Source organism: Sylvia atricapilla, chromosome 1, assembly GCF_009819655.1.
Source record: "Sylvia atricapilla isolate bSylAtr1 chromosome 1, bSylAtr1.pri, whole genome shotgun sequence".
Classification (NCBI taxonomy): domain Eukaryota; kingdom Metazoa; phylum Chordata; class Aves; order Passeriformes; family Sylviidae; genus Sylvia; species Sylvia atricapilla.
In genome coordinates, this window is record NC_089140.1 from 112,881,782 (window position 1) to 113,025,960 (window position 144,179).

General features: G+C 36.4%; 1 protein-coding gene across 3 annotated transcripts; it reads right to left on the reverse strand.

Annotated features, from left to right (window-relative positions):
• Positions 1-27,415: 27,415 nt before the first annotated feature.
• Positions 27,416-94,583, reverse strand: RB1CC1 (RB1 inducible coiled-coil 1). Of its 3 annotated transcripts, none has more exons than XM_066330995.1 (24): positions 94,466-94,583; positions 81,461-81,579; positions 79,353-79,480; positions 76,712-76,838; positions 76,272-76,442; positions 66,313-66,515; positions 64,689-65,124; positions 59,756-59,926; positions 57,796-57,980; positions 56,710-56,896; positions 56,547-56,628; positions 55,663-55,724; positions 54,556-54,659; positions 52,026-52,152; positions 44,390-46,305; positions 40,501-40,660; positions 38,206-38,314; positions 37,845-38,085; positions 36,167-36,218; positions 35,077-35,124; positions 32,223-32,281; positions 30,355-30,482; positions 28,715-28,785; positions 27,416-28,385 (listed from the first exon to the last, which is right to left on the reverse strand). In XM_066330995.1, the coding sequence occupies exons 3-24, from the start codon at positions 79,421-79,423 to the stop codon at positions 28,308-28,310; spliced, it is 4,788 nt and encodes a 1,595-aa protein (XP_066187092.1). In that variant the 5' UTR covers positions 79,424-79,480; positions 81,461-81,579; positions 94,466-94,583; the 3' UTR covers positions 27,416-28,307. The 3 variants fall into 3 exon arrangements, with proteins under 3 accessions (XP_066187092.1, XP_066187084.1, XP_066187100.1); XM_066330987.1 differs by having other exon boundaries at positions 30,346-30,482; XM_066331003.1 differs by lacking the exons at positions 79,353-79,480; positions 81,461-81,579; positions 94,466-94,583 and having other exon boundaries at positions 30,346-30,482; positions 76,272-76,447; positions 76,712-76,787.
• Between the last annotated feature and the right edge of the window lie 49,596 nt (positions 94,584-144,179).

The following is a 144,179-nucleotide window of genomic DNA, read 5'->3' on the forward strand; positions in this document are numbered from 1 at the left end:
TTTTCTCCTTTTCAGTACAGGGCTCCAGGTCAACAGAGTTTTTTCTAAGGGTAAGAAGAGAAGATAGTACCCTATTCAATTCCAGTTTTTGCAACAATAAAAGCAAAATAAACCATTATCCCTCCTTCTTTCTGATCTGGTACCATGATTGGTCTTACAGAGAGAGAACTACTAATAACTTAATCTGAGTTTTTTTTTTTTTTCCTAATAGGCATTTATTTTTTCTAGAAGATAAGTTTTCTAAAGGATTTATCATTCCCAGAAACTGACTTTGTTTACTTTCACCACAGTATGAGTATGGGGTAAAAAGCCAATAAAAGATAGCTAAATTTTAAAAATAAATCTTTCCTTTACCTTGAAAGAGTAGTCTGTGTCAATGAGCATCCAAACCACAATTCCTCATGAACTTTAATAATCATATCCTTTGAAATAAAAGAACTGGTTTTGTTCTGCAATGCTATTAGTTAAGTTAGTATGGAAAAGACCAGTCCAGCAGCAACTGAATTCAGGAGGGAAGTACTTGCTTGCTTACAAAAATACAAAGCAGGAGCAACTCAGACCTGCCTGGTGAGTTCACAGCTACATTCTGGTCTAAGACAACAGATGGGGGACAAGAAATCAACACAATTGAATTGAGAGGAGAGAAAATAAGTTTAAGACCCTAAACTTTCTCTAGCTTATCCGTCAAATGGAAATGTAAAGCCTTTAAAGTCAGACACATTAATGTGCATTAGTGCCAGCAAACTACTCCAGCCTTCAAAGCACAAAATGCCCTGAAAGTTCACAGTCCTGCTCCCTGCACTGGAGCTACTCATGCTCTATACAATCTCCAAATGCCTTGGCTTAATGAGGGCCTTCAGGAACAAGGCACAAGTATAAATTTTAGAACTTTTTTGAGATGAAGTTTGAACCAAAAGAAAAAATCCCTTTAAAGAGGTGTCATCAGGTAGAGTTTGGAAAAAGACTTTTGGAAATGGCATCATCAGTTTTAAACCAGCATATGAGGACGTATGTGTACTGACAGAGTTGATTAAGTCCATATTTGTAATGGCCAAAACCCATAAAAGTGGGGGAAATTTGGTGATCAGGTAATTTTTCAAGTGATAAGGCAGAATAGTGACATAATTTTTGGCACAGAGTGTGGACTGTCTAAGAGGAAATGGAACCCCTGAATCCCTTGAGGCCAAGCACTGAGTGCATTACAGAGGGTGAGCCACTCTTTAAATATCATCTGAAGGAAGCCTGTAAAACTCTTCCATGTTTTACCTGCTCCCTAAACAGACAGCAGCCTCCAGAATTCAGAAGTTCCTTTTTGTTATTGTTCCAGCATGACTAGTGTATATCTTTACATCAGAAATAGGGAGCAGGACAGGCTGTGGACTCTTTCTGGAAGAAGGGTTGTCTTCAAAATACTGAAGTTCAGAAATTTGGCTACATCCTGGTTTATCCACAATAGCAAAAAAATAGAAATGTCATCAGCCTGTAAACAGTTTCTTGTGGAACACAGAGCTGTCAAGGCAAGTAATAATTACCATTTTACCATCTTTGTAATTAAGGCAGAATGTGGCCTCCAAATGCCTCTGATTTATATATTAAATACTTCAAATGGTAAACTTTGCAGACTCTTATTTCCAAACTCACACTATCCAATATATCCACCTGAAAGGTGACAAAAATTCAAAATAAAAGCAGTGTGAATAAAATCTAATTTCTTGATGAAGAGACCAAACCAGAAGGTTCACCAAAAAAATTTTTGCTTGTCAAAGAAAATTTGAATATTGAATATGGCAGTTTTAGAACAAGTATACACTTAGATATAGTAAATGGATTTCTGTAGTGCCAAATAACAATAAGGACAGCTATGAAGAATCCTCCTGTTAATTTTTATGTGGAAAGTGACTTTTTTTCACTATTCTGAAAAATGCAGTGTTTTATATATTTCTTTTCTTGTTATATTTTAAATTTCTTTAAAAAAACATAGATTTAAGAACATCCTTGTGATAAGTCATTAACTGCCACTCATATGAAAAGACACACTTATTTTCTACATGCCAATTTAGTCAGTTCAGCCATTAATTTAAAGTGTGTAATTGCCTCAGTTAACAGTCAGAGAACTCAGAAGCTTATAGCAACTAAGACCATGGCAGGAATCTACCTAGTTCATTATGATCTATAAGACACAAAAAAGAATTGAAATAGTGAAGAATTGCCTAGGAAAGGATGTCTTTTCAATGAAGTGCCAGAACACAAAGCTCAGCAGGAGTCACTCCTACTAAACTTCCTTCAATCATCCACAATTTACTATTTTTTCTCTAAATTATAAGTCTCTGTTTTAATGTTTATATAATTTGTGCATAAAGCCAACCAATATTTTGAAGAATTTTTCTCCTCCCAATTTAATTGTAGCAATTTCTGTTAAAAATGTCAATAAATACTTGAATTTTCTTGAAAGAGTTAAAGGTGGTTAGAAGAGGGATGATTCTGACAGCACGAAAATATCCATTGCAACCAGAAAAGTGATTTTTATCCTATTCAGAATATGCATCTGAGTTTTAACTTGCTCTGCCTGTTTCTATTACAGTTGAAAAACACTTCAAAGTTTTGAACTGGTGAAGGTTTAATTCTTACTTTTGTACAAATATAAAGTCTTAAAGTCACCACTTAAGGTGAGCAACAAGCCCACAAGATTCTGAAATACCACCTGCAGTGCCCAGAAGTAATAGGTTTCCACTCCTTGTTTCACCAGACCATTCATAAACCTTAAGGCTTAAGCACTGGATCTAAACTGTGTTCATTAGAATTAGATTTAGAACTGTGTGTAGGATTAGATTTGTGTTTTAAAGCCTTAACAGCCCCACAGAAGATGCAGTATCACAGCAAGTAAACAGGCAACCAGCTAAAGAAGGATATTAAACACTTAATCAAACAGGCTGTGTTTCAGATCTCCTACAATTACAGTAGCTTCCATTTGAGTTCTTTTTTTTTCAAAAAGTTGGGCTCACTCAGCAGGAATATTTTTCTCTGTGTTAAAACCTGGTGGTGACTTAGAAAAGACAGCAGAGCTTGTTTTCTTCAAGTTAATGGCAAGTTTTTGTAATACTGGCAACACAGTATAAAAATGTGAGCATTTTTACAGATATTGCTAAGCCCTTGAGATTTTAATAGTCTCTGGCACATATTGATTTCTCAATTTATTTTATTTGCATAAACTCGTCCATAACCTAGATAGAAATGCCAACATAGAGCAAAGGTAAAAAAGCCTATTCAAATGCCTTTTCTTCATGGGCCCCTTGTGGTCCAAAATTAAGTTCAGTAGAACCTGCAGTGTAACGAGAAGGCCACCAACAGAGACTCATCTCTTAACAGCATTGATGATGTTTTAGTCATTGCTTGTGTGACTGTCTTTCCTTAAAGATTTATGGAAAATGGTCACATGCAATGGGAACTTTAAAGAATTTCTCAGGTGATGTCTGAGAACATTTGACTTAGGCTGGTTTCATGGGATAGACATAAACTCAGCCCATCTCATTGCTGCCTGGAGCCTTACAGATTATTCTAGCTGCCCCAGAACTGACACTGAAGTAAAAGCAAGACATTGGATAAGTGTATGGGTGCAGTAATTTTCACACTGAGAATCATCTGAAAAAGGCTGTGAGAGCAATAGATCAGAGAAAAACCACACAACACTTTATTTTAATTCACTTTTTAAGAATTTATCTTTTTTTTTTTTTTTTTTTTTTTTTTTTTTTTTTTTTTTTTTTAAGACACTGAAGAGAGAAAAGTTTTCTCTTTAAAATACTTGGTACTGAATTACTTCCTGATTAGGCATGGCACCTCTCTGGTGCCATGAAAATTACATACTGTAGGTAGGCAGCTTTCAACTCTGTTATTTGCAGGTGCTTTCACAGGTTCATTGAAAGCACTGTTGGATCCTGAACTGTCAGATGGACAGTTGTTTCTGTGCCCATAGCATCACTACAACACAACCGAGAAGATAATAATGTAAAATTGCAACCACAGGTTTGTAGGGTACTTTGGGGAAGAGGGTTGGTTGGTTTGCTTGGTTTCATTTAATTTACTTTATAAAGAATCACAAGCACTTACCAGGTGAAACACTTGTGGGGAAAAAAAAAAAAAGAAGGAAGCCAATAGTATAATACTTAAATGATTGTGTGTGAAATAATTAAACTCCTGCAAAGCTCCACTTTGTCAAGGTAAGAAATTAGAAATGAACATAAGATCCAGACAAAGGTTCTTAACTCAGGTGCTTTGCCCCAGTTTTTTCTCATGATGGCCAGTAATGAAAGAGAAGAGAAGGAATTTAAGTATGAAAACTCTCTGTGCCAAATTTCCAGCCCCCCACAGAGCAGTTGTAGTCACACCTACATACAGACATATCTTACTGCAGTAAGCAACGCAATTTTACTACGCTTCATGTAGAGAAACACTTGCTTTTGCTTTACACTTGCTGCCTCCTAATTGCACTTGGTTGCTCCACTTTTTGTTTCAAGAAACCCAGTGAACAATTGCTGCCTGTATGTAGCTCTGCGGCAGTCTTAGAGACAGGTTTCTGCTGTCCTCAGGTGCATCTCGGTGTCACAAGACTGGCCAGTCAGGCCACCCACTTGCCTGGTAACAGTGGTTTGCAAAGCAAGGAGCATTGCAATTACCCTCATGTGACAGGCCTGACAAGTATTCAGGCACATTCGAGGTTGCTGAGAGTAGAGTTCTCCTGTAGGAATGCATTTCCCACACCCAGCAAGTGTTTTATGTATAGGCAAAAGTTTGAGACTCACCCCTTGCATTTCTTATAAGGTGAAGAACCCAGAAACTTCAATACCCTTCTGAGAGTGATTGGCTCAGTGCCAAGAGAGAAACATCTATTGTACCTTTTTGCTGTTCTTCAAATCCTGTATCTCTCCCTATTGGCAGCAAGCCAAATTGTCCCTCCTAAAACATTTCGTATCTAGGACGAAGCACAAAGGAAGTAACGGGCTTTTTGGAGTATTTCTAGCAGGATGTCGGAAGTTTTCTCACACATCTGCGTGTGGCTTTTCTTTTGTTTTCTGTAATGTATGTTCTTTTGTTTTTTCATTTATTAAACCTTTTGCTTTACAAAACACCTCTGAGGAGCAGTCTTGCTAAAATTATTTTAAACCAATCTGTAAGCGCTGGATCCTCAGAGATTGATAGGTTTACATGTGATTCATAACACTCTGGCCACATGTTAACCTGTATAATTCTCCTACTGTGAAAGAGCAAGGAAATAATTCAAACAGTACATGGTCTAAAAACCAATTTCAGATGTGCCAGGTGCTCATGTGTAATTCTTTGAAAGAGGCTGAAACATTTCCAGAAATATAAATGGCCCCTTAGCTCTAACTATTCTACAAAAAATAGGCAACAGAGTTTGACTGTGGTTGGAAATGGTTTCAATTAACTGCTGGTTGTATTTCCATGCAGACAATACAAACCTTTTTACACAGTTTAGCATAGATAAACTCAACAGACCAAAATGCAAGAGCTGCCTGGAGAACCACTGTTCTTCAGAATGAAGAAGCCATTTAGCATTTCCTGATTGAACACTTTCAAATAAATGAAAGGCAAATGCCTCCTTTCAAGACCATACTTAAAAATTTTGTCAATAAAGTTCATGCAGTAATTTTAGAATATTTTTTTTCTGTAGCTGGTGATTTGCAGCTGTCTAATACTATCTTGATAATACAAAACATTGCACTATTTATAGTCTTTATTGACTCCTGAAAAAACAGAGGGTAAATTTTTTGCTATGAAATTTGAAACAGTTACATGAGGATGAAAGTAAATAATACAAAAATTTACTTGAGCATCATACTTTATAATAGTTTTTTTCTCAGGTATTTCATCCCAGATTGGGTGCCTGTAAAATTTTCTGCTTGCTCTGTCCCTCCCAGCACCAGAGACATCCTTCCTTTGCGTTCTGGTCACTGCTTCTGTTAATGATAAAATTGCCTCTCATTCTCCCACATCTTTATGTTCAAGATATTTTTCACTGCTCTTTCTTAGCTAAAAAGCCCTTATTCTGCCTTTGAAGCTGAAAACCTGCCTTTACACTGCAGAACCTACTATCTGCAGCAGGCCTTGCTGAACAGATTCCTCCCACCTTAGGCAATCCTGAAAATCACTGTCAGACATGAGCAGACATAGGAAGTTGTTGTGGTTTTGAAAACAAACCAAGTGAGAGGCTCTAAGTCAGAAATAAAATTTAATGAGAAGAAAAGGAAAATAAAATAGAATAAAATAAAATAAATACAAAAAGAAAAACCACTGACAGAGTCAGAATACAACCTGATCAGGGTGATGGAAACAGTCCAGACGAGGTGGTCTTCCTGAAACAGAAATCTTGTAGAAAGGTCTGGTAGCTCCGGTCCTCTGGGAATCCAGTGGGTGAGGGCTGCTTCTACTGTCCCAAATCCCAGCTTATATCCAGGTGAGAATGCTTGGCTCTTCCCCATGGGCGGAGCATCTCACAATGGGATGATGAGTCATGGAAGAGGGCCTTGATGGCCCATTAAAGAGAGAGATAACTCCCAGAGGGAGTTATCTCTGAGTCATGCAAAAGGCATTGATGGGCCATTAACTGAAGATGGTGATGGAATACATCCTAAACTACAACCCAGGACAGAAGTCTAAGCAATGCCCCAAAAATGATCAAACAAGAAATGAAAACCCTCCATCATATGAAATACCCTGAAAACAAGAGGAAAATTTGGTGCCACTATCAGAGGAATAACCAGTGCTCTAGAGCATGTAGTCAAGAAATATCTCTGCTCCTTCACTGTTAATACAGGACAAAGCAGACTACTAAAACTGTTTTCACCTCAAGTGTGGTTAGAGTATGGATGCAATGAAAAGCTATTAGTGTCAAGACATCAACAAAATTTGAGGAGAGAGTGGTCATTTCTGCAGATGACAGGAACATCCACAGTATCACTCATTACAACTGAGACATTAAGTCATTGTCTTCAGGATTTAAGCAAATTTCAAATGATTACAACTCAGAATAAGCCTTCAAATGTCTGTGCATTAGCCAAGACCACATAATCCCATTTTTGTCTGACATATATGACACTAATCATTGCTGGAGACGTGGTATGGGATTAGGTAAGGTTTGGACATAATCCAAGATGTATTTCCTATATGCCAGCTCAGTTCTAGTTTTAGCTTTTCTACTAACCCCCTCCAGGGTGCCCAGAAGCAGAGCAACTATTGCCAGTATTTGTTTTAACTTGCAGCCTTGAGACTAAAATGCTCTCAAAGACAAACAAAGAACCAGTGCATCATATAAGGGTCAGGAATCCTTACTCCAAGGAAGAAATGTATCAAAATATCTCCCAGTTTTCATATTTTTAAGCACTGCAAAGGGAAAACAGAGAACAAATCAAAACTTTTAGAAGTTCAAATGTGCTGTCTGAACTATACTTACTGATTTGATAATTTTTCTGAACGCTGAGTTTTTAATGCTGGACTTGGCTAGGAAGGGCAGAGACTTCTAGCCAACCTTTTGCATCACCAAGAAGGCTGTTTAGAAAGACATCAGGATTTGAGAATCCTGGGGAGATCCAAGACTGTCTTTTCCAAGCATTCCAGTACTGTGGGTCAGCATCCTTTCATACGCTTAAAAGCATAATAATCTTTTTCCTTAATAATTAAATTTCAATCTACTAATCTGGAATGAAAACATTTACTCAAGCTAATTTTCCAGGTTTAAAAATATCCATAAAGCATTAAATTCCACAGTTCAAGGGGGGTTTTTTTGTTTAAAGTAATCACAAGATTACAAGGGCCGTGTCAGTTCTAATGACACTACAAACATTTGGCATACCAGTACTTTTTTCTTTTTTTCCTCTTCTCTGATCAAGCTGTGAAAAAAAAATGAAAAACAGAGCAAAGTCCTGATATCAAATAAAAACCTACTATTTGATCTCCTGGAGCCAGACTTTCATCCCATGAATTGTTATAACATGGCCAAGAATTATACCCAGCGATTGTTCAACTTATCCAACATCTTCTTCACAGCAAACCCTTGAGATTCAGCATAAATCAGCACCCAGAACTATGAAAGGATTCCTGGGAAACCTCTAAGTTGTCAACCATGTTAGAAATAAGGAATGTGAGTGAAGATAACAAAATATAAGCAAGGCTCCACAATATTGTGTTTTTCTTCCTAGAACTTTCCCTTATCATTCCAAATTAACAAATTGACACGGTGTATTTTTTTTCTCTTTTGCGTGCCTTGTTCATTTGGCCCAGTTTCTGTGCTGCTTCTGAAGCTGCAGAAGCCTTATCTTCACCTTTTTTGATACTTCCCAACTGCTAATGTACTTCACACATCTGTTTTCCCAGAGTAACAGATGTTGTTGCTCAATGAAGACAACAGTCTGTATGTTTAGGCTATGAAGTGCAGAAAAAGCATTTACAGCTAGTTTCTGCTTTTTCTCAGTAGACGCTTCAAAAATATAGATTCTGCAAATAAAGTGTATTTCCAGTTCATGTGCTCAGGGTTTACAAAGCAAACCAAACTGCACTGGACCTAGATAATTCTTGCTGCTCAAGAGGGCAAAAAGCAGCATCTTTCTTATTTATAAAAAAATTAATGTTTTAGCCCTCAAGTGGCTGATAATTGTATGTAATTAAATCCACTACAATTATTTGATTTTGAGCAAGATAATAATTTATTATCGTATTTGTATATAATTGTATCGATGTGATTCTCTTCTATTCCTTCATGCCCTGGTTTTGGGCCCTGTTGCTCACTTACATCGTGCAACATTTAGCAACAAAATATCTCCAACCTGAGACCAGGAAAATATATTTCAACTGGTGTCTAGCAACCCTCCCGAGGAGCCCAGATATTGTCATCCTGCTCTCGGTTTTTATTTCCCACTGTGACTGTTAGTCTCATGAACTTTTGGGAAACCTGGGCAAACAGGCAGGACAAATAGGCAGGACAAATTTTCAGTGGGCATCAGGAGCATGAGTGCCCATGCCACAGTGCCCTGAATCAGTAGGGGAGCGCAGAGACCCGCTGCTTTTTCTGGATCTATCACTCTCTATCCCACTCCAGATATATCCTGGCTGCTTTGGGGACCACATTGCACATGAAAGAGAATAGGAACAGATTATGTATTAACATGGTCTACAGACATAGGCCAGCTGTCTCTTAAGCAGAGATATTAAAATAATATAAACAATGGAAATGTAGCACAATGCTCTATAAGACTGCCTTAGAACTCTTTCTGATCCCTTAACTTAATTATCTAAATTTTTTTGAACTTTTCTATTTGCTGTTAGACCTTGCATGTATTTGGAAAAAACTAAGTGTTTACCCATTTGGGTTTGCTCAGCAGTTATAATAAGAACTTCCTCAATTTCTGTACTCCTTCTGTGGAAAAGATGTCACAGCACTCAGCTGAAAATAAAGATATTTCTAGATGGTTGTGGATGTTTTCCCTTTATAGAAACTTGCTGATTTTCTCATTATCACATTTTGAAGGCTACCAGCCTTTTCCCGTAATACATTTTGTAAAACTATTCCCCCCACCTGTGTCATCTCTAACTCATTCTGCTAAATATCCACTTTTAAGAATATTGTTCCAACTTTACCCTCATCCTTTTCCTTCATTTAGTGTTAGCACTTATATGCTAGTTTCTGCAGATCTACTGCAGCACTATTTATTACCCATATTTGGGTAAATTCCTTCCAATTCTATTTGTCTATCCCTCCCAGTTTTGAGAGGAAGGGATAAAAAGCCTGAGAAAAGTACACAAGAATTATCAAAATAATACACAGGTATCATTTTGGCAGAAGCTAACAGAGCTCCAAATACTTGATAATGCTATTTCAAACCAGCTTAGTGCATAAACAATTTACACAAGGCTTCAAAGTCAGATTGTAATTAACTAATTAATATTTACTTGTAAGAACTATCATTATTCCAGGAGGAAGTTATTTTAAACTACTAAACCAGGTGAATTATTTTTATGACACAGCCAAAATCAAGATGTATATATGTTGCACCTCCATGTTACTTACTAACATATATTTGAACCTATTATATTTATGAAAAAATCCAAGTATCAGACAGTAAATGCATCAAAGTTCATTATGACTTTCTCTGAAAACATGTCACCTCTCTTGTAGGAGTGTAGAAGCTGCACCTTTCAAGTGAAAAATGATAACAAAATGGAAACAAAATTCTGCCCTCCTACAAACTCTCATTGCTCTCAGTGGAGCTCAGCATAGATTTCCAATATAACAAAATGCTGCATTAGTTAAACATTTTTATAAATATGGGTCAGGCCTGTACTATGAAGCACTTCACACCTGGGATGCCCTTGTCTCTAATGAGGTAAAACTATCAAAGCTGCAAGTTTCTTACAGACAGTTTACCTTTTGTGATGACATTCCCTTGAACCTTAAATGTAGCAGCCTTTCTTTTTTGTGGGCCTAGAGCGCTCCTCTGGGAATGGAAACATTAGCTACTGATGAAAATATTCATGAACTCTTTGTCATGCTATTTTTATGGAAGGAAATTCCATCTATATCATGATCATGAACTGACAAATAAACTAATCTTTGCTCCTATGTATTAGTCATATTTTCCCTTATGTTCTTTGTAGAGGAAGTGGCACATGCGTAGTTAATTTAATTCTGTAAAAATATTCAACAGGGCCTTTATCATTTCACCTTTATAGCTCATTTAGCCTAATAGCAATTAGCCTTAGAGCCAGAAAAACAATCAATTTTTTACACTTAATACAACAGCATGTGACGTTTATCAGCACCCAGCCTGGAAGTGTATTGCTGATTGAAGAGTAACTAAATCCTAACTCTGCACGTCTGAAGGAACTGGCCAATGACAACCAGGATTGGCTTTTTTTGTTCACTTCCAGTTAGAGTATTCAGTGATTTCTTTGCAGATTTTACTCATTATTGTGTACAAGCATTATTCAACTAAACGTTCAAGTGATGATGATGCACTTGAATTCTGCAGTTAGGAAATGAGGTGATTAAATAAATTTAATGTGGTTAAGTGTTTAATTGTGAAGAGCATAGAGTTGGAATATATTCTGTGCATGACAGTGATGATTATTTAATATTCAGAACAATCTTGTGACACAAGACAAATAAACAAAATCTCTCTAACAGGCCCTCAGAACAGTGCCTGCAGCTTTCTGAAGAGATTGTGTTTCCAGTGCACCGAAGACCTTTGAGACTGCAGAGAACTTCTCACTCTCATCTTCACCAACAGGAAATATTTCTGCACCACTGTGAACGTTACATTTGTCATCTGCCATTGCAGGGCAGCACTTTCACTACATGTAGATGCAGTGTTTCCTTAGGAAGTGAGGGAGAGAATCTTCCCACCTATTCTGCCTGTTCTTTGGAGGATACACCATCCAGAGCTCTAGCGCCTCAGAATGCCATAGCTAACAGGGATGGAAGGGGAGAGAGCAATGACCATGCTGCCGCACTGACTGTGCATTGGATGGGGCACAGGGAAGCAGCCTTGGAGCTCTTGAAGCCACTGGCTCTGCTCCTGCTTACCACTGCCAATATTACATCACTGCACTGGGAGAGGGTTTTCAAGTTGCCATTGAACCAGAGGACAACTGAGTTCATCTTTCCCACCTGTGCTATTTATATGCAGGATGTTCAGGAAGTGTATGTTGCACACTGCTCTATTTCTGACCAAAACATATGCTTTCAAGGCAGCCTACAATCACATACAGTGTGATACGGGTGGGGGGGAAGATATTCTTACATAAGCCCTAGCATCCCTTCCTGTAATACCGATTGAATTTGCCCTAAAAGCTAGTGATAGTGAGCTCAGAGGTATCAAAATTGGGTTCAACAATCCGAGGAATGTGTCTGAGCAGCCTATTTCCATGATTACCCATTCTGCTCTGCGATGTCTCTCTTACGTGGGAAGATGTTTAACTTCATCTCACTGGAATATGTTTTGCAAATGTTTTAATAAGTTATGACCCTACTTGTCTATGCAATGCAGTTCCTCAAATACCTCAGCTGCTCCTTTCAGCTGTTTAAGCTGCGAATTCCATAAGGGCCGTGATGTTTAGGAAAAAGGGAAGTTTATATCTTGCTAAATAGGGCTGTTGCTACCCCAGTGACAAATTCTCTGCATGGATTAATATCTGAGAAAACTATTTTTTTAAAGGTGTATTTATTATCTTTCATGGCTTCTAGGAACCTTTCACACTGTACTGGATGTTTTCCACCTCCCACAGCATGAGTGTCACAGGAGACGTAGCCTGTTTGGAGATCTCAGCACATCTGGCATCTACAGCAGATGCAGATGCTCACAGAAGAGGACCACACTACCTCCCATTCAATTGCTCCTTCCCAGCACTGGCGTTGTGTCCCACTAAGGCTCAAATCCTGAGGTCTGGGAAGCTGTGGCATTCACTGGCTGCCAAGAAGCCCGTCATCTGTGTTTAAATGGCTCCTGAATATTACCTATACTATCACAATAATTACATTTTTGGGGTTTTTTCCATTTTACTTAACAAAAACAATCAGAGAAAGATCAAAAGGCTAAATATAGCTTCAAATGTAGTTAAGGGGAAGAAAACCAAAACAACAAACCCAGTCTATCATGTTCATGTTTTAAGAAGGCCAGCGTGAAGAGACTGATAAATAATTTTACCACCACAACTAATGGGACTTGGCGGAAAATAATCTCCTGAGAGGTTTGTCAGTCAGGTGAGTACTGACACTTAGAGCCATTTTTTGTCAGTATTTATATATTGTCAGTATTCTCAGTTCTAGACAGTGCTTTTGAATACAATAGAGACTAATTTTAAAGATATCCTAATTTCTAACATTTAAAAATAAATACTTCAGTATGATGTCTACACATTCAACACAATGAGAGCACCTTCAGCTATTTTCTCCTCTGGCAACAGAGCACTGAGCCAATGCAGATCTGCCCTAGGGATGGTTTGAAATCCACCCTCAGGACTGGCAGTCAGCTCTGGGACTTGTAGCCACAGAGCTGGAGACTGTACAAACACCAAAGGAGCATGGGCAAAGACATACGCAGCAGACATAGGAACTGACCCACATGTCCCTCCTGAGAGAGGGGGAGTCTTCGTCCTTGGAGGTGCATCTGCTTAGAGTAATAGTCTGGCTGGTAGATTTTTGTGAATGTATCTTAGATTTCCACAGACAGAAAAAAACCCCAAACAAACACAAAGGTGTTGGTGAACACCTTACGTACTTCTAGAGATCAATCTATGCAAGCCAGTCAAAAAACTAAAATAAGACACAACGACCTTCAGGAAGGGATTATGTTTCCATGCTCAACACAGGATCACTCAAGCATTTTTTGAGTGCAACAGGCCCTCTCTCAAGCACCCTGGGCCAGCCACCAGCAAAACTAAAACATACATTCGAATATAGGCCACGTGCATTGGATTTAGAAGTCAGGCCCATTTTTTTTTTTTTTTTTTTTTTTTTCTCTTATTTTTAGAAGGCAGGCTTAACCACTGTTACAAATACGTATGAATTAGTGGGAGCCTTGACATCAAGACCGAGTGTCCCTGTGGAAGAAAGACTAATATTTAAAGCTATTTTTATTTAGGCAAGTTGAGTTCTGTTCCATCCTAATAGAGAAAAAGTATAATGGCCTGTAGAGTGCCAAACTAAGGCCAAATTAAGTGACCTAATCAGTTCTTTGACTTTAAACACTATAAAATTAAAAGTACATAAATAAGTATAAAAATACTCATTTAGAACAGCAGCAAGAAAAGTTATCCCTTGCTTTTCTGGCAGATGGAAGAATTCCTCATGCTGGGGAGGAGAGTTATTATAAAGCCTTTCCTGAACACTGTAGAAATAGGTCAGTCTAAATAAAAAACTATTATTATGTTTTTCATTATTTACTTTTTAACACAAGGACTTCTATTGAATTATTAAAATTAAATTCGTATTTGTCACCCAAAGATTACTCCAAGGACATAACTTTTAGCCAACATTCACTGCTCAATGGCTGTTTTTGTTTCTGAAGGTACTTCATCTAATTATCTTGTAGTGGAAGACCTCTCTGAAGGGTCAGATCCCAAAATAGTTATCTAGATGTTTAAGATTGTTATAATGAATGCACACTTGTTTAGTCTCACAACATAATGCCAAGAGATTTTTACATGACTGTTTTATTTTTCCCAAGATTAATTATCATCAGCTTTTTTCCTCTTTTTTTTTTTTTCTTTTTTTTCCCCTTTCAATACCTTTCTTCAAGTATAAGATGTGCAGGATGATTTTTAAGAACACATTTGGTGCAAATTTAAAAATTCTTTTTCAGAGATGAGATTTTTTATTTTTTATGATTTTTGAAAAAAACAAACATTAAATTAGGTAAAGCATGTAGACAGCTTTAATAAAATTCCAAAAGGCACACTTTCTCTCCAAGAGTATTTTTATTTTGGCGCATCTATTTCTTTGCAAGTGGTTGTTGATTCCTTCATTATTTTAAAGATGTTGGAGAAAGGCTGCTGCACCATTTTTCTGACCAAGCTGCATGACCTTGCAACATCTCCCATGGTGTGTTTAATATCCAGGACTGCTTGAATTCTCGCAGAACACTCCATATCAGTTAACAGAAAACCTTGTCCATGGCATTACAGATATTAGAGTAGTCAAAGGTTCATCTCAGCAAGACACTAATAGAAACCATTCTTACTAAAGATAAGGCTTCTCATGAATAATGAAAAAAAAAAAAAAATCAAAGTCAATTTAATCAGTTTTCTTTTGGCTCATATTTCCTGTCCCAGACATCTTTTTCCTAATTTGGAAAACAGTATTTCAAAGCAACAGCAGTTTTAATATTAGTTCCATAACTTCATGGGAATTTCTCACTGTTGTGGTTGTGATATTTAGACCTATAAAGCATAAAAAAAAATTGCATTTCTTACAGACGCCCATCCAGTTGTGACTGCTTTTCCAAAGAATGATCTCTACCCCTTTCTCCCACTAAAAAAGAAACAGTTGTGTAAATTTACTAATTCCTACTACAGGCAAGAGATTTTAAAAAAAGGTAATCTTATGCCTCCCAAAAATTGACAAAAACTACTCCAAACTCTGAATTGTTAGGATCAGTCTTCTAAATTCAGTTTAGAGGTGATGTTTTGTTGTTGCCTGAATTTGTTATTTAAATAGCACTGCTCTGCCATCAGGAGACATTACATTAATTGCATTTGGCACTGGGCCTCAAAGTAAGAGAGATGCTCTCCTTCAGCAGGACAGAAGATCTGGCACTTCTAATTCACTTTCTTGTGTGTCTTGAAGCAATTTAATCCTCTGTGTGCCCTTCTCTGAAGATAATCTCATGAGAAAATGAAGGTATCTTATTTGTAAACACTGTTATCATAAAGCACCACCTTTCTCTCTGCATTCATTGTGCTACTGCCACAGTGTCAGCTGCTGGCATCCTAAAAAACCAAGGATTGATTGATCCTTTTTTTTTTTTTAAACTTTTACCCATTGCATATTTTCACACTTGAGTGTTAGATGAACTGCAGATGGGTAGGTTTCAAACACAGTTATTCTGGGTTTTCCTTTAAACAAATCAGAAAATGGCAAAAACCACTTGAGGGTACAGATCCTAGATCTTTCAAGGGTATGGAAATTTTCTTCCCTCTATTGCTTTGGGATGAGGAATCCCAAAGGAATCACGTATCTAAGCCTGAACTTCTCTGCAAAGCCCTGTACTTCATGCTCAAACTGTGACTCATTATAAACACTAAGACCATCCTTCATCTGAAGTCTTAGTGATGTTTCTCTGTAGTAGGCAACATTGCACCAAAGCCTAAACAAGGGCAATGGTACAAGAAATTAGGGGCCAAAGTGTAAGGCAAGGGCCTGTTTTTGCCCACAGTCAGCATAACACTGATCTTTCCTAAGCCACCAGCCTGGAGCTTTCTTGCTTACCTTGATCTCTATTTTTTAACATGTACAGCAGAACCTTGAGGATTTCTTCAGGATGTCAAGCCAAAGCTGCAGTTGGAAAGACCTCCTCAAACTTCTGAACAGGTCAGAGACTTCCACATATTACTTTAACGTATCTCTATGTAACACGTGAAGGAATATCATTCTGCTTTGGAGATACAGCCCCGTGCAGGATCAGATGTCATTATTAACTCCTCCATATACTTGTACTTTAGGAACAGTGAAGATTATGGGAACCTTCTTCCATGCTAGAAAACCAGAGACACTGGGAAAATGAGGACCCATTGGAATACTCAGTGAAGCACCTGGGAGCCTTCAGGAAACATCTTCAGCACAGGCAAAAAGCAGCACCACCTGCACTGAGCAGTGCTACAGCTGCATACGTGGCTGATATTCCCAGGATGTGATCTTTCCATCCATGTGGAAGCACACACCAGCAGTGTCACCCAGCCCCCAAAGCTCCACTGCCTCACCCTGGGGTCCCACTCACCACTGCCCTCACTTCTCCCAGCAGTCTGTACCCAGCCACCTTCCCCCAGTTCTCCTTTTGGCCATGGCAAAATGAATGAGAATTTCCTTCCTCCTTCAAAGTCGAAATATCTAATCTGTGAACTTCCAGGATCATTCTAGAATCTGTAACACATTGGTAATGTTTACCTCAAACCTGAATAGCATCATTTCCACTCTGGTATTCCTTACAAGTATTGCAGCTCTTCCAAGTAATTAATGCCACAAATAATCAATTTTCACTTTTACCCTGAAGACAACAAACTTTTTTTTTTGCCTCTTCATAGTTTTAATATCTTCCTGAAATGCAAGCAGCCATTTTCTCCTTAAATTTGCCATCAAAGGGTCACTCAGAGTGTGAAGTCTTCAGGTCAGAAGCAAACCATCAGCAGACGACCTCAGCTGCCTGGCAGGGCACTGCTTGTTCGTCTTCTTCCACAGTTTGGCACTTCGGGGTAGCAATTGCTACAATTTCTTCAAGGCAAAAAAATAAATATATATTCCCTCATGGAATAGAATAATAGAGATGAGAAATCAGGAGACTAGGGAAAAAAATGAAGGCTAAGTAGGTGGAAAAATTCTCCAACTGGAGAACAGGAAATATGCCAAGCAGCCGCAGACTTGTAAGGCCTGGTTTATATGAAACAGGGACCTAGAGAAGCAACTCAATTGAGACCCTTATTTCCACCTACCAAAAAGTCATACAGAGAGGTGACTGGAATGATGAGAAACAGCTTTAAGATGTGAAACTACACTATAGTAAAACAGTGTTTTTTATCCTTAAGAAACTATCCTCTAAGTGTACTAAAATATTATTACTTATTCTTAGGAAAGTATTTTCTAGTCTCATAGTCAGCAAGTTACTTTATCCATTATGTGTAGTTCTCCCCTTGGGATTTACTCCAAAACTCTTATTTCTCAAAAAGCTCTGGGTTTTGCTCTTTTCAAAGCACAAAGATTCTTCCCTTAGAATTCTTTTCACATAACATTTTCTATAGAATATATTTTAAATCACAAGTCAAAATTAGAACTTGGTGGAAAGAGAGGAAACAGAGGCTAAACTAATTCCTTGCAGGAAATTACTCTTTTTTTATGTCTGTCCTCAACACATGCAACTTTTAAAAGCAGGCCTAGAGGAAGCCGGTCTGATAAAAGGACTAATCTCAAGTCAGACAGAAACAGACAAGGGGAATTATCAGCTTTACATTAAGCACATTCAAAATAGCACAGAGTAACAGCTATCCATACAGCACTGCTGTTTTCATGCTACATAAACTATATAGAAACATATGTTAGAGGGCTCATATTGCCTTAGTCAAAGGAAGAAGCACAGAAGAAAGAAAGCAGGGAATTCCATTGAAGAGGTTTCCACATTTGTTCTCTACTTTTACTGAGCACCAAACTCAACCAGAAATCATCTGAAACCCACAAAATAACTGTTTAACTACCCTGCATACATAATTTGATGCAGTACAATATAAGAAAATTTTATTTTTTAAAAAGTAGTTTTAAAAGCAGAAAGCATCTTATAAAGAATAAAATAAGAAAGCACCTAATTCTATATATTTAAAAAGAAATGTAAACATCACTTATGTCAAAGATTTGCATAAGAATAACAGCATGCTTGCTTCTCTCTCTTTTTTTTTTTTTTTTTTTTTTTTCTTCTTTTTTTTTTTCTTTTAAATAACCCACAGATTTTGTGTTATAAAAAGACTCCTAGATTCTTGGGACATATTTAAAATAGTAACTTACCACAATTCATTTTATGCATTCTAAGATTTAATAATAGACCTCCCCTGAGTTGGAATTTCCTTTTTTCCCCCCCACATCTAGAAAGGTTTTCAAATGAAAATAACCACTAAATCAACTCCTTCCACTTTCATGTGGAAGCATAATCACATGCTTGTTTAAAAAGGAGTAACTAAGCATGCAGAAATGAAAGTGCTACCACTGCTCTGTCATTTATCTAATAACTGTGCTCATAGACTTAAAAAAATTCTCTCGGAAAGAACTCCACAGAGGTTATGCAACAGTGACAGACATCATCCTGTTGAAACTATTCATCTATTTTAGGAAGCTAAAAACGTGGAGACTTCTGGAGGTGTGTTAAGGATATGGAAATGCCACAACCCCAAGTCACTGGAACTGAATATTTCTGACTGGGAAACGTCAGAGCTTGTAGAGCAGCCAACAGCATTTTTGAGGGGGCTCATAAATCTCTACCCCTTACAGCATCATACTTTGTATAAAAGGGGGTGAGCTTTAAACAGTGTCCTGAATTTACTTTCTTTCAGAACAACATGTGCACAACTGCTTTACCAGTGATCCTCCAGAGGACACAGCTTCAGGGTTAAACTTCACGAACCTTTTCAGAAATTACTTTTAGTTCCCCTGGCCAAGGCTTTAAAACCTGTGCTAAAATGGTTTTTCCATTTGGGTACAAATTTCTGGGATTAATGTTAAGAGGAATCACAGGAAGCTTCTGGCACAGCTATTTTAACCCCTTCCTCTTCCTGATGTCATATTCCTCACCCCTACATCCAGGGTCAGAAGCCTGGATCAATGCAATAAAAGACCTGCAGGAAATCAGTGTCCTGAGGAACCTGCCTGTGACCCCGTGCTGTGAATATGATCACAGGCCACTGTCAGCATCAGAGCTCTGATCCTGCTGAGGTCCACTGCTCCTGAGCACACATCCAGCACTTCTCCTTTGTGCCACATTTACTGACACAACAAGGTGTGGCCATAAAGGAAAACAACATCCAGCCCATTGCAACTCAGTTTCTGCAGAAATCCCCCACGGACAAAAAAACAAAATCCCACCAACTCAGAGAAATAATTAAACCAGTTAAATATAACAAATTTGAAGCAACTGAAAATGTGAAGGGCAGGTAGAGAGTATTTATGGAAGATGATCTAAATTCTGTGGCAAGCAGAAAGCAAAAATCCACCAGTGAAGATGGTTATCATAAACTCTTAGGGATATTCTTCTCTCACTGGTCAACCTGCAAAGTCCAGCAAATGAGAAATGCAGCCCTTGGCACAACACAGCAGATTTGTCATTTTTCTCACCTCTTTTAAATCAACTTCCCAAGAACATCTACTGGGCAATGACTGAACAATCCCTTCTTCAGATTCCCTTCATATTTATAGTAATCTGTGCTTAAGAGTCCAAGACATACTTTACAGATTTATTTTCCTTACAATAAAAATACTTCCTAGTATCATTTTGGTTCTCTGTATCAATATTGAGGATTCTTGAACAAAAATTTCTATAGTTAGGAAAAAATCAAATTATGCACTGAACACCTCAACAGGTTTATGATTTCATCCTCCATAGCTGTCATTGCAAGCAAGGAGGGAACAGACAATGCCATCTCTAAAATGTTGATTTTTGTCTCAAAATTTGATTGCCAGTGAAATTATAGAATTATCTAAGCTAGGCTGAGAGTCTGTGATATCCCAAGATGTTCCTGCAGAATAAACTGTTGTAGCCCGTTTAAAACAAAAGATATGAGATAACAGATGTATCGATTTCAGTTGCCTGCAAAACACAAAACCAATAAATGAATCATTGTCTGATGGGTAAAGGAACACAACATAACAAAATAAGTTGGTAAAAAAAGTTTAAAATAAACTTTTTTTACACTTATAGAAAATAAAACCATTTTAACATCTCCCCTTCTCATAGTTTCTTAATATATTCATTAAAATACCTGGTTACAAGAATGTTTTGTAGACAGGAGACTGATGCCTACTAAAGATCAATGCCTACTAAACAGCTATTCCTCTGCACAGAAAGCGCTGTTGCTTTGATGGTTAATTCTTGCAGTTAAGGAGAAGAAGCCCCAAAACCCTAACCAATCCTCAAACACGAAGACCGCTTGGAGAAAGCTATTAAATAATGGCCCAGCAGTTAGAAGTGAGGCGTCTTCCCTCAAGAGCAGATGGCCCCTTGCAGGCCAGACCACACTGTGGCATCTCTACTCACAGGAGCTTCCATGTACATCTATGGAACTTTTCAAGCTCCTGGGAGTTGAAATTTTCCAGGAAAGAACTTTGTACTACACACTAACCAACCAGCTCCAGGCACAGGGCAGCAAAGCTTCTGCACAACTTTTGTTTTTGTCACCAGTGAATAGGTTAAATTACCTACGTGCAATGGAAAATGTGATTCATCCGCACAATGAGACAAACACATTTGCTTCATTTAACCATAGAGGGATACAGGGAATGGACTTGAGTTCTCAGTGCTAAGTTCTTCTTTCTGAACTCACTGAAGAGCTGGGAAGAGGATACATGACACTAAAAAAGCAGAAGAAAGATTAAAATAGACATTCCAAAGGCATCATGTAAGAATCATGGCTCATCCTGATTTCTATGCAGTATTGGGTCATAACTTACACAAAATTTCTCAAGATGATTTCTAGGTGACTACAGGAACAGAAAGTTCAAGACAACATTTGTAGTTTAGCAAAGAAATAATCTGGCAGATAGAGAAGCACCAATTTTTTTTTTTTAATACATTATGGAAGTCTAATGCAAAGCAGAAGATCTCTAGACAGAAATCAAATAGAAGTCCACCAAAAATAAATTACCATTTTCAGGTACACAATTGTAAAAAGTTGGGTTTTTTGTGTATTAGGCCTCAGTCAAGGAAAAATACTAAGTATGTGATTTAACACACACACCCCACATTAAAACTCTGTGTCTTGTATTAATATTGAAAACTGGTTTACAGAGTAAAAACTCATCCACACAGATACCAACACACAGTTGCCAGAGATGCCCGAGCATCATGTGTGTCAAACAGGGCAGTGAAACAAAGCTGCAAAATTTACTTGAAGTGTCACACAGCTTTGAACACACTGCTTTACCTTCTCATTTACATAATGGAGAGACCAAAATGGTGAAAGCACAGGATTTGAAGATATAAAACTGCTATGGTTTGAAAGAGCAGCCCAAGTATCTCGAATTGGTCACCCTGGTTGTCAGGTACCAAAAGTAAGTAAATTATCTGGAGAAACTGAGGTCTTACATGAGGGATACATAGCAAGCATTCTACTCAGAAACAGCCACCATAAAAAGGACAAGAATGTAATCATATGTTCAAGGCAAGGTTTTAATGCATAACTGAGAATAGATGTGGAAGCACAAGTGCAGGAAAAGAGCACCTAATTAGCTAATTGAAAAGCAGATCCTCTGGCATATAAAATCTAAGTTTGACAAGCAGTCATAAGCTGACATTTCTCAATTTTTCAGTGCTTAAAAACTGCCAAAATTGAAGCATATGCCTTCCCAGTGTACAGACACATACTGTTATCACACATAGAATTGTGGAACATTCTAGATTGGCAGGGTCTTTCTACAGGATGTCTAGTCCAAGTCCCACACAATGTGAGTGGACATCTTCAACTAGATCAGGTTGCTCAGAGCCCCATCCACTCTGACATTGAATGTTTCCAGGGATTAGGCACACACCACCTCTCTGGGTACCTATCCCAGCATTCCACCATCCTCATCATAAAAAAACTGTTTTTATCTGGTTTAAGTCTATCCTCTTTTAGTTTCAAGCCATTACCATTCACCCTATCCTATGCCTATGTCCAAAAGATCTGGTGTTCCAAAGCAGCAACAACACTGTTTATGTATTTACATTCTACTGTTAATTCAGAATTTTTTTTCAAACTCTAAAACATAGTGTTAGAAGGTCAACAGAAGCATATTTAACGGCATGTATCATATCTGGGGCAAGTTATCTCAGCTTCCAAAAATCCACTTATAAGTACGAGTGACAAACATAAGGAATAGAAATATTATTAGTATTGCATGGTCTAAAATTAAAAGAAAATATTTTACTGCTTAGCTGTTTTGTTGATTAAATACTTTTAAAAATACAATCTCTGAAAAATTACTTCAGTCCAATTTAAGAAATCTTAGTATATACCAAAAAAGGCTATTCCTAGCTTACAGCCTTTTAAAAGCAGACAGTTGGTTTTAGTCAGCTGATTTAAACTGAAAATAAATACTTTTTTATGTATAGTTCCATAAAATAAAGGTCTCTTCTGAAGCTTAAAAAGCTATCCATTGTCTACAAAATTATCGCTTGTTATTTACGGTATTTAGTATTATATTCAATATAAGTGTAACCTTCTTCTACCATTTCAATCATTGTTAAATCTAAAAATACATCCCACCATTCACAAGAGACATGGTAGACAATTAATGCTGACCAGCACCCTACAAGCAGCATAGCTTAACAGTCTCCTCATTAGCACTTTGATTATATTAGACATTAAGTGCTGACATTTCAACTGCTTAAATTAACAGGCTCAGAGACAGACTGGTATTTAAAACTGACTGCTACCCCTAAAAGATCTAGGATCTTCATGCCATTTTTTTGTCCCTCCTTGATAACTGATATATAAACATTATGATGACCTTGATCATGACTATGCAATCTATCAACTTGTAAGTGTAAAATCCCAATAGAGCAGAATGCTTTGGTAATACATAATTCATAGCTCTGTACCTAATCTCAATTAAAAAATAAAAAATGAGGCATTATGTATCAATTTTTTTCTGCACCTTTAGTACTCCCAGCACAGGTAAACAGGCCCAAAACTGCTGCTTGTTGCATTATTTGCTAAAGTGGTGTGTACAACATGCACCCATGTGTTCAGAACAGGTAGCTCTCATGCAGAGATCTGAGGCAGAAACACAATTTACTAATCTGAGCATGATGAAAAAAAATTTTTCATTAACATCCCTTTTCAAACAGTACAAATTTTTGACTAGGAGGTAAGAAACTAGCTCTTCCCACTGCAGAAAAATAAAATCTACTACTTACTAAGTAATTTTGCCTAAAAAGTCATAGTCAATTTAAGTCCAAGAAGCAAAAGTCAGGAAAAGGAAAGTAAGGATGTCACCCATGGCATAACTCCAGAAAATTGAGCCAGAAATATGGGAGGATTTAAAAATTACTCAAATTAAAACAGCAGTTTCAATCCAGGCTTCGAAACAAAGGACTAAATTGAATGTTGCAAACAGAAGACCTTTATTAAAAACGTCACAGGAGTCCAGCCCCAGCAGAGAGTTGGCAAGACAACCTCAGGAGGCTCTTTACAACCTCAACTGTTCTCTAAATCTGATGCTGCTTGAGAGCATCAACAGTGAACTCAATTCTTAGCTAGTATTTGGAGTCTGGGGACTAGACTTTCCCATGCTCCTCAGTATTCTATGTGGATGTTGTTAACATGAGTGAGTGTTAATAGAGTGAGTGCTAAAGGAAGTAACTGTTTACCCTTTATCATTATTGCTTCAGGATTGCAGAATGGCCTTTAAAGTGAGTGAAAGACATCAGTGACCTTAAAATGCAGCATTGAGATAGATCACTGAAATACAAAAGGCTTGCAAAGGTAAGGGAGTTCTTGTATGGAGAATGCTCAATTTCTGAATTATTAATCTGGCACTAAGTAGTAATTCCCTGCATTACAATTTATTAATGAAAAAGATTATACGAATGAAACAGCACTCTAAATTCTTGCCATAACAAGGATCACTAATCAATTCTTGCCATAGCTGCTTACAGCCAATCTGGCTTCTAGCTAAACTCCACAAAACAAGGGTGCAAATGTAGGTCACAAGGCAAGCAAACTAGCACTGAAAAAAGGCACACAGTGATTTTGCAGAGGGCAGACTTCCCAGTTCTACTATGCAACATAGGTAACTTAGGGAAAAGGGTATACTTCAGTGTAAAAATGGTCCTGGCTCAGACCATCTTAAGATTCAAATGCAACACAGTTGAATTCTAAACAGCACAAACTCTCTCACAGGAGACCAATTGCAGAGCAGTGCAAAAACTGATATGTCTCTCAGAGCATTCAAATGGATACAGCTTTCCAGGAACACTGGAAAAAATCCCTTTTAAATTATCACATCCCTTCTGTGTTAAGTCTGCAGGACAGCATTTGCTTTCAATCAACTTTCTCTATCATTCATTTTCCTTTTTGCAGTTCAGAAAAATAAGTTTCCTCTCTCTAAAGCCAGATTTTGGAATAAACATGTATTAGCAGTAGCACAAGAGGCTTTTTTTTAAAAGTATTTGTCAAGTTTCCAACATGCTGCTCCACAAAAGAATTAGGGAAATTTGAGATAATCATATTTATCTTCCAACTTCTCCCCCATCTGTCCTGACCATGCTCCTCATCCAAATTATATAGCTATACACAAAGTTTTATTATGGAGCAAGATGAAGCACATAGGTGGTACATAACAAACATACTTTCAAGAACTAGTAAGGCTGTGACATACAAAAAATATGTAAACTACATTTTTCTCAATGACTGTTCAGAATCATTACTGAATACGTTAGGAGTTTGTTTGACAGAATTTCCATTCTGAATATACATAAAGATTATAAAATGAAACACATGACAAATATTCCTAAAACCCAAAGCCACTGCTATTTATTTATATTTTTAAATATGATGTCATGTAACAATAACAGATACATCCTGGCATTCTTTTAAGTGGCAGATATCAGCAGGGAGGGAGTTTTTCTTCCCTCATAGTTTGCATTACAGCACTTCATTTTAATCAGTTTATTTAGGTGCTTCCCAAGTTCACTTTCATATATTGTACATGTGTTTCTGAGTTATATAAACCTCAGTCATGCCTTTTTATCTTAAACTAGAAATCAAGCCAACTTTCATAGTACCATAAATCATCACTGCTACTGTCCATATATAAGCTTAAAAGCATGTATTTTTAATCTAGGCAACAGTAGAACAAGACTAGAAAGTTTAGATGCTTTTATAGACAAGGACAAAGGAATTTCTGAGGTTTTTTTGAGTTTTTGGCAAGGAGGTTAATTCTCCGCATGACTTCTGTATTCACCTCACTTCGGCACTCAGGGTACCATCCCAGAGCCTGCAACATGAACTTCATTGTATGTCATCAACATAAAGCAGAAAGTCACACAAACCTTAGTGCTTAATGACTTACAGTCTAAGAAAAATGCTTATTTTTGTATGCCCTAAAAGGAATTCCACTTGTACTCTGTCATGTAGGGCCATCATCAAATTAGCAGTTTTATCCAGCCTGGAAGAACTTGATGCCTTAAGTTTTAGCTTTCATATTTTCAGATTCTGTGCTGCTTAGGTGTAGTTCTGAGCCTCATATTAATTGGTAGTAAGCTCTCTTCACAGAGTAGGTAGACAAAACAAAAGCTTTTCCTCCTGAGGACCAAAGATAACTTTCAGCCCAACAGCATAAACAACGGTGGACTGAAGAGAGAAAACGGGAAGGATGAGGCCTCACAACCTGAAGCTGTAATTGGACAATTAAACTCCAATATGCAATAGACCAAAACTTATAAAAGTCTAAGATTTCATGACTGGTCACAAAATGGCTGACCATTCTTAGTTCAATTTGTGTGTAGTCCTGGTCAGGCTCCTGTCCTACCCAAGGTGGATCCTGTAGGCCTTTCAATAAATACCTACTTTATTCTCTAGCTCTGTCCAGTCTCTGTTTCAAGTCAGCCTTCCAAGGCATCAGATTGACACCACACCCACCCTTTCCTCCACAGAGAAAATTCTAGGCAACATTTTACTTACCTTTGAAGCAGACTACGCAATAACAAAAGAGCAGGATCTTATGTTACAGCACTGGATTGCCCCTTGCTATACAGATTCATTACTGCTACTCAAGGAATAACTGCCCTTAATGGAAGGGCACTACTGGAAGGATTCAGCGCTTCTTAGCAAAGCCTGATAGCTTCCAAGAGATAACTAATCTCTGGAAGACTTATAATATTCACAGCGGTAGTATCTGAGGCTGGGAATGCTTTGTCAATGGGTAAGAGACATCAAGGCTTCTAAATATTTGGCATTTTAAGAGAAATGAGTTACACCATGTGTGCAATTTCTTACCACTTGTGACTCAGCTGACTTAAGGAACAAGACCTCACCAAATTGCAGACAGAACTGAATTCTCCTTTTGCTGAAGGTAAAAAATTCAATTATAAAAATACCCATTGTTTCTTTGGCTTGCTTCTTTTACAGATCTGTCCTATAGATCTATGCTATTTACACATTTGACACTGGGCAGTACTCAACTATGGTAATATTATTCTTGAAGAATAAGGCACATTTGAAAACTAATTTTAAGAAGTCAGTACATCAACTATTAAATTTAACAACCAGGTAAGAAAACAACTTGATGAAATGACATTCTGTTTTCCACAGGTCAATTGTCTCAGATTTATTTAGTCAAAGATATGATACAGTTACAAGCCCATGCATTTCATAAAAATCTGAACTTAAAATTTTTATGGAACAAAATTTTAAATAAAGCATATACAGATGTTTCTGGGTATTCAACTGGAGTGGTTAGTCTGGAGAAATATTATTTGCAACATATGAGAAGCACTGAGATTTTCATGTGGTCATTGCTTTATCTCTTCCTCTTCCACTCCATACCTGAAGATAAATCACAGCTGAATAACTCTATGGATTGAATCCTAGGCATAAGCTTATAGCTGAACTCATGATTTCACTTCCCACTGGCTACATATTTATAGTACATTTTATACTGTTATTAAAAAAAATAAATAAAACTACATTTTAAAAATGTAGGCAGTATAACTACTAAAAAAAGTCCTTCATCCATTCAATATGCTGACAAAATTAAAGTATCTGTCTACGTAAATTCATTTCTATGATAACAAGGTAGTTCCTGTAATTCCCAAATGTTTTTGAAAATTACTACCTCTGATAGAAAATTTGGGTATTTCTATGTAACCAAACCACTGGAGAAATCACAGAGAAGATACAATAGATTAGCATGAAATAAATATTAGAGATAGTATTTAAAAGGCACACAAATACTTCAAACACATACAGTTTCAAATCTTTATTGTTTTAAAATTCTACATGTCTTTTACAATTACAATAATTTGTTACTTAAATGACTCTTGTATGGTTAATGTACAATGAGTTTTTTCCTGAAACTCAACCATGAAATACAATTTCATCAATATGATTTTTTCTAAATAGATTAATACAAGATTTCTGTTTTGTTGGGAAGAACAAGTGTTTCACCTTGAATAAACAGCACAGGTGTCTTCCCTTCAGAATCTGTGTGATCAATCCATCGAAAGTGCTTTTGAAGATTGCAGATCTAACTGTGACTGATTTTCAAAATCAGTCCATCAAATTACAAGGGCTTTTTAACATTAAAGAGCATTTTCATGTAATGAAACAAGCTGCAGTAGTTATTTTTATTCATCTACTGAGGCAAACTCATGTTGAAGAAAAATTATATGATTATCTGCATGCAATGAACACCCTCTTTAAATAGTTGATGAATTTTACACATATAAAGAATCTGTTAAAGAGTGCAAGTACTTTGATAATGATTTCACAAAAGGACATATGCTGGTAATAATGGTAACTAACATTTAACATCTAAATACAAGCTAATGTATATTTAACAGGCAATTAACATGGCAAACAAACCGTGTTTCATGTGGCTGCCCTTCGAGAAAATGAACTCATTTGGTCCACACTCTTAAAGTTATCTGGGTAAAAAAAAATCAAAGCAGTTAGGGCCAGAGTTTTTGATGCATTTCTAAAATGTCACCTGTTAAAAAGTAAAAGCAGTACATCAATGACGTATCTTGTCACATGACCTCAGTATAAAAAGATGGCATGGTATCTGGAGCGACAAATGAGCACTGAAGGACAAGTCAAAAAAGAATGGAGACAGAATGAACTAAAACTTTGTTGTGTTATACTTTCTTGTTCCATGGTACTGCTTTCACTCTGTAGAATTTTGTACCCAAAGGAACTTTGAATCTGTTTTGTGCCTAAAAAAAAAAAAAATTAAACGTGGAATTATTCTACTGATTACTGTATTTTTAAGCTCAAACTGATTTCCACTACTCAGGAGTCCCTTAGGAGCCTGGCAAGGTTCTGGACAGTGTGGATACCAATACCCAACCCACTACTCACTCAACTCTTCTGCTTCCCCAGCTCCTGCTATTCACTGACTCAAAAGAAAAGCAGGAATAGCAGAACTTAGAACAATTTTCATCTGAATTCTTACGAAGAGAGAATTTGTCACAATTGTTAAAAATACTAAAATTGACTTTTTTCTCTATCCATCACAGGTGATTCCTCATTACTATTTTCTTACCTTTTTTGCCTGGCAATATTCCTTCTCCATCACTTTTCCTAGCACCCAAGGTCTCCTAGATGCACCTGATGCTAAACAGAAAACATATTTAATATTTTGGATAAGCAACTACAAGCACCAGGATATTAAATTATATTTTCATTAAAAGCAGAATTTTTTAAAAAAACTCAATTTAATTAAAGAACAAACATTAAGTAAGGTCAGGTTTAAAGGCAACATTTTGGTGGCCCTTAGAACAATAATTTACAGTACCTAGGCCAACACCAATTTTAACCTACCATAAATACAACTATGGTTCTGAATTTCATTTTCCCCACTTTCCTGATGCAGGAATAGAATCAAGAAATGATTTCCTGAACAGTGAGAGAGAGACAAATGTGTCCCCTCAGCAATTGGTCAGTCTTGATGTTTGTTTTATCTGCAGTTTTCTCGGATTTGAGGTTAACTCTGTTCTGCAATTGGCAAGGACCAGAGCAAGCCGGTCCATTTGAAAACAGACAGGTCAGTGAACTAAGTACTCACACTAATGTACAAACTGACACAGCTTTTACCTTATATATGTAAAAAAACTGTAAGAAGAGTCTATCATATTTCACACAGTTATGTATGCACTACTAATGCCAGAGGTCAGAATATATTAAATCTAGAAGTAAGACAGGTATTTTCCCCTTATGTTTCACAGATGACACATGGCACATATCCTTCAGCAAACTCAGAATCCAGTTAGGGCTTAGTGGTCTTCTGGAGACCACACAATTATTCAAGATCTATCATCTTTCATCATAATTGCAATGTACAGTGAGTCTCTTCCAGGAAACTATTTGACAGCTTGTGACATGCAATAACATAGAAACTTCCACTGAAAAGTTAGAATTAATACAAATTTTCATTTGATGCATATTCTCAGACGGTTTTACAAAGCTGGGAACACAGGTGGGTTTGCAAAAACACATGATAGTTTAAAGACATTTCCATGAATCCACTTCATGTAGTTCATGGTTTAGTGCAAAGCATTGATATATTTCCTCATTTAAAAAGATTTCAATTTAGCTAAGTTTAGACAGATGCCAAAAAACCCCCAAAAAAACCAAAAAACGAAAAGCCAAGAAAAAGCCTTGAAAATTAAGGGAGAAAAAAAAAAAGTAAATGTGCCATCAATTTTAACATAAAGAAATACAGAAAATCTTCTCTGAAATTTTATAATAAATACCATTTTAATTTGGTGGAAAAACTATGAGCAAAAATATTGCTTGCATATACTGTTATCTACACTTTTTTATTTATTATTTATTCTGAGTAATTAAAGCAGTGTGATGGGAATGTTAACATACTCTGTGTGTGTATCAAATTGGCATATTCTCCTTTTTCTTCTTTTTTTTCACAGCTTACTTTGAAGATGCAGATATTTTCCCCAAGCTTTCCAAGATACTAACATCTACATAAATTTTTAATTAAAAATGTTTTGCTTTGAAAAATATTTTGCATCAGAACAAGCAGCAAAAGCTACAAAGACAGCTGACAACTTTCACATGCTCCTGGTATTTATCACATATATACTTACAAAAATCACTTAGTGTTAGAAAGTTAAGTGTTAGTTGTAAGAGATAATTAGAAAAAAATATGACACTTACCACACTCACCTGGTTTGAGATCCAATGCTGCGAGGGACTCCGAGTGCAAGAAATACAAGGTTGGACTAACAGTAAACAACACGTAGTTGTCATGCCTTTCGTCCAAGATAATGAGAACCAAATCGCCAACCTGAAAACTGGTGGGGGAAAAAAAAAATCATAGAATTTAACTAAAAAAAAAGTACAGAAGCTTAAAACTATATTAATGACACTACATTTTCCCGCCATATATTGCATGAGAGACTAAGCTGAATAGCAGCAAGACATTTCCACTTGCTATGCCAACTCATTTACATTTCCTATTTTCTGAAGTCAACAAAAGCAGGCTATCTTTAAAAAGTGTTTTTGAAATGTTCTACACCCATTAGCTCAAATTATATAAAATTATCAGTTTTGCTTCAAAATATAATCAGAACTACATAACTAAATAGTAGTGTTTGAATTTTGTATTATTTTATTCACCAGTACTTCAAGTAATCATCACTGTAGTAGTGTTTACAAACATTCCTTTGTTGTTTTAAACTGAAACAAATTTGAACACAGAAAAATACAGCAAGAATATTAATGCAGCTTTCAATTTTGAAATTTTAAGTGCATAAGACAAAGAAAGGATGAACTGTTCATCTTTGATCAAATGATGAAAAGCCAAAGAAATACTGTGGTGACTATATGTAAAAAGCTTTAAACTGCATCTTCCTGACACTAGGGTAACACAAGAAACCACCAAGTTCCCATGCCAAGTTTCAGTAACAGAATTCCAAGAACAACTTCTGTCTTAAATCTTCTTGTTCCAAGGTGTAAAGTGTTGCAAGGAAATTATTTACCCATTAATGAAACGAAGTCTAAAATAGCTACAAATTAAGAATTAGATCACAAGGGAGCTCTAAGAATAAATATTACTACTTCTCTGATGATGAGGCAGGAAGTGCAAAGTGAAAAACTTCTCCATAGAAGGAGACTACAGATACACAGTCAGTCGTCAGTCAACTGATTAAATCTAGAGAAATTTAGGTCATCATCTTTAAAGTTAATTTTTTGGATTAAGTAAACAATACTCCAAACTTTTCTGCCCAGACTTATTATGAAGACAGCCTACACTGACTTAAAAACATCTCTACTGGACAGATGAATTCTTCTTTCATACCATTTTCCTCCTCAAAATCTACCAAGACACTTGTGACAATTTTCAGATGTTAGAGGGAAAGAAACCAATTCTTCACCTGCTGATCTTGTTACAGCAAAAATGGGAACTAGTGTAATTCAGAAAACATTAACAGAAAAATCTGTGCAGGTTTTAATTTGCAAAAGCTTTTTTTATAATACTCAAGTAATTTATAACCTTAATATTAATGAAGAAGTTGTCTGTAGCTTTCATATGTTACAAGAATACTTCTTTTTTCCTGTAACAATTCTACATGCAACCCCTAATAGATTGAAAATACCTAACAAAATATTTGAGTTTACTTTATTTCGTTGTGTTAGAGTAAGACAAGAACTTTGAAGACTTCAGGAAGGTAAGACTTCTCTTCAAATATAATACAGCACTATGCATTTTAGGATGAATAGATTTCCTTTTTTTTTTTGTAGCATGACTTCAAGGTTAAAGAAAAACAAAAAAGTAATCTAAGAAAAGCCTCAGAGAATTCTAGAAATCCCATGATGAAGTACAGAATTCAAGAAAGTCACTGACAGAATTCAAAAAGACCATTATATTGTTTATCAAATTCGATTTATGCTCAACTAGGATCGTTCAATAGCTGATGGCTAAATTATAGTGACTTATGCATCTTTTCAACACAGAGCAAGAATAGAAAAATTGTGTTAAAAAAAAAAAAAAGCATATCCATTCCTTTAGATGAAAATTAACATGTACTTACTCTCTAATTGCTATTTTTTCAGAATGTCTTGAGGATACTGATGACATGCTTTGGGACATCTATAAAAAAGAGAAAAGCTATAAAGTACTGGCAAGCTATGATGAAATGTACATTGCACGTAAGAATATAGCAAGATGATTTTTCATTGATTTCAAACAGTGCCTAGTCTTGCAGATTTTATATTCACTCAGAAAACCCACCATAATTTTGTCATCCTGTTCTATAGTGGGTTGTTTGTGATTTGGTTTTGGTTTTTATTATTGTACTGGGTTTTTTAATTGCTACCTTTGATTATAAAACTTCCTGCATAACTAACTTCTCCCTCACGATTTAAAACTGGGAAGGGCTTTTCACATCTGTGCCAGTGAAGATTTACTCGGGGCATACACAAGACCTATAATAAAAGTGTCCATTCTAACAGAGAAGTCACTGGCACTAGAAAAGGCTGATGGTAAAACACCAGGGATTAAACGTGTTTATTACAATTAAACTCTAGATGTTGAGCTCAACATAGTCCCTCTGTTTTTCTACAAACTGCCACAAAATCTAAAGTTTATTGTAATCAATAGGGCAGCACTCCCTAGAATAAAACTGGAGTCAGATTTACTAAGACCAAACAAAGGTTCAGTTGTGTAAGATTTTGGACACAAGAATTATCTGCTATATGTGTATTCCCCTTTAATTGTTTATATTAATAAAATACTGGCACATGGACTAACTTCAGGACAACAAACCAGACTTAACAATAAATGTGAGCGCACATGAAGTTTCCAAAATAACTGTGACAACAAGAAATGACAACGGGTAATTAATGCTACTTCTATCTCCAAACGAATACCTATCCCACATGAAGGCAAGTAGCTGGGGAAGGTGTTCAGATGTAAATGTATCAGTTCCATTACCCTCTGATAACTTCCTTACAAAAGACAATTCATAATTGCTCCACAGAAACTCTGACTAGAGGTCCTGCAGATTTTCCATCCATTCCTACTTCCCGGACCATTTGCACATGCTATTCAAACCTAGATTGCTCACACTTGAAGTTTAGCACGTGATTTTTCAGCTGTAACTGAAATATTGTTCCCTACAGCGAATTTCCTTTCTATTGTCAATCTTGCCCCCTGCCTTCCCCAAGGGCAGTACCAGCCTGTCTTCACAGGAGCTTGTAGCCTATTCACAGCTCATTTTCTTCATTCCTTCAAAGAATGGGTCCAAATTAATGCAGTACATCACAGAAAGCTCTCAAATTCTGATGACATTTTCAGCAGTTTTCTTTACAGGATCCAACTTCAGATTTTGTTTTTTTAGAGGCTATCTTTCTTTCTTGAAAAAGTTGCAGCTAGCATGAAATCTGTCAAATTTGCTTAGACTGTTCACAAGTGTTTGAGAGTTCTCTTCAGATATACAGACCAGATATTTTCCTGCCGTTTTTTAAAACTGGAATAAGTGTTAAGTGAAAATACAAAATAGTGTGATTTCTGATTTTCCCTTAATTTCTAACTTCAAGAGAAACAGAACAAATTCAAATGCTGAGAATAATCAAATTAAAATCGACTAAGGAATGTTTTATAAGTACAAGTGTAATAGGCTTTATACAGAAAAAATGGTTTCCTTTCTCAGTAATTCATTTACTGTAACCAAAATACTGTAATAATATTCCAAGTATTAAAAGGAGTCCCTTTCTTTTCCTTGCAGAAGTAATTCACAATTCTGCAGAAGCCAGTGACCTTTTTCACACAGAATGCCTTCTGAGCTCCTTATCTGAAGCATCTCAACAGAGATGAACATTGGTATTTAAGTGTTGTGATGTATATTTCAATTTTAGAAATGCATTTGAAATGAGGGGGAGAGGAAAAGAAGGCTAAAGGGACAAATAACAAACTTACCTATGTAAAAACTCATTTTATAAGTAAGGAATTGAAAAGGTATGAAGTTCCTATACCCATTCAGAAATCAAATTTGAATCACTTTAGAGCCCAATGAACAGCCTGCCAATTTCTCTTACATGGCTTTGCATTAATGGTAACAAGAATAATCTTCTCTTTGTCTTGCACATAGCGTTTCTTCCATTTTATTTTACTCTAACATGAGAGATCAAGAGTTTGATTCAGGAAATCTGCAGAGAGGTTTAGAAAACTGTCCAGGTGTATTCTGAGCTGCATCGTAAAAACTACACTTAAATAAATTCTGTGTACTTCACTGACATTCTGAATTAAAAATAATCCTTTAAAATTTATATTTTTTGATATCCTGCAATCCTTTCTTGGTCCTGGTATGAAGTGTAGCTTCCCACTACACAGATAGCAGCTCCTAACAAACCTCTCGGTATCACCTGTCACTTAAAAAAAGTGTGATCTCCATGGCCAGCTCAACCAAAGGATGTGCCTGTTTCCTATACACACAGGAAACTGTTTATGAGTTAAAATATCAAGATCTGCTAGCAAGGATAAAGTGAGAATAAATAAAGGGATCTCTGTCACTAAATTATTTTTCCTTCCATAGGCATTTACTGTATTTGAGCATTTCATATGGTGGCAGCATTTCCATTCATATGGTGGCAGCTGCTAGGCAGAATTACAGTTTCACACCTTGTAAAGCTGGGAGGTGCAATTTTCCCAAAACAATCCGTAAGTTATTGTTAACTAACAATTATGCTTGAAGTACAAGAATATAATCATGTTCGCGAACTGGTCTTCAATCTGCTGCTGTTGAAAATTGAGTCATGGTGCCCTGGAAATTAACACCCCCTTATACCCCAACTTTGGATGGTCTGTGTTCTTTGGGAAGAAGTCAACAGTTTTAAGCTTTTCTTATTTTTTCATGAGGCTTAAAAATGGACTGCACAAATACTTACCAATCTTTGATTTAATCTCTTATTTTCCTCTTCTTTCAACTGCAAAGTCTAAAAGAAAATCTTAATCTGATTAACTGGATATTATACCTTATACAGTACAAAGATTTTTTTTTTAGGAAGTTCTGATATGACTAGAGCCCAACTACTTGTACAATACTATGTCTTTCAGTTCTAAACAAATTATTAAAACACCTTTTGAACAAAGATATGCAAATAACTCCTTGAAGTCTAGTAATTATCCTAGCGCTAAAAACCCAATTGCTAGGATTTTACCTCTGTACTCGTATTTCTCTTTTAGTTAGAAAAGCCTGTCAGTGATAGAACAGCAAAAGAAATATAATATATTACTGTGTTATAGCTTCTATCCATGACAAATCCTCTGTTATCAGATGGTAGAAAAAAGGATGTATGTGCTCATAGTCAGAAACATCCAGGCAGTTGCATCACACAGTGTCACAATCCATTAACAGAAAGCATTCCTGTTCTTTATTTGGTCCCAGATTTTCTAGTGATCCTAGAAAGCTGGAAGCTAATGACACTTTTTTGTTTATAAAAAAGTCAACTTTAAAAAGATAACTGAGATGAAGTTAGAGATGACTGGACAGTTAAAAATTACTAGAATCTGATATACTCCAGTGTAACTACTATGGGTTAATCTCACATTTTACTAAGAATCCAGCCTCCCAGGAGAAATTACTCATTTTCATGAGAAACTGGTAAATCAATCTTGGATCCTGCCCAGCTGTTTTTTATGTCTTAAACAGAAAAAGAAATTGTAACTATTTTCTACAGAAATTCTCTGAATCAATGATTTGTCAGTCCTAGGATGGGTTATTACATCTGAGTCATTCATACAAAAGCCTAAACAGGACAGGCCAAGAGTGTTTTAACAGTTATCTTGAATTACTTTAGTGAATTATACTGATCCAAGAGTACAATGAAAAAACATTACCTGAAGTAATATTTATAATCCTTGCGGACAATGCATTGCATCAGAGCATGTAACTGACCACAGCACAACTTCATATGTGCACATTTTTTCATGCAGTTAGTCATGACATTCAACCTCACAAACAAACAATCTACTCACTCTTTCTAACAACATTATCCTCTGCTTTTCTTCAGACATATGAACATTTTCACTAAAAGAGAAAGAAAATGGTCAGGTTAAAAACTAACATTTTCTTCATAATCAAAAATTGTTTCTTCCACATCCACCTGCCATCTTCACTGTGTTATATATGTTATACATAGTTATAACATCTTCACTGTTATATATTTGCTAACAGAGAGGGAAGAGTATAGAAAGACAGATTAGGAATCAGCATCAATATTTCTGGCTGGTATTTCTGATTATTTTTTCTTTTCTTTAAACCAAAGAGGTTCCTTGTTGCAACAAGCCAGTGAATTTTCAGCCATTGATTAGTTTATCAAGCTACATGGGGGCATACCTTGCATCGGGGTCTTTTCATTGTTTTCAAGACACCAGGATGAAAGATACACCCCAAATGCTTTGACAGTTAACTCCTGATATTGCAATTAAGCTCTATTATGTCCCATTTTGCTAGTCTGTAGCTCAAAGGCTACTGGGGAGTGGTCTGAAGTTCCCTGGTGCTCTCTGGTAGAGACACTAATGTGAATTTGCTACTTGTTGCCATTCATCCGTGGGATAAACTGAGCACTAGGACATGATAAAACAACGCTAACATCCAAGTAACTTCTTAAGAACATAATCAGGAAATCCTAAAACAGTTATAATGTACTTTAAAAGCAGTTCAAATAAGGAAGAAACCATGTAATTTCTGGTCCAAACTGATTTGGTTGAGAAAATGGACAAGTGTTGGGATGAAACATGCTATAAACCCAATCAAAATACTCAGCATAGCTAACAGATTATAATTAAACCACACTAATCATTACTTCATTTCAGTTAAAAGGCTGTTTAGCTCTCATGTAATAGGAAGCAGTCAACAGAAACCTGTAAAAGCTTCTGTCTCATCATACACTGAGTCATAATTTTTTTGTTCACAAGCTCACCTTAATTTTTTTTGTACATCTGTTTTAAGAGTGCAGGACTAAAATGATTACTATAAGAAACAGTTCCTTTTTCTAATGACAGGAACTTCCCTGTTTTATTATCAGTGCCACTAGTTTAGATTGGCAAGGACAAACTGTTTTCATCTTCACTTCCACCAAGCTGTGAAGTCATCTGGATATATGATTCTGGGTTAGGCAGCATTGGTTGTGATGGATGCTGACTAAAATCAATGTAAGTACATCTAACAATTTTGCTCTCGTTCCTCTGATAAAAACCTTGCTCCTCTTGTGTGGTTCCCAGGCAGGCTTTACCTCTGTGAAAGGTATGGGGGAGAAGCCTGGGGTGATTTAAAATACTAGCAGCATGAAAGTGAGACACTGGTTCAAAAGATGTGCCAGGAACATGCAGCCTCCCAACTCATTCACCATTACGGTTTTCCTTCTGTTTGACTTACATTTTGTATACTCAGCTATATTCTTTTACGTCATGATTGTGGGGCCAAGTTTCACCTTGAAGCTGCATACTTCAAAGTCATCAAACCCATACATTCCTAATGACTGTCAAACCACAATTGTATGTACATGTATGTTTAAAAGAATATTTTCAGGAAGAGCATCAAAGGCAGGAGGAGAGTTAAACATGCTCATCTCTATTTCACACCACCCAAGAGCACACATTTCCAGAATGAGAGCCTGCTTCGTGCATTTCTACTCTAATGGCCCATACTTACTGCACAGCCATCATACTGGTTTCCATCGTGGAGTCCATTCTCCCTTCAACCCCAAAGTCACCAACCAATCTCTCTGTGTCAGCGGGCACATCAGCTGCACAGGCTCCACAAGCTTCTGGCGCTGCTGCCAAGTAGGCTGATGGAGAAAAATTACTACTTCTCAGTTTATTAACTTCTTCTTCAAGCTTCTTCTTCTCTTCAAGTAAGCGAGCTCGATCTTCAGAAAGTGTTTCAATCAAATCTATGACACAAATGAACAGAATTTCTTTTAATTAGAGCAATACTAAGGATCAAAACTCATCTGCAAAGAATGGAATAGTCCTATTAGAAAAGGTGAATACTTCTTCAGAACTTTGCTTACCCTTATCTTTTTCTTGCTGTTGTGTAAGCACTTTTAATTTGTCACTAAGATCATTAATTATGTTTTCTTTTTTCATCTTCTCTCTTGCCAGTACAGTGTTAAAGTTGGTCTGAAAACAGAAAGGAATTATTACTGAAATAATGAATGTACTGTAAAAAAGTAATGCAAAATAGTAGAAAAGACAGCATGCATTTCAGTTTTCTACATTATAATTAAAAAAGAAATAAAAACTTTTTTACTTATTGCTTTGATGAAGAGATAAAAGGCCTGTAAATTTTACTTTTGTGTCCGTAAATTTTTTTAAAATTAATTTTACTATTAACTCTCTCATTCCCTCAAGCCTGATACATACAAGTAGTGCAATAATAAAGAAATAATTTTTTAAAATTCTAAGTTGTTTTTTCTTTAAATATAATGCTTTATATTCCAATTAGTGTAAAATAATTGAACAGTCTATATTTAAAACAGTTACTTGGAGGGTTCAAGTTATTAAGATTAAGCTGAACTGCATCCAGAAATGTTACATACAATGGAAAAGAAAAAAACCATTATTAATACACTATAAACTCAATTAAAAATACATTTCAAGTCATGCATTAATTCTTCAGTGAACAATTATTTATTGTAAAATATACACAGGAATCCTGGTTAATAGCTTGAAATTGGTGAACATAAAAAGAGGCCTGCATAGCCTTCAGTACCAGTCTGACAAATCTCTCCACTTCTTCAATCCTTCTACTGACCATCGTGCCTTTTTACTCTTGAAATGCTGCTGATGAGATAGACAAAACCTACCAACAACCATTTATTAAGAGGATATGTCTAATTAATTTTAGTTTTTCTGTGAATTTGAAGACTGTCTTGATATACGCCTATCAACTCTCAGTCTTAAAATGCAAACTATTTGGTGGGCTACACACCTTACATAAGGCAAAGCAGCCTTTGTTATATGTCTGCATAACCAAACTCTCCTGCCACAAGCATAAGTGACGTCTCTAAGGAAACTTCAGAGAGGAAAGAAAACAAAACCTAAAAAACACAAAGGCAGGCTAAATATCCAAAATACTCAGTAATCACTAGAGTCAGTGAAGTAAACTGTCAGCAGTCACTAATACACTGTTTTTCTGGGTTTGGGGTATTTGTTTGCCTTGGTTGGGGTCTTTTTTGAGGCGGAGGCAGGTAATTTGTTGTTTTTAAAAAAAGTTCCAGCTTTCCCTGGAATTTGCTGTCAATGCCTCAGAACCTTCCCTTTCATGCTCTGCTGCAAAAATTAATACTATTAGATAACGAGGAAAAGGGAATACAAAGGAATAATATGATGGAAAAATAAGCCTAATGATTAGCAATGTAGGAAAAATTTCCTATTCAATTTACTATGTAAGGCTAACTTCAGTATCAATGCTTGAAGCCCAATTGCAATAATACTCCTTTCTTTATAGCCATCTGCAATTTTGTGTTCCCTGCACCAAGTGATTCATAGCATTCATTCACCAAGCTGGCTGATCACCACCCTTGTCTCTTTGTCCTTATTTGATCCTACCACAACTACAGTAAGAAGTGCTTAAAACAGAAAATCCTTTCTCTGTATTTAAATGCAACAAGGCTGCAGATAATAGCTGTTGTTAACAGAGATTTAATTTAAGAACTCAAGACTCATCTACAGAAACTAAGAGGCTGAAGGTGCTTTGAAAGGAAAAAAAATGTACGAATACAGATGTAAAATATTAATCCAGTGCAACATGATTTTTTTATCAAGATAAGGAGTACATAGATTTAGGTTTATTATGTAAAATGAAACATACTTTGAACTTCAAAATACAATATATTTATGCTTTGAACCTCAAAACACCACCTATCCATGGTAATAAACTTTAAAAGCCAGTAAGCAGCATCCCAAAACAGTTAGTATTTCAAATAATTAATTTAGTGCTGTCCACAGATTTTGTTATAACTGCAGAAAGATACCAGGTAAAGAAATGAATGAATATAAATTTCAAGCCCTTAAGCAAAAGAAGTCAGAAAAACTGTATCCGGATTGACAATTGTTTGGTAATTGGTTTGGCCTTTTTTTTTTTTTTCCCAGTGGTTTTTGTTTGTTTCTTTGTTTTTGGTTTTTTTAAATGCTTAAATGTTTGATTTCATTAACATATCCTATCCTGGCTTCAGATAATCACACAAGCATAGACTGTGGAACTGTTACAGAGCAAAAGAGAAAACTGTACTCTAACTTCAAAGCAGCAAAAGAACATAATTGTCATGGGAGCAAAAATAGTTAGAAAAAAAATCAGCTTTTACCTGCTGCTCTGCAGTAAGTGAAGTTCTGATGTTCTGCATTTCTTCATTCTTTCTTTTCTCTTGCTCTTCAAGTTGCTCTAAGAACTTCATTTTTTCTTCCTGAAGCTTCTCCTGAAGTTCAGCGACTAAGTTTGATTCAGCAGATGATTCCGCAGGAGGACTTAAAAAAAAATGTTCAGACTTTAAATGTGCAGCATATACCAAGCCCGACAATACATGAAATAAGCACACACAAAAAACAGTCAGACGTTCATTTTGAGACATTATTTCTGAAATATTCAATAAATACTATATAACAATTAAGGCATTTCTAAGTTCAATTCTACGTTTTAATCATGAGCATCTCACCAGTTCTTGCTCTTGGGCATTATGTGCTTTGAGTATGGCATGCTGGCTCCAAATTTTAAGCTTTGTTGTGAGGGAGGACTTTTGTTTATACTTTTACTAATGTAACAGAAGGTGTGGAAAGTAGTAAAAAGAACAAACAACTGTCAACTTCACAAAGATACTTAGTATGTCAAAATGCAAAGCGTTCAAAAATACCAAATATGAAAACAATTCAGCAGTAAATCTGATGATAAGGAATCGAGACGTGAAATTCAAAACTCTGGATCACAGAATCTGGAGGACAGCAGTAATGATCGTGAAGGAAACCAAGAGTCACAAAAGCAGGAAGAATAATGACCTCAAATGGCTTTTGAAACAACATTACATAGGCCAAGTATTTTACACCACTGAAGCAAAAATTAATTATACTCTTTTGTGTTTTGGCTTGAATTATCAAGAACCCCCCTGAAGAACTTTAGACTAGAGAAACCCCTTCACTGGGCAACACTTGTGAAAATTTGCATTATTTAAAACTTCGATTATTCATCTGCACCAGAATCATACTTAAACCATACTGATATTAAAATTAATCATATTTTAATCCAAAGCTCTTAGCTGAACTAAACCAACACAGGTTTCATCTGCCTCTCAGATGGATTGCCTGGACTACTGTTTGCAAATGACAGGTAAAGGATATGCAAGTAAAGGATATTGTTGTTCTGCAAAGGATGCTAGCACATTACCAGGTTTTATACCTCATCACTGTACCAGGCAGTAAGCTTACATACTAATCTGAAACGGTGTTATCAACTAAGCAATGGTGACAATGCCTAACTGTATTGTTTTCAAGATATCTAAAGCACATACCTTTAGACTGGGGTTTCTTTGCAAGCAAACACTTGCACTGCTCTAAAATGACAAAGGATGTACTTAACAATACTGCTACTCATCTACCACGTGGGCATATACTGAATATACAAACTATTATGCACTAAGCTAAGCACTCAAAAAGCCCGTAAGAAGCTTTAAATAAAAGAACTCTGAAAGCCAACTGAAGTTCTCAGAGTGGCTAAACAGCCTCTGACATTCCTGAAGTCAGAAGTAAAATAAGTAGAAAAAAGAAGGTCATGAAACGTCAGGCAAATATTTTTTGTGCCACTGAGAAAACATTTTTGTGCTTGATTGAAGTTCAATTTATTTCTAAACAAAGTCTAGATAAGAGAGAGAGAGGACATGTGCTCTGCAGAGAAGCTTCACAACTTACAGTGGTCTGACAGAAGTGGCTGGACAATACCAAGACTGGAAGATACCAAAGCACTAATGCCATCTTCAAAGCAGTTGGGATTCCTGTTCTACTTTTAATGTTCTTTACAGATATTTTACTTAACCATAAAATTGTTTCAAAATGCTCAACAACAAATCATTAAAGATATCCTGGTTTTCTCTACTGTTTCACACTAGTACATAGTGCAGAAAGAATAAATCGAACTACAAATGTCTTGCAGTTTTATTATCTTTCCTAATCAAAATTTCTTGATTTTCAGACACACCAAACCATGTTAATTTTTATACTGTATGCACGGATAGCAAAAAATTTTTGTTGACTCTAAATATTTCTGTTAGTTTTCATGAAAGTTCAAAAACTAAACTCCTGACACCAGTGCAATATTCAGGTCAAATTTAACAATCCCTCTATCTGTCTGTACCTTCTAAATTGCTAACATTACTCTTGCAGAAACCACCAAACATACAGTCACATGCCAAATAAAAGTTGTTTCCTACCATTACAAGTTAACTGCTAAACAGTGAGTGAGGATAACAAATCAACTTGAGTTACTGACACAGCCTGGGGTTTTAGGAATTCAAAAATCAAACAATTAAATAGTGAGTTTGAAATATTAGGACAGATTTACTTAACATATATGCCCTTGGGAGATAAAACAAAATGTATCTTGATTCCTAGAGCAAAAAACCAGAAGAATAAAGGCATAAAAAGAAGCCTTAGGAGGCAAAATATATTTCAATGTCACACTAAAGATTAAATTACTTGACAGAACTTGTAACAAACTAACAGCACTTCTTTAGACTGAAGCAGATAATATTTCTTTGAAATACGTTATCTGTTTTATCTAGTTTGGATAAGAATATACACAGCTGTGCTCACAAGTTCAAATTTGAAGTGTAGGTGGATTTTTAAAAAGTCGGATGACATAGCTACATCTTTTTCCTGTTGAGTCAAGTTCTTCAGATTACTACAATGCATTAATACACAAACAGAAAAGGATGCAGAATTTATCATTTTTCTTCTCATTTCACCATATTTCATTAAGTGAATATTTTCTTCAATTAAGAAGTGCTGTTCTAAAGTTTCATTATATCCCAGTTTTAATTCAAAGACACAATATTTTCTTGATGCATTCCTTTATACACTGAGAAGCAAACAGAGGCACTAACACAACATCACATAATGACAGATTTGCTTGCATGTGAAAATCCTGAGGTAGCAGACAATTGCAGTGAAGCAGATAGTCCCATTTCCCCTGGACTATGCTGTTGGACTCTGCACCTTCTCCTACTGTTTTTTTAACAGTACATTCATACTCAAAATTTAAAAGCTAACTTAAGTCTGTACTCATGCAGTATTCTTGCTTTAATGTCCATTCTGTCCATTTTATTGATCTTTTCCCATTTCATGTACTTGGTATAGCCTAATATCTGGGAAAAAAATTTCTCTACTAAGATATTTTACAAACAAGATTTATCTGCTGCATTGATTCACACTACAAGAACATAAATGATAAATACTAGCATTTAAAAAAGCATACTGTTGCTAAGCCTAAGCCACATTGAAAATTTTGACTATTTCCATTCTATAACAACATAATCTAGGCTGCTGGCAGGCATTACAAACTTGTAAGTACATAAGATACGAGAAGTCAGAAAGAATAATTTTATGCATTCTTGGCAAGGAAAAAAAATATTTTTAAAATGGAAAATCTCTGCAGAAATTAGATAACCTTTGCAGAAAAATGGTGATGTTAGGATGTTCTTTAAGATTACGTTGCACCTTTGTGTTTCATTACGAAGTGCAAACTGAAGACCTGAAATATGTAAGTGGGGCAGCAAAAGTCAGTGGAAGTCCATGTGGGCATGGGACGGCTCTCAGTCAATCCTGTATAAATTCTCGCACACGTTTTCATGCCACCATTATCACCAACCTTGTGTAGAGTTAGCCAACAAAGAAAGTTATCAGGCTAACCTAAAAGCCAGTCACTGCACGCTCTCACATGTGGAAACATTCCTTCAACATGACTGAAATATAAAACTTCCACTGCTGTCTTGAAATTGTCCTGTATAACATATTTTACAATCTTTGAGATTAACTACAGACATGGGAACATCACTACCTATAAAATGGAAGTAACTTGAAATATGATTATAGAAACCAATACAGATAAACAATATTACAAATACAACGATTTTAGTTACTGCACAGCCTGTCATGAATAGACCATATTCATTAAAATACTACGAAAATACAGTCACTTAATTCTTACAGTACCTCCGATTCACTTGCATCTCAAGTTGTTGTATTTTTTCCAAAAGCCCTTTTTCAACAGCTTCCCTCTGTAATTCAAACTCTTTACAAGCAGTTTGTACTGCTTCCTCTTTTTCACAATTGAGCTTCTGAATGAGCAACTGCCTGTCTTGTTCTTGGTTAGATACTAACAGTTCTTTCTCTTCCTTTAGCTTATGGATAATAGCTTCATATTTTTCCTGCTGCTCACAGAGAGACAATTTTTCTGTTTTTTCCTTCTCTAGGGCATTCATTTCCAACTCTAACTTACTTTGCAGTTCTGTTATTCGCTCTGAAAGTCTTTTTTCTGCCTCAGCAGTTTTTTGATGAAGAAGAGTTATTTTATTTAATTCAGTTCTAAGCAAATTTGATTCTTCTTCATATCTATTTATTAGCTCAGAAATACATTGATCTTTCTCAATTGTCATCAGAGTCCTCAGTTCTGATAAGCCCACTTGATATTCTTCACTGCTGATTTGTATTTTATTGTTTAATTTATCTATCTCCTTTCTTAAGCTTTCAGTTTCCTTGTCAATCTGAGACTTTAAGGTCTCTTGTTGCTGGTTTCTGCTTTCTTCCAAAAGAAGCTTCATTTCATCAGTTTCTGCCTCTTTCAGGGCAAGTTCAACTTCTAGTTTGCACCTCAAATCAGACAGATCTGAAACCTTGAGTTGTAACTCTTCTACTTGTTGTTGTTTCTCTTGCATAACTACTTCATGAGATTCCTGCATTTGTTCAAGTCTATGCTGGTTCTCTTTTTTTAATTTATCCAAACAGTCCTTGTGCTCGGCTAGGACCTTCTCAAATTCCTGTAAATGCCTGGCTTGCAGGTTGCTTTCCAGTTCTTTTAAATGGCTTTGCTCTAAACTCTCAAGTTCTGCCCTCAGGAGTTGTAGCTTCTCTTTGTTTTCAACATGAAGTTTTTTCAAGTCTTCAAGTACTATCTCACGTGACTGCCTCAGTTCCTTGATTTCAGAATTTTGTGTCTCCATTTGGCATTCCAACTCAAGTAATTTCTGGTCTTTTTCATTCTGAAGGCAAACTACAGCTTCTTTCTCATTCTTTACTATTGCAAATTCATCATTCTTATTCTGAAGAACTTCCTCAAGGCCTAACAGGTCACCTTTTAACTTTTTGATTTTCTTTTTATTTTCTTCACCATCCTCCACTAGTTTTTTAATTTTAGTTTCATATTCACTTTTCAAAGACTGCAATTCATTTTGATGTTTATCATTTAGTGCTTTTTCAAGTGAAAGTTTTACCTTTTCAATTGTATTTACTATTTCTAAGGAAGTACATTTTAAAGAATTAGAAAAGTCACACTGTTCTCTTTGTACAAGTGTTCTGAAATGGCAAAGATCTTCTTTAATACCTCTTAAATGTATCTTTGAGTCTTGAGCAATAACCCTACACTTCTCCACACAAACACTGAGAGAAGCATTTTCTACTGAAACGTCCTTTACACAAGAACTTGTATCTTGCATACGTCTACTGTCTATTGCATTGATAACTGAAGAATAAAGAGATTCCACCATCATTTCCGGGCTTTGTGGGTCACTAATGACATTAGGAGACACTGGATTTTCTTCTATTACAAATTCATTTACTGCTGACATAAAGTCAGATTCTGGACTCTCTGCTAATGAATCCAAGTCTAATGATCCTTGCTTAAGAGCTTGCTCCAAGTTTGGATGGGCAATTGTTTCGAAATCAAACGTGTGAGCATCAATGCTGTCTGGAGACAACTCTTCTAATGGAGCTGGGGGACACACAGGAGGACACAGGGGACCCTGAAGACTGAGTGATGGAGGAGTTCTTGAAGAGGTAGCAATTGCGGTTCCTGTAGTACTTTCCGTCCTTGGGGTGGTAGCAGATTGTGGCGATGCTTGACTATTGGAGGCCTGCAAGTTATAAACACAAACTGATAAGCAGAACTGATAATATTAAAAATTACTTCAAAACCACCAGGAGAAATGAGAACTTTAAAAAATCAGCCTTATTATTTGTAACAATCCAAATTACATGCTACTAAAACTTAAGTAAAAATTGCAGAAAGTCAAGGAGATCTTCCATTAAGTTTCAGAAAAGCATCATTTGTAAACACATAAATACTAAATGCTCACCCAGCCAAAAGTCCTATGCAGAGCATATCCAACCAGTTGAAACAGGCTTTGGTTCCTTACAGCCTACTTATTTCAGTTTTCCTAATAATTTTGCTACTAAAATATTTTCATTCTATTATTGACAATACTGTTATTAAAAACTCCTTTAGTACCTTATGCTATTACCTACCATATACAACATGGAATATGGAAGCCCTAATGCCAGTGATACATCTGTAGATTCTTAAGACAAAATATAAACCTTAAACTTCAGCAAGTACAGAACACATTCCAGTGCAAGGCAAAAAGTAATGTACAGCCTCAGTATCCACCAAGGACACATTCCTGAGAAAGTTTGTAATAGGATGGATAGCAAAGCAATTTTTTCTAGGAAAACCACAGCGAAACACACACAGTTAAAACACATAAGGCAAGTAGCTGTGACACACAGAATGAAGGGGTTTGCACAGAATCAACAGGATCACAAACTGGAAGAGATACAGTTTCTGAATGTATCTGAAAGATCCCAGATGTATTCTCTGTAACATCATAACTCAGCCTTTAACTTGCTCTCCCATCCTTTATCACTAAGAACTTGTTTGATTTTATTCATCTAAGAAATGTGACCGCCTTGAAAAGAAATAGTACCTGAAGAAAAACCCATGGGAATTTTTCCAGTAGAAAATTCCCCTAAGATGTTCAGTCTCAAAGTGCTGGAAATCTGGGGCTGCTCTTCTTCAAAAAGCCAATGCTGCCTCCAGCTGATAATTCTGCAATCCTGCTCATGCCTCTTTCCCAAACCATCCACACTGCCTCAATGCACCTAAAATGCATGTCTGGTGTTCTTTACTATGTTAGCTATTATTGAAGAAACTTCTGCCACCCATTGAATTCAGCTACTTGACTGGCGACAGTTAGTGGAGCTTGGCAATAAATGTTCAGCAACAGAACTCCAAAAATCCCAGAACTGATAGAAATTGTTGATCTGCTGCCATATAAATATCTGGTTTTTGCTTTCTTGATCTTGTAAAAATGATTGTTACTCAAAAAGGGATGCTATCCTCCTCTGTACCAAGCAAATGTTCTTTTAATGGAGATGTAGCATGTTTAACAAATCTCACTTATGATTTAAGAAGAATCTATTACCAGTTTCAAGGCTCATCTTTTTAGAAGAGTTGCATTTGCCCCTCAGCTCCCTTAGCTTTTGCAACTTTATGAAACTAAACCATACAAAGATTTTTAAATACATTGTAAAAAAACCTTGTGGCCATTGCATACAGAATATTCACCTAAGAGAAGTAAACATGACATGAGACAAAAAAATGAAAAGGAAGTGCTCCTTTTTAAATTATTCTATTAACCCAGGTTTAAGCATTTCCTTCAGATTTAATTTCTGCTTGTTTTTTGTCTAAGAAAGCTTACAAAAATACATGTTGAAGGGTACTGTGTGTGCTGATGCATGCCTGGGTTCAAAGCATGCTTTAAGCGACAAACATCTAGCATTAATATACCAGAGCTTTAACAAAAACTAGCATCACAGATATGAAGCACACGCACTACAAAAAGCACTTAAAAGACTTTGAATATGGGAAAGTCCTACAGAAATCCACATGCAAAGGAATGATAGTATTTACTTTTGGCAACCCTGCAGAATCATCCCAGAAGGAAAAGAGTAAGGATATAGCATAAAGAAGAAAAAAAAAAAATTGTCACTCTGTGGAACAATAATGAACTCTGTTTCCTCATGACCTGGGGCTGTAACACACTCCATGTCTCAGCAGTGGCTGCTGTGTGCAGGGTGTCTAATGAGAGCACCAGATTACCGCTTAGAGACGAGTTAAACCTCACATTTTGAGCGGCTGCAACTAAGTAAACTTTGTTTACTGAGAAGCCTGTGCCTGCCGTCTACCTTGTTTACAATCTACAGGCAGCAATGTATGCACATGTCATACACTAATTTTTGTAATGACTAAGGAAGATGAATGTCCTGAGGTGACTTTTTGATGCTGGTATCCCCAACTGTCTGTTCTGTTTATGCTGTATGTTAAGTTCTGTACCTTTAAAACTAGTTCTGAGAGCAAAAGGAGAGAAAAAAAAAAGCAGAGTTTGTTTAAAAAGCAGCATTCCCTCCTCTACATTCCTTCTCCAGACTGTGCTCATCTGAAGCACAGACAGGCAATGGGATAGAAATCTCCTTTGCTTTTAATTAGCCTTAGTTAGCTGAAGCAGAGCAGCTCCCTAGACTGTTTTTTTTTCCTTTTTCTTGAGACTGTTTAAACCTGGTCTGAACTGAAAAACCCAGAAGAGCACCAGGAGCTGGCACCTGCAGCCTACTGGGGCCCAGGACAGCATTTTTCCAGCACCAGAAGAACTAACAACAGACTGAGTGAGCTGAGATACCCATAAGACTTATTAAATTTGCCATCTCACTTTACAACAATGAAAGGTTTTATTGTTTCATATTATTCATTTTTTGTGCTTGTAGGCACTTTGTTTGTTAAATAAATAGTTTTTTCCACTTTTTTGCAATGAAGTTTTTTTCCCAGACCAGTTGAGAAGGCGTTTAAATTTGCTTCCCAGAAGAACCTTATTCAGGCGTTTTCTCCCAAATTTGCTCTAAACTAAGACAAGGAGTCAAAAGCAAACAATAAAAAAATAGAGACAGAAAAGCAGAATTAATTTCCAAGTTCTCAGGTATTACAGGATTACATGCTTTGCTCTAATTATGTTTCTATGAAAAACAATAGTCAGGGAATGGCAAAATTCTCAGGAAGATTACAAGCAGTGTTTCAATTTCAAACTCAACTAGAAGAAATGGTAGATTTATGGTCTGATTTGAAAAGCCAGCTTCTGTTATAAAAGAAACTTTTAATATCAAAAGATTGCATATGTTAATTACTCACTAACTATCAGGAAGTTACCTTAATCATCTTGCCCACCAGCACTGTAGCTTTTCCTGGACATCTTTAAGCAATTGTTGATCTGCTTAAGCTTTGTGTTATGGAAATAAGAGGACACAGCAACACCTTTGATGTGAGGGTATTGAATTACAAAGAATGAGCAGAAGGTATAAAAATGCAAACAGATTTCAAAGTATTAACAAATTAAACAAATAATCATAAAAATGTCCTTTAACTGCTCCGATGTAATATACTAAAGTAAAAAGTTATCATTAATGTTCTATGAACTTGAAAGCTGAAATAGTTAAGAGTTATGGAGACACTTGAAAAGAAATACTCTCAACATTCCCAGTAAGGCATTCCATCTCCTCTGACTTGCTCTTTGCTCACTTGTTTGCAGTCACAACTTTTCTCTCCTGCCTAAAGCAACTACTAAAAGACAATTGCTCTGAGTGATGCAGTAGGGATGAACTTCCACTTGACCTAGACAGAATTCAACTGCTGCACTACCAGCAATCCAGGGAAATGATTCCAGTCAAATTTGAAGAACCAGACTTCTGCTGCCAGAAGTATGGAAAGGGAAACACTGAGGTTCAATGTGTCTCCTTAGAAGAGTATGAGAGTAATAATATGGGCAACACTCGAAACCTGCACAGTTATTGCCAAGTCTGCGCCAAGATGGAACAGTTCACCACCAGAACAAGTGCATGCAGGAAGATGCAGGCATCCTAAGGACAATTATTGAATGTTTATTCATCCTTCTGATTATTTACTGTGAATTCCCAGCAATACTGAAGATAAAAAAAGGAACATTTTAAAAATTACTTCAGTAATTCCACACAGGCAAAAAGAGCATAATTCAAAAACACTCCTATATTATCTGCACAGCAAAGCAACACAGAGAAAGATCTTGTGTCTTTCATCAAGTAGTAACAAGACCATAGCCTTTGAAAAGAAAAAATCTCTGACAAATCTGTTTGCTTCAATTCCAAAAACAGTTCAAATGAATCACTGAAATGACATACAGAGATGGGCATTTTCAAGATGACATCATGAATGGCCCAGCTCTGACTGTGCAATGCAATTTACTCTGAGGAAAGAGACAATTATCCAAAACTGTCTAAGCACCTGACATTTCTGTGTGAGTGAAGAATCCTAATTAGTCAAACCAAAGTAAAAGAAAAGAGTGTATTTTCCTGATCTGGAAAACATCTTTTCCCGTACAGCCAGATACTGATAAAAATTTTTCAGATAAGCATGTTTGAACAAAGAAGGATAAACTACTAAGACTTCAAAAATTCAGGCATATTTTCTTTTATCTTTCTACTGTTATTATGCATATTTTGAATTAAAACCCAAATTTCACCTTCTTCTGACACTGCAACCTTAGTGAAAAAATTAATTTATCAGAACAACTGTCACTATCTTGGTTTCTTACGAGATCAATTTCAGGATGCTCTATCTTAGGACTGAACTTCTATGCTTGAAAGCAAGGTCTGTTGTAAGGGTACATTCAGAAAACGCCAAGATTTCACAGAATTTCACTTCCAGCAATGTCAATGGCTGTTACAGTGTGCAGGTCCTAATATTCTCATCCTTAATGGCTGTTCATTTGAAAAACAATCTTCATAAAGAGAGCAAACAGCTGGGAAATTGACACATCTTTTCTATATTACAGAACAAAGAGCAGCCCAGATTTCATATTTTACACAAATAAAAGATTTCCAATAAATCTACTGTCCAAATCCCAGAGAAATAAAAAGAGAACTTCATGTCACTTGGTTTAAGCAGGAAATTGCTATTCAAAATTAAATTAAACATGTCCATAGCCTTATCTGTTATATAGGATGTTTCCAGACAGGCAAGTGCATACTACAGTTTATACTGCAGACAGTAACACAGCCCCTGGAAAAACTTACTGATTTTCTACAGCAAAAGAAACGCAGTTTGAAGCAGTCAACTTCACAAAAAATCTTAAGCTTTGCTAAATTCACCCAGTGCTTCCCTGAGAGAGGACACAGTGAGAAGCTAAAAGAAACCTACTGGGTGTATTATGAAAGTTAGAGGCTGCATACACAGAAGCAGAAATGATTGGCAGAAACACAGTTTCTAGGAGAAGGAATCTTTTTGACAGACTGAGCAAAACTAAGAAGAAATCTTTTTACCATCTGTTCCTTTCACACTCAAAAAAAAAAAAAAAAAAAAAAAAAAAGAGACTACAAAGCCAACCAAAGCCCTAAAATCTCCTTAACTGCTTGTGCCAAAAGGACCTAAGAAACAATGCTGAAATCTAGAGAAGTAAGAAATCCACTGAATGCAAACTAAAGCAATGAAAGCAGAATGCACACATTCTGCAGACCGAAGATTTGAAAATGACAGAAAACAAGAATATAAATAGTGCAATTCTACTTCTACAACTTCTGTGGAATATAAACATCTGTTACATATTCTCAGAATATTTACTAGTTCATGATTAGACAGAAAACTTATGCAGTTAAACTTTATATCAGGAAAAACAAAGATGCATTCTAAAGTGTTGGATAAAACAATATTATGAAAATATTCTACTGTTTTAAATATAGTATTCTCTTTTTGATTGATAAAGAAAAACAAAAATACCTTTTGTTCATTCAGCAGGTCTGTAATGGTTTGTGACATTTCATCCAAACTCTGTGCTGCCTTGACCAGGTTATGTAGAGCACGTACATGCTGGTGAAGAGGTTCAAAGTCACAAAGTATGGGAACCCTTAAAAACAGTACAGGATTACTTTTTTTCCACACTGTTAGTTTAATACTCCAATCTATTAAATTATTGTATGTGTATTTCAACAACACTAAGCTCCCCTCTGTATTTCATCTATTTTATACAGAAAAAAGTCTATGAGGACACCTTGGTATTTTTGTTTAAAATTAAAAACTTGAGCACTTTTAAGGAGTCCATAACAATAAACACAGTGATGAGCAAGTAATTCCAGTCTTTTCTCCCAAGGAAAGCATTTGCCAGTAGTATCTAGAGTTCCAACGACAGTAACAGGAGTGATTGGATCTCTAATTGAAACACTTGTGTTTACAAATTACTATATTTTGTCTCCAGTTGGATTCTCTCCAATCCAGCTCTTCCTTTGAAGAGGCAATTAATTCTCTACTATTTTATTTTCATGATAGGTAACCTAAATTAAACAACTGATTAATGTGTAGTGATCACATTTCAAGTGTTCCAAGATAAGCTGAAAACATGAAGCAAGAATTCATTTAGACTAACAATACAGTAAAAGCAGATTACACTTCATGTATTCTGCATTCTCTATTCCATATATAGGGCAAGTGGCATCAAGTGTATTTTTGCAGAATTAAGATTTCAATAATTGCTCAAACCCATAATTTCAGAAGACTGAAGCACTGTAAGTAAATCAAAACATCATTTTAATTATGCAGCTGAGAGGTTCAGTGCTGATAGAAAAGGACTTTTTGCTGGGTCTCAGTTTTGCTTATTGCTTGCTCTTTATATGTTAAATAAAAACACCAAAGATATTACTGCTATCAAGTTTCTTCTAAAGATCAGCATCTACCCAAGGTGTGCAACAGCTTTTGCCCACTCCAGTTGCAAGTTCACCACCATCCTCAATATTTTTCACCAAATGCAACCCTGAACCCAGAAACCAAGAGAAATTACATAATCCCACCTCTATTGCCATCAAGTGGAAAGCTACATCATTGCAATTCAAACTAAAACATCTTAAGTCAGTGCCTGATTTTCTGACAACAGCAGGGCAAAATTCTTCCTGAACCCAGTAAAAACTTCCAAGAAAGTCATAAAATTCTCACTAATTAAAAAGTCAGGCAAACATTAGAAATAAGATCCTATAGTTACATTTTTTACCCACAAAATTGATAAGGAGCAAGCCAAGGAGCAGAACATGAGAAATTAAAAGGGTACATCAGCTAAAAAATGACCCTATGGCAAATCCACTGTCAAGCTGACTAAGCTCACTACACTTGTTAACTCCATCAACACCACCATAAAGATAGTCAGGAATTCTGAATCAAAAAGAATGCTAGTCCAAAATACAAGTGAAAAAAAGCAGTGGATTCAGCTCCTGACTTATGCACCTGTAACAGGTATTAGGCCAACACTGTTGGTAAACCTGACAGATAGCAGTGAAGCATCCTCCTCTTGCATCTACTTTTGTAAATGCAAACCCAACTTTGTGGAACTCCAGCCCCAGGGCTTAAAAAAACCCCAAACAACCACGACCCCCTAAAAAAAGGAACCACAGCAAATCTCTAACTGCAGATCTCTTTTAGGAGGAGGATAATGATACAGACAACACCTGACTGTGGTCATACTGATAGATCTTCTCCTAGACTGAACCTTACACAGAACTTGCTACTGCCCATTTCTGGCCCATTATCTTGGTTGGCACTTCTCCACCTTGACTGCTCTGAGTTTGGAAGCTCACACTTACAGTCATCTTTTTTCACAAAGATGTCTCCAAGTTCTAGATAAGAAATTAATCCTGTAAATTGCTTGTGAGACAAACCAGTAGCTTTCCTGTCTACATATGCATGTCTGCCCCATTGTTGGAAAGTAAGAAACACAGAATTAGAGCTTCTACTCAAAATTATGGATCTCCACAGACAGCAGAGGCACTTAAGAGAATACACTTTTTAGCAAAATCAGTTTAATAAAATTGCAGAAAAAGTAGTAATTGAATATAGAAGATCTCTAAGATTTCATGCTGAGCTAAAGACATTTATTTTATTTCCTCCAGAACACCACAGAAAAAAGAGCAAAAGCAAAAAGAATCAAATCTCATTCTGATCGGATAAAACATAGTTATAAGTTTATTTCAGTTTAAAACTGATGGCAATTTTTTTTTGCTTTTTAGCTCTGAGGAAGATCAAAGGAACACCCCAAATCCTTTACATCTCAATACAGAATAGCTATGTTCAAATCACCAGAGCTTGAGCACATATGTATGTACCTGCATAAAGTCAGTGAAGATCATTACTTAAGAATGGCAGCAGATGAGAAAATATCCTTGTTTGTTCTTTATGGAAAATGACCTAAGGGGGTGGAAAATTGATGGAGGTGGGATCCCCAAGAAAGCTATTTCCTTAATACACAAAGTGTAAAAAGGTGCTTTACCTGAGTAATGGCTGTACTTCTGAAGGACAGAAAGACTGCAAAAACTGCAAGTCACTCAACGAGATATCTGGAAGCTCACTGTCAAATCTGCGAGGTTTTCGTGTCTGTAAAGAAGATATTAACATATACAATACAGTAAAGTATCCGATTACTAAAGAAGGATTAAAAAGAGCTTTAAAAGTAACACAGAAAAGTTAACAGTAAACTGATTTCTTACTCAAAGGATTTTTAATTTCTAGGAAACCACGTCTGGTCCTGTGCCCCTAAAAAACCCCTTACAGTTGTAATGATTAACTATCCACAGTGCTTGGGCAACAGTAGAACAGAGTATTTCAGGGACAGGACATAAAATGAGCATCTAGTCCAACTTCCTTCTCTACTGCCAATCTTCATAAAGATTATGGATGTATTTAGAAGTTAAGGGATAAGAGATGGCATTGAAGCTTTATTAATTGTGCTGCTAAAGATACAAATATTAATTCAGTTCAGTATTTGAAACACTGACAAGTAGCACTCATTTTCAAGTATCCAATTAAAAAAAAGAAAAAAAGTTGAAAAGGAGAAGCTGAAGAGGTTAAAAAGGCAAAGTAAGATGGCAACATTAGAATGAGGGAGTTAGCTTACTTCAGTTAACCAAACTCTATGAAATTAAAGCTAACAAGCAATGCTTAATTACAGTGTCCTCATGTTATCAGCCAATTAAGAGGCAAAAATGCTTTTCCACTCATCCAGTGATTACATGGAAACCTTTTACTTGCTTTCACCATCCAATTAATTTTATTGCTCTATTATTCACAAGACAATTAGATGATCAAATTATTCCTCCTGGCTTCTTTTTTCTGACCATTAAGAGTAATTTTTTTTCAATACCACAGACTAAAAAAGGACTGCTAAAAAGGAGAGTTGACATTTCCTCTCCCACTGCACCGTAAATTACAAATCAGTGTTAATACAGGTCATTTGAAATGGCAGAAAACACTAGCTCCCAGCATTTTTCATCTGTGTCACAGCAATGCAAAAGACGTATAGCTTCAATGAATTAACCCCAGGTTTTTAATTTATCAAACTATACAGAAATTAAATAAACTCTAAGATATGAGTACATACACAAAAGGATGGAGGCCAGGAGTCAAGCCCTCTAAACAAACGATTCCTTAGAAAAGACTTCCCTGAAGGAAAAAATCCAAACAAACAACTCATTTAAAGGAAGAAATGCAATATCTCAAGTTGCAACTGAAGTTACTGCAGTTTAACAGCTGAACCACATGTGGAAGCATCACTACTTATATTGATTGCTACATAAAATTGCAAATGACCACAGAACATCAGGCAAAACCCACACTCAAGCAGAACTCCCTTCACAGAAGCCTCTTTTTGCTTAATGTTTACACAGGCAAAAGCCTCAACTTATTTTCGAAATTTTCACTGCAATCTTCCTCATCTCCTTACCAAATGAATTTGATAAACTTTCACTCAGTTTTTTTATTTTAGCTGTTCATTCAGAACATAAGTTGCAGACTTAGCAGAAAAAGTAATCAAAATATTTTCAGCAGAATCTTTTAAAAAATTATATTTTTAAAACTTTTGGTGAAATTCTAAAAGACATGGGTTTAGTTCTTAGATTTTTCCGTAGTACGGAGAAGTCACAGCAGTACCTAAATATTCAGTAACAGTTTCAGAAGTGTTATTTAAAAGAACACTACAGCTCACAAGGCATGTTTAAGCACAAACCACATTTAAATGTGATGAGAAACCGTATCTTTTACAACCATTAATCATAATTTTCATGCTATTCGGAATAATCTATATGAAATACTTAATTGATTTAATTAATAGAAAATATTTTGTTTGTAATAGGACCAGCATGCACTCCCTATTTAAGCAAAAGAAAATTTTCAGGTATTGAAATTAGAATATGGTGAAAATTATTTTAACTACAAAGACAGATATACTTTAACACAATTTGACTTCACAGAAGAGAAAGTACTTACTAAAGAGTTTACCAAAAGATTCCCTTTTTGCCTTTTCAGCTTCATATAGATGTTTCCCATCTTTTATTAAAGCACCAGCCCACTATGAAAGGGGAAAATATGTAGTTAGTTGTTAATTTATATGCTGATACAAAGGTTCAGTCTTAAAGTTTTATTTACTTACCTCCCTGTAGTGTTTTATGAACATTTTTCTCCTGACAACCTCAACAACAGCTAAACAGTACATCTGAGGAACAGTGCTGAGAGCCTCTACAACTTTGACCCTTTCTAGGAGCTCTGTTACAAGACGAAGCAGTGCTTGCAGTTTCTCTCCATCTTGGTCAGCATGAAGCATCACAAAACAACACCACCTACAAAAGCAGATTACACTTTAGAGAATCACATCTTAGCAATGGTTTTTTTCCCATTTAAATTAGGTTAGCAACATGTCTGGATTAAATGAACAATGACATCATTTCACATGGGACAACAACAGGCTAACCGAAAGCACCAAGCTATTCAGAATCCAGCAGTTTACTATTTATTTCTCACAATAGAGAATATCAACATCAGTGATCAAAAATTTACACCTACCACCATTTCAATTAAGACGTTGCTTTTGACAAGTTCTTAACATAAATAACCCTAGGAGTAGTAATAATGCAACCTTCTCCGGTAGAATTAAAAAAAGCTGATATATCCTGAGCAAAAAAGGGACTAGTTTTGTTTATAAAATACTTACTGAAAAGCTTTAGCAAGAGGTATTAAAGCTTGGAATGCTGTCAAAGAAATAGGAACACAACACTGTTTGGGAAGTTCACACAATGCACTCATGCACTACAAGTAAACAGCCCCTGTAACAAATTCTCTCATCTTGAAACCACATCTTCAATTTCCTTAATCGTACAATCAGTAGATAAATTTCAAGCACAAACATCAATATAATTAAACCACAGGATAACTACTGAGAAGGTGATGAACTGGTGTGCTTGAGGAGAAACATGACAGCAACTTCACTGCCAGAGAAGACTTAAAGTGAAAGAATATCTCACAAGTAATAAAAAAACATAAAATTGCTTTTATTGACAGAAGTGAATCAAAAGTGAAACAACAAATACAAACAAGTTATCATTAAGCAATCAGGAATATATACTAACAGAGACACTACAAGAACTCTTTATGTTTCCATAGTAATGATTTCCTTAAAAGACATATTCCTTAGACAACCTTGCTTCAAGTAAAGTAATATAAAGTTGAAAAGCTAACTTACTTTAGTCTGACTTGCAGATTATTTGCAAGCTCCTGTTTGGCAGTGGTACATTTCTGTTTAATATCTAACAGTTTTCTGTGATTAGTTAACATAATCATCAGCTGATTTGCATGACTCAAACACAAATCAGGCAGCACAGAAGGATCTTTCAAGTTCTCAGCTCTCTTCTGATTAGCCAAAAATCCCTAGAGGAAGAAAGACATTTGTTACACAAGCTTCCTGACAATCAAAAGGCATGAAAGTGATACATCTTTAGGCATGCAAGAATTTTAACAAACTTACTGTAACCATTTCAAAGTATAACAGAATGATACATGAAGAAAGCATGTGCCAAAGTTGCTTTCTTTCGATTCTGAATCCAGTCCAAATCCATCTCCTTCTGTATTTCACTCCCAAATAGTTACCAACAAAATCCTAATAGAACGTTACACAACTAACCAACACCAGTCAGACCACAAAACTTAATGAAGCAGAAACAGAATTACTAGGATGGAGAGGGATCAACCATCATTCTAACTTCTGCTAACAACCATCTTCTTAACTTCCGGCATTTGCAAGACTTAACATCAACCTATATCATGTTCAATAGTACTGTGGGCTAAAGAATTTATATTTCTTGCATAATGAAATTCACATGTGAAACTAATTCTTCTCAAGAGCCACATATTTTATTTGCAGGCAGAATGCACCCTTACATCATAAGTAAAGGCAGAGACAATTTATAAAAATAAATGAATGGCAAGGACAAAGATTTGAAAGTTTAAGTCTCTGCCAAGTTTTGAAAAGGTACAAATTCTAAATTTACAGTAGCATTTAAATAAGGTGACAAATTCTCTTTCCAGCTGACTGCTAGGCTTCTCACTCCAAAGTGGGATTTGCAAACTTGAGGTAAGCTCTAAGTGAAGAAAGAAAAAATAGCTAAAAGCACTACTCACAATATAGGGCAACCAAGCATAGGGATGGGAAGACTAGCTTAGCCATCATGCTAACGTCACTTGAGTTTAGCACTGGGCTACAATATAAACACTGCAAGACTGTCATTTAGCACAAATTTGCTTCTAAATTGACTCACTGGATTTATCTAGAGACAAGTTGCACTTTTAAACAATACTGCCAGAAGTATTGCTTGTAACCACCTTCAGAAACCAGACCATAGATGTAACAGGGAGCATGGTCCCACACAACTCTCAGCTCAGTACTGCCCTCCTCAAAAGAGGCCTCTAACCCCCCTCAAAATAGGGAGGCAAGATTGTTCATTTATTCCTACTAATAATATATCAGTGTACAAGCAGGAGTAAGAAACTCATGCCTTTTTTCAGAGTCCCAACTCCAAGGTCATGGTGAAAATCTGAACACCATCATGCATTGCCAATTAGACTTTCGTTTACTTTCAGCAGCAAACAAGACATTAAAGGAAAACTCTAATTATCAATTTAACTGATGCTCTTTACAGAAAGTGTATTTAATGAAATAACTTCCACATGATACTGGAGTGTTTGCTAAAAACAGGAGCTACATATAAAATATATATTTTAAATACAAAATAGGTTTTCATTAGATTTCTTATCACTTAAAATTACATGGTCTTAAAATGAAGGCATACTACTTTTTCTCCTTACTACAATACTAATGATCAACCATTAAACTGTTCTCTGATCCTGCACTGCTGAGTGATAAGTTACCAAGGATTCAGTATTTCCCCTCAAATTTAAAATTGATCTACTTAACTCTCATAACATATCTCTAACTAAAATTCTCATTTTCTTACTGTAGCTTTAAACTATGTCAAAACATGACAAGATGTAAAAACTGCCAATATTTAAATGCCAAATTATAATGAAATAGCAGCTTATTGATCAATCCCAGCATGACATGTTGAAAACTGGTTCATTGTAACTTTAACAGCAAACACAACAAAAACCTACCATCATCCAGTGTTGCACACACAACTGTGTATTACCTGAGCAAGTTCTTTTTGTTCGTTCACCAGTCTGCTGCAGCTTGCTATCATCTGGTCTAATGCATAGAGTCTATCCTCAAGACCTTTAATTGCCTTCATATTCTGATTATCTAGTTTGATGATAGTTTGGTGACATTCGGCCAGAAAGGGTTGGATGATCCTTGGATCAAGCTAAAAAAAAGAAATTTATTAGTAGTTGACACACTGAAAGGTGACTTAAATTAGCTAAATGACGTTTTTTTAGCCGCGGTATTTTCTTTTTCTTTTTTTTAATCTAATGTATGACTACATCTATCCTCTGTTTCAGAATTCTGAGTAAATGAGTTTGTGGATTATATATCAAAGCATGAATTTTTCTAAAGTGTTCCAACCAGACCATCACAGCAACCTGGATCCTTACAAAGGGAAGGGACACTGGTTGAGGAGAGGACAAGGCGAGGTGCAGGAGGAAGAGGCACTTTACAGCTAATGGACAGTCTGACCTGTGAGAGAGTCCATACAGCTACAATCAAAACCAATCATGAACATGGCTCAATGGAAAGTGCAGAAGGGAGGAAAGTGAGAAAAAAAAGCTGCAAGAATCATCATTCTTTTCCCACTAAATGAGCGCTTTAATTGACTACTTAAAAAAGCAGATAATTTCTAAGGAACTGGAAAAGACCCCCTGGAAAAACAGTATATTTGTCACACTTTTTGCCAGAGTTTTTTTTTTTTTTCCTAACGGAAACACACTTTAAAATCTAATTCAGAATATTCCACTGCACACTGTTATTCACAAAAAAGAAGAATTTGAAACATTAGGAGTCTACCAATGTCTACAGATATTAAGGGTGCCTCTTCAGGCTTCACTGTAAGAGTAGTAAATTAAAATAGGAATTCTAGAAACAACATAGGTAATTGCTACTTCTTACAAAGGGCAGAGTTCAGTCTGAATCTGAAACATATTACTTGAAAACATAGTAAAAAACCACTAGGTGACAGCAGAAGATAAATAAATTTGCCCAAATTTATCCAAAATAGTTATGGTATGCCATCTCCGACAAGAGAATCCAGTGAAAAGGATGCTATTTTGAGGTCACACTGGTTGTCACAGGACTGCCTTCTTTTATCAACATGCAGGGTTTATGCCACTTACAGAGCACACAAATCAACCCCCACCCTCAAAAAAAGCATTTATTTGACTCAATAGTAACATAAGTAAAAGTGTATTTTCCCCTTAATTTAACTAAGTTTTCACACACAGCATTCTGGAAACAACCTTCGGGCAGGGGGTAGAGAGAAGAATCTGGAGAGGAGAAACATTAAGGCGCGACTATAAAGAATAGGTCTTCCATTTACTTCAAACAAAAAACCAAACCAACAAAAAATCCCCCACAAAAACAAACAAAAAACCCCAAAACAACCATCCACCAACCAGCCAACCAAAAACTTCATGGGAAAGTACTGAAGCCTAGTAATTAGCCCAGAACACCTTCGAATAACCAATTAGTGCTGTTATTAATGTGACAAAATACATATAAATTCTCCGAAAACAAAGGTTAATTTTTCATATCTGATGTCTTATGAATCTTGGTCTTTTCTCATTTGTCCATCTTCAAGAAACAGTAACAGAAGTATCTAACCAGATTGATTTTTCAGCCATCCTATTCAGGATTACTCCCTAAGACATCCTGAATTAGGCCACTACAACATCCAGAAGATTTTCTTAACAAACTGCCTTGAGTAGCAGTATGTAAACAAAAATGTTTATTCTATTTTCCATCTGTTGAAACTGGTTGGGGAGGTGTTTTCTTTATCTCTTGTACAACCCATTCCTCAAAACTCCTGGGGGGAGGGGGCAAGTGCCTTCTGTTCAACGGCCAGCTGTAAAAACCAGGTGGAACAACGTTCCTGATCTCTCCCAGGACCCATCCTCCCTCCAGAGGAGTATCTTCTGTTAATAGGTCATTAAGGCTCATCACATGACTGATAATATTACATCATCCCATTGTGAGATGCTCCACCCCATGGGAGGAGCCAACCATTCCTACCTAGATAAAAACTGAGACTCAGAAACACCAGGTATCTGGTTTTCTACTGGATTCCAGAGGAAGACCAGCCCCATGTTGCCACCACTGGAATCTTTCTACAGGGTCATCTCTACTCCAACAGATCCCCATCTGTTACTCCAGGAGGATTTATTTGGACTGCTTCCAGCACCCTGACCACCAGGGCATCAGGTTGTATTTCTGACTCTGTCAGGGTTTCTAGGACTTTTGCTTGTTTGTTTGCTTGGTTTTTTTTTGTACTACCACATTTGTATTTTTAATATTCCTAGTAAAGAACTGTTATTCCAATTCCCATATCTTTGCCTTAAAGCCCCTAATTGCAAAATTGTAAAAATTTGGAGGGAGGGGGATTACACTCTCCATTCCAAGGGGAGCTCCAGCTTTCCCTAGCAGATACCTGTCTATCCCAACCTAGACACAAACAAAATACTAAAGAACAAGACAGTGGGTTTTTTCCTCTTTTTATCTTCTTAAACTAATGGTGTTTTACCTCTTTTTACAAATAGCAGCTATTCCTCTCATTCGTTTCTCTACTTATTTCCTCCATTCACTGGTTTTATCCCATCTTTAACCTAACTGCATCTGTAAGATCCAGCTCTACTTTCACTGGTAGATAATATTGCTCTTTTCATCTTTTAAAAGTATTTTCCATTCCTAGTCTCTTATTTAGGTGACTACAACAGCACTTAACAAAAAATCTGGTTAGCTCCTCCTTACCCAGTGCTTTTACTGCAGTCAAGGTTTCTGTAATTAGAAGTGCTGTTTTGTAGAAGCATCTAGAGGCTAGAATCATCAGAAACTTAGCAGGACTCAGTGCAACACACCAGTTATGTGAAGACCACCAGTACCAAATGTATAAAGCTCCTACTCTGGTGCTTTAAGCTTTCAGGAAAATCTTACCTGAATTCAGCTTTTGAAATAAGAATTGTAATCACAAACCATTTGTATGGTTCATATTTCCAAGGAGGAAAGCACGTGGGGGAGAATGCAGGCAAAACAAATTAAAAAGTGACATTTTATTCTATTATTCTTCTTATATTAAAGTGTCATCTCAAATGAATATTAAAAGAAAAATAATGTTGCAAGATAGTTATTTAGGATTTTATTTTCCTTTTCAGCTGCAGACCACTTCTGCTTTCAACTAATTCTAAATCAACAGTTAAGCAAAGATTCAATTATTTGCTATGTGCTCCTATTAAAACAGAGTAAATTAATGTTTTCTTAAGGAGAATCAGGAAAACATTACTCCAAAGCTTTGGGTTTTTTTCGTGAACTGAAATGGATCAGGATCTACCAATCACAACTGCTCTGGTGGTGGCCAGAATACTTTAACTGAAGCACTTTCCCTACCTGCCAATTCTGTTTATGCCAAGAATACAAAAAGAAACTGCTTTTTTTGTACGTTCAATCGCAAATTTTTCCCCATAAAAACTGACTGCAGATACAAAACAATTACAATAGTCAAAATAAAGGATTTATGCCTAATGTTAGATAAGAGAAGGACAGAAAAGACAAATACAAGACAAAGCCTCTAAAATACGTGGTATATGTCAGACAAGACCACAAGCAGATCAAAAAAGGTAGGGTATGTACTTAACCAAAGTATTCTTTGCATTTTTGTGTCTTTTGGACCTCTATAATTTATTTGGAAGCAATTGTTTAATGTCCATCTCTTCAAACAGTGATTTTTAAAACATACTACATTTGTGTTCTGTTAATACTACATAGAAATTGAATTTATTACCTCACAACCCATCTAGTCGGTTTTGTTACTCTTGTTTTAAAATAGTAGAAAGTACCTTACAGTGTAACTGAACAAACAAGACAGAGGACTGTCTCAGAGTTCAGCCAATACAAAGTCTTTTACACAAAAAAATCAATTCTTGTGTTTTACTAAAGAAAAAAAACCCCTGTAATGTCCAGTCTGCTCCTCAGCTTTTTCTGTACTAATAAAATCTTAGATAACCATTAAAATTAAGCCAAATTCTCCAATTAATTTTAAGACAGAACCAAAATACCAATATATAAAATTGATCACATCATGATATTCCCTACAACAGATGAGTTTTAGAAATCACTGATTCAGTCTTCCAGTTGTACCTTACGGACAAAATAAAGTGTCAAAGACAATAGAAATTGTTTTCTTTGATCAAGCTATGTTGTGTTTTAACAATATATTATACCTATGCAAACATGGCTAGAAAATGTAAGAAGTATCAGCTAAAGTGAAAGCAAAGAGGGAAGGAAAATTATAGGCAAAAGAATTTTAAGAGGTTATAATGCTCACTGATTAAAAGATTAACTTTGAAAGTAAAGTTAGCACTGTTGTATCCTTCCCGCAGCAGAAATGCAAACTTGACTGACTGGGTCCTTCTGAGGACCTCTGTGTCAGCTAATAAAGAATGCAGATATACAGAATATAAATTTATCCCAATTAAACATTAGGTTTTTTCCCTATATTTTAATAAAGGCTTAACTATACTGAACTCAACGTTAGTTTAGGTCCACGAAAATCTTTATTTGTATTATAAATGTAGCTTTTATAAAAAAGGCAAAGAAATAATAGTAGTGTTGCTTTGTTTATATGCTACAAGAAGCTTTTGGCTTTCCAAAAGAAATGGCTATTTGAAAAATAAGCAAGATAAAAAGCATTCATAAAATTATACATCTTCCTAAAGATCAAATTATTAACACTCGAACTAATAAAACACTTTCCTATTACTTATCCCACCCCAATCTCTGCTTTTGCTTTCATTCAGAAAGTTATCCAAGAAACAAGTTACAGAAGAGTTGAGTCAGTCACTTCAAAAACACCTGCATCTGGAAAACAAAGCAGCAGCATTCAATGCAATGCAATTTGATTTTAAAACAAATTAATAACTTACCCTGCTCATGGAATCAAAACATTTTCTGACCAGGGATTCAACATCATTAGGTCTATCTTGAACATTTATCCAGTCTAATAAAGACACATTGAAGGAAGGCTGATCATCATCTTTCAATTCTACTGACATTTCATTGTCCTGGACAGTAGCATTTTGACCAGATTCCTTATCATCTTTTACATTTTCAGGATCTGTGCCTTCCAGAGCTGAATGTTCAACTGACTTGCAAAATGATGTTAACATTGATTTATTGTTCATTTTAGATACATCAGGATAAAGCACCAATTCAGCAGATTTCCCGTCCTCAGTTTCTTCACTTTCTGCTCCTCCATATTCAGGTGAAGACTCCAGTCTTCCTAAACACTCTCTGTAACTATGTCTTGTTAGGCACTCCAGCAGTGGTATCTTGGCCATGATAGAAACAGCAGAACCCAAGCTTTTTTTAAGAAGTGAAAAGAAAAAAAATCCATCAGTATCTACAAGCCAACATGACACAAAATCTTACATAAAAATCACCCACAGTATGAACTACTGTTCATTTTAAAATGGAAGCAGACTTCAAAATTATTTTGCAGCTACCCTCTAAAACTTCTGTGTTGACTATCATGGAAGGATGCCTAAAGAAGTCAGAGATTTTGCTCTCTTCCACTACTGAATATGACATCTTCTACACTTCCAAGCTTACGAAATAAAGGACAGTTTGATAAACTGAGAGACACCCACTTACTTCTTTGTTTAAACACACAACTGGGACTTCTGTTTCCCATCTGCATGGATATCAATGCTTATTAGCAGAGCTTTGAGCATCCTCTGTCTGACTACTTTTGCAGAGTTTGAATAGTTTCTATTTGGTAAAAGCTATGAAGCTCAACTTTTTTTGTTTTTATTTATACATAACATATACATATACATTTAACATATTTATGTTTTTATTTTTTAAGGGCACATTCCCCATTTATATTCTGTTAAGCAAAGCACTCATAGAAATACCATAATACTACAGTGACTACAAAGATGCAAAAGATTTACTTCGAAGTAACGCCCAGAGTTTGCAGGATACAAGCATAAACACACACCCCCCACACATATATATATATATATATATATATATATATATATGTACCTATCCCTAACTCTCTCTCTATATATAGATGTATACATACATGCCCCCTTATCCCTTTCAAAGGTATACAAATTGATTCAAAGTTTGTGTTATGACTTCATACTTTCAACACAGATTGTAATTCCAAATATCAGTTCAAGTTATTAAAAAACAATTAATTCAAATGTGTAAATAGGTATTTAACAATGTTAATGTCTAAATTTCTTATCCAGCTTTTTCTAGTGCACATTTGGAAGGACTCCAGCTCTTAAGCAGCTGTTCATTAACTAGCTTATCTTCCACATAACTCAATACAGGTTTCTTCGTGCTGACAACTACAAGGAAAAATGTCAGTTAAAAAAAGTAACTAGCATAGAACAGAAACAATGTTCTCTATGACACAGAATCAAACAAATACATGCTTGGTAAAGCAGAATAAGCACCAGACACAAAACACTGAAAAAACTAAGTTTAAAATAGAGTAAATTTGGAGATTAAGAATGAATTTAACTGCAAACTTACTGTGTAAGTTTCAATTTGATATCATCTATGGACTGCAAATAGCTCGAATACACATTTTCAAACTTGTAAAGCAGCTTTTGGTAAGACTGTGTACAATCTTCTAAGTTGGCCATTATGGCAGCCCAGCCTTGATGTTGAAGATGCTCATCATGTACAAGACCTTCACAAAAGGAGCAAAGCTTTTTGGCAACTTCATACATTTCCTGAAAAAACAACCAACAAAATACAAATCAGGCTATTGTTGCAATTTTATTGAAGATATTAACATAAAAGTATGAAATTTCAACAGCTAAAAAGTTGTACATCTGAAGACTTCATAGAAAATAACGTGGTTTTTAAAATTCAAGAATAAAGGAAGTTAATTAGATGACAAAAAAAAGTATGCACTATTACTGGAAAGTATCTTCATAACAGAGAGATGAAAATTGTAGCTCCAAAACCTATAAAATTAATTAAACACTGATAATATAAAATATTCAGGACATACACACATAAATAGCAACCCTTGTACTAATAATACGATAGGAAAAACTGGAGATCAAGGTCCAATAAGGAGAACACTTTTGATAAGCCAAGGAGAAGCTCAGAAGATGACAATAAAATGCACAATCAATCAGCAAAAAGCACAGGTGGATCAGGTGCAAGAACAGAGACATGATGAAACATCACGGCAAATAATTTCAGTCTTTCATTGTAATAAACCAGATGCAACATGACAAGCAGCAGTACAGTGTCCCCAAAACTCTAAAACATACCCTCAAACTTGGCATGTGCAAACCAATGTGGAAGTTTTTCTGTTCCAGTACTGGATGACACAGAGGCATTTTACTGCCATAAGAGTTTACTGCCCCATTTAGCAAAGTTAAAACAGAGATCTACATATGGCAACTACCAGATCTTAATAAAAGTGTACTAACAGCAATGCTCATTATAATCAATTCCAAAGTTTCAACTAGTAGATGAGAAACTCTTTTTAAGTTTAGGAATTTAAGAAAAGGGCTATTCCCCTCAAAGGGCCTACTAAAACATCAGAAAGTAATAAAAAAGTCATACAATAAATCCTTCAGCTCAAAACATTACCAGTCACAGTCTCCTTGGAAAATACTTTCCTGCACACAGCTGTACTTTAGGTTTTAGTATCTACCTAACCTACAAGTAAAAGGTCTTTTCACTGTTTGCAGGTTGAGCATGCTGTTAAACCAGGACTGAACACAACTCTCTTGTGCTACAGGAGAGAAACACATGTGAGAAAATAAGTTATACAAAATACAGTGAGAAAGCAGTGTTAAAAACCTAACGTGCACATTCCAGAATGCATTTGTTGCTGAACACTTGGTTAGCAGCACATATGCACGCTCAAAAAACTTAGGGATCAACAATACTTACATTCTGAAATGAACCAGAAAACTGTACAGCATTTTAAAGAAACATTTCATAATTCATATTGACAAAACCTGAAAGTTATGATCATCCTCCCTATTTCAGAAGTTCAAGCCTTGTTTCAAGCAGCATGACAAAATTCTACTGTCCTTTAAATCACTGAGAGCTATAAACTACCAGCAGATAACCAATGAATATTCAAAATAGTTATACATGCAACTCCAACGAAATTCGAAGTTGTTATTACAAGTTCCTATCACTTTGCAGCAAAGATAGTATTTCTCTTCTTGTTTTCTGAACTTTGGCAGCTTCCCGTGCAGGCAAGAATGATAATTTCTGGCTTGAAAATAATGGTTATTTTAACTGCTGCAGGAACTCTTGATTCCTAAGTCAAAAATCAACAATAACACAACTGGAATGATATCCAGACAATGCTGAAATCTGCAAGTAATTTTCTCCAGACTATCCCCAGTTTGGCTATACAATTTAAATGTACATAAGTTGACTAATGCAATATTAACTTGAACATTTATACATTTTTTTACTGTCTTAAATTAACTTTGTATACAAGTTATGCAAAGGCAAATTGCACTACATATAAAAAAGCAGGATTACTGCTTCCTCAGTTATCATATTAAGAACCAAAAGAACAGGCTGTTTTACCCTAAGATACACTAAAAAAGTATACCGAGAATATGAAAAGGTAACTGAATGTCTCTGCTGCATTCTAATGTACATCCTGGAAATGGACACAAACATTTTACTTTCAACTCACAAAAAATATTCTCTCTCAAAGTTCAACCTTCCTCCACATGAGGAGCCATACCACTCCAAACCACTATGAGCCACAGTTCCAGAAGTGAGAGCATATACAAAAACACACAATACTTTCAAGCAGTTTAAAACAATGTAAGCCACCTACAAAATCAAAACTAATCATGAAGTCTTTTTATGCATTTCCTCCAAATGGGTATTAACCAGGCAAAGTAAAGACTGGAGTCAGCTGTTTCTTTAAATGTCCTGAGTAGAGGTTTTTGCCAGTTCTATTTTCCTTTGGACACATTCACTTAGCACAGCACAGCTCAAATGTTTAACACGTTGAAATATGTTCTAGGCTTCATATGACCAAACTTTCCACCCTGAGACATATTCCTAACTAGTGGGCAATGTTTGCTTTTCATCTAGATCTATTTATTGTGTTCACAATAGAAGTCAACAGTTACAAGTTAGAGCTGCCCCATGAAGCCTTATTATATGTCAGTTTTGATATTCCTTTCAGAACCTCAGTGCTGCCAATTTAAGATTTTAATTTTAACAAGCTTGTTTCCTCAGCAAAACACTTTCAAACACAAAACAGAAGTTACAAGAAGAAAAAAAGTAATCCTCAAAATTGAGATTGCTTGTTACACAACTGAAAACCATCACTGACGCACTGTATCTAAGAGTATAACCTGAGGCAATTTACTCAAATTAAAACAAACCAGGAGCTCCTATCCCAGCAGTCTGGCTCATAGAAAAGCAAGAGTGAACAGTATGTCCCAGGTAGCAAATTAATATTTGTTAATTTTTCAGAAACCTAGAAGGGCATTCTAATAAATGTCAGAATCTCTCATATAAACAGATACATACCCATAAACCATTACATAAAAATACCCAAACACTTTTTAAGTATTCAACAAGGAATTCATTGTCAGATGAGCTGCAGCTTCTTAATGTACACAATGTAGACGTGGACATTAAAATAAAAATCCCCTTACAAAAGCCATCATAAATATTGCTCATAAATAATCTCAACCATAAGCATTGAGACATACCATGTCTCCCAGAGATGGAAGATTTTTTTTCTGAGCTAACTCTGAGGCCAAAATTTATTAGCTAAGTTTCTTTTAAATAATGTGTTTTCAAAGTCACCCATATGCTGACAGACTACAAATCAGATTGTACAAATGAACAGACACGTTTCAGGGCACATATGTAAGGTATTAATTACAACAGCATCCCATATTATCATCCTATGAAAGTTATTTTTTACATGTGCCAAAGAAGTTCTGTCTAGGTAGTGGGAGGCAAACAGGAGAATTCTGTCAGCATGGATGAACCTGAATGCAATTAAAGTCCACAGAAATACAGTACTGCTTTTGATGGTCGTTTCTTAAGCCATATCATGCAGTAAGCTCATTACATTGAAAGAGTAAAGAATATTACTCTGAATTCAGGAGGTTCTAAACAGATGGATGTTTGGACCTTCTAATGAAGGTCAAACCACACATAGTAACTATTTGTCCACATGTCAGAACTCTTTCAGTCTTAGATTATACTAAGTAGATACTAGTGCATTTTAGAACACTATGTTAAACCAATATTTCGTTTTAGTCAATCCTGCTTTCAAAATGTGAAAACACACAGCAAGAAAACAAAGCAGAGAAGTTGTTTTGCTTCCTCTGTAATATCTATGTTTATATAAATTATAACTTCAACTATTTTCTTTAAAGTTATGAAATTAAAAGCTATACAAATGTACCTTTCTTATCTTGCCATCACTTCTGAAGTAAACCTTCAGGTGATGTGACTTGTTTTTCCTACCTGCTGTCTACCTCCATAGACAACATTTTCATGAGAGACTCGGGCTACTTTAGAAGGATCTAGACCAATTTATTTAATATAACTCTATGGCTCTATGCAAAGAAAGAATTAAGCAGCTCTCTGGTAAACTAATAAAGTCTAAAAACTGAATTATATCAGGCACAGAAGGAAAGGCCTGCAATCCAACATATGTTTTAATGCTTCTCAGTAAGGTTGCCAGCTCCAGCACAGAAAATGAAGCCTGACTAACAACAGGCTTGCTTTTGTCATTGACTATTCACAGATGCACTCAAGTCTTACTGGCAGACACCCAACGGTTCACAGAGCACAAAAGTTAACTTCAGTTGCCTTGTAGGGCTACATTCATCCCACTGGGCTACAGCAGCATACCTAGAACACCAATGGCCTCACTGCACCGCTGGAATGAGGACCTATAAGAGCACCACTACCAGAACATGAGTACTGAGCGCCAGACTAATCCCCACGTGCTGTTTTGTTGAAGAGTAAATAATGACAACTTCACTACCCAATTTTTCAAGAAATGAATGCATTTAATCTTTGGCTGGGTGTTGTAATAGAGTGCTTAGTTGACTTATTTCGTTTGAGAATTGTAGCTTAAATTTAGGTGATTCTTCTGATTATAATGAATTTTGTTTTCTAGGTTTCAACCACAAAAATCAGTAGAAGCAACACATTATGTTTTATCTAAAGCAGAAATTATCTGGTGAAGTGTTTAGGATCAGTTTCAAGACTGTCTCTGCATCCTACTGTCAGAATTCTGCTCTTCTGAATGAGCAAAATCTGACAAAGGTCATTTTGTCTTAAGTGGTCTTTGGACTTATCTCTAAAGAAAAAAGTTCTCAGGAAATGAAGGGTTCTTTCCATTCTCTAAAACCCTGTGGTAGAAGGAGATAAGTCAAAGTCCTCTACTGCCATGTGTCTGAAACCCTGTAAAAGGGACTCCCTACAGGTTTCAATCACCATAAAAATCAACCTCAGGCCAATAAAAATGATCCTTGAAAGTAAAATTCCACAAACTCATATACTGTAACAGCAGACAAAGCTCTCACAAGAAGAAACTGTTACCTTTTTTACCGAAGTTAGTAACCACTCTCTCTAATACCTACACAGCTATAACATCAGTGAACTTACTAGATTAACACACACTTCAAGATTTCAGTTTTTTAAACCTGTAACTGGAGCAGTTAGCTTCACTGTGAGGGAGACTGATATTTCAAGGTAACTCCTTTCAGCAGACAGTTGATTATTCAATTCTCCTTTAGTATTGGTTATTTTTGGTGACTGCATCCTTTGGACATTTGTCCACACAGTCCACTCATTTCCTATTCAGAAAGTACTTATTTCACCAGCGTGGCACAGCAAAAGTTATTTTGTAAATCACTGATTAATGACTTTCTTCAGTACTGCTTTCACTAGTTCTCTCTGATAACATAAACAGGTTTGGAAAAGTCAAGGGACAGAATTTACCATCAAAAAACACACTGAAAAGTGACATAAACCACCAGTCAGGTAGTCAAACCACAGTACAAGGCAAGTGTTAACTTCCACTAGCTTGATTCCAAGTCACCTAACTCTTTTCCTTCTGATAATTTTTTAAAAGCTCGATCTAAAGCAACTTTTCTAGAGAAAAGAGCATTTCTCTAAACAGTAGATCCACAGCTTTCAGGAAGCATGACTGTACTTCTTGGCTTAAACACTAGAAGTGTTTGAAACTAAACCGAGAATGATCTGTGACTATGTACTATGACTACAGCTGCGGTTTTACGCATCCAAATGAAATGACCACACAAGTTTCTCATCCTCATTTCCAGTTCTCAAAGAAGAACTGACAGGAATTGACAGTTTGATCATGACAGCAGCAGCATCCCATGAAATGTGAAACATACCCAACCACAAAAAGTTCAATAGCCTTCTCAGAAAAATGACATGGGAACTTCAGTTAGACCACTAAAAAAAAAAAAAAATCCTAAAGGCTAAGCTAACAAATTATTTTAAGCAGTGGTGTTAAAAGATTACAAGATTGACATAACACAGCCTATTGCACAACATACTGTTTAGAGAACAGCTTGTCTTCTCAGCTGGTGTGCACCTCATTGTCCACATACTGCAGCTCAAGGCAGGAACTGCTCAACTGCAGGGAAGGTGGGAGACCAGGCTAGCTGTAAAAAAGGCAACCTGGAACCTTTCAGGCAGAGACTTCTCAAACATAAGTTTTTAGTCCAGGAGAAACCAGAATTCCAAGACATAAAATGGAAAAAGGCTTAGAAAGTTGATTTAACTTTCTGAAGTTGAGCTTTTTAAAGACATATAAACAAAGACATCATATTGCTAATGACAAAACCTGTGGCAAGAATTTCAGTTTAAATGGCAAAGGAATAAGTTAAGGGAACAGATGTAGCTTCTTTAAAGCTACTTAATTTTTATGCTGTGAATTCTACATAATGAGATCACGGGTAGTGAACAGAAACTTAAGAAAATCTGTAATAGATGTTAAAATCATGAAAACAGGAAGAAACAGATGTGTCTTGATATAACAAACACAGTGGCATGGAAAACCAAACGCAAGGTAAGTTCCACACAAGAATAATTTTTGGTTAGGAGTTATGAAATCTAAAAAAAAGGCTACATGTAACTCAAAGAAATTACTGTTAATTGGGGGAGGGGGGAATGGCTACTTTTACATATATTTATATCCTACAAATACATATGCAACAGGCCATGAGAATGCCAGGACCTCCACCATGAACTAAAACATGACTTCTTGTTATACCTGAGGAGTAATAACAGATTATGGGAAAAAAAAAAAAAAAAAAAAAAGGCAAACACATAATTTAAGTCAATAATGGCCAATTATAGGCATAGAAAAAATGATGAAGAGGCCATAACAGCATAGATCCATAAAAAATACTTGTTAAAGGAGACTCTAGAACTACTTTCATTGAGAGGAAAAAAAATTAGAGGCCATATATCACTGTACGTTTGCAACTTCATATCAAGTCTGATTTTAAAGATCATATCCTATAGTCTTTGGGCACACCAGATTAAATAGAAACAACTAGCTATCAAATATTCTCCCCTTCTTTTAATATTTGCACATCATTGCTTCTTGTTGTTGACAAGAACAGGTAAGACGTTTTCACAAACAATAATTTAGAATGCAACCTTTATTTTCCTACTACATACTACATTAGCATCATGTATTAGCACCTCCATTAGTAGTAAATATTAATTAATCAAATTTAATTAATTAAAACGCTCTAAATTATGACAGGAAAATCTGCTTTTCTGGTAAAGCAGGTTACCATTTCTCTAGAAACAATAAAACAACAAAGCTTGGATTTTTCATGTCTGTTTTCCAGGAACTCTCCCACACAGTACTCTCAGTGTGGCTTTGGGTACATCAATCACACAACCATAGAGGTTCAGAGCCTTTCTACCTCTCCCCAGATCTTAATCAATTTTGAGAAGGATTAATATCCCATGTTCCTTCTTCCTCCCAGGCAAGAGGCTTATCATGAACCTTAGAGAAGATTAATGCTCTAACCACAGTCCCAGTCCTCCCCCAGTTTCTTCTGAATTACTGTTCCATATTTTTCAAGCAAGCATCATGATAAACTACTTCAGTACAATACTTCTTTATACAGTTTTTGCACCTTAGTACATATAAAAATCACAACAACTATTCACTAATTTTCTATCACGTGTGACACATTTGTCAGTCCCCAAACATACCAGAGAAGTACTCAATTAATTTTCACAGTCTAACACAGAATCTATGGCTTTAGAACATTTCAAATCTTGGATAAAATTAACTGTGGATCTAAAGGTAAATCAGAATTAGGAATATTACTACCTATTTAATCTTTAAATAAATTTTCAAGCTTTCAATGAGAAAACAAATACCATCACTATATAAAAATGGTATTTTATAAGCAGAGAAGAACTGTCAAAAATGGGGAACAAATAATAATCTTCCTGAAAATAAATCTGTAGGCTAAAAGTAACACCTCCATTCTACTTGGATCCATGTTTAAAGACAATTCCTCCCCCCCATCCCTGCTTCCCCCAATCCTGCAATACTAATAGGCAAAACAAGTATGGAAAGATTTATTTTTTTCCTTGCAAATTACCTCACAATCACTCTCTCTATATAAACTATCCAGAGTCTGTAGCTAAGTATTAATAGTATTATAGACCTGCCACCATAATGAGCCAGTAAAGATCTAGGTAACATATTTAAAGGCATAAACACTGCAATAAATTTGCATGCACTGCATATTAATACAATCTTCAGAATCAAAGGGGGAAGATTAAGCAGCATCAACAATTATTTTCATGTCTAAATAGGAGTATTTTTTATAAAATCTTGGAATAAAAAAAGCTTACTTCAGAGGCACTAAACATGTTCCATCATTGTATAGTAACTTTACCAAACTGAAAGCCAAATTAAGAACCTAAGAGCAGAAAACAGGGCACAGAATAGAGAAACCAGATAAAACATCGGTGAGAAACACGAGACTGAGTATCATCACCTTCCACTTCCATTACCCTCAACAAAACACAAGCACTGTAACAATTACTACAGTCCCCCTTCATGTCAAATCATGTTCAGTATCTAGAAGCTATCTTTATAACCTCTGCTTACTTTATAACCTCCTCTTAATACTTCATAAAAAAATTATTTTAAAGCACTTTCAGCTTCAGCTGGTAAAACCAGAACCATCACATTCTTCACAGAGCACAACTGAAAACCTCCTACTCCTTAGCTGAATTCACACTGATATCCACTCTCCTCTATGACAGTCATATGACTCACAGATACTTAAAAACTCAAGGTCCTATTTACAAAGCCAGCTCTATCAACAGCTGGGGGAGAGAAAAAGTTTACTGGACTTAATCCTTGCCTTAAATCAGACCGTATCTCAAGGTCGTATTATTTCACATTATTCAGGAGAACTTCCCCCCTCCTGACAGGCCAGGATGCCAAGGCGGAAACCAAAATCCCTGTTCTACATGCAACAGTTAACACTTCTCTAAATTCTGCTCTACAGTATTAAACCCCAGTCACTTCAAGTGCTAAATGTTCTTAACTGCATTAAAGCTGTCACTAAAACTAAGAAATTTTGCTACCAAGATAAAAACCATATCACTACTCATTTTGAGTGAAATTCTCCTGCTGGCAGCCACTGGAAGCTTAAATATTCTTTAGAGATATGAAAAATATTTAATCCATTTAAAGGTAAAATCTGTAAAGAAAATGAGATCAATTTTTAATACATAAACATAATCAGCCCAGCTACTGAAGGCATTGTGTCAGTGTCTCGAGCATGCAGCTCATTTTTACTGCATGCACACTTGCTATCTTACTGACCATGCTGCAAGGAGCAACTTTTCCCTATCAAAACAACACAGAAATAATCAAATTGCACTTCCGACCAGTTTGCAAGTAAATATATGCAGTATGCAAGTAAGAGGCAGTACTCAATAATAAGAAACCTGAATTTTGGGAAAAAAAGCTTAGTTTTATTAAATCCTTACCAGTTGGCTCAGACATAAAATTTGGAAGCTTGGAAAGATACTTTTAAAAATTATACTGTTATTTTTCTATTTGAGTTAACAGTGCTTCCAAAATTACTTTTCTCGTTTCAGGCTGAGGCAGACTGAGGACACTGAAAACAAGGCAGTGCATTAAGGCATGGTCCAAAGCGACCTGATCACTTGTTTTGCCAATACTACAAACATACACATCCAAAAGGTGTCTTACACTACAGTTTTGAAAGAAGCTCTGAACATGCTGAAGAAGCAAGCACATTTCAACACTCACCTTGAAACTCTGAGACAAAGGCTCTGAAGAGTACATCATAACTAACACAACATTCTTAATGCCTTTTGAAGAAACTACTTCATATTTTACATCAAGCTTTCCCTCTGACATATTTGCCTTTGGTGTGCAAATCCAGTAACAACCTACTTACCACAGCAAGCTGTGTTCGTGATGCTACTGTATGAAACACTGCAGGCATCATAAGAGATTCTTCTACTTTCAATTCCATCTCATTCTCTGCTGAAAACGTGGTTTTGGGGATAGCTGGTGGACGTTCACACAAGATCATTTCTTTGTTGAATAAAAAAATTGGGTTGGTGTCCTACACTCAAAAGGAAAACAAAACCAAACATTGAGTAAAGGCAACTTACTGTTGAATCATGAATTATTTCCCCATGTGGGTAACAAGTCTTGAGAACAATTTAAAATCTACAGTTAGAAACTGAATACATAAACATCTGTTTTTAAAATCAAAGAAATCCAGCAAACAACACACCATGGAAAAATACTTAAAAATCCCTTAGTTATGAATCTTTTTCTTCACCTGTATGAAAGTTTAGACTAAGAATGAAGCATAAGCAGCATACTTACTGTTCCAGCACTGTAACTACACACTCTTCTGTCTGGTGCCATACACTCTCCTCCATTGACAACCAATACTTGGTGCTGAATGGCAATCTTATACTTTGTTTGAATTGCATGTTTCAGATCAGCCACACTGAAAAAAAAAATGAGAAGAGAAATGATGCTACCAGATTACTCATGTCTTTAATTTTGTGTATTTCTGTAAGAGACACAGGTGACCTGTCTGTATCAAAGCAGACATTTTTAAAAGAAACACTTTTATTCTGCACAATGACGTATTTCTAAGTTTTGTAAGTGGTGTGATGTGTTGCATTCTGGATATCCAGATAATAAGCTATCCGGTAAATAAAAACAGCTTCTGCATTGCTGATGAGTCACCAGCAATTACTTTTTCCAAGATCTTAAGCATGCTAAAATTCTGGATTAGGTCACACCAAGCATTTAGGGTAACAACTGTAAGTCATATATTTTTTCTTGAATTTATACTTTATGACCAAACAGCTGACTTGCTAAAGCCCTAGTAGTCAAGACTATCAACACTTCATTATTCGTAACATAACCACAATTCCACCTAATAAACTCTGACTGATTCACTGTACATGAAGTACCACAAAGCACTTAACAATAACAGGATATTTGACAATTGATATATATACAAAAATTTTTTATAAACATCACAGACTTTAACATAGAAACAGTATATCAGTCTCTATGTTTCTTTAACATAGAAACAGTATATCATTTTCAGGTTTTAATTCACCAGACTTACACACTTAATTCTAGCTGATGACATCTTAACATTACTGCATATTTTAGACAGTTTTAGACTTTGTTATTAAGACACTTGTAAACAGCAAAGTAAACAAGAATTTACTAATCTGATACAGTTACTGACCCCAGCCAACATAACATACTGTGGCAGCACCTGCACAAAGGTATAAAAAAAGCTTCAGAGTATGAAGTGAATAATATAACCATCAATACTTTGGTATAACTGGTAGGAAACATAACAGTGTTACTGTTACTTGAAAAAGATCATAAAGATCTGTTATTTAAAACAACCATGATTCAGCATCACATCATAAATGTATTACAAACCTCCCACGAGGACAAGCTTGTACTTGCTAGCTGTGCTAGAGTAACCATTCACCTATCACCTCCACGGTCTTTAGGAAAATAACTTGGCCTGTCCATGTACAAGGAGACAGGCGAAGAACCCAAGAAAGTTAACCTTACTAGAAAGAGCAAGTCTATACATACAGATACACAGAGTAAGCAGTTACACTGTTCAGCTGAAGAGTCTTTGATTTTGCATGGTTCAGCTGTTGGAAAACTTTCTAAAAGAACAATTCAATTGAGCAAAAAGTGGCCTCGTAACAAATTATTAAGAGCCTGGCATGCAGCTTAGATACTGCACCTCACTCACCATGATTTAGAAATGTAATGTCTAAATGCATTAGCCAGCTTACAGGGGTGTGGGCACATCTGTAAATGACCCAGTAGAAACAGAATGGCTGCAACACTATTACATGCTCAGTAATAGTCTGACTGTCAGCTGGCATCAGAGAAGAGCACACAAAAACAGTCTAGACAGTCTTTTTTCAGTCATGAAAATTACAAATAAGAATTCAGGAGAAAGGAAACAATGAATTAGAAAAAAAAAATCCATGGTAGAAATCTTTCTCACCCAATTACTTGCAGCACATTAATCACTGACAGAGTATGAAGAGAGTAGGTGAGCTTGGCTCTTGCTACCCCCAAGGTGTCTTGCACATGAGAACAGTGAAAAAGCATACAATACAAATTCTCTAAAAAGCATCTATACAATAGCAAGACGCTTTTAGTATGCAGTGGGAAAAAACCACAAACAGTAAATGTGTTGGGACTTAATCATGATCCTCTAATAGTGACTCAATTCTTAATCGGGCCTTCAGAAGTTCATGGTTTACATAGAAAATCACACAAAATAGTTTGGAGTCTTTCTTACAACATAGCACACAACCAACTTTTACCTATCTAGCCATGAAACAAAAACCTTCATGCCAATTCCTTAGCATCCAATCTAAAATCATTCCAGGGCACACATTTTCTTCAGAATGAGTGTACTAACAAGAGAAAGAACGACCTGCAGAACTCCCTCTATGATGACAGACAGTAAAAAATGAGCCTTTTATAGAGAAAACCCAAATAAAAATACCATTCAAAAAAAGATCAGAAGTAATTCTGACAGTTTTTTCACCACCACACCCAGTGAGGAGCAGGGCATTTTCTGCCACTGTCCAAGAAAGTAAGTAACTTCTCATAGAAAGAGTAACTCCTCCATGGAATCACACACACAGGCAAGGTATTGAAAACCTAACAACAAAAAAAAAAAAAAAAAAAAAAAAAAAAAAAAAAAAAAAAAAACAAACTCAAAACCAAACACCAAAACAAAAAACAACAACAAAACAACAAAGAAAAAAAAACAAAACCAAAACACCAACACCACACCACCACCAAAATTCACTCAAATACCAGAAAATCTAGAGGGAAAGCTACAACATAATAAAAAAAAAATCTAATCTTCATCTGTCAAATACTTAGTATACAAAAGTTTACACACTTTTTAATTTAAAACAAACAACACACAATTAATTTACTCTCTTACTTTTGTACAGCAAGTTCAGTATCAAATGTAAGGGTAGTTCCAGTGTTGACCAAAAATACATATAGCTTCATGATGATTTCTTTAGGTCTCTGAAGTTTATAACTTCCACTGCTAAAATCATTTAGAAACTGAAACAAAAATTTCAAGTAGTATTAGTTTCACAGGAGTTATGAAAAAGACAGACATACACTTTCAAAAACACTCTTTAGATATATAGTTTGTGAATACATCAGTGCCCACATTCTGCAGTTTTTTATTCATTACCAAAGACAGAGATGTCATTCCTCTAGCCAGAAACACAGGCACGGTAAGTCTCTGCATATACAGACAGTTAGGAGAACACATGAGAAAATGCACTGATAAGAATAAAAGAAACTAAATTAGAAAAAAAAAAAAAAAAAAAAAAAGAAGAAAATATGACTTTCAGTTGCAGAAGCCATCACCTGGCTTTTCTCAATTATGAAATACCTTTTCAAAGCCCCAGATAGTAACTACCAGACGTCTTTTCTAGATTTTACAAACAACATAGTAATTCCTCAACTTACAGCCACTAAATCTAGCTGCTCACTGCTATCCCTACCTGTATTTTTCCCTCAGAAACTGAATAATCAGCACAAAGGAAAAAAAAAAAAAAAAAAGGCAAAATTCCTTTTTGTATTTGTCTACAATAAGTAATAGCTTAAAAAACCATTTTCTTCTGTTATCAGCATTAGTGAGATTTGTAACTTCTTTCTTTGTTACTAATAGCAAACATGAAGTATTCAAGCAAGAACGTGCAGGTCAACACACAATTTCAGTCCTGTAACCTAACAAGAAACTGGATGAGTAACTCCATGTACCTGTTTTTCTAGTGTATGTGAAAGATGAAAAACTTCAACCTGCCTCATAAAAGACTGAGATTTAATTTGAGATTCTATACCTGAAGTACTTCATACTTCTGAGCCTTTTTCTCTTCTCCTTAGGAGCTAGGAAGTTTATGAGTAATTTCCACCACACTACCAAAGCTGCTGTAGAAATACAAGCACTGCAGTCACTAATGACCTGAGATTTTTATGTGGAAGGAATTACAAAAAGTTAAGCTGTAAGTTTTAGCCACTAAGCATTATTTTTATATCATTATAATAATGACTTTTTTGATTAAATTGCTACACAGGTAAAATAAGTCATCCCTTTTTCCTTTAAATATTAGTAAGACACACATACAGGGTCCACACAACCAATCATATTACTCAAAAATTAGTCTGAATTTGCATCTATCTCCTTGCCCACACATAGAAAAATTGACAAATCACAGAGAAAAATAACAAACATGCCATTAATATGGGGAGGGGGGAGAGGTTTTATCAGAATATTTATTCCAGAAAGTTAAGAGCTTGCTTACAAGAGAAAAGTTATCCTCACACTTTTCAAGCATTAATTATAGTCCTAGTTAAAACAGGCATTTTCACAAAAAGGCTTCAGAAACAGAAGCACATGAAATAAAGAAGGACCAGTTAAATAATTTGATCTGAAGAGAGTGTTGTTGTCCTTACACCTGAACTCTACTGTACTCATGGCATCAGCTTCATTTTAAACTAGAAAAAGAACAACATACTCTATAAACTAAGTTATTAGACAGGTAAAAACTGCTGAACACCAAGATCATGCTAGAAGTTCCTTATTTTATTAGTAAATTCTTTAGACCATGCACCCATCCTTCTTGTCCCAAAGAGCATTAGTGACTGTGATCCAGGTAGAATTAGAAACAAGCATTAAATAATTCAATGTTTCAAGCAAGCACCACAGACCACATCACAGAAAAAAAATCCCAAAAAATCAAACAACAAAAAACCAAACTCTTTTCCATCTAAGCACAGTAAAAGGCTTGTATAGTACTTAGTTTTCATATGAACATTACTACCCAAGTTAAAGCAACATTTAAGAAAGAATGTGTCCAAGACAGATACAAAGCAAAATTTTAATCAAGCATTTAGTCATCCATACCACAACACTAAACCTAACTAAAACACAGAAAAAAGAAACATTATTAAGATCAACAATATTTATGACAGCATCTGCCTGACATTAGGAGTCTCTAACTCTTGAACTTCAGACAAAGAAAGAATTACCTTCAGGCATTATACAGAGCTTCCATCTTCTTCAAATTCAAGAGGAGAGTAACTGCACACATTCGCTTTAGTTGATTTTTGGCAACAGAGTAGCATGGCTGTTCAAAGCCAGAGAAGATCTGCAAAGAAAAGATTCAGAATGCAATTACTACTAAAATGTCAGGATTTTATGATCATAATTGCATCTAATACAGAAATCAGCTTATGTTAGTGCCAGAAGAATAATTATGTGGTAGTTGTTTGGGGTTTTGTTAATTAACAATGCTATCCAGTCACAAGTCTGCCCAGATCTGCTATACATCTGAATACTTCAGCCTATCATTTTCGTTTAAAATAACTGTTAATCATACTTTTGAGTATTTACAAGGAGAGAAATTTAGTTCACTATAAAGAACTGCTTGCTTTTCCATTAACTGAAATTATTTTTCAGAACTGATGCAGAATGCTGATACGGTGATGCTGAGAGCAATAGAGAAAGTCTTAACAATGCAATTTATCTAAGTAAATCCAGCATTAAAAGGTATACATGCTACTGCTGTTGAATAAACAGTCTTATCTACCAGCTGTCTCCCACAGATTCCTTCAGGAACCAGTATCACCTTCCTCACCTGAAAGGTAACCTATTTTGCTAAGCCATTCACCTACTGTCAAGATGTGTTATATTTATTATTCTATTTTTTTTAATAAACTGAAGATGTTACCATTCCCAGCTGCTTGTCACTGCATCTTTGCCAGGCGCTTCCTCTCCCAGAACTGCTTTTTAAACTACAATGGAAACTGCAACAACCAAAATGAGCCAGATCAGCAAAGTTGATCTTTTTAGGCTACCCTAGTCCATTTTAACTCTGTTCAGTTAATGAGCAGTGCTAAAGGAGAAGGAGCCTTGGAAAAAAACATGTGGATGAGCTGTGAGGCTCAGGGCAGTGAAGCAAGAGCACCAACTCCAAACTGCAAGCAAACATTCTTTCTATCATGTTAATGCCCTAGCAAGCTTTCTGAGAAGATGATCAGGCACTATAAAGGGTGATAATCCATTACTAAAAATAGGCTTGCTGAAGCCTGAAAACCATTAGAACATGTAAACCATTTTATACAACCTATGCTACTACAGATAAATCAAAAACACTCCATCCACAACAGAAAACTTTAATAAATGAAAAAATTATTTAATGGTCATGGAACAGAAGAATTCTCTTCCTCCCTTTTGTCTACTCGCTCTTCACTTCTATGCAAAATGCACACATGACATTTTATCAGAAGCAAAGGTACAATAAGAGGGAAACCACCAGTGTGCTTAAGTGCTACCATTAAAAAAAAATTAACTGAAGTGTCCTCCTTCCCGTTTAGCTTACCAGCTGTGAGTAGTTGTCCTGGAGCAAAATGAATTTATGAATACTTGCTTTAGGTCAAAGTAATGCACATTAACATGAAACTACTGAAATACTTCTGCCACAAGCTAGGAACACAACAAAATCTCTGGTCTTAGAATTCCTTTGCAACCAAGACAAAAAAAAAAAAAAAAGTGCTGTTTCTTCACCCACCATTTCATCAGACAATGATGGGGGAAAAGAACTACACTAATGCAGGCAGGACAAATTTTTATTAAGTTATTCTTTAAAAAAAAAGGAAAAAAAAAAAAAAGTTGTGAATTCACAAAATTCACCCACTCTCAAGGATGTTACAAGTTTCAGTAAACACTTTCACAAGAGGAGAATGACATAAAGCAAGGCTCCAGAGAATCATGGCTTAAACAGCAACCTCTTGCAGATTCAATGATGTCCAACAAAGACACACTGCAGCCCTTCCTCCTTTCAGCAGGAACTATGTCAAGTGCTGCTCTGCAGCTGCCTGTCTTCACAACACTGGAAGAAAATTAATTTTGAGAGCTCTCTCTAGTCTTGCATCTCTGGACAACATCTGCCTGGACTGTGCTCAAAGTTACAGAGGATATGAGTTAAAACCTACCACAGTTGCATAAGTTTATTTTTCTTTCAAAGGTCAGGTTATTGCAGACTATTACAGGCAAGGTCAGCTACATATCACAAATTGGCCTTTAAGATTGTTCCAAATATTCCAGAATATTGTCATCATGCAGCAGTAACACAAGTTCTTAACATTGTTTTGGAGTGCAAGTCACACCATCAAGCTTCAACAGAATATATCCACATACATTTTGTTCTTCTGTTTGTATTACTGCAACAGCCATTAGGAGAATATCAGGCTTTATTTATTTTTAGCATTCAACCTTTACATAGTGTTACAAGTTTCAAGGCTTTTAGTGTTATGCTGCTGAAATAATTTTCATTTTTTTTAATAGAGGTTTAACAACTACACAATTTGACAGCTACTGAAGACAGAGCTGCTACCTATGTAATCAAACAAAACACAAATTACTAACCCACCAAGATTATCTGTTAAAATTGTGTGACTTGCAGCATTAGACTCATGCTATCACATAAACTAGATCCTTCACACTATGGGATAGAAGTCTGTATGACCAATTGCCACGAATTATCAGTAATACCATTAAAAAACAGCTGAACATTTGAAATTTTCTGTTGCAGGTGCCAGATCAGACAGAATATGGCAGACATAAATAAAAAGAAAATAAATAAGATGACCAAAATGTAAGAATGGAACAAAGTAAAAAAAGCTCCCATAATTAATTGAAAATATGCATATTGTCACATTAGGCAATAAAACACCAAAACCAGCCATGAATACACAGTGCTGGTTGTAACATACCTTTCACTGTTCTAAACACTATTTACATGGCAATGCAATTACTGCAATCTTCTCCTATATTATATAAATTCTTCAACAAGCAACTACTTTCGAAGTCGGTGTTGATCAATACTTTCAACACATGCTGTTTACAAGTACTGAGATGTATCTCAGTTCAGAACTTGCTCATTGTTACATCTCTAAAAGCAAATTCATGTCTGTTTACAGACTCTTACAGCACAGGCATCACAGCTTCCACACCACCCTACAAATAATCCTATGGCTACATTAACCATCCATTTCTGCCCTTAAATGCAGAATCTCTGCATCTAATTACCCAATGCTGACTGTTTCATTGTTTCATAGTACAATTCTTTCAAACTTCACAAACTCGAACACTGAATCATGTCATTCAAAACAGGACAAAATAGAAATCAACATTTATGCTGTTTGGGTTTAATGGGACATTAATCGACTTCATTTTAGCTATTAAGCTCCCCCCGTTATTATCTTATCTTAATTGTTCACCCTCATGCTTCTGACATCTCGTTTCCCATACTTTCTTTATAAACTGGATTACAAACTAAACTTGAGCAAACAGAGGTACTGATAAACTCTTCTTTAACACCATAAAATTTAAACTGAACTATGCCAAAGTAATTGGCTTTCCTTTAAATCCAGTGGTGTAAAATTCCATCCACTACAGCAACACACAAGCAGGATATAGTATCTTGCTTTTTGTTCCCAGGGAAGAGCAGGGAAGTGTTGCTCCACATCCGCATGCTAAGTGTGGTACTTATCAAGGCTTCATCTGCCAGGTCAGATAGAACCAAGAGGCCCAAACTCTTCTCCCCCTATGTATATCTCCAGGTCAAAATGGGCTCAAGAAAGCAGACAGAACTAGCTGAATTACCTGATCAAGGCAAGATTGTTCAAACAGTGCCTGCATTCCCACACTGCTATTAGACAGTCACATACTTCTGTGTGATCACCATCTATCCGTGTGCTGTTGATAAAGAAGTTTCACTTCCCTTACTGCAGAAGCACTGAGGCTACACTACAGGTAACTATCTCCCATATGAGTCATAAATGTTACCCCAAATGACCAGGGTCAGGAGTCTCACAGGACACCACCCCAGAATTTCTGCCTGTCAAAAGGGCAATTCATCTGAGGCAAAGGCTGACAAGTCTGTGACATGCTTAAAAAGACTCAAGTACTATTCCTCATTCAGTAAATATATTATCTGAATAACATCTCCCCTCAAGGCCAATATACCTTTATTACCTCTTGAGATGGAGTCAACTTTGGAGCACATTAGCATGTTATTAAATTGTGCTTCATTTCCATACCGCAAATCTGAAGGTTTGCCTCTAAGATACTACAGTTCCTGAGATCTCACCTTTCAGAGCACGATTTACTGCTTCAGCTTGACTTAAGTAACTCTGTAATAGACAAAGGTGCAAGACCAGCGCAGAATATTCCTTACAATTAATTTTGTTTTCTTTTATAAACCTGCCTTCTACCTCCACTTCCTTTGTTTTTTTCCAAGTGCTCTTCTCAAAAAATGCTCTCTTGCTCCAACTTACAGACCCCAGAAGCAGAGTATTTTATAGCAGATAAATCAAAGGAAAATGAAAATAGAAACTGAAGCTAAATTTAATGCAATTAACACCTTTCTTAATGTCAGTTGTAAGATCCTGTCTAAAAGTAGGCTCCAAGGATCTTTCTTCAATACTGCAACCTAATGCATCTAACCAGAAATACCTTAATTTTGCAGAACATTACTACTACCACCACCAGAAGACTAGAAAGAATGACCTCATTGTGAGGGCACATTCTTCAATAATGCTTTATGCAACGGAAATGGCTATGTTTCTAAAATACAGTGCAAATGCAAACCATTTTCTGGATAGCCAACTGTTGACAGGAAATATGCTTTAGAAGGCACTGAAAAAATTAAAAGAAAAACTAAAACATTAAAAAAAAAACCTAAGCTGTGTGATGAGTAAGTAGTAGGGCTCCTCCTGACCCAGCTGCAGCGACTCATTTTTCTACTCCTCCGAAATAAATTTAACTAGAAGACCACATTTAATCACCAAGATATATACACCGCTGAAGGTGGAGATCCTATCTCCCATTACCACCTCATACCAAAGCCTATAAACCTCATGTTCAAGCCACACTGCAGTCTTAAAGAAAGGCTGTCAATCCCTGACATCTGTAAGGTGCCATCTGGAGCTCTATTTATATGTTGAGATGTGCATCAAACACAGAGGCGGTTACTTAATTACAGCATCTCCAGCAGTCACTGTGCTCTCAACAGCTCCCAAACTCAGCTGCTGGTCAGCAAAGGAAATCTTTTGCACTCAACCCAAGAGCCAAGCTGCAATCCTGCAGAGCAACCAGGACACATCCTAAACCCCTACTTCCCAATTCACTAAAGAGGAATTTCTGAAGTCAGTAATTCAGTATTTCATCCTCTAAGAGGCTTCATCCCCCCTTCTCCTCCTTAAAGATGAATCATTTTATATTTTACTAACCTAATACTTCAGTTACATATGGCCAACATATTCAGAGTTGCTCCTACAATTCTGAATTACATGGAAGATCCTCCTTCAGCTAAGTAAAGTAGGTGCTGCAATGCCTTCAGAGGTCCTCAACAACATCAAGGGTGAAAGAGCAGATCAGAAGCAAATCTGGGCAGGCAAGAAAACACTGTGCATTAAAGAGTGGCTTTGAAATTGGTGTGGCCCAAAACAATGCAGCTTCTCACAAGTTCAGACAAAACTTACACTGTGAACTCTAGAAATGCGATAGTTTCAAACATGTTCATAAGGCAACAAGCCCATTATCAGGCCCTGTGTCAGGATTCCATATGGACATGATCATAAAGCTACAAATCTGATGGTTAGCATCTATTTACACTGCTGTTTTTACTGAGGTGAAGAGCTGCCAAAGCACAGTCCATGTAACAGCTCAGACAAAAGTTCTCCTCTTCCAGAATACAATTTTATCCCATTTTTCAAAACCCCACATCTCTTACATGATACCAAATTAAACTCCTGTGCCTCAGTTAACAGGTACAAGCCAGAAAACAAACCTAGGATTTCTGACAGTCATATTGCTAGGAAACAGCCCACAGCCTGTAGAAGTATCCCTTTTCTTTATTTCCTTTGTTTTTAATTGATGGAAACAAGTCTTTCCACAGCTGTCTGCACCTTAGTTTTTGACAAATTTGACTGAAGGTTTTGTCAAATTTTTCTTTTTTTAATGTATAATTGTGCCATTTGAAAGTATTTGTGGAGTACAAGCCTCCCTGGAATAACAGAGATTAGTATGATCTCTTTGCAAAGATCGGGTGCATGGAGCTTCAGGTGGTTTTATTCAAGTTACTGACTGACTCCATAGTGGTGGGAAGGTTCTTCCTGTAGGTACACACTCTTTAAAATAATTAGCATGTAAAATCTTTCAGTGTTTGCAAACAATTCTGCAAGAAACAGACAACAAGAATTCCATTCTTCCTTACACCCAACTCATACAAGTTGGCACCAACACTTCTCCCACTAACACTCTCTCTGATCAACCAAGACCACAAACTCTGGTAAACAGAAAGAGCCCCAGACTTAGGAATCCCTTTCCTCAGCCAGTTCTTCTCCTGGTCCTTTCCCAGCACCAACTTTCAGTGGTGCAACTACACATATTTCTGTGGAATAAACCAGATGACTTTGCTGTAAAAAGTTAGAAACAGCAGAATTCTCCAGGATACTGATAGCTCAAATTGGTACCATGATCTGGCTCATTACATAACTCCACAAACTACACTTCCACTAAAGCTGGAAAGAGGCCAAGGAATACAAAGGACACTCAACATCAGAATTAATATTCAAGAAGACAAGTGAAAATTTGCAGAAGGTGTCATTCACTTTTCTAACTGCTTGTGCCATCCTCAGTTACTAATAGATTACTTCTTGGAAACCTAGTAAAACACCCCAAATCAGTAGCCTCTTTAAAAGCAGGCTAAGATAACTTAATAATGTGCAATTATTACAGATGCAACCAAGGACAGAGTTTCTCAAAATATAGTCTAGGAGGCCATTTCCCCTGTTCTTCCCTCTTCACATAATACATCCTAATGCTCCAACTTTTTTTTTTTTTTTTTTTTTTTTTTTTTTTTTTTTTTTTTTTAAATATGGAAAAGAGAAAAAACTTGGCCAGAACTATTTAAAAGATGGAACTACAGAACATAAGACTGATTAAATGGCATTTACTTCACAGGAATGACAACACTACAGATGGAAAAGAAAGCCAAAGACTGACAATAATGAAATGTAAGGCAAGTAAAGATCCTTCTGATTTAGTCTGACTGCCTACATAAAAGTCACAGGTTTTCCCTTAATTTCTATTCCTAATCAATCAGATTTTTTTAAAAAAATTCAAGTTTTCTAGTAATAAGGAAATCCACTACCATCTTGGTAAACTGTTTAATTGGTTTGTAACCTTCAAACTAGTTTCAAATTTTTCTTATCCTATATTAATTATAAAATTAGTATTTGAACTTTCATGATCTGAAGATAGAGTTCATTAAATTTCTTTTTTTAAAGTTACTTATAACTCACATGTCACCCACCAACCTCCTCCTTCATCATCAACCCTCTTGTATTTTCAGTGGTATCTGAAAGTAAAGGACCATCAGCAAGATGCAGAGCTGATATAACCCCAAGTATTCCCCAAGAATACATATTCAGAAATTCTAGATTTTTCTCAAATCAGTTTAACTCTTCTTGCATATCACATATTTAAAAATCACCTTCATACCTCTATTGGCAACGGTGTGAAATAAGATAACTGCAATGTGCTGAGAAATGAGAGAAGTTGCAGGATAGTTTGCAAAATATTAAATTGTCTCTAAACTCAAGAAGGTGTTTTCTAATTTTCATCTCCCCTTCTTTACCTTTCTGGAGTATAAATTTTCGGTAGCTTATAACAGCTAACAACATGCACAGATAAATCCCTTCATGTAGTTTTTACCAACTTAGAGGACTATACAACCACTAAAGAAACCCCAACAAAAACACAATTTACAACGACTGAGGTACTACAACTATATTCCTGCCTTATTGAACCCTGGTTGTGCCGTTTAGAGCCACAACATGCGTGTCAAAATGCTGTCGCAATACATTAGCTTTTTGAAATGTATAGCTATTTTACCACCAAGCCTTTTATATAGAAAGGAAAATTTACACACTACCCCTCCCCCCTTCATTCAGACAGAACTGAGAATTTTGAGTCATATTTTCAAACCATTCACTGGGTGAGAAAGTCTCTTTCAATCAGTAGACAACACAAGGACTTGTAGAGAATATTTTTAAATAGAGAAGTCAGCTTGAATTTACTAGTAGAACACTTATAATATAGCATAAGCACAATGTATTAGAAGACAGCTTCTAGTCCTGTTACACAATATATTCTTATGTAAGAATCTTCACTTCATCTGAATTTAATAAAGATACACACTGTGGAGGATGGAAGAAAAACTGTATATATAAAAGCACCATTTTGTCAGTGTGAACTGTTTATTCTAAGCCAACTACAATAAAGAAGGGTCAGATTTTCACAATTTTGATGTACCAGCACAGCTACTTGGGATTAACAAACTCAAAATAAAGTTTGAGATAAACCACTGACATTGAAAGTCCCTGCAGTATCAGGAAAAAAAAACACCATTCCAATGACAAAGAGCAAAATGTACTGCAGCTATAACTACAGCACAAAAGAGTATAACATGAACTAAACTAAACATAAACTAAACATGAACACAGAACTAAATCAAAATAGAATTTGAGAACTCAGAAACAGCTACCTCAAACATTCAAAAACGAGACCTCAGCAAAAGCAATTCTTACAGAATTTATATTTTTGCTTTGCTAAGGGTGGTATGATCTTTTGAATCCACAACGTAAGTAAAACTCTCCCTAAAATTAGTTCTTCAATACTGCATTCTACTTCTAAAATACATATCGGTTTCAATCTGTTTAAAATGAAAACAGCATACTGGCCTGTCAAACATATCTTCAAGAAAAATAATGAAGATTGATGTATCATACAGATACTAATTCCACCTAATCCCTCCAAATAAAAGCAACATGCAATCGAAACACTGAACACACTATTTCACTATTGCCACCACAGCATTCCTACTCTCCTGAAAAAAAACCAAAAATAATGTTTTAAAAGAAAGTGCTAAGAGATAGAGAAAACTTGAGCTATTTTATAAAGAGAAAATAAATCCATGTTCTGAAGTCAGTTAAAAACCCATTAGAACATTACTTAGGCAGAGCTCCTCTCAAATATTCACACACCATTCTTCTCATTGATCCTATAGCATTACACAGCAAGACAGATGCAGGACATTTGGAACCCAACTAGTCAACAAAGCAGTTTTATATTTTACTTTCCATTAACACAGGTCAGGAAAAAAAATCATACAGCACTCAAAGAAGGCTTTTTTGTACTTATTTGTACTAATTCATAGAAAACAGCCTATCACATTCTATCACAGCTTATTTTTTAGATGCACAAACTACTAGAACTTTATAGCACACCTAATCATTTCACTTTGGTGCAATAAAGACAGTAGGCCAAGCTGCGAAATCTCTTTCCAAAAGAAACTGTCAACATCTTGGATGGTCATAAAAAGCTAAACTGAGCTGTTGCTTGAGCTCAGAACCATGCTGAACCATGGACTGCAAACCTGAACAACCAAAGGAAAATACACACCTGGAGACTGACAGAAGACCACCAAGAATTGCCCTGACAGCCCTGGTGTTTCTCCTGACCAGCCCTGTCTCAATCCATGAATGTAAATGCGGTATCAAAAAATCTGGGTTGACATTTCTATTGACAACTTCCAATAACTAGTACTGAACTATTATTCATGCATTATTAACAATATAGTTACACTTGAATCTTGTTAGAAAACACAAAGTATATTCACTCCCAACCCTGCTTACAAATAGACAAGACTGAAAGAGCTGGTACATGGCTGTGATGGCTTCCAACTTGCCTTTCAACTGAGCTACATTAAAAAACCTAAAATTTAAATTAAAACTAACTAAAGAGTGGATCTGCACCATGAATTAACTCATAAATAGACAAGTGACTTTCTCAGTAACCACAGAATGTTAATTACTCCACAAAAATAATTGCTAGCAATTTCTTTATCACTATTAATCGTGCTGTAAGCTTTTACAACACATGATTCCTGTGAAGATCTTTCAACTTGTACACCAAAATCATTAGTCTGGCAAATCAGCTAGAAAGCAGACATTCTGTAATTCTTGTAATTGGATTAGTAATTTACATACTAATGATTTTTTTTTTTTGCCTGTTTGGTATCACTGCATTCAATCACATCCTGCAGTATAATACAATATTATTATGTAAGTTGGCATCTTCTAATCAAGTGTTTGCTACTCAGTAATACTGATTAACAACTTTGCATCAGAATGCTAACTATTAATAGGCTCCTTGAAAGTAGTAATATACTATTTCTTTTTGTCCCCTCCTCATCTTCAGAAAATGTTCACATAATGCCACTGAGCTGTGATCCAAAAATCAGCACAACCTTCTTCAGCAATATTGCAAATGCAGAAGGAGACACATGACTGCTTGGGCCCTATCCAAATAACTGAAGTAAGTGGCTCGTGTAACAACTGGGTACACACGCTATAGTTTCTCATTGTAACTTGTTTTCACTTTACCTCAACATGCTAATGAACCTATCCCGTGCAATTTAAGTCTCAAAGACCCTCACATCACTCTAAGAGAGTCTTTCAAAAGAATGTAACTGCCAGTTCAAAAGTAAATAAAGACTTAAGGACACACTGATAACATACAGAAAAATTCTTTACAGCGATTCGATTCCACTGTAACTGCCACTCTTATCAAAAACAAATCAACACGTACTACTCCCTTATCCCCAACATACACAGTCCCCTATTAAACCAAAACAACTGAAGTAAAGTTTAGAAATTAGGTGTTCCACCATGGCTTCTGCAAGGCTACACAACAGCTGTGTTCAGGCAACATGCAGGGACACACCGTTTTTTAAAGAGACACCACAAAAGACCTCGAAATAACCCTTGCCCTCTTCTCCAGCCAGAGCACAAGTCTGCTGCATACACTTCTAACTATAAATAGAGTAACCTGACATGGGAAGAGAGACAGCCCCTTGAACACGACCTTAGAAACTACTAACCCAAATCTGTACTGAGCACAAGCCCAGAGCAACACAACTGCGGCTATGATAGATTGCTATTTTACAATCTACAAAACACACAGCTACTTGCACAGAGTGCACAACAATAAAGTACTTCCAAAGCACAATTAGGTCTATCTTACAATAATCCATTATCCCCAAAGATCCCGTTGGTATTTCCACCTCTAAAACTGGCACAGTGAAGTCCCTTACCATGTGTTCTTCAGCAAGTAATTTTCTTTACTACTCTCAACATAATAAAATAAAGCCATTTTGAGTTCCAGGCAGCATTTATAGTAAGTACAAATATATCCTCTGCACACTTCAATCTAAACTTAAGGATGTTAGAACACGTAATTTTTTTCTTGTTAATATTTGCTTCTTGGCACGAAGGTTTGTATCAGACTACAAGGCAAGAGTAAGGTTGTTTCTTCATGTGCTTCCTCTTTTAAAAATTTCCCAAGGTACTACATACTAAATATTCTTAAAATTCACAACTTAAATATACCATAACAGTGTGGTTTTTCATTATTATTATTATTATTATGTAGTACTTCTATGATGTACAGAGATTAACTTTTTAAAAAGGTATGTATGGGATAAAAGACAAGGAGCAATAGCTTTAAATTGAAAGAGCATAAGTTTAGATTGGATATAAGGAAGAAACTTTTTACTGGGAAGATGATGAGACACTGAAACAGGTTGCCCAGAGAAGCTGCGGATGTACCATCCCTAGAAATGTTCAGGGACAGGTGATGGGGTTTTGAGCAACCAGGTCTAGCAGAGGATGTCCCTGCCCATGGCACAGAGGTTGGAACTAGATTATCTTTAAGGTGCCTTCCACGCAGGCCATTCTACAATTCTGACTCTATTTATAGTGTCATTCCTTCTTCTGAACTGTGTAAAATTCAACTGTCTGAAACATGTTTGTCCATTCTTGTCATTTCTCCAGCATTGCTGAGGTACCTTTTACCACACAGTTAAGCGCACACCTCCAGAAGTGCCCTTCCATAAACCAAACGGCACTAACTTCTTCTGACACACATATATCTGAATACAAGGGGAAAACAAAACAACAACAACAAAAAAAAAACCCTCCTCATTCTTTCCCATAAAGAAATAAAGGTGAAAGCTTAAAATATGAACCACAAGAAATGGCTCATGGCCAGTACATGCCAGGTAATTATTTCAGACAAAGACCAACGACACAAAAGGAAAAAAAAGCCATGGTTATGTGAGGTCTAAACTAACATTTCTGGGTTTCTCAGGACCAGACATGACTTTTTATTTCATGTCTAGATGATGTTAAGAAACATGAACATTACAAAGGTCAGCTCATTTAACTCTCCCAGCATTTATATTAGTATTTCCATCTCTGGATCACTGTCAGCCAGTACTTTTGGGGGTCAGCGAGAAAGAAAAGCGAGCACCGACCTACAGAACATCCTGAAAGTCTACCAAAGAGCCGTAAGGAAAAACCGAGGGGAAAATTCATTTCAGGCCACATGCTTCCTCGGGAGCAGGACCAAGTAAACAACCAAGGGAGAGGCAGAACAACGTTTGTAAACACACAGCGCTTCTGCACGGCTCTCGCCCGACCGCCGCCGAGGGCGAGCACGGAGGCGCTGCCAGGCTGAGTCATTCCTTGTAGTAACTTCTCCGCGAATCGCTCGCCCCGGCAGCGGAGCCCCGGGCGGGCAGGGAGCACCCCGGCCCGCCGGCGCTGCTCCCCTCTCAGGGCTGGCAGCCGCCGCCTCCCCGCAGCAGCTGCGCCGGGGTCACCCCGCCGCCCAGGGACCGGCTCCAGCCGCGGGATCCCGGTCCTCCTCGACCCCCGTTCCGCCGCCTCCCAGTTCTTTGTCGCCCGCCCCACGGGTACAGCCCCGCGCCCAGCGCCGGGACCGCCGCCCCTCGCCAAGGCCGCCCTCCCGGTACCGGAGTCCCCGCCTTCCCCGCGGCTGGGAGGGGCTGAGCGGGGCGGCGGGGGGAGCCCGCACGTCCCCGGGCAGCGCTCGGCACTCACCCGCGGGTCCCGCGCGGGCGGCGCCGCTCATCCTGCGGCGGAGGCGGCGCGTCTCCCCCGCGCCGCGCGGCCGGGCCCGGCGGCTCCGCGGGGACGCGCAGCGCCTCGGCAGGGCCCGCGGCCGAGCGGGGAAAGGCGGCGGGCCGGGAGGGGCGGCTCAGCGGGGCCGGCGGGGCGGGCCGGGGGCCGCGGGGACCGGGGGAACCCTGCCTGGAGCGGCCGCCGCCGCCGCCGGTGTTTGTTGTTGTCGTCAGCCGCTTCCGGCGCGAGGGCTGCCGGGAGGGGGCGGCCCGCGGGAGGGACCGCGCGGCGGAAGCGGCGGCGGCGGCGCCCGGGAGGGGTCCGGGGCGGGGGGCGGCCTCGGGAGCCCCGGTCCGGCCCCGCTGCCCACGGCAGGGCACCCAACACTAGACGGGGTTACTCAGAGCTCGATCCACCCGGCCCTGAATACTTCCAGAGGTGTGTTCATATCTCCCCACCTTACCTCTGGGCAGCCAGTTCGTTTCTTCACCACCGTCACGCTAAAGAATTATTTCCTAGTATCTAATCTAAACCTACTCTTTTTCAATTTAAACACGTGCGCCCTGTCCCTGCACGCCCTTGTAAGTGGTCCTGACCCTGTAAGTAGTTTCCCCCAAGTTCCCTTCAGAAACTGGAAGGCCACAATCAGGTCACCCTTGAAGCCTTCCCTTTTCCAAGCTGGACAATCGCGATTCATTCAGCCCTTCCCCTCACGGGAGCGGGGCTCCATCCCTCTGCTCAGTTTGACGGCCTGCTCCCAGCAGGTCCGTGGTGGGACCGCAGAGCTGGATGCAGCAGTGCCGGTGTGGTCGCAGCAGAGCAGAGGGGCAGAATTCCCTCCCTCGCCCTGCTGGCCGCGCCGCTTTTCATCCGGACAAGGATTGGCTTTTGAAAGTCAGTCCCTTGGCCTTAGCCGAACAGGAGGTTTATTCCGTTTCTTTTTAATCTGAGATGACAAGAGATCAAAAGTTCAGGAAATCTACAGAGAGGTTTAGTTATCTGTCCAGTATGTTTTGAGTTTTACTGTAAAGAACTATGCTGAAATAACTTATGTGCTTCATTTGCATTCGTAATTATAAAAAGAAATCTTAAAAAAGGATGCTTTTAGATGACTTGCAAAACTGTCTTACATTCTGCAGAAATGGGAAAACATCAGCTGCTACTAGAGAAACTTACCAAACACTAAAACTACAGGGATACCTGTTCTTACTGAACTTCTAGGTATCACCTCTCACTTAAAAAAAGTGAGATCACCATGGCCTGTCCAACTGAAGGATGTGTCTATTTCCCAAACACACAGGAAAGTTTATAAGACTAAAAGTTGAAACCTGCTAGTAAGGACAAACTGGAAAGAAATAAAAAGAGAAGGCTTCATAGCATGGGAATCAAGGGCTTTCTGTCACTATATTCTTTTTCCTGCCATAGGCATAGGCATATTATTTCAGCATTTAAGATGATGACTCTCTGTATTTCCAGTTGCTAAGCAGAACTTAGTAAATGTTCAATTCATCCCTGTGCCAGAAAGCGAGGTTAGCCCAGGGTGCACTCACTGTCCAGGCCAGACTCCCATTCCCCAGGGCTTGGCCCGAAGAACCTTGGGATGAGGACATTTCCACATAAATCAGAGAAGAGTGATTTGAGAAAAATACAAGAGGCTTGTTTGACTCAGAGAAGTGGGAGAGGATCACAATGCAATCACAAGGACATCCTCTAGCCAAGATCCCTTGAGAATACCATACAGCTGGATTGTACTTTCTCCGCTTCACCTCTCCTTCCGTAACATACACCATACACCATGGCAACATACACCATGGCAAACCATGACAAATGTTGTGGCCAGGGTATATTCAGATAAAGAATACACTCTGTACATAAGAGAATGATTGCAAAAAGGAGTGCAAGCATGTCATGGTCCCAAGCACAGGAAGGACAACATACTGGAAAGAGTCCAGAGGAGGCCACCAGGTTGGGTAGAGGGATTGAGGATCTCTCCTAAAGCTGAGAGAGTTTGCTTTGTTCATTCCAAAAAACAAAAGACTTCGGGGTGATCTAATTGCAGCCTTCCAGTACATTAAGGTGCTTCTCACAAGCTGGACCAGGCTTTTGGTTTTTACAGTAAACTTGTAGGAGCCACCTCTGCTATGTTGGAAGGCTTCCTGCCTGTTTGACACATTAAAGGCTGCTCTGAATAATCACAGCCTTTCCAGACAGGAATTTCTTGGCCTTTTAAAGAAAGTCCCCAGTTTCTACCTTGTGTTACTCCATAAACAAGTACTCCCTAGCTCTTCAGCTTGTTGGGAGATGTGTCCAAATTCTGAAAGAGACTTTTGCACTTCAAGCTACAAGAAATGGATCTGGGAAGACATCAGTACTCAAATAGATGTAATGTGATCTGAAGTATAATACAAGTTATTACCAAAGCAATTCAAGGCAGCTTTCTGTAATATAACACTGATTATGTCAAAGCTGCATTATTTTAGTTCTACAGATGTCAACTTCTTCTTTTTGCATCTCCTAAAATGGTCATCTTCTTAATAAAATTTTTGATTGTGATGAAGGACTAACCTTTAGTGTGAAAATAATGATATCCAGATAGAACTTGACAGAACAAGTGGCATGCATGCTATTATCAGAAGTCAAAAAAAAAAAAACAAAACTTTGAGGTTTGGTAAGCCTAAAGCACAAATAAGTCGCATTAAAATTCTCTTGAGAAGAAACTACTACATCGAGTGACCTCCTGAAGTTTGAAAAGCTGAGACATTGGCAAGAGAAACAGCAGCATCTCTTCAAACACTGAAGCAGCAGCGCCGACAGGGCCTACAGTTTTCTGGCAAAACACCTCTGCCAGTCAGGCTTTCAACAATTGCATAAAATGAGGCTTCAGGCACTTAAGCATGGTTCTGGTTTTTACAGCACGTGTGGGACAACTGTTGATTGATTTGAGAAGCAGCTCAGGCAGGACTGAAGCAGGAACTTCAGTTCTGGGGAGTAAGCAAAGTGCTGCTAGCAGAGCAGGTTGTTCTGGCTTGTTCTTGTAACATTTCATTATGTTGCTTCCTCTCAAAGTGTTCCAGAGACGCTTCATGCCAAACAAGTAATTACAGGGTTTTTTCATGAGCCTGTCTGAACAAAACCTAAAATTTAATATTATATCTAGCACTTCTATCCTAAAAAAAGCAGCTTTTCCTGAAGAAGTTTTTGCTCTAGGATATACAAAAAGAAAGCATTGAATAAGGGTTACTGAGAATTCTTCACATTTTCAAAGTGCTGTACAAAATGTGGGCTATTATTCTTTAAAGATACTCTTTAGGATCCACCTATATATTTTTTCACATTCTGTAAAATAACCAAGAAGGCTGAAGGAGCTTTTCACTGTGTGCTTTTAATTTCGGATGCTAAATTTGGCATACCAAAGAATGTGTCTCTTAAACTATATATTTATGCAGCTGTAGTCAGAGAGCATAAAGAGTGGGCTACTCTTTAAGGGAAGGCAAACTGGGAGCCAAGGCTGGCAGCAAGGGGCACTGTCGTGGACAAGGGGCGTGGTCCCACAGTATCAGTCAGGTCTGATGACAGTTTTCTGTACAATTGTTATCTGCGTGCTGGTAGCAGACCAATACTGTCAGTATTTATTTAGTTCAAAATGTACTTCAAAACCCACATCTTCCTATTTTCTTTAGCTTTGCTTGCCAGAAATTCACCCTATGTACTTCTGCTTTCCTTACTGCTGTGTCTTGGTTTAACCCCAGCCAGCCACCAAGAACCACAAAGCTGCTTGCTCACACAGCTCACCTATGCAGTGAGATGTGGAGGAGAAGTAAGAAATAAATGTAAAACCCATGACTTGAGATAGAAACAGTTTAATAATTCAAATAAAGTAATATAATAATAACAGAAACAACAACAAGAGAGAGAAATAAAACCTGAAATAGACAAGTGATGGCTAAATCAGTTGCTGACCACTCACTAGCAGATGCCCAGCCCTGCCTTGAGCAGTGATCAGCCCCTCTTAGCCTCAACTTCCCCCAGTTCATACCCTGAACATGACACTCTATGATATGGAACATCCCTTGGGCCGGTTCAGGTCAGCTGTCCCAGCCATTCTCCCTTCTGGTTTCTTGTGCACCTGCTCACCAACAGACCATGGGAAACTGGAAAGTCCTTGGCTTGGTGGTAAGCCCTGCTTAGCAACAACTAAACCATCAGCATGTTATCAACATTATTCTCACACTAAATAAAAAAAACCCACAGCACTGTACCAAATACTAAAAGGAAAATTAACTGTCCCAGTCAAACCAAACACATTGATAGCTTCATAAATTTCCCTTGATTTTTTTTGCTTTGTTGGATTTTTTTGTTTGTTTGTTTTCTTTTTTCCCTTCATCAAATAATGGAAATAGCTCTATTCATTCCCATGCTAGGTCAGGCTGATGCTTTAAACCCAAGTTCCTTCCTTCCTTCTCTGTTGATGCTTTGTGGCATCTTAAAAAGTAATCTTCAACAGGTATGTCTTTTCAACTTATGTCTTCCTCCAATTAAACAATCACTTCAGAACCCAATATTTTTAAAGTTCTGACCTGGAATACGCAAAGTGAACACCAGTCTCCAACAACACAAGTGGTCCTGCGTGTTTTGAGAGAGACTTCAAGAACTTGAAGTCTTTAACGTAGTCTGGCAGTCCATGGCAAACACCAAGTCCTATCTCATCTTTGCTTCTTTTCGAGAGCACTGACTGGTCTATAAGCAATCACTAATTTGTTTTTGAATGGTCAGTGACTCAAGAACAGCTGATGCCATTTTGAAAGCATGCCACTCCCTCTGACCTCGTTATGGATCATTCCTAACCTGTGATTTTAACATTGTGTGGCTTCCCAGTGTTTCAGTAGTTCTGACTACACAAGTTTTGAATGCATAAGTGATTTTTCTTGCTTGCTGCCAGAGCTCCTTGCAGGAAGGGAATAGTTAGGTTCAATTTAACATCTAGGTTATGAGATCAGTTCTTGGTCCTGTGCAGAAATGTGCAAAGGACATTTTAACCTCAGATTAAAAAGTCAGAATGGACATACCCTTAGAAGTGGTTAAGAACAGAAGCTCTCAAGGGAAAACACACATCCTGAATAATCCTGTAAAAATCCCTTGTTGTGCATTTTCATTTAAGAGGCTCTGTTTGTGTAAGGGACCTTCCAATAGCATCACTTCTCCTCAGCACTCAGATGATGAATACCAGGTCAAACAAGCATTACAGTGCAGACTACGTAGAAGAACAGTAACATCGTTAGTAGTATTTATAGAAAGTTATAGCTGTGTAAGCATTACTGCATATTTAGTGCTACTGAGAATAGAATTCCCATTCTTTACTCTCCATCAGCTTTGATTTTTTATATTAAAGCACTGAAGTCATGTTCATAGAATCATAGAATGGTTTGGATTAGAAGGGTCTTAAAGATCACCTGCTTCCAACCCTCCTGCCATGGGCAAGGATTCCTTCAAGCTGACCAGGTTACTCCTGACCAGAACTCCATCCAACCTGGCCTTGAATATTTCTAGTGATGGGACATTCACCACCCCTCAGGCACGCTATTTCCATCATTTTAAAACCTTCATTGTAAAAAACTTCTTTCTTAGAGCTTTACTAAGGACTGGAGCTGGGGAGACACTAGTGAGCAAATTTGTATTAGTCATAGGTCTGTATTTCATTTTTCCCCTTTTAAAGGGATTTGCTCCCTTTTTTCCAGTCAGTGGGAACTTCACTGGACTGCCATGACTTCTCAAATATAATGGAAAATAGCTCAGCCACTTCCTGTGCTAGTTCCGTCAAGATCCATGGATGCAACTTTTCAGGACTTGTGTACCTTCAGGTTCCTTAGATGGTCTCAAACCTGCTCTTCTGCTACAGCTGGCAGTTCTTCATTATTCCAGTCCCTGCCTTTACCTTCTGCAACTCACCTGGTGTGGCTGGAGCACTTGCCAGTGAAGACTGAGGCAAAAAAAGTCACGGAGTACCTTAACCTTCTCCATATCCTGGGTAACCAGCTTCCCTGTTCCCTTCTGGAGAGGAGCCACATTTTCCCTAGTCTTCCTTTTACTACTTATGTACCTAAAGAAGCTTTTACTGTTGTCCTTGAGATCCCTAGGCAGGTTAAATTCTTTCAGGGCTTTAGTTGTCCTAACCTTATCCCTGGTTGCTGGGACAATTTGCCAGTATTCCCTCCAGGTTACTTCACTTCCACCCTCTGTAGGCTTCCCTTTTCTGTTTTTGTCCAGGAGCTCCTTGTTAATCCATGCAACTCTCCTTGTTCACATATAAAATTGTACTTTTAAAATTTAATTCCTGCTCACAAAAAATTAATTACATATGCACATATTTTAGTTGAAGAAGTTATACCACAAATTTGTTAGGCCCATACTTCTAGAAACTTGATGTAGTTTTCTCTTTACAGTAATGAAAAAAAATACTGTCTCCGTTTAGAAAATAGCATTCTAATGATCTTTCTCTCACTATAACCCATGGAACAGTATGGGAATCCAGATCCAAGTGGCAGTGCTGTGCCAGGAGCAGGGATCTTAGGCATCTCCAACTGAAACCGCAGGCCACAAGCCAGCCAGCATCACAGCAGCTGGCCTGGAAATGTACTGCATCAGGCACTCCAGAGAGTTAAACTCAAATGCTTTTAGACTATGTCCACTCCTTCTATATTTAGCTTTTAACGTGCAGTCTGTTTTTAGAGGCTGGAAAAGTATGGTTACATTTAATCTGAGGCACTAATATAGCTATTTGTGTTTTTTACATTTTGTTAATAAGTATTAATTGCCTTTTTAAAATAAATACCTAAATTCCCCTCTCTTTCCCAACCTTTCTATTAACACAAACTAGAAATTCATGATGCCAAAAATCTTTGTTTAATATATTTTATTAATGTATTTAAACTACAAAGAGCCTTAAATCAAATAAATAAGACCCACTGTGTACCTACATAAAGATGCATTGCTGACTGAAAATATAATTTATTAACATATTGAATACTATTTGTCCTTTGTTCCTCTAACTTATAGTATTCAGTCTTTTTTCTTTCACTTTTATTTCTGAATGGAATAGAAACAAAACCATCTCCCTTTTTTTTGCAGCTCCCAGGCCCTCAATTCAAAGAATTAGTCACTGACCTTAATTAACAGAGTAAACTGAAATGATGAACTAAGTACGCTGAAATGGTGATTCTTTGCATTTACCAGGCACTATACCTTTCAAATATTCCTAAACTTCTAGCTACATTATTTTAAAAGATACTGTAGGAGTGGACTAATTTAAAATAGGTTTTAAATCATTAAAAAAAAAAAAAAGAAAAAAAAAAAAAAGAAGACTGACTATTCTGAGAGCACTTGCATTCATTACTCATTCTTAGGAGCTTTTTTATATTCATTGATGAGATCAGGCGTGGGTGCTGGTAGAGTCCTCTTTCAGAGTTTTGCAGCTTTGGAATCTGCTCTTCACTTGAGCTTTCCAATACAGCAGCTCAGATGGCTGCTGGTTTGATTGCATCATTTATGTTTCCTATGCATTTTAAAAGTATGTGTAGAACATTCCCAATCTGTGTAGACAGGGAAATCTTTAGATAGATGGAGATTATGGTAGGTTATTTTGCAGTTAGAAATACCAAGGTTCTTAAATTAATGTCTTTCCAAAATAAATTTCTAAAATTATCTCATTTAGTACATTTTTATGCCAGTGTGTGAAGAACAACCAAATAGAAACTGATGCATGCAAATCTCTTGTAATTACAAATTATTATCCTCTACTGAAGTAAGCAAGTTAGAGGTAATAGAGATCAATATCTACCTAATTATTTGAGGACAGGAAAGAAAGAAAAATTGTGTCAAAACTGTAATGCCAAGTCTGGCTCACTGGAGGGCCTTCTGGTGTGCATTTACAGTGTGACTGCTGTGATGCTGGCTGGCTTGTGGTTTGAGGTTTCAGCTAGATATGCACAAAATCCTTGCTCCTGGTACAATATTCCTGCTTCCTTGAAGACTGGTTTGATTTTCTTTTTTGGGTTTTTGTTTGTTTTTATTTTTACACTTTAGATACAAAATCAGATTTGTACATAAAGCTTAGCATTGTTTCTTACTTAACAAGGAAGAAATTAGCTTCAGTAAGCAGTATGTGCTTTACTCAAATGCATAATTGCAGTCAACTAAAATTTACTGGTTGGAGTCCATTTTCACAAAACCTTTCTGAGCAACATTTATTGTTCTTAATACTTCTGTCTGAATTAACTGAATTACACCATCGGCATAATATAGAAAAAGTGTGTTGTAGACATCAGATTAGACTGTAGATTAAGCAGTTTTATCTATTTGCCCTTTTTGAACATTGCCCTAACATTAATACTTCCAATCTTCTGAATTTTCCCTGATTTTCACATTTTTATTAATACTGGCTTAAGTGAACCACAGTGTAAAACCCCAAGTTAGCTCAACTTACTTAAATTCCGTCTCTGTGCAGTCACCTTTTTAATTAGCAGCAGATAATTTTTATGCCATTAATAGTTTCAGGACTTTGTTGTAGGGTCAATATTTAGTTCTAGGACTCTGGGGAAAAGAGGAGTTACTGACCCCTGCCTTGACTGGCTATGGACCATGTTTCATAGCTTCAAGATCATATTACTGCCATCAGTTTCCCTTTTCCTCTGTTTGTTACGTAATACTGATTAGTTTTGTTATTTCTGATGTTTAATTTTGAACTGTATTTTTATATAAGTGTTGAATCTAGAAAAGCTCTTTGCAGTAGCTCTCTCTAATTGTGAAATTTGCGGGTTTTATCTGCTTATTAAATCCTTTTTAAGATACTCAATTTTTATCCACATTTTAATGTGTATGTGTGTTTTAAATTAATTTTTCTCAGTACTTTGATCTCTGAAAAGTTAGTCAAAAGTAATTGCCAAGTGTATATATGTCCCTTAATCTTAATAAAATAGATCTGTTTTGAAGATAAAATAAAACCTGTTGTTGGTCATTGAACAGTAACAAAGATTCAGTTAATCTAGATTTATCTAAAGAAGAAACTGTTTGGTTTTTTCCAGCTTAGTTATGAGGGTATTTTTTTAAAGACAGTGGAGGCAAAACTGTTTTAAAAATTTTGTTTATTATTTCTCTACATGCTAACTCAATTTATGAGTTTGCTTAGGATGCAGAAGAGGAGAAACCTTGGTCTGTCCCAAATACCTCTTATAATCTGAGCCTGCCTAAATTTGGGGGTGCATTATGCTCTCCAATGCCATATAGAAATTCAAGGTTTTCATTAAATTATCTGTAATTCAAAAATTCTCCAGACTACCATCTCAAAAGCCTTAGTGGTTTTTGGGGGCTTTTTTTGGGTTGGTTTGTTTGTTTTGTTTTCCCACACAGCCTTAAGATCATTAACTTATTTATGAAGTTAATAATTAAGGAAATAATTAAAGTAAATAATTAACTTATTATATAACTTATTATATAATATATATCAATATATAATTATATAGCTTATTATAAATAATTAACTTATAATTAATAATTAAGTAAATAATTAATTTATTTACCTATTAACTTTTTTGTGAAGTATATTCTAGCATGAAGGGGGCTGTTTTGTGATTTTATTGAAGGTAGCTAATCTAAGGATGTGCACACACTGGTAATGCCCTGTATGGGATCTCAAACCATCAAAGCAGCAGGGAACCTGCTTTACACAAGTGAAGTTTAGTAAGTCTAAGTGCCAAGTCCTACATTTCAGCCACAATAACGCCCTGCAATGTTTTAGGCTAGGGACGGTGTGGCTGGACAGTGCCCAGGCAGAAAGGGACCTGGGGGTTCTGGTGACAGCAGCTGAACATGAGCCAGCAGTGTGCCCTGAGGGCCAAGGCCAATGCCATCCTGGCCTGGATCAGGAATGGTGTGTCCAGCAGGAGCAGGGAGGTCATTCTTCCCCTGTACTGGGCACTGGTGAGGCCACACCTCGAGTGCTGTGTCCAGTTCTGGGCCCTCAGTTTGGGAAGGACCTTGAGACACTTGAATGGGTCCAGAGGAGGCAACGAGGTTGGTGAGGGGCTTGGAGCACAAACCCTGTGTGGAACGACTGAGGGAGCTGGGGGTGTTCAGCCTGGAGAAAAGGAGACTCCGAGGTGACCTTATCACTCTCTACAACTCCCTGAAAGGTGGCTGTAGTCAGGTGGGCATTGGTCTCTTTCTTCAGCAACTGACAGAATGAGAGGACACAGACTCAAGCTGTGGCATGGGAAATATAGGCTGGATATTAGGAAAAAGGTTTTTACAGAAAGGGTAATAAAGTATTGGAATTGTTTGCCCGGGGATGTTGTGGATTCACTGTCTCTGGATGTGTTTAAGAAAAGACTGGATGTGGCACTTGGTGCCATGTTAGAGTTGAGGTTAGGGTTGGGTTGGACTTGATGATCTTGGAAGTCTCGTCCAACCAAGTGATTCTGTGATTCTGTAGGAAACCTTATGTGGCTCAGACAAGGCTGCAGAGCCAGCAAAGGGGTCAATGGGTCAACCCAACCTGAGCTCTGTGTTTTTGAAGCTATGGCAGCACAGTGCTACTACCAATTTACAGCTAGCAGAGACAAACCTGTGGCAGGAGGTTTTATGGTGTCTAGCTACAAGATTAAGTTTCTAAAAGTCTGTGATAAAAATAATCTCAAATCACAGATAAAGATTGGCTAGAGTATTGCCAGGTGTACTTTGAATAAACCAACATATCCACATTGACATAGAATGTAGCAGTAAAATTGAGGTATTTAAACAAAACCAAAGTGATAAAAAGCACATGAAAACTCTTAGTGAAAAGAACAATTCAGCAGTGTTTTTAACATTGATGTTAGAGAGAAAAAAAGAAGGAAATGTTAAGAAGGAAAAAAATGAGGCACATGTGAGAGTAGGCAAGATCCAAAAGTGGAATTAGACACAGAAACATTACTCTCTTTAGTTCTTGGTAATGAGAGGAAGCCCTGGAAAACCTTGGAAGATCACTGGAATTTCAGTTCAGCTGTGTTTGGAAAGTACCCCTCAATTGTCAAGTTACCCACACAAGGATTTCACAGCGAATTTTGTATGATCTTTTTAACCTTTTACATTCTGCCATGGCAAAATTCTGCCCTAAAGACAATTTTCCATATTTCACTGAAGCTGTAGATGTTTTTGTTCAAAATGCAGTACAGAAAAAAAAAAATCCTCCTTCTTAAATAAATGCAGAACAAATCTAAAAGCAAGGTCTGCGCTGTAAGAGTAAGGCTAAGAATTCTGTGGTGTTAACAAAGACAAGTAGTGCATTTCCTCTCAAGCCTCAATGGGTTTAGGTCCCAGTATGGTCATTTTGTCATTTTATAACAACATTTGTGTATCTAAGCTTTTTTAATTTACTCTCATGGTGAATAAAATCAATATAAACGTGGACTTGTGGAGGGGACAGTAATGGCAGAAGGTCATCTTAGAAAGCAATGCTGCTTTATCTCTTCTCTGCAAATGGTCCAATATATGTGTGTACAGCATTAGCATGAAATATAATGCCTTCTTATTTACTCTTCCTCTTGGAATTTCATCACTGTCTCCTGCTCCCCTTGTCGTACTTGTCCTGGGCTTATAAGCCAGCCAGAGTGGCACCTCACCTGATACATAATCCTTGTTCTTGAAACAGGTGCAAAGAAGAGCACAGAAAGTTACCCACTGCATCATCATTTCAATCCAAACAGTAACTACTTTTTTTTAAACTGGAGAAATAGCAAAGTTTCTGCTGCTTTAGGTAACAGACAAAACATTTTCTCTTCTTAAAGGATCTTCTTGTGTTCTGCACTAATAACTGAATAATACAGTCTAAAATTCTGTGGATGCTCCAAGGATACTGTGGTTTATTTCTAGCAGGAGTGTTTTGCAGTACTGAAACCACAACACTAGAGGTCATTGCTAGTCTTCATATTTTTAATCTCTCAGAAAGCAAGTTTTGGGAGCTTTCAGTTTGTGATAGAAGTCGCTTTTTAAAATTCTTTAAACATGCGTGCTGTAGAGTATGTCTGGTTGTATGGTTTACACTCTTGAAACACTCTTGATGTATGGTTTCATAAGTCTTCACACTTTATTTTGGAATTTTAAAGAAATATTTTTAAAATAGTTCCTTTATTTTATTTTTTTAGGAGTAAGACAGCCATCCCAGAAGAGACAAGAAGAGATATTGAAAGTTATTCAGAAAGTTTCAGGAAGTTATTTTAACTTTACTCTATTTCTTTTACAGTCAAATGATTGCAAAGTTGTCTGAAAGTCTGTTACTATTTCTGAAAGTTATATTCTTGAATATTTCTAATGCACTAATAAACAGCAAGCAGAAATTTAAAGGTCCAATGCAGCGTGATATCAAATGTTCAAGTACTAATAAAGAGATACTTTTCTAGATACATATACTTAATTTCACAAAGGATTAAAGTTGCTTGAAGTGCTTAATGGATTCCAAGTTATGTTCCAGTTGAAAATTACCATGTTCATGATTCAAAGATAACCATAGCTAAAAAAAAGCAAGGAAATGACACTTCAAACTTATAGAAGCATTTTTTTTTCCTGCAGAAAATGAGTTAAAATACTTTCAGGAACTTGAGCTAATGACATTTCTGCTTTCTTGCTACTTTATTTAGAAAAGATGAACAATTCATGGGAACATATGAAATATATTTAATGTATCTTTTTGTTTAGGGAATTAAATTTTTAGTTATTGGGGGTGGTGGGGGTTTTATTTAGCAATATATTCTTATGGTTTTCTTTTCTAGATACTTATTTCTTCTGTTCAAATTGACAGACATATTTTGACTGCACTTTCTTGTGGCCCTTAGAGCCCTGATAGAACTGTGACCTGAAATCCCTGCTCTGCTGTGTTCTGTAATGGTACTGGTGTCTAAAGCTCTATATTTTCTCTCCATTTCATGTTTCCTTGCTGGCCATCCATGTTCAGCAGTATAGACTTTTCAAGATTGAGTAACTAGATGGACAGAAATAAACCTTAGGAAATACAATCTGATTAGAAGTTTTTAAATTAAGTTGGGAAAAATTAGTGTTTCGTTCTTCTGTGCATTCTTGCATTCTTCTTCTTGCAGAAAGCTTTTTTGTACACTAGATGACAGTGAAAGATAGTAATTGCAGACAAGATTTTGATAACTGACAATTGGAAACACATTCTGTAAGGTTATCTACTGTGGTCACTGATGTTATTTATGCTGTTAGATATTTTGTATGTAAAAAGGAATATTATCAATGTTGTCAGGTTTGCTTAAATATGTTTTTGTTTTAGTATTTTGAATGCTAATGACCTAATTTTATTTATTTTCTTAGAAAGTTGTAGCATGTTAAATTTAAAGATAAATGGGATTACTGGTTTTGTGACACAGCTGAGAGCTGAACTTGTACAACTGAAGGACAGGACCCATACTGCACTTTCATTTAATATTACATTTGAAAGAAGAGGTTGATAACCAAAAAAAAAAAAAAAAAAGTAATTGTATGGACAATAAAGAAACATTCTTTATATTTCTAATTGTCATATCTTGATAGGACTAAAGATTTCTTTTTTTCTTATACTCCATGACTTTTTCTGAAAATCACAGCTTCTGGGTGAAGTGAGCTTGGGCTTTGGCTCATCATCATTTAAAAACTAGATGTCTGTCTCTGAAAAATAATACAGCATCTGAAATCCTAGATGTTGAATGTCTATGTCAACTCCTATTAAGGCACTATTTCATCATTTCTAATTTCCTTTTTGCTGCATCCAGCTCACAGCCAGAGTTTAGGAAGCCAGATAAATGTAAAGTATACTCTGGTAAAAGGTCTGCTTTTGAATTCTTTATTTGGTAAAAAAAATGTTCAATTCTGTATGTAAGGAAAGAAAACAAAATTTTCATCACTGACAGTCTCATCAGTAAGAACTTGGAAAACTAGATTAAAACAGGTGTTTTATTTATGAATTCAAATACAGCAAACTCTGTAGTCTGAAAAAGCATTCATCTGATTTTTTCTTGCCCTGAGCTATTCCTGCTGTCAATAATAAATCCAGTGTAATAATAGATGAATAAAAGTACACTTTTTAATAAGCATCTTCGGAAGGAGGAAAATAAAAACAATAGGAATAGTTAAACATGTGGCAAAGCCAAAGAACTGGCAACATATTTCTGTTTCAAAGAAGAACAAGAAAAAGTAATAGGGCAAATATAAAAGGAACATGCTGTTCACAATAAAAATGGAAAAGTTATATGAATCTATGAGAATGGCATGCTGCATTTTAGTTGGATGAGTTAGCCTACCATCCAACTACCATTATGATTTTTAATTTAAAAATCATGATGCCTTTTGGTAAATGGACACAGTATGTTTTGAAAGTTAAATTGAAAATACTAGTTAACAATCTTTGTTACAAACATATAGTTGGCACTGAAAAAGAGAGCCTTCTCCAGGGGTTGGATCTCAAAGCCTTTTCCAAAGACTCAGAAGATTTGGAGTGTTTTGATATGAGATCCAGACTGCCTTTGGAGAGGCAGATCTAGACTGTGGAGGGGAAACTAGAAAAGACTATTTCCTGTCTTATTAAAAAGTGATAAATTTACACCCAAGATGTATTTCAAGAATATTGAAGTTTTTATGAAACATGGTCTAGAGCAAATAACAAACAGAATTATCATAGATTTCTTCAGTGAATCTAAATCAACATGTGAATGAAAAAATGTCTTTTTTTTAACATACCACATGATTTAATTGGTTTCAGAATACTGGAGTAGTATATTGAGTACAATAGAACAGTACGGGTTTTCTTGCTAGTGCAGAGTTCTGGCAAGCAGTCCTTATTATAGCACAACAAATAATCAAAAAGTGATGGGTGAATTGCTTCATTACTGTCACATTCAGGTAAGATTAATGGTAAATGCTGATAAAAATGCTTCTTTAAAAGCAACAACAACAAAAAGCAACAACAACCAAACAAACAAACCTGAAGAGAGGTCTGGTTATTTTCAGTAAAGGAAACTTGAAGGCAGAATGAAATATGCTAAACCAGTGTTGCCCCACATTTTTCTCTCTGAAAAGTAAGTGAAACTAAACAAATACAGAGATATCTTTCCAAGCCACATACTATTTTGTAGGTCAGTGAGGAGTCCTTAAAGAAGTCCCCTTAAAGAGTGTCAAAAGTCTTTCTGTGTTCAGAGGTAACCTAAAAATGGTGAAATGACATTGCTCCAGGGCTACAGACAGCCACAGTCACTGTCTGGATAGTGACTAGTGTGTGTCAGGGATTTTTGCCTGGGAATAATTACCTTTTGCTCAAGTTTTATTTCAGAGACTTAAAAAATATAAAACTGTTAAATTGAGTCCTTCTTTGGGCCAGGAAGTATTCCTGGGAAATGAAAATACAGTCCAGCTGGTTTGAGTCATCATTTGGAAAAGATTCAAATTGAAGGCATTTCTGACATAATGCTGTTGTAGGAGTAGAAGCAGCTTAGATACAGTAAAAGAAATGTTTCATAGATAATGCGTAAAATAATGCTAGACTCAAAAAAAAATTTTTGGAACCTTTTTAAAGCATAAAGTATCTTTTGACAGAACAGGAAACAATATTGCATACACATACAACCTTTCATTTCTATACTTTTGTAGTAAATAGTAGAGCTTTCTGACTTCTAATGTGTGGTACAGTAATCCTGTCTCCAGTGGCATTTTTTTGACATATATTCTCAGAGAGACATTCTGAGTCTGATTTATTAAACTGCTGCAGCTACTACTGGTGAATAAATCACTGGTAAAAGCATCATTCATTCCTTATTTCAGGTGTTGGAAGTAATTGTGGGTGTTTCTCTCCAGATTCTTCCCCATACACCGTTTCCATGAAGAGGGACCAGGGAGCATTCTTTACTACAATTAGTGGAGATTAACCACTCCTTTCGATAAGGGCAAGATTACATTTTACATTTTTATGAAGACCTATATTCATAAATATCAGTGTAATGCAATACAGTGCATATGTCATAGTTTTAAAAAGATAGAAGATACACAAACCCTTTCGTCTCTGAGGCAGTCTAATTGTAAGCTTCGTAGGTGGAGTGCTGATGAGATGATGGAGATGTTCAGGGAAGTTTCACTAAACAAAGTTTTGTCTCTGCAATTGATACATTTATCTGATAAATAATCACTGCCAAAATGTGTCACTGGACAATGAGTGCCAAACTGTGGACAGATTGTGATAGCTCTAATGTTGGGTTAGCTGAATGCCGTGTTTAATTTTCAGCAGTTTTAGGGGGGCATTTATTGCTTTCAATGACCTTATCAAAGTGACTAAATGTAGCCATTTATTACTTTCCTGGGAAAGAATAGATATCCTCTCTGCTTAACTTGACCTTAGAATCACAGAATATTTTTGTCCAGAAGGGATTTCTTGCCTTGTCCAGTCATCTTTTAGATATCTGCAAGGATGGAGACTTCACATCTTTGGTTAACATATTCCACTGCTTAACCAATCTCAATTTTATTTTTCATTTTTCCTTGTCAGAATACCTGTCACAATTTCCCCTGCTACTGCTTGAGGGTGCTGCCTGTCATTCTGTGCACTACAGAGAAGCTGGAGTGAGCCTCCTATAGCCTGCATTTATGTAGCTGCAGACTAGTTACACTTTTAGTCTTCTCTTCTCCAGCCTGAAATAAGCCTCTTTCTTTAATGTCTCCTCATTTGTTAAACTACAGCACCCCAGCCATGTTAGAAGCTTTCTGCTGGACTTTTTCCAGTGTCTCAGATTATTTTGTACTGGGGAGGTGGAGGACACAAAAGAGGACAGACTTACCCTTGCAAATACTGACTAGAAAGGAATAGTCACTTCCCTTGAATTCTTGATTCAGTCTTGCTAGTGCAGCCACACCATCACTACAGGGGAACACTGCAACCTCACCTAAATTCTTGTCTACCATTATCCCAGGCTATTTTCCGTAGGGCTGATCTCCAGTCAGCGAGAGCCAAGCCTCTACTCCAGACGTATTTGGGACTGGGCATCCTTTATTACATACAGGTAATAAAGCACACTAGTTAATTAAGAAATAAGATCATAAAAAACCTTTTATTTGTTTAAGTAAGTCAGCTCTAATTGAGATTCTGAAATTCTACCTCATTCTTGTACTGAGACTTTATCAAATAGCTTCCTGGTTAATAAAAGAGCAAAGAATTTTGCAAGAACAAATCAGATTCTTCTCCAGATTATATATATGAAAATTCTCTAATTTCGATTTCAGTGTCTTGACAGATCATGAAGATCAATGACAGTAGGAAGTTTTGTTATATATAACAGAAAAGTTATATCTTGTTAACTAAATTTCATAAATACAGCTTATTTTTCATGAGAATAGAAATTGCACTATTTAAATGAAAACTTAAAGTTTTAGTTCAGCGAATGTGTTAAGGCAGATTTCAGGAGCTGTAGATTGTCTTGTAAACCTATTATTTGAACCAAACCATGTGTTTGCAGCTTAGCTTGTAAAACCTCAATTTGTATCAAGCCAGCTGCTCTACAAGGCCGTGCCATCAGTTGGGTTGGTATAGCAACAAGTATCTGGGAATCTGAACAATCTTCCATTCAAACAACAGCACCTTGGAACTGTGCCAGCGAGAAAAAGCTGCTTTTCTGCAGGAGATGAGACTATGGTATATGGAAAACCAAACAATGTAATGTGCATATATAAAGGAATGACACTTCCACTGATTAGATCCATAGTTTTTACTTGGAAAAATGTGTGAAAGCTGAAAATTTTGCTTGAGTTACTGAAACACCTGAAATTTTGACAAGGAACAGCAACAGTTTTGCTGCTAGAGCAAATTCACAAGAAATTCTTCCTAGTGGTATCAGGCCAATAAATTCACTCAAGCCCATAGCTAATTCTTTCCAAATTGATGCCTGCATGGAAGCACCTAACACTAGCCTGCAGGTTCAAAAGCAGCCACATCACAAGAAATGAAAAAGTTTTACTGCAATTGTGACAATTTGTTATCTTCATTATTCCATCCCTGAGTACAAAATCTATTTAAAGTATGTTTTTCCTCCCCTCTAGAAATTCACCGTGCTGCTAGGAAAGGTGAATGAAGTTCAACTCAGTGAAAAATTACTTCTTAGTATGGAAAGTCATGTTCAAGTTAATTTAGAGAGGTCAAAATAAGGAATATCTGAAAAGCAGTTGTCTAAAAAAATTTTGTCTTCCCACGTACATAATGGGTATCAGACAGGATACAGACAAAAAATATTAAAAGGGGAGAAACTAATTTTAAAAAATCTTTCTTTGATGATTCTAAGTAATAAATAAAATTATTTGCGTAGCTTCTTCCAAATTTCTTAAGGGATTTATTAGAAGATATATTAACACATATTTATTTAAATATCTCTGGATATTAAAAATAAATTACCAAAAACTGTAATTATACTCCTTGAAATTCCAGGCTTAAAGAAATGCTCTGAAACAGTATTTTTAAACCCACTCCTTAAAAACAAAACAAACACTTAAATTGAAGATAATTTTTGAGAAACAAGGGGAATATACTGTAGGAACATAGAATTTGCACAAAGGGGCACAAACAGCAGTGACAAATGTAAAAGAAACAGCATTGCTCTGTGGCTGAAAAAAACCCCTGAGTTTGTGTTACTTTCACAAGTCATCACTAAATACAGATTTATGGTCATACATTTTGTATGAGCAAGGCAGACCTCTTGCCCACAAAACTAATTATTCAGCTAAAACCAATTAAAAATCTGTGGTCCTACTTCTAGGTACATTTGATCTAAAAAGAGTTAAAAACCTAACCATTTACCTAAATTTAAATTTTACAACAAAAAGTCAGTTGAATGAACTTTTTGAGTTACAAAGGACTGAAAGACAACTTTATTTTATCCATTTACATGGAGAACTAATTTTCACAGTGGAAGTATTTAAGGATTCCTCTAGGTTAACAGCATTTACATTATTTAATAAGAAACATGTCTTCATAAGAGAAGTATATACTACATGATTTTAATGAGTTATTCACATGCTTTCTCAGTGGCTGGTGAATATGTTCAGTGAATGTTTCATTACTGGCTTGAGAGGACCTTAGAGTTGCATGTTAATGTGACCAGAAAGAAACCATCTTAGATTGTTTGTCTATCTTTTACTTGGTGCCAGGAGATCACTGCTATTTTGAGATACTCAGTCTTCAAGACAATTCAGTAATCATATCAAACAGCAGGAAAAATGAAACGTGCACAAAAGCTGAGGAGACAAAATCAAAGCTTTAAGCAAGAGAAAAGAATGCTGTTAGGAGTTAGGTCTGAAAAGTAAAGATGACAGAATAGCTACTCAATATTAATCTTCACACAAAAATATGCTCAGGGAAGAAGACAGCAGGAACCAATATTAATATCCATTTCACCATCTAAATGTATTTAGGAAGTCATAGTTCCAATTCTTGAATAACAAATACATCCATAAGGTCTGGAAAGAAATGTAGTGAGGGAACAGGATACTAAGAATTTTCTGGTAATTTTGTTGAGCACTTTATGTACGTTTCGTTTCCAAATATTTGAAATGGAAATGCAGAATCAGGAGAGGATCCCATTAGCTGGCTGCTTCTGCTAGGATGATCCGTGACAAAGCAATGTGCAGTATGAACCTTAACATCTTTAAATTTCAGAGTTGGTATTTCATTAAAACTATTTCACAGTTCACAGCTCTCAAAAGATAATTTTATAAGGGGAAAGAAGACTCACAAGCACTTCTACCCAGCTCATCATGATGAAGGAAAATCATGAGTTTATACTTATTTTTCTTTGAACAGTCATGTCAGCTATTGCTCCAGTTCATTGCTTCATTTGCATCACTATGATTGTTTGTGGAGCTGTTTGATAGGCAAGGAACAGGGACAAGCTAAAAATAGCCTGTTTTCACTATTTGTTTAATTTTCAGCCATGAATTTCCCCTTCAGTTGATCACAATATATTAATAAGACAGTGGGACAGAAGCAGAGGTCTGGGCTGGAAGCAATCTATTCATTTATTGTAAGAAATAACTTAATATGTGGGTAACTCTACTTGAAGGTTTGGCACAATTTGGCATCTGGAATGTACAAGGCATGGAATTTCCTGTTTGAAGCACAGCTTCAATTCTTCTGCTTGGGAACCTTGTTAAAATGTTTTCAGGTTGCTAATTTTCTCCACTGGTATTTTCCATCCCTTGAGATCTGTCTGTGCAGCTTGATCACATTATTTACCCTCTCACAACATGACCAGGGAGAATTTCGGGAGAGACAATGACTGGGTTTATAGGGAACTGAAAAATAGAAATCCCATCCTGTAGAAAATTCCAAAATTAATTACTTTTACTTCAATTCCACATCAAATCCTCCCCTAGCTCACCCAGAAGGAAAAGGTCACAGTACACTGAGGAGCTGTGTAGATACTTGGCAAGCTAAGTTGATCTCTTAGAAGACTGAAAGTGTGAATGAACAATAATTTTCGTAAAATGCAGCAGCAAGTGACCTCAATATATTGATAAAATATAAAATTCAGACTTCATTTTGAGTCAGTACAATGCAACATTTGTGTAATTTCTAAAGAGAAATGACACTTAAATACTTCTTAAACAATATTTTTTCCATTTGAAACCTTATTGTTATTATTAATGAAGAGGAGAGACTATTAAGTAAAGAAATTAGCAGAGATCTTATGGAAGAGAAGTGAAATTTTCTCTTCTTGTTAGGCGATCAGTATAGAGCAATAAATTAGGGATTTTTTTTTATGCCTTTCCAAATGCCTAAATAAAATGTTCACACACAGGCTCTTCCATCTGCTTTAGCTATCTAAAGCATCTCTAAGGTGTTCTTGAGTTTGGACTACTTTTCTTATACATCTTTCAGAATTCTTCAGGAAGAACTGAAACCTGCTAAAGGACAGCCTGAATTTTTACCTATCCTGATTTTATGCCTATAAACCATATGCAAGGCTAAGTGTTACTTCACATGGTGGAGCTGTACAGGATATGCTTTACCAGATCCAAGTAAACGACTGACAATGTCTTCATGGGGAAAAGTTCTTCTGTATATCCAGGCAGCACCTCTCTTGTTTCATGTTGTACCTGTGCTCTCTCAAACTCCCCCTGCTCCACAGCGCAGAGCCAATCTCTGTCTTCTTGGGATGGTATCTTGGGTATTACGTATGAAAGTAAAGAACTTTTTTTTTCTATTTGTGTTTAGTGTGAAAATAGACTCTTCGAACATATTTACATGCAATCATATTTCCTGTGATCCTTGATGACTGTGCAACTTTTGAAGAAGACTACGGATACATATCAAATAGTAATTCTATTATTTCCAGAGGACCAAAATAGAGCTGCCTGCTTTTAGATATATTGTGCTATTTGTTAATAACTTAAGACTTCAGACTAAACTTGCTTAAGTCAATTTTATTTCAATAGGAGCGCTGTTTTATGTTTTCTACTTCATCTTTGACAGGTGGTGATACAGGAAAATACAAGAGGTCTCACAAGAATGCTCCTGCTGAAAAAATAAACATTAAAATTAGATGTTTTATTGAGGCAATGTTCCTAAAAATTACAAAAAAACCCAAAACAAAACAAAACAAAAAAAACAACCTCCCATCAAATGTTTCACAATGTACAATTAAGAATTAAACACACTTCCATGCTGGAGAAAGTACAGAAAGGCAAGAACCCCAGAATCACAGAATCATCAAGATTAAAATAGACCTTCAAAATCATCTAATCCAGCACCTCCATAATCACCCCAAAACCATATCCCCAAGTGCCACACACAAATGCCTGCAGGGATGGTGACTCCACTACAGTCCTGGGCAATTTATTCCAATGCCTGATGACTCTTTCAGTGATTTTTTTTCCTTAATATATAATCTGAACCTCCCCTGGACATCTTGAGGCCATTTCCTCTCGTCTTTTCACTTGAGACATGGCAGAGGAAACTGACCCCCATCTCACTGCAATCTCCTTTCAGGTGATTGCAGAGAGTAATGAGGTCACTCCTGAGCCTTTGCTTCTCCCGGCTAAACAACCCCAGCTCCCTGAACTGTTGCTCGTAAGAGTTGTTTTCTAGGCCCTAAAGAAACTGTCATGATTTCATCTTTAGCTTTACCAGTGCTCCATCCATGTTTCCAAAGGCTAAAAATATGCATTTTTTTCCAAATACTCCAGTTGTAATTTCATTCTGCAGATTGAAAATAGCAAGAAAGGTAATGCTGACATTAGCACAGACTTCTTGGAGCTCTGATCGTATGATACAATTCAGCCAGTTTATCTGTGTTCATTAGATGAGTCAAGCACATATCAGTACATGGATGTGTTTAAACAGACACATCCTCTGTGTGAACCATTTAATGCCTCTGAGACTGGCAAGAGACTATCCACTGCCAGCACTGGAAAAAATATTCCTCCTAATTTAACTTACTTAAAATAGCTCTGTAAAATAATGTAAAACTCATTAACTTCAGTGGTGGGTGTCTCTGTGTTGGAACAAGGAAATTAGATGAGTCTCATACCATACTGTTTAATTGAGTGTGGCTAGAGAGATGAATTATATGCATGAAACCAAGTTAGGATTGTTGTAGGCTTTGCTTTCCTGTAATTTTTGGTCTGTCACTGAAAACTGTGGGGATAAAAATGCTGCAATTAATCAGATCTGATTTTTGTTTTCCGAACAAGCAGCAGATTAGCAATTTTATTAACAGTTGTAAACAGGTTAATCCTTTAGTTTTCCCTCTGATTTATAATTTGTCTTTCTAAAAGATTATTTACATGGTCCTGCATGTTTTCATGACTAAATTAATGACCACTTGCTGTTAGTCCAATACCCAAATGTTGAGATGCTGCTGGGTCTGGAAGCTGAAAACTTGTTTCAAGTATGGTCAGTAAAAAGTGAAAAGATGGTTAATTTTTAATTTCGAAAGACAAGGCACAAATTAAGGCAAATTTTTTTTTTTTTTAATTTACCATGGAAGTATATGTATGCAAGACTGAAGAGGAGGAAAACAAAATTTTATAATTGTGACTAAAGAAAAGGAATTATTTTAAATTATTTTAGCATGTTCCAGAGAAGGAAAGCCCTTTTAATTAATACTCGATACTTGTTGAGTTGAAAAGAAAACTGTGAGAAAACAAAACTCCAATACTTAGTGCACAGGAAATAGAGACAAGAAATTCAAACTGACAACAATGAAATGCAAATAAAGCTGATGGTTACAAAGGGAAATGCATTAAAATTATGCCAAGGAAGGTTAAGAATAAAGCATTTTTAAAATATTTTAAAAACACTAGAGTCCAATTCCAGTACGGGTTCAACAGAGTTGGCATCATCACAACTACATTTGCATAAAGTAGGAGTTTTACATAGGATGGTTGAAATAGCTCTTTGTCCTGGTTCCAGCCAAGACACAGTTAATTTTCAAATAAAGCTGAATTCATTTAAGAATGGTACTCCCCAGTTTAGTGCTTCCACTGAGACTCTCCAAACGATGTGCCACTCACCTGCACCCTGAAATGGGCTGGAGAGGGAATTGGAGGCACAAAGATCAGGGTTTGAAATAAGAACAATTTACTGGAAAGAACAATGAGATAAGGAAATGAACAGTAATGGCAACAAGCCTAATGACAGGGGATACGAGAAAGAGGCAAATGATTCTTATAGAAACCTCCATAATACCTGACAGACCCCTCCACCACACAGCACAACTGGGAAGGGAGCCCTTCCCCCATGCTGGAAAATAACATGAAGTGGTACAGAGTAACCTTTGTGTCTTAGACATTGCTCTCTTGGCTGCTGCAAAAATTACTTCTGTTGTGGCCAGAATCAGGACATTATTAAATGAATTTGAGAAAACAGATGTAGGCAGAGCTGTGTGTTTGTGTACCCTTGAGAATTTTTCTTGCAGTGCTTCTGACTACAAGAGTTTTCCCCATAGCATGGGCTGAGGAATTTTAATATTGGTAGGAATAGATTGACTTGATATGTCAGAGGAATCATGATCTATTTTATCCCTAGAGACCTTTTTGAAAGATAAAACTGAGTATTTCTGAAAACACAGGGCTGTAATAGTGCAATAGCATTGCAATGAATATTCCCAGTGCTGTTAAAATTCCACTTTACCAGAACTTCTATCATCTCATTCATTTCTGAAGTATGCTCATTGTCTTCTGCAGCTTAGCCAGATGCTGTCCTGTCATGAAATGGCTGTGAGGTTTCTATTTCTTCTTTGGCCTTAAAATAAAATTCCTGTATTTACTGTCTCTTTCCTTATGCCTATGCACAATTTTAGGTTATAGCAGGTGTTTTTATGAGAGAATCATTCCTGCAGTTCATGCTGTTTTCCATTTAAAATTGGAAAAATGTAACTTTTTTTCTCTCTTAATTACTATTACTTATAAAATTTTACTGCTATGCATGTTGATGGTACCATATCTTTCTAAGAGATCTGCTATGAAATTTGGGCAGGTTTCACACAGACATATTTTACAAGGCTCAGAGAAAGCTGAATTCCAGATAGTGCTGATGCAACATTCAACACCCATCCCACACTTGGAAAGCTCAAAGAACAGTCACAGACCATGTCTCTTGCCTGTGCCAAAAAACCCCACACTTTTAAATGGAATTCAAATGTATCACTGGCAGGTGGAAGGATGAGCAAAAACCATTATTCCATTTTTGACAGGTAGGTACATATTGCATTAGAGTGTTCATTTATAACTTAGTTTCATTTGTAGTGTCATCCTCCCTAGTCCCATCCTTAAGATGTATTTGATGCCCTGTGAGTTTCTCCAAAACAAAAAAGAGAATAAAATGTTAGCAAAGGATTTGTTGTAGGCTTTTTTATTATTATTTTTATCCTTTTTTATTATTATTAAAGCATAAAAACCTTGTTCAGCAAGGACTGAGCAGGCTCAGTTTCATATCAAGCCTTTCTAAAATGCTTCTCATCAAAACTGACCTTCCAGTCATAGCTTCAGATGATCTGAAACCTCCTTGGAGAGGAGCACTACATACCACAGCAAATGTGCACTCTCTGCTTCCTCTCAGTACCTTCTGACACCCAAAAAGGGACAAGATCCTCAGTCTACAGGTGGAGGCTGTCCAGATATGTCCAGCTGCCTCAATGGAGGACTGTGACAAATACCTGCCAGGTTCAAGTCTTGTTCCCTGTGCTTCTCCCAAAGAGAGCACATTAAAGGTTACAAATGTAGACTTCAAGATTAGGCTGGACAGACTTTGAGCAACCTGATCTAGTTGCCCTCACTCATTGCAGCAGGGTAGGACTGGATTACATCTAAGGGCTCTTTTCAACCTAAACCATTCTATGGTTCTATGACTCTGTAAATCTTCCCAAAAGGCTTTGTGTTTTATTACTTGCTATGGGGTGGGGGATGGAATTTTTGTGTAGCTACAAACCCTTCCTACATACTATTTTGAAAAATTTTGCTGTTGCAAACAAACGGAACAAACCGTTTGAAACAGAAACAAATCAAATCCAAACCCAGCAAATTTGTGTTTACCTTCAGCCTCCTTACAAAAAACTGCTTTTGCATTCGTAGTTGTTTGTTTAGGCAGATCTTATCTGAGGTCACAGCTTTTTCAGGCTCAGCTGTCTCCTTCCACAAGAAGCTGAACTGTATTTTCGCACAGAGACCATGGCAGTGGCAGCCTGTGTCAGTGACTGCTTTCCTTGCCGCTCTACCCACATCCTCCCTGTGCCAGACACATCACATTGGTTGTCTGGGCTGGCTGGAGCAGACAATCAGTCAAATTTCTCTTTAGAAGATGATGCTTCCTGTGAAGCAGATAGTTAAAATGTCTGAAACTGTACATACCTGGTTATCTTTTCACTGGTGCATGAAATGTCTTTGATGAAGGGGTTATTGATTTTATTTCCTCTCTGAAGAATAAAATGAGGACCAAGGAAGATTTTCATAGGCACAAATCTGAATTTAAAGGCAACAAAAGTGCTAGGTTTCACACACTTTTGTACAACCTACCTTTTTAACAGTATTCTTAAGAGGGATTAATAAAATGAAATATTCATTTGAATTTCTGAAATGCATTGGTGATTCTATAAGCCACAAGTTTAAATAAATAAAAGGTTAATAATAAAAGAATTTGCATTTGAATTGTTTCTTACAGTTCAATGGAGAAATTGTATTGACTTATGTATTTTGCATATTTTTATGACCATCCTTCTGAATATTTTAAAATTTTCAGGCATGAATTGCTAATTATGGCTAAATTCATAATTACTTTATGAAAGATCCGATTCTTTTTCCCCCATACAAAAGTAGGGGCAATTTACTAAGTGCAAGAAATTTAGCCTTACTTAGAGACTAAGAGGAAGGAAAAAAAGAAGAAATAAAACCACCCCATCTATTTTCATCCATCTGGTAAAGTACTATTATGTCTCTGAATAAGTGTAGTGCTATCCCCATGAGCATGAGGAGAGAGTCAGCCTCAAAAAAACAAGGGATGGCAAGTCAGCTTTTCCAATCTACAGAAAAGATAATAGAGGAAACTGAATGCAAATGCATTTGTATTTTCATGAATTAAGATTAAATGAAGTAATTTCAAAATGAAATTATGCTTCAATGTAACCAATTATTTTTTATAAAATTACCTTTATGTAGGCATGGAAATGCAGTAGAAGAGTACCTTGACTATTACTTTTGTGTGACTGTTACTTTCTTTAATGATCGTTGTCCATTAGCATTTTCCAAGAAAATGCCACAGACTTTTATTATTTGTGTTAGGCATAGATCTAATGCACCTAAGCACCATGCAATGTTTCAGAACTGAATGTTGTCTCTTTCTTGCGGAGGCTTTGTAAAGTAAACCCTCTAGAGAGAGCAAATTAGGGATGCACATGAAGTTGCTTGTCAAAGGTAGTATAGATACACAAACTTTGCCTGTATGTGAGGTAGATATAAAACCATATACACTGAGTTTTTAAACACATCTGAAGATAGCTAGATAAGCTTGAAATGTCAGTGAGAGTCCCTAGCCAGTGCATGAAACCAGAAGCACCAAATCTTCATTTCATAGCAGAAACAGTAATTGTCACAGAGTAAGCAAATGTCCTGTGAGCTGTCATTAACTGTCACAAATGGTAGTAAAGACAAAAGCTGAATGAAATTCAAAATAACATAAGAGATACTGAAAAAATATCAGAGTTACAATGGTAAGAAATGGAGGGAAAAATACCAAAGATGTCTGAGGAGTCCATGCTTCTGTGCTCTACTGTCTGCCACAAGGAATGGTCCCACTGGGTCTGAATTAATATTATTGAAGTAGCATTACTGTATCCTGCTGTTCTTATGAAAATGTTGAAAAATGCTCAAGCAGTTCTCTTCTCACAGACCAGTTTTAACTTTGAGTCTTACAAGGGATTGTTATTACTCATCTGCTTCACTCAGATGCCACCATTAGGCAAGTTGGCTGGTAATTTACAGAGAGCATTTAGGCACAACGCGATGTGTTGTTCCCTGCCAATGAGAAAGCCATAGCCACCACTTAAATACACGTTTATAGAACTGAGACATTACAGCATTAATTTAATTTTAAATTTAAGAGTCATTAAATGAGAACATAATAAGTGTCTCTTAATTAACCCTTCTTTAGAACCTACTGAAGTCGAAGAAAAGGTCAAAAGTTCTGACTTATCTTCACGTAAGTCTGATGCTTTGGATGTTGTTTAAGCCAATCCTCCTAAGCTGTGCATAGCACTGCCTACCACATTTTTAAAGGTTTGTTACCATATGATGCACTGTGTTGGAAATAAAGGCAAATGCTTTTTTTCAAAAAAGGCAAAAGCTTTATTTTTAAGCTTTATTTAAGCCTACAGATCTCAAATCACCTCTTAAATTTTTACTAACAGTGGCCTGAAAACAAACAAACAAAAAGCCTCTGTTCCTGAGCAACAAAATCTAAGGAAAACAGAAGGAAACAATATTGCAGGAATTGAATTACAAGGTTTAAATATTTTTTTCCCTAGAAAGACCCATAAAAAATGGATATAAAATTTGTCAGGTTTTGTGAGGTTTTTTCCATTTTTTCCAGCGGTGATGTCATTGAAAACCAGTTGGCACAGCATCCTATCTCCAGTTCTCGGTGTTAGTCACTGATAGATCAGCCTTAAAACGATTTTAAAAGCATTCCCACAAACACCAGAGACCTAATAATCTTCAAAAACTTTTAAAAGTATTTTATGTTACACCTCTTTTGGTGATCATAAATTCCAGAAAATAAGTATTTTTCATTTTACTTTTGAAAGTTTTGTTTTTCTCATTCCAGTTTAGTCACTTGGGGGGCGGGGGGGGGGGGGGGGGAGGGGGGACGGAAGAAAAAAAAAAATCAATTTTGTTGAATTCTGTCGATTTAAAGCTTTCTAACTACATTTCGTCAGTGATTTGGCTGTTTCTATAAAAGGCTCTTTTTTTATCCTTTCTTTGAAATATCAGTTCCCCTATGAAAGCTAAGCAATGTGTCTTGGACAGCACTCTCACTCCAAGTTCACTCCTGATGCAAGCCAAAAGGTTTGTTTTACAGAATCTTGTTTTCTGTCTGCATCACTGCCACTCCTCAGAGTCCTTCTCTGTTTCTTCTCCAACTAATTTCTTGTTTTTCCACTTGAACAATTCTTGGTCATATTCTTATTCCATTAAAATATATCGTTTACTGTCATACTAGTGTGTAGTGCAATTCGCACCAAATTACATATCTGAGAAAAAATAACTAAAATAAAATTTATGATTTATGTAAATTCTCACCTGTAAATAAAAAGGAAATTGGATAAGCAAGCAAACAACAGTTACAGATTACTGCAGTAATGCAGTACTTTAATTTTCTAAATGCCCATTTGATTTAAATACCTCATTGTACACTACCTAAGTACTTACACTTTCACATTTTAGTGAATATTACATATCAATATTGGATTAAATGTTTCACAAAAAAAAATTAGACATTTTGATAGATGCTTGAGGCTCTCTTCTATTTGGAAAAGTGTTCAGATGGGGCAATTTTCCTTCTGGTAACTTTTTAACATAGAAGTGAAATTGTAAATACTCATGAGAGTTTCATGGTGTACACAGCTTTCAGGCTCCAGATTAGAACAGGCTGCAAGGTCCTGTGATGAATTTAAAAGATTTTAATAGCTCCATTTTGGCACTGCACAAATGTAATCCCCAAAATCTGTGCCCTTGCACTGAAAAACCCAACTGGGATACATTTCCAAGTCTGCGGATATTTTGGTGGATAACAGCAACCTTGACTAACCTCCGTTTATTTAATGGACATTCTAGAAAACTACAGCAATTACCTTGCTAAAAGTTCATGGATCAATTAAATATATATGCAATCAATACTAAATTACACACACAGACACAAAAAGGAAAATTTTAAACATTTATTTGGATGGAGGAGAACAACTCCTTCTGCCAGATTTTTGCAATCTAGTCTTGGCAGGTTTTTTTTAATCTATCATTTGAAAACAAAAAATTATTTAAAAATTTTCCAAGAATTTCCCAAGAAAAATGAAGTCAATGACAAATATGGACATTGTGTTTAAATATAATCCAGTCCCGTCCAGTTGACCAAAGTCTGAAGAATCTTTCTGTGGTGTGAAACAATTTACCTGAATTTACCAGCAATGGGCTAAAAAGACTAAGCAAACTCATTGATGTGAATTGAAAGTACAGACAGTATTTTAGAGATTGTGGTTATAACCTCCCCATTAGGCTAGAAATTATGGTTCATTTCTTTCTAGTTTTCAGAAATTTAATGCTTCCTGGTGAGGTATTTGATGCTTTGTTTGCAGAGTTTTTCCATTCTCAAGAAATCCTGCTGGTTTTTTTATAGTATTTTCATAAAAAAACCAACAGCACATAATGCATAATACAATTATTTTAATTTTCACTAATGATAGCTTTCCATACTAACCAGTACCCAGCCCTTTAATTTTATGCAGTCCTGCTGTGCTGTGAAATATTCTATGTATGTGTGTAAGAAATAGACCAATAAAACAGGAAATTGAAATTCCATAAATATCTGGCATAATTAGGATTTCAAATAAAACATATGCTATATTACAATGGCATTTATTTGATGGATATATGAGTAATTAAAAAATCAAATTTCTAAAAGGACTTATTGTGGAAGTCTATAATTGAAATAACAGCAGTGAAAAAAGGTATTTTCTCTGATTCAGAATGCAGTATTTGAGAGTAAAACAGGCTTTTGGGATCTTAACGTGTGTCTAAATAACAGGCTCTCAGCTGCTTCTGAATAAAGTTTAGTCTTGATTTTACTCTTCTTCTTGTGAAGAAAACTAAGAGTTTGAACATCACTTTTTTTTTTATTAAACCAGGATTCTACTTTTCTAAAAAGGCTATTTGGAAGTGGGCTATTTTCCATACTGAAAAACTTCAAAATTTAATTTCAAATTGTCAAGTTAATAAGACAGTAGATTCTATCTAAGTACATCTAAACCAAACCAAATTTTATCAAAAATCAACAGTTTTCTTTTCCTTCCTTCCTCCTCCCAAGTTGTGGTGAAACTTCTTTTCAGCCTGAATCAAAATATTTCATAAAATCGTGATAATGAATGGTTTGGGTTGGAAGGGGTTTTAAAGATCATTCAGTTCCAACTCCCCTGCTATGGGCAGCAATGCCACTAGACCAGGTTGCTTCAATCCCCATCCAAACTGGTCTTGAACACTTCCAGGGCTGGGGCATCCACAACTTCTCTGAGCAGCCTGTGCCAGTGTTTCACCACCTTCACAGAAAATCATTTCTTCCAAACATCTAATCCAAACCTCTCCTCTTTGCAGTTTAAACTATTCCATCCTTGTGCTATTGCCATACTTTCTATTTGACTGCTGCCCTACAGTTTCCATTCTTTTCATCCTATAACAGCGGCAAAGTAGAAAAAAAATGTATATTCCATTTAAATGACATACTCTTCTACTTTGAGTAAAGAAGAATACTTGACATGAGGAGTGTTTTATGTGTTTCCTCACTCACACACTGAGATTTCAGGACAATCATATCAATCTGCTCTTTATTTTACCTCACCTCCAGCCCATTGCCTGATAGAATATTGTGTAACAAAAGGCACCACTCACTGTTACTGAGCTACCACAGTCTGCACGCAGGGGTTTGAGCAAATCTCACCCTGAGCCTTCACTTACTTTTGACTTCAGTGTGATTGTCACCTATCACTTTGGTCTGCAGGAATCTGCAGGTTATCACATCCTCTTCCCTAACAAAGGCTCTTAGCACTGTCTAGAAAACAGCAGGAAAGGACTCAGACATTTGAATCTTTCAGTTTCAGACCTGATACACTAACAGGAAAACTCCATTCCTTCCTTCAGTACTAATATCCCTTTACTTTTAAGGGAGACAGATAAAAATTTTATTAGTTGGTTCCTGTTCTTCTTCTGCACACATATATGTGATTCAAGATATCCTGCAGCAACTCAGAAACGACAGCAATCTAATCTCCTCTGTCCCATCCCTGAGGAAATATCCTTGTAGTGAGACAAGAAGTGGGAACATATGCTTCTGCCTTGCTTCCCTAGCTGATGGCTCAGCAGCTTTCTTTCATTCACCTTCACCAGTGGCCAATCTAATTCAGAAGGCATTTAAATGGTGCAGTGAGATTACAAATCATTTAGGCAACCTGTAGTTTACCCAGTGCAGCAGAGTCAGCTTGGTGCTCAGCCACACATTTCTCAGGGCACTTAGAAAATGTCAGGAGATTTTGTCTGAGCAAATCATGTGCAAATCAGCTGGAGTGTCAAGCTACACTGTGGCAATTAACAGGTCATTCTAATTACCCATTAATTCAGTTTATCTGCTATTTTCGATTTCCTTTTAAAGGGCAGAAAACAACTATACAGATTATTATTTTGCCATCTACCTAACTGTATTTCAGCAACCAGCTCAAATTAAAAATGCACTAAAAGTGAGAGGGATTGACTTAACTTTCTCCCTGAAGCCAAACTAACCCCAGGAACCTCCATCCAGATACTATCTCATCTGGGGAGTATCTGATTCCATAAAAATAAGCTGGAATTGGAGAAGTCTCTTATTGAGTCATTTATATTCATGGTGGTGCAGTTTTTTCTTTCTAGGATGTACCACCTTGATGCATTTATTGATTTCCCCTAAATGATTTGATTAGTAAATCACTTATTTCCTCACTTCAGCCTGTCTTAATTTTCTGTCTCCCCCGATAAGTGTTAATTATAGCTGATTTTTCCATTTCCTTGCTATCCATTAAATTGTCATCTTCATTTCCTCTTCTTTATTCCATGTTCATTGCTCCCCTAATTCGAATTTTTGACCCCTCTAAGCTATGATACCTATTTTAGTCCTTGAACTTCCCTCTTTCCCCCTCCAGAAAAAGCTTTATCCTACTGAATACCTGTTGTGCTTTTTTAGGATTCTGCTAACCTTTTTCACTATCGTAGCTATAAATTTGAGGGAAATAAAATTATTCTTCCCCTAATTCTGAATGTGCATTACCTGTTCAGCATAGAAACCTTTTCCTGGAACATAAAAGTTTGTGCCAGGATCTACAAATGTAAACCAAGACTGCTTTCAGTATCTCTTCTATGCATCACAAGTCTAAAAGAGCAGGAAGCTATCTACAAACATACAATAAACCCGTGTGCTGCATCAGCCCTCTTGTTAAAGAGTAGAAATGAGCCAAGACACAGACTTCCTGTTTACCACAGCATGAAAAGGGTCCTGGTTTATTCCTCTTTACAGCTCAGCCATCCTGACTCCAACTATTCACTGACTCTGGCTGCAGCAAGATCCTACTGTAGGTTTCCCTTGCAGCCCCTGACTGCTGGTTATTTCCTGCTAAACTGGGACTGCAGGTATTGGTTTGCAGACTCTGACTGCAGCCTTTTACCCAGCCAGACTGTGACTGCAGGTTCCAACACCAGACTCTAACTGCAGACCCAGCCTGACCTCACAGCAGTGATTCTCTCTCCCCAGGATCGCTCTCCTTCATGACTCTCTCATTCCCTGTTCCTCCACTGTCGTGATTCCCCCTTCAGCAGCTAACCCATTCCCTTTTATCACGCTTTATTGGCTATGACTCATCAGGGGCGAGGCTGTATTGGGTAATTAACACAGCTGTTAAGTATCAGGGGCAAGGTCACCTGTATTCTCTTCTACACTCCTGAATTTCTGGTGGCTTCTCCCATCATCAGGGAGTTACTGTAAAATGTCTTCACATGAATTTATTCCCACCACAAAGAAGCTGGGTACAGGATAAAATACTGGATATTTTAGCTCCTCTAAATAAGAACATGCCCCTGTTCTCTCTTGAGATGCTTAGAAATTTCATAAAATAGTTATCTACATGCTTTAGTGTTTGCCAAGAACATAGGATAAGCGAATATTAGTAATTCATTTCCATGTCTAGAATTAAACAATGAAGTTACAAAGGTTAAATGAATAGGTTCATAGACATAAAACAGGCTGCAAGCTTTCATAAGTGTCAGTGTCAGATCTCTCTCTTCTTGTCATCTAGCAGTTAGCTCCCTTGTAATCTAACCACAAGCTCAACTGCGTGTCTGCTCTTACATAAGTCTTAGGTCTGACACACTAGAAGGGTTCAGCAACCTGAGTATACAGGTAAATTCTAAACCTAAAAACCTAAATCTCTCCTTGCATTTTTTTCAGATTCGTACCTTTTCATAGCATCAAGATTTCTGAGAGCAGAAATCAGTCAAGACTTTGAATTTAGCTTTTTCCTCAGGAAAATTTCCTCATATACCCATAAATTAAGAAAACATTACTGTGTAAGTGAAGCCATCTCTTACCAAATATGAGCAGTTCTTCAGTTTTCTGAGAACAAAATGTTCTTTCCCTCCTGGCAGAGAGAGATGGAGATCTCGGAACAAAAGCAGGAGATTTTTATTTATAATTTTTTTAATATAAATACCCACTTATTTATAATTTGTAAATCTATGTTATGTGTATATATATATGAAATTATGTATGTACTTTATAATTGACCTATGGACAGTAGTAATAAGGTGCATTTTTTGATTACTGAATTCCTGACCCTGGTTTAAAAGCTACTGTGGCAGACACCTCACATTTTCCTACAAACCAGTATCTATACTGTTTCACTTCATTGTCTATGGCCAGAGAAACAACACTTATTATCCTCTCTTTGGACAATGGGTAGCTGCCAAAGGAGGGTTTCTCTAACCACTTTCCTTGCTCGTTAAATCACAGAACATCTGAGATGGAAAGGACCTGCAAGGCTCATCATGTCCTACTCCTAAATGATATGCCCATACAGGGATGAAACTCATGATCCTGGTGTTATTTCTGTGTTCTAACCAACTGAGTTATTCTCATGGTGTATTTACACATACCTGCCTGTTTCTGTCCATTTTCAGGGCCCAAAACCTCTATTGTGTACTTAGAAATCTGCCTTCTTTCTGATACCAAACATGAGACATTCATAAGCAGTGAGAAAGGAAAATATTTCTCAGCCTTCTCTTAAGAGAATCTGGCACTGTAAATATTGGTGGTGCCAAGAGCTCCTGCCAACAAGACGTGAGTGAAATGATTTGTATGTAAAATAACTGGTAGCTATAACCCATGACAACAGGAGAATTTTCAGCTGCTCTAGCTGTCATCCCAAATGGGAATTTCATTTATTACCTATCTATCTTCTTTATTTTGTAACTTTCCAATTGCAATAAGAAAACTGAAAGTAGTTTCAAGCAATTAACATTTACTTTACTTGATTCTAAAAGTCTGGTCACACTTGCCAGTTTAATCTGCATATAAGCTGATGGCACAGCAGAATTGGCCTTTGGAAAAAAGCATATGGTAGAGTTAATCACTGTGAAATCACCAAGGCTTTGCAAATCATTGGAAAGGCATCCAAGCAAGCTGCTCAGCAACATTAAATCTTAGCAGTTACATGTTAGATACCAAAGTCATGTCCCGGTATTTTATATCACCTTAAGCTAAAAATCATCTGTCACTGACATTGAAAAAAAAGTTCTTCTGTGTTATTCTGTATTTAAATTACTGTAAAGTCCTTTTATTTGTTATGAATAATAAATCAGCTTATAGGGAGTTGTTTCTGAATATTTACTCACAAATAAGTATTTTTCTTTATATGTAAAATGCTTACTATGAAATTATTGCTTACTGAATTTCTTAGGGTATTTCTGTAGTGACTAATTTTCTCTTTTGATAATTTTGGTAAAGATACAGCATGCATGTAAGGCCTCCTGTACTGCATATGAACACGAAAATGTCTGTGTAGATACTGGACTGAACTGGTTCTGAATCTTCTGCAAAAACACTCATAAAAACCTAAGACAAACTGTTGCCAAGTCTATACTAATAACAATGTCATGTGAAACCTTCTCCTAAGAAGCATTTTCTTAAAGTAGTAGCAGATTTCTCATCCCAGTCTCCTGTTCTTTTTATCACCATCTAAGAGAGGAATGTTGGATGCTTCCAATTTAGGCATTAATCATAAAAGCAGAAGGTGCACACCTTAACAGTTATTTTTTTAAGGTGGGCTGTATTTTGCAGCTTCTTAGGGACTGAACAACACATGATTGAACGACTCAGATTCCAGGCCTACAAATTGAGCTTTTTCATAGTCCTTCTCAAACTTCACTGCATCACCTCACAGAGATTATCTGAAATCCATGCACAATCTACATTTTCTCACTTCTCAGAAATCAGATGATTACAGTTTGAAAACAGAGCTACAGAGTTAACTTTATTTTTAAGGAATTCTCTGCTGGCCACTGTAATTGGAATTAAATACAGGGAAAAACATAGTGCAGGTAGGTTTTGACCATTTTATAAACATAATCCAAAAGCCAAAAACTTATGTTGTCTAGTAACCAGCTAATTTGCTTTCCCAGTGATGGGGTCTAGAGGTGATGGACACAAACTGAAACTCAGAGGGTTCCTTCTGAACAACAAAAAACCCTATTTGATCGTGAGGATGACCAAGGAGAGTCACAATTCACATCAGAGAATTTTGGGAGATTCCGTCCCTGGAGAGAATCAAAAGCTGACTGGACAGAGCCTTAATTCTAAGTCACCTTGCTGGAGTCAGAGATTGGACCAGATGCTCTCTAGAGGTCCCTTCCAACCTCAACCATTCTATGATTGTGGGAAGCATTAAAGAACTAAATGCAATTTTGACTAGCCTGTGGTCATTCTCCCATTTCCCAATTCTGCATGAAATGTTTCAGTCTAGATTTCTCCTGAAAGTTCTGAACTCTCCTTCTTTTTATTTTCTAAAGGGAACTGGTCACACAACCAGAATTATATTTTGAAAGTTACATGTTTTCCTACACCGGCAACTCAGAATACAAAACCTTCAAGCAGAAAGGAAGCTACTGACCAAACCTACAGCCTGCCTAACATGATTTTTAGAGAAAATAATTATTCACATACTCTGAAAAGTCACTAGTTCACTATGTCAGAAAAAGTTCCTAGAACACATTTCAGTTCCTTGTCCAGTTCAGTGTAATAACTGAAAACTGCTTCCATTAGTCAGAGGGCTTTTATACAGTTTGATAGACCTTACCATTAAGTGTTTTTGTTAGCATTCAGCCTAGATTGCCCTTTGCTCCATTTCTTTCCATCTGTTTTAATTATAAGCATTTATACCCACCAAGAGTTTTTCTTCCTTCCTGGTGTACACAGTCATTTAATAACTATATAATGATTTGGGCACATTTGCATAATGCTTAGTAAGATTTTGGTCCATCAGAAATCCCACTGACTTCAACAGGCTGTAATTATTGAACCAAATCTTCCATCATGGCATTCACTCTTACCACCAAAACGTTCAGGAACTGCATTTAAATAGATGGGATTGATTCAGAGTGGCTCATTTTGGGGTCAAGTTTGCAGGAGCTTTATCTTGTAGTTGAATGAAGGTGTACCAAGCAGGGAAGATGAGGAGAATAAGGTGGGCATCTTGAAGAAGAGAGAGTTGAAGTGCCACATTTATCAGCTTCTAAGTGAACAGCATGATGTTTGGAAGTCCTTGATAAACTGCTGCTGCATACAGCAGTTCTCCATCTTGGAGTCCTGAAGCAGATTTAAGTTTTGTGTCAAGTGCTGCTACTGATACTCTATTAGCCTGGTCTGGAAATAAGGATTGCTATCCAACAGTTAGGTTTTATAACTTTAACACTCACAATAGCTGGGGAAAATATTTTAAGAAATTTAATTTCCATAATTTAAAAATGCTAAAATTTAAACAATTGAAGATTCAACATCAGTTTAATCAAGCCTCAGACCTGTGTTGCACATATCTGTAATTAAATTCTGAATTTAAAAGACAGTCTTTACATCAGGTGCTATTTAAAACTCATGAAATATTTGTACTTTTGACTTGATATGCCTAATTGAAGTTAAAAACCATTGTATGAAGTGTTATAAAAGACAGCAATAACCATTTTATTTGTTGAAATATTCACATTAAGAACAATAAAGGAAATCCCTCAAACATCACAGAATGTTTAATACCTTAAAAAGAAAAAAAAAGACAAAAATCATTTTTTAAAAGGCATTCTTTATACCTACAGATAGAATTATGAAAAACTATAAAAGGATTTGCCATGCACAGAGAGAAAGCAGAAAATTAACAAAAATAAAAAAGCAGCACTAAAAGGCAGCTCAATGAATTATTTTTTGTCTCAATAATTTTTTGTCTCTACCCTGAGAAAAGACTTACAGGGTGATAAATCTCATCTATATAAGAAAGCAGTGAGCCTACAGGCTGAATTTACCTACAAGATGACATGAACTATTTTATGCCATAAAAATGGCACTTCCATCTAATAAGACAGTTTTGAGAAATTTATAACATCAAAACTTTATCACTAGTAACCTTAATGAGTGCTGAGATTTTTTTTCTGAGCTGTAGCCAAAGTCAAATTGAATTTCCAAACAAACCGTTTCCAGCAAGTCAGTATTTAAGGAACAACCATGCTACCAAGGCAGTAGGGCAAAATGGAGGTAATTATCCAAGTAGGGGTCCCAATAATGCTTACTCATTATTCAGAGAAGAGAGCAATTAGATGTGTATGACCTGAAATGTGTACACACAACACAGTTTTCCACTGGAATAACACTCCTCTAATGGAGAAATCCCATCCATCTAGTAGATTGTAGGGAAGGGAGCTTAAGAAATGTTTATTTGCCTTTAAAATCAGGGAAGCTGGAGGCCTTACAATTTGCTAAGAGAATTCTGTTCTAGATGAAGTTTTACAGAAATACTGCAAATAAAAAAAAAAGAGATTTCTCTGACTTTTCTTCACAATCCAGTCCTGAAATTCAGTTCTCACACTGGCAGCAGTTGTAATAGATGTCATCTAAACAAACAAAAAAACCCCCAAGTGATCAATATATGGGACCAACTGTATTCAAAAGTTGATCCACATTTCAAAGATTGTGATCAATATGGAATTACTTTTGTGTGCCACAGCTGCAATAGTCATTTGACAACTTCACAGCAGTCTTAGAAGAAAAAAAACCGAAGTCAACTGAGAGTCCAATAGTCAGAAAAGAGGCGTCTGAAGTAAAAATATAGATCTGATTTTAGCTTGTAAGCCAGGGTTTGGTTGTCACATAGTCAGAGACAGCCTGGCTCAGACATTCCATTCAAAACTTCAAATCATGTGTATTTCTTTTATCCTATTACATTCTTACTTTCACATCTCATTTCACTTTCATCAACCAACCTCCTCTTCTTTAATCAAGCTTCTTAATTCCTCTGGAAATCAATGTCTAGCAAAATGGTTTTGCATTTTTAAACAGACACATGGAAAAATGTTAAATCTTCCTTCTGGCACTTCATTCAACAATCATTAAAGGATATCACAGCTTTCTTCATGCCTTCTCTACTTTTCTCAGTAAAAGCAAGCTGTGCTAGACTGACAAATTATAGATAGTGCCTTTATAAGTGATCTACTGTAGCAAGCATAAAAATACAATTAGAATAAAATATTTGAACACATTCCTTCATCTAAGAATGACAAACTGCAATATCTCTCCATCTGTCCTGTAGACATCAATATCTCCCACACAGTTGTATCTGAAAACTATTTCTGTCAAGATTAATCTGACAACACTACACATTGCTTAAACTCAAACCTTTAAGCTTGATTCTGTGCTTCAAAGCATAAAATAAGTGTTGTCCTTCAGACATTAAACATTGTATTCAGATATTAAGAGGGAAGATAACCTATGAGCAGATGAGTCTTCCCGTTAGAACTTTTTAACGTTTGTTTTCCATCAAGCAGGCCTTTTAACCACCTCTCAGTTTTCTGAAAGGTTAGAGCATTACGCCACTTTTCACAAGCCATTTATTTTATTCTGTCAATATTTACCTGTGACAAGCTTTCCAGTATTTAAATGCAAGCTTTCCAGTATTTAAATAATAGTATTTAAATAATTTAACTCAAAATCTTAACTTTTCTGGGAACAGATACAGAATGTTCACTAGCTCAAAATCTTTGACATATTTACTAATCAAAATAAACATATGCTAAAAAAATGAAAGAGGAATGTTTACCTTTGCTGTCAAAATGAATGCAAGACTTCTCTTATATAACCTTTTTTCAAAGGATTATGTGCATTTTCAGAGTTCCCAAAAGGTGTAGTGACTTAGTAGTAATAATAGGAGCCAACTGAAAAACCATGTCCTACTTTCCAAAGAAAAATGTTTCTTTTATTTGTTTTCTGGAGGAGAGTACATATTTTAAATTAACAGTGGATTTCCTGAAGAAAAAGAAAGATAATAAAATGTGGAAAAAAATGCAAAATTTGTAAGAAAGCAGCAAAATATGGATTGGTAATGGCTGGTGAATTATTTGGTGGGATGACGGAGAACACTGGAAAGAAAAATATTTGCCTGTAGAGATTTCCCTACCAGAATTCCTGAAGGGTGGGAATTTGGATGGATCTGACCATTTTCATCTGGTTTTTTCTGTACAAGGCATGTAACATGTTATTTTGATGTCAGTGATATTTGCTGATAAGCCTGTGCTAGGACCACTCTCAGTACAGATGGAAATATTGTGTTGGAAATATTAAGGGCACGGATACTTAATTACATTTTTGTTACTGCTATAAATGCTCACAAGTTTGAGGTAACTGAGAATGACCTGGACATGGCAGGCAATTTCTGACCACAAATCAGTATTATGATCAACCTGTGAAAAAAGACAGATGTTATTCCGAGTTGCTTCCAAAGAGTCAGAGACTCATGAAGTTCAACATGTCATGTGCATTCAAATTACTATATACAATGAGATCATATGAATCCAAATTATTGAATGAATTGAAATTTTAAAATACAATGAGACCTGTTAAATGCCACAAAAACTCTCATCATTTTTTGTGGCCATATGATGAGAAATGAAAAGGGCCAAATGTAGAGTGAGGAGCTAATATATTGACTGTACTATTTCTAATATATACACCCAGAAAAGTTTACAGTTTAGACCACCACTGAGCAGGATTAAGCTGAAAAAGAGGAAAGAATCACAAGCAAAGCTGGATTTTTTCTGGAGGAATTTTTATTTGTTGGCAAGGGGTTGTTAGAAAGCACAGACTGTAGCAAAAAAATGAAGTGCAATATTTAGTAGGCAGCTAAGAAACCATTTCCTAAGATCAGTTACTATACAGAACATGACATGTTGGGATTTTATTGTTGTCCACAGTATTGCAAAATTGCATTCTCTGGAACATATTAACTTATTTGGAGTTATATGAGAAAACAAAGCTAAGGTATTGCATGTTTTCTGAACAATGGTATGTTATAGAAATTTGTTGCCTTTCAGAAACATTCCGCCAGAAATTCTTCTAATATTCAATAACATCAGGTGGGGAACAAAACCTTTGAGGCAGGAATGGATTTGGGCCCAGAGCTACAATGTGAAAATAAAGAAACTGGATTTCACTGGGTAATGGCTTCACTGAGCCATTGTAATACAAAGTTTCCCAGATATCACTTAATCCAGCACAGGCTCTCTATTCTCACCGATTTAAAATAATGCAAAGGAAACTCATTAAAGCAAAATCAATTTGATTTTAAAGATTTCATTAATCTCCTTCAGAAGAATTCCATGTGGAACAATTTTTGCAATAGATTTGAACCTGGCAATTTTCCCACCTCTGACATAAAGTCTGGACATCTAATATCATCCCAGAATAGGCAGGATATATCTTGCATATAAAAGAAGATATGAGACAACACTTACTCCAGTTGTTACACACTAACTTAGTTTATATTCTTGGTGTCTTTTCCTTCTCTACTCTCATTTCACCATGATCCCTTTAAAATCTGGGCCTCTCTGATAAACATTAAGCACCAGTTCAGTCAAATACTCTGTTTTATATTGTTTCTCTGTAGTGCTTGAATTTCCAAGTCTATCTCAGTTTAAATATAGTCCTGTGGAATTTCTGACTCTGTATTGAAGATAAAGTGCTAATGAAGTTTAGTGGCAGACCTCAGCTTTGAAGAAATTTTTCTGAAACTACAAATAGTTCTAAATATATCTGCTTACAAATTGTTTATTGATTTCTCTAATACTCCCATGTAATTTTTCAGACAATTTGAGTTAATGACTTACTTTCAAGGAAGCTGAATCTGTATTCAACATTTGAGACTGAACAAATTAGCCTTTTTCTTAACTTTCACATTTCTTATATTTTATCTGTCTAGGAACAGCCTTTTCAAAATATTTTCTTTTACCATAGTCTGATCAACAGAAACCAAAAAAGTAAGTAAAGTTTACAAATTTTAGATGGGCTGAATCCACTTCAAACTAGTTTTTCAGCTGTATGAAACTAGGAGAAATATTCAGATCTTACCCTTTAGTATCCCACTGTAACCAAAGAAGCATTCAAATGTAATTTTGTCATCTTCTGGTCATCCAGAAAGAAGAATAAAGGATGCTTAATCACCATTATGGGTATTATGGAGACTACCTCACTGGAGAGGGTAGAGATGAAAGGAGGTTTTTGTCTTGGGTTGGAGAGGACAGTGCAAGACCTTGGGACAGAGGAGTAAGGTCTTAAAACTTGATGAGAAAATGAAAGATTTCAAAGAATCTAGAAAGCTTTATTTGTTTATGCTCAAACAATAGCAAAGCATCAGAGATATATTTACATCCCAGATATAATCTGACTATTTAGTTCAAGCTTGTTCCAGGACCAGATACCTCATCAGAAAGTGCAACAGGGTACAACAGGGCCACAGTATAATCTAGCTGCTTTTAGGTGAGTTAGTAATTTCTTAACATTTCTTTTAAGACTTTTATTTTCTGCAGTAGTAAATTCAGCAGAAAGAAATTCCTTTTAACAGCTAAAAGCACTATATTTCCAGTGTCACTTATGTCCCTTTTCCATCCTGCTACTGCTTTCTGAAAAGAAATATAATTGTGCTTCGGCTTTCAACTTCAAATTGATTTATTGCCACAGTGCCATTTCCCACCACCACCAGGATGCCTTGACTAAGGACATTAGAAAAGAAAACAGCTGACAGCAGGAGACACATGCAATTCTAAACATTTGTAACACGCCCATTGAAATAATTCGGAGAATATTACGTAAGAAGATGTTGTTGTGAAAAACTGTGATCTTTTGAAAGGAATTGTTGTTGTGTGGACACCATCTCACTATCTCTGATGGGAAGGTTAAGGAGATAGATCTCTTTGCCACATGACAAAATCACTTTGTCACATGTCACTATCACTGAAAGGTGATAAATAGAGGCGTTTTCTGAGATCTACTCAATATCTTTTGCTTCCTTCTGCAACTATGTACCTCTACTTAAGAAATAGAATTGTCCTTTCATGTAGCAAGTAACATGTGGTTGAGGGCTAAGGCAGAAGAACACACAAGTATTTACTTTAATATGGAATGGAAAATGAGTAGCAAAGTGAATCAGTGCAGGGTAACATGCAGGCAAACGTGGAAATTTTACTTACAATGTACAGACTGTGATCTATTTCATCCTTTATTGAATACATTGCACTTTCAGACAATACTTATTCCTTCACAGAATCACTACAATTTCTTTTTTACTTCTATAGAAATTGTAAAATTGACGCAGCTGAAATAAATCATATGTATGTTAATAGCAGCTGATAGCAACAATAAGGATATCTTCAAAATATTTCTTCTGATATTGTCCTAGCAAATGCTTTGAATAAACAAACAAAAGAGAAAAATAAGATTACTTAAGTTTGTGATTTTCTGTGTCTGAAGCCATCTCTACTTCTGTAGACGTAGTACAGACAGAATGAGAGCCTCCTTGTTTTACTTACGTGACAGATTATTGAAGTAACAAATGTAAAGAACTGGCTGAAAATGAAGATGTTGTTGGTTGATCGAGCTGTAGCACAGGCACTGGTCCCCCCATTTGTAACAAAGTACATTAAAAGTCAATGAAGGAGACAATAGGTGAAAAGCATTGTCCAAACTGTTGAAACACATCACATCTAAAAAAAAGGTGTTCTTTCTCTATATTCCTATGCATTTCCATTTCTCATGACTACATATGCCCTTATCTGTTTCTTTATCTGTATGTAGTCAAAAAAATTCAATGGCTTTCTTTATGTTGAGTCTCTTTTTTTAACCAGGTCTTTTGCTCACACTCCTAGGAGAAGCTCTCAAAACCTTACTTTATAAAAATTAGACAAAGTCTTTTGTGTATTCCAGATGTTTTATTTTCATTTTTCCCTCATCTGAACTCTCTCCCTCCAAATGTGTTTGATTAGCCTTCAAAAGTACCATTATCCTTACTTCTGGAAATAATCCTTCTTTCTGGATATGGTCCTGCTCTGAGGCTCAGATCCATGACTGATTGCCTGAACAGCTGACTTACACAACAGGAAGATTAGAAGTTCACATTTTCTTCTGCACTGTGTACCTCCACCTATGTGAGGGAAGAAAACAGGGAGCAAAATCAATAACAAATAGTTTTTCAATTTGTTCTGGTGCAGAGAATTCATGTCCCTGGACCAGGAACAGAACTCAGAAGCCATTTCTTAATCAACATAATAAAGCTTGGCCTCATTATTCTGCCTCTGTGAATTCAATGCTATTGGTATATTGGCATTGTTGCTGTGGCACCTGCAGCTTAAGAGGCTGAATTATAAAACCAGCTATTTAAAAACATGAGAGTTCACAGGATCTGTACATTTTTTCCTCAATGCATTCCTCTATTTTCCATTTTTTAAAAAATTTGTGCTAATTATCACTTGGACGTAGATGAGAGCTTGCTTGTTTTTACCATGGAGCACTCTCTCATTTATGGGATTTCAATCTGTAAGGAAACTGCATAAAAGTCAAAGTTATTATATTCTAGCAAACAAACAAAAAAAATTATTCAAAGGCAATTATGCTATTTTTGCTGTTCATGATCTTAATTAAAGGTTTTCATCAATGCTCATTATAGTGTAGATACAAAATTCTTCCTATGGGCTTTCCAGTGGCCTTTTTGAAAGCTAAAGAACTTCATAAAGACTCCAGGGATGTACTTTGCTTCAAAGTTACAATCAAAACTAAAGAAAAGTAATTAGCAGCTTTTTACTATCTGTTAGGTCTTTACATATTCTAACTTGAGCCACAAGAGATGGCCAAGTCTATTTGCCATTATCACTTTGTCTGAGTGTGTCTGCAGTCATCACTGTCTCCAGATTAATGCATTGGATTTATCAAGTATTAGCTGTCCCCAGTGGATTTCAATGTACTTGTCTTAGAATTCAGTTAATGAGCTCAGGGTGGACAGGATGAGGAAACAAAAGAAGCCAAGCCAAAGCAACAAACAAAAAAACAAACAAAAAATAAAAAATACCCAACCAAAAAAATCTTGTGAGAACCCTTTATTTTATAGCATACCTTCTACATATATAGAGTATACTACATATACATAGTGTATATATATATATATAATGTATATATATGCTTTATATGTATATGCTTTATATATTTTTTTCATTTTCTGTTATGTTCCTGATTTTGTCTCCATACTATAAGTTTTCTGTAAACAAAGTACTGCCAGTATAGTGTAGATTCTCAATTCTTACTAAAAGAAGGTTGAGTTACATGCTTGAATAGTGTTGTGGGAGTAAGAACCAGTATTTAAGGTCAAAGAGTTGTCTGGTTTTAATATTCCAGTTTTGGTTTTGTGCTGCCATACATGTAAGTGATTTTCATTGTGATTATATCAACCCAGAGGAAAACAGAAAGCAAACCAGATCACATGAATTTCAGAGCAGGAAGACATAATGGTCTGATATCCCACAGAACTCTGACCCAGTTATTAGGTAGAGGAATTAACTTTGTACTTGTGGCACCCCAGAATTTTCCAGACTCTGCATTTATGAAAAAGTTGGTCCTTATATTATGGTTTTTTGAAAAGGGTAACAGGATGATTACCACCATTTATTCCTCTACTGTGGGAACTATGAAAACTTGGACTCACCAAAAAGTTAAATATTTCTAAACCTACCATATAAATACAAAAGTACCTAAATGGAGCATGCCATTCTCTTCAAAGCTTCTCAATAATTTGTTCTATTCTTCTAAACTTGCTGAAGAACAGTGGGAGTTTTAATGCAGAAGTTGATTATGTCTTTATAGAAAAATGAGGATTTCACTAGAACTCCCTATTCAAAGTAGTGATAACAAAATCAAATTCCCAATTTGTATCAAGTTGCTCAGGGCTATGTGAACCAAATTCGAGCATCCCAATGGATGGAGGTTGTACAATCTCTCTGGTTGCTTGCTCCAGTGATTGACCTCTCTCATTGCCAAAATATTTTTCTTGTACACATCAGAAATTTTAGTTGCTAAAACTGGTGATTTAAGAGACTGAAATTCTGATTCAAAACTCCTCTAGGACACTCTGCTCTACTGCTGCTAAACTTGAGGCCTCAATAACAGTTGAGAAAGGCTTTAACAAAGTCAAGAGAAAAGAGCCAGAGAACTGGTTTGAGGGCACAGATGATAAATGCATGTTTCGTTTTTTACTTCCTGGTGGGATCATACACACACAATTGAGCAGCTACCAACAAGACAGATGGGAGTTGAAATAAGCTTTTCAATTGTTGACTGTTTGACTCCAGAGAGATTATGTTATCTATTTACCATGGCATTTTGTGAACTCCAGCAGATTTTGAAGCCCAGAAGCAGACAAAAGTTCCAGGATGCCCCTCTAACCTCTCTAAGTTTTAATGTGTGTAAGCAATTATTTGACATGTAGTAAAAGAGTGTTTTTGCTGTGGCACTGATTTCACAGACTAGTGTTCAACCAGTGATGCAGCATAGATCAGTGAGAACTAGCCCTTGGCTCCTGATGTCCTGCCATAGAAATCAAGTCCCAAGAAATCTGGGATACATGCCTAGCAAACATGCAAACTAACACACATTCAAAATTCCAGATTTTAAGGGAATTGACAATAAATCTATATTGTATTTACAGCCTAGATCAAAAGACCACCAGTAATGTACAGCCTCAAAGCGTTTATTGTGTTATGTATGACTATATTAGATATGAAGATAGATACAATACTGTAAGAAAATGAAAATTACACTAGCGTGGGTTGTACAGATTTATTGTATTTTAATTTTTACTGAATTGGAAAAAATATTAAATAGAAATAATGAGAAAGTTATTCCAACATTTGTTCCATTAAATACCTTGTAATTCTTATTCTGTGATTTTAATATTGACATCATATAATGAACAAAAGTTATTTCCCAGTGTGATTATCTAACGCCACTACACCCACAATAATGCCCCCAAAGTAGTTGAGGCTCATGAAACTTATGTATCTAGTTCTATTTCTTGTTTCAGAGTAAGAAGCACTCCAGAACTTTCAAAACGCTGAGAAAAATGTGCTACATTATTCACAAACACTTCTTTCAAGCCATCAACTCAATTTATGCCAATTTGTATCATACTGCCATTTCAAAACTGTGCAAGCCTCTCTGCAGTGACACTCCAGTCCCAGAAGGGAGAAAGGCATGAAGTGTAAGTATTTAAAGCTGAGCTGAGTTTATTCTTTGCAGGGACACAGGGTTTACAAAACAATATCAAACTCTGGCAACAAATCTGTTTGCCTTTGAAAACAAGACTGAATCTTTTGAATTCCTGAAGGATAACAACATGATAAATCACTGCCTATAGGCAGTAACTTTATTGATCTATGGAGCAGGAGATGGTGCAGCTGTGCTGTGCATCCTTACAGTGGGTTGTGATTGCTGGGGGCTCTGGTGAAATTAAACTAAATGAAGGTTTGGTGCCTGAGCTCTGAGTGCTGAGATGAGCCCGTCACAATAACTTTCAGGTTAGCTGAGGGAAGAACAGGTCTCAGCACAGCACCCAATGATGTTTGTCACCAGAACCTTCAAATTTGTCCCATGAACTACTTTTGTTTCCAATTAGAGAACTTATTTTCTCCTCAAACAAAATAATACAACCTGTTCTTGGAAGTCATTCTGAAAAATCTGTTTATAGGAATTGTTCCACAGCAAGGGCAGAATGTCCATGAAAGCCCCAGCTACAGTGAGGTGTTCTGTTTCACTGGAAGTCCCTTTAAATTTCTTTTAGATACAAAGAAAAAGTTTGAATATAAAGGTTCGTAGCTGAACAATAAATAGCATACAAAGACACATAAACATAGTAATAGAGCAATATATATCTGAGTAAATTATGATGTTATATGCTTGCCACAGACAAAAATACTGCAGGTATTTTTATCCTGAAAAGCTTAAGTGATCCCTTGAGAAAAGCAGTGTTAACATTCAAAGGAACTCCTTTGGTGATGGATACTCACTGGGAATTGACATTCAGGAAAACGTCCATGAACTACATCAGCTTAGTATGCAGCACTGATTTATTGACTGGTTCTGTGTCTGAGGACACATAGAAGCTGAAGGCACATGAGCTGAAGGAAAAATTCACCATCTTTCTGCTAGCAAACACCTGCTACTTGTCACATTTTAATTGCTATTGAAAACGGATCTATTTCACTTGCAGCATCTGAAGTTTGGAAGAATAAAATTGCAAAACGTATAACCATATCTTTGCTTCCTCTGCATCCACTGATGTAAAACTGACACTTTCTTATTAAGTGGTATCAATACTGATGTCTTTTAAATTAATAATAATAATAATAATAATAATAAGGATTATAATAATAATAATAAACTACCTATTCTAAATTCCTCTTTTTAGAATTCTTCAAAGTTGCACCATAAAATACTTTCTTCTACTGATATTCTAATCTCTATCTTATTTTCTTTCTAATTTTGGTTGTATAATATAGAATGAGAAAATGAAAAAATTGAAGTTTTCTTTCCTTGAAAATACATAAACTTCACAACCACCATCATCTTTTTTAGATCTTCATGCTACAAACCCATAGTTAAGCATCAATCTGTGATTAATCAATGAAATATGAGTAGGGTTATATAATTCTGAAGCATGCCTCGTTTCTGTTGCTTTGCTGAAGATAATTTCATTTGCATAACTGGATATTTAAGGAACAAGGAGAGCCTGGTGGTAGCCTGTCCTTGGCCATGGCCATAGCCGCAAGCTCTAGCTGTAATTCGTAGCTAAAATCTAGAGGACTTACCTCTTTAGGGGGAGATGTAGACAAGTGAACAACTCACACAGGTCCACAGAGTGCATCCTGTTGAGTTTTCTCTCTCCTCAGCATTCAGGAGACAGAGTCTCTCCTCAATCTAACCATCTAACTCAGGAGGCTTCAGTGTTTGTGCCAAGGTGTAAGTGGCAAATTCTTTTAGCTCCATGCAATTCATTACAGCAAAAAGGGTTTTCATTATTTCTCCCTTTATTTCACTAATCAAACCCAAAGAGTTCTCTGTATGACATGGAGGAAAGCCATCAAGGTTTCAGCTGCTGAACATCCTCTCTGTCTTTTAATACTGTGTGTGAGAGTTAAGATGATAAATTAAAGTGATAATAAGAGAATTCTTGTGGTTCTCACACAAGAAAACACCAAAAGTTTACAACAATGTTTGCATTAATTTAATACCAAAAGGCAGCAACATTTATGCGGACTTGAAAGAAGGATTCAACTCTGTCATCAGGATTTGCAACCACTCTGCAGCTAAAAGGAGGAACCTGCAGATGCTCATGTGGCTGTTTCTTAATCCTATGCAGATTGTGAGATTCAGTCTTGGCAGATCTCTTAGTTATTAATTTCTTAATTTAAAATAAACCCATAAAGACCAAATAAAGATGTCAGTAAATTACCTTTCCTTGTGTAACATCTTGCAAAATCTTGTTTTCGTTTAGAATGAAAATATGTTATCAATAACATGTTTCTATTGAAGATGTTGGTTTGACAGAGATGAGTTTAACTAATTTAGCAAGTAATTTATAACCCTGTTCTAACATCTTACAGTTTATCTTGTCTTATGAAGAAATTAGCCAATATTCAAATAGTGAGTCATTATTTTACTTTCTTTGAAGCTAAAACTGAGAACAAATGATGTTAAATTGCTGATCACCATGGATACCTGCTCCTTTAATAATACAGGTACTTTTAT

Excerpts from the sequence above, each read along its gene's own strand:
- RB1CC1 (XM_066330987.1), bottom strand. The coding sequence starts at position 79,423 with ATGAAGCTATATGTATTTTTGGTCAACACTGGAACTACCCTTACATTT. Across the intron at positions 66,516-76,271 it reads CACGAACACAGCTTGCTGTG|GAAATGTATGAAGTTGCCAA; the intron begins GTAAGTAGGTTG and ends TTGTTTTTTCAG. Across the intron at positions 38,086-38,205 it reads ACAGCAAGAAAAAGATAAGG|ATTTGATTGAAACACTTTCT; the intron begins GTAAGCAAAGTT and ends TTTGTGTCATAG.